Raw genomic sequence first — 144,179 nt, 5'->3', positions numbered from 1 at the left:
ACATCTCCTCCTTGGAGAATCTGTCAAATGTCTATTCAATCTGTGTGATTATCACAAGCCTGAAGAAGATTTAGGTATTAAAAAAATTCTCAAGGCTCTGCCACACAGCTTCCCAGTTCAAAAGTAAGGGGATGACATGAAACCTTCAGTGCATGCTGAGACCAGGAGCACCAAGGACATGGCAAGAGCACTGACATGAAGTGTCAGCAGCTTCAAGTCTGAGGTCCTGTCACTAACAGATTGTGACCCTTGCAAGTCACTTCACTTTAGGACCTTCACATCTCCATTTATCAAGAGCCCAGAAATGCTATAGTCCCTGCCAGTTCAAGCACTCTGTGTTCCAAGGTTTCTCTCACCTCTGACATTCTGTGATTTATGTTCCAAAGCTCTGTCCAGCTTGGACACACCATGTTCTAAAGTTCTAAAGTTCTAGCTCTAACACCCTATGACTTACTGAAAGAAGGCATTTGGTTTCCTCTTATCTCTGGGCAATCTTACCTCATCATAAACACTTTCAATTTCATTCAGCAAGCTTTTTGATCGAAGAGCTTTAGTATCATTTTGCTTAAAATTAACAGCCTGATGGTCAAGAGATTTTAAATAAGCCTTCTCATACTGCTCCCGCCAGATTTTATTGAAGCCCTGCTGGGCTTCTCTCCATTCTTCCTCTTTTGCTTTTAGCCTATAAAATATAAGGAATGTTTATTTATCAAGAAAAAATAGGGCACATCATTCAAACCTATTACATTACTGTAACATTTCCACCAACTATCTGGTGCAAATCTTAACTCAAATGTGTGAATTAATTTATGGCATTGTTAAATTACCTAGGTGAAAGAAATATCTTTCCTTCTGCTCTCTTCAGTCCCAAACTGAGAAGCCATGGTGATAAGTTTCCCAATCTCCACAGCAATGGAAAAACAGACAATACCTTTTCAGCACTACAGGAACAGCAGTCACTGGATTCTTCTTCAGACTTTCAATGATTTCTGGGGCTTTATCACCATAGATTCGGTAGATTGCTCGCCGCTGGATGACTTCAGATGTCCCTCCCAGGCAGTCATCTAATCGGAATTTTTCCTGATCTTCTGGTGACATTCTGGAGAGTTTTTTCTGAACACTCTCCAAAACCCGGATGGTGGCAAGGTTGGTCTCCAAGACAACATCTAACTATTAAAATAAATTCAGTTCAATGGATAGTGATTAAGCACCTACTCTCTGTATAAGGTGATATATGGTGCAGTGGACAAAGCACTGGGCCTGAAGTCAGGAAGACCTGAGTTCAAGTCCAACCTCAGAGACATGTACTAGGTGTGTGACCCTGCACAAGTCACTTCACCCTGTTTGTTTCAGTTTCCTTATCTGCAAATGAGCTGAAGAAGAAAATGGCAAATCACTCCAGCATCTTTGCCAAGAAAACCCCAGATGGGGTCATGAAGAGTTGGACATGACTGAGAAACGATTAAATCACAATTGCGTATATGGTCCTAGGTAGGCAAAGAGAAAACAGTCCCTGCCTTTAAGGAGCCTTTATTTTATTAAGGGGATGCGACAAACACAAAACTAAATTAATACAAGATAACACAAATTAATTTCAAAAAGGAGAAAGTGCTAACAACAGGAAAAACAGGAAAAGCTTCATATAGGAGAGAAAACCTGAGGAATGCTCAAAAGGAACTTGACATTCTACAAGATGGAGGGGAGAAGGAAGAACATTCCAGACACAAATCACCCTATGTACCAAAGCACAGAGGCAAGGGATGGAATTTGGTAGCAGTCAAAATAGCTCATTGATCTTAGGGAGCACTGGGAAAGGCAGAGCTTCCAGGAAGAGGGAAGGGATAGTGCCACAGTACTGGACTCACATCTACTATTACTAGCACTACTACTACTAGTACTACTACTAGTATGTCAGTCTGGGGTAGCATAGTTTGAGGACACTGACAAGGCAAAGACTATACAGAGGAAGGCAACCAACGTAGCGAAAGACCCCCTAGGAAGTCCATTTCATGTGAGGATACGCTGAGGGAATGAAATCCTTTCCAACTCTCAAATTCTGTGATTCAGTTATGGGAATCAGCTAATGGGCCAGTTTGACTAGAATGAAGAGTGTATGAAGGGAAGTAATAAAAGACAAGACTGGATGAGTAGGTGAGAGCCTGGTTGTTCAGGGCTTTAAAAACCAAGTTGAAGATCTCGTATTTTATCCTAGAGGCAACATGGAGCCAGTGAAGATTTCCTTTTTTTTTTTTTTTAGTGAAGATTTCTTAATAAGGAAAATGAAATGGTTAGAACTTTACTTTAGGAATATCAACCTGGCATTGATTTGGAAGATGGACTAAAGAAGGGAGAAACTGGAAAACAGAAGATTAACTAGGTAACTATTCTAAGCATATTATTTTCCACTTTATGTTTTTCATGGTTTTTTTTTGGGGGGGGGGGTCTGTTTTCTTTCACATGACTAATATGAAAATGTCTTGCATGATTGCACATGCATAACCTATATCAAATTGTGAGGGGAGGAAAGGGAGGAAGAAAATCTAAAACTCAAAATGAATATTAAAAATTGTTTTTACATGTAACTGGAAAAAATGGTTAGTTTTTTTTAATGAGGCAGAGGGCCTTAGAAGTCATCCAGTCTTACTGAGCTTGAGGCTGCTGAAACACTTCTGTGACAGGGAACTCAGCTGCCCATTTCCTCATCACCAACGGTTAGGAGGTCCTTATTTACTTTAGCTACCATCTCCCTTTGCAACTTCACCATCACTGACGCCAGCTTGACTCCCAAGAGAAAACGGTCCAATAACCATACCACATGACAAGTCCTTTAATTATATGGCAGCAACCATGTCTACACCAAGTCTTCCCTTCTCCAGGTGAAATGCTCCTCATTCCTTCAGTCAATCCTCATGTATCAAGATAAGTATTCAAAAACAGCATATCACTGAAATCACAGTTTTCAGCTATCACATTCACTCTTGACATATGGTTTATAATAATGAGAAGTAGAACAACTTGTCACTAAAGGTTGCACTATGTTGCCACAACTGCATAAGCAGACCTCTAGAATACACTTAGCTTTCTGGCAGGGACTCCCAATAACAAAACTGCCTCCTTCCTAACATCCATGAAGTTCTGAAAATCACATATGAAAGAGCACAAAGTCTGTTGGTCTTTGGATTCTACAACATTATTCAAAATGGCATTTAGTGGGCTTGCAGGTCTTTCAGAATGATAGAGAGGAAATGCAAGACTGCACAGAAATCTCTGCTTTTCTCAGTCAGTGGTGGAAGGTGGCAGCCACAACAGGCCGATGTGGCCCCAAGCTATAAAGAAGGTTGTGGCTCCGCTCTTCCCTCTGCCCTGTGCACATCTGGAACATAATGTTCTGCTCTGGGTATAATACATTTTTGGAGGGAAACTAATCTGACACAAACTAATTTGACACATGACTCATTCTAAAGGAAGGGAACCAATGTAAAAAGAAAATATAAATTATGTCATTTGGTTGAATATACTGAGGATACCAACCTTGGAAAAAGGAGGGACACATGGTAACTAGGTTTTCAAATAGCTGAACAATTATTGTATGGAAAAGGGATTAGGCTTGTTCTCTTTGGCTCCAGAAGAGAACCAGAACCAATGGGTTAAGGAGAAACTTTGTTTTAATATGAGAAAAATCTCGTTAACAAGTATGCTGCCTAAGAGTACAGTGGATAACCTGATACTGAGTGTGCCATCTCTGGGGATCTCCAGATAGAAGCTGGACGAGGTTAGATGAGATGGCTCTGGGATTCCCTCTAAGTCTGAGGCTTTGCCTATCAGAACTGGCTATTAATAGAAGAGGCTGCCTCATGAGGGAAGAATCTTTACAATACTGGAAGTACTGAAGAAGAGAATGATCACCACTGGAGATGTTCCAAAAGGGATTCATGTTTCTGGTAAAAACTGAATTATCTCTACAGTTCCCAGTCCTCCTTGGGATTTGATGATTTGAAAGGAGAATGGACAGGTGAAACTGACAGAAGAAGGTGAGCAAAAGGATGAACACCCCAAACTAAGAATAAATCTAGATGAAATTATATTAAATTAAAGCATCAGTTGTAAACTGTACTACTATTCATCTAAGGCACTGAAACAATCAATTAATTCAACCTCTAGAACAGATTCTCTAATGTCATCTGACCGCCCCAGGGATGCTGGAGAAGAGTAATCAAAGCACCAAGACATAAAAGGGGTAAAAAATAGCACCACAAACACACCTCAAACCGTTCGTCCTCACAGCGATGCAGCTGTTCCTCATAGGGAGTTTTTTTTGAACTAACAAATGTAGAGTCTTCAGACCAAGATGGAAAGGACACCCAGGTATCATTTAAAACCTGTGACAAAAGAGAAAAATCCAACGCTACATAAAGCTTGTACCCTCACCCATCTAAATCACAACAACCACTCTGTCTCATTGGTTCCCCAGAATTCTGAAAAAGGCCACGGTTAACATCCTTAAAATGAAGTAGCAAAAATCGCCACGTGGGCGGCAAGTACCTCCTTGCATATGGCTGTCCTGCCACTGCATTTTGGCTGTTGGTAAGTTTTGGGGAGTGCCCGGTAACTAGATCCTATGCGCTTGCAAGATGCGTAGTCAATTTCCCGACCAATTCCATCCCCCGATCGATCACTCATGGGTGGTGCAAACGAAAGCTCTTTTACTCCCAAGAAGGACTTGAATTGGGCGAAGAGTTCTGGAAATTTTCTTCAAAAGTTAAAGGCACACTGTAAGTCCACATAGTCACAGCCTTCCCAAAGAGGTTTACGTAGTGTGAATAAAGTAGATGCTCAGTAAGTTTTTAGTAAACGAACATAGGAGGCTTGTTCCTATCTCTACTTCAGGGGTTTTTAACTTTTTTGGGAAGTCTGGGGAAATGTTTTTAAATGCATTTAAAGTGCATGGGATCCAAATGCATAAAATATATAGGATTATAGAACAAACCAGTTATGTTAAAATACAGTTATCAAAACATTAAAAAAAAAAGTTTCAGAGTTAAGAAATCTCTGTTCTAGCTATTACTTACAGAATCAGTATCTAAGTTACACAGCATTAGCCCGTACGTAGATTGGCAATTTTCTTGTCATATCTACCTTGTGTAAAACTTGGGCGTAGCCTACCTGTAATTGTTATTTTTCAGTGTATAATTTTGTTTTGCTAATTCCTTTCAGATATATCTTCTAGTTCTTTACAGCTGGCCTATGTTTGGACAAAGACAGTCTGTATATATTATATACGCACGCAGTATCATACCTCTTCAATAATCTTTATGCTTTAAATAATATTTCAGCTCTAAATACTAATACCTGAAATCAATGCTACATATTTGAATCATATACTAGCAATGTTAATGATATAAAATGCACCACATTTCTGGCTAAGTTTTTAAAATGGTTATCCTTCTTTCAGACTATTACCATCTAAAGTAGATATATTATTCATGCTGAACGATGTTAAACATTTACTATGTGCAAAGCAGCGGGCGAAAGACAAAGTTCCAGGAAGATAAGACCTCCCCTCTTTATCTCCACCACCACCCCCATCTTATGATGGCAGACAATGGGGCTATGAGATATAAAATAAGATCATTAGACAATGAAAGGCAAGGTCTGAAAATAAGATTCCAACTACATGCCACTGATCATATATGGAGTATGTGGTATGGAGGCAGGAAGTCAGGAGGACCTCAGCTCAAGCTTCACTTTGGCTGCTTACTATCTCAGGCGGTAATGTGGCACATCAATATACAATCTGTTAAATTACACCATACTGATGCAATGACAAGCTTGTCTTTCACCCCCTAAAATCTGGCACACAGAAGGTAAAGCACAAGTATGGACTACAATTGGTGTTACTTTTTAGTGTGTACCTTCATTTTTGTTTTCCTTTAAGAATATTTCATTTCATTCATATCCCCCTTTATTTGGGGGTAGACCATTTTAAAATTTTTATTGATGTATTTTGTATTTTTACATCATGACAGTTTTCCCCAGCATCACTGCTCTCTTCCTCCCAGAGAACCATCCTGTATAACAAATAGTATTTTTTAAAGAGGAGAAAAAGAGGGAAAATATCAGTGTAACTGATCAATATATTGAAAAGGTCTGAAAATACATGCAATATACAATTAAGGAATCTGTATCTCTACCAAGCAGATACTTCCACTGAAAGTATCTTTTCATATCTCTTCTTTTAAGATAGGTTTTTCTTTAAAATTTTGCAACACCGTGTTGTGTATGGCTGTTTTGTTTATATTCTTGTAGTCACTATGTATTTCCTCGGCGGTTTCATTCTGTGTCAGTTCATGTAAATTTGTGAATGGTTCTCTGTATTTGTCAAATTCTTCCTTTCTTACAGCACATAATATTCCATTATATTCACATACCATTATTTGTTCAGCCACTTCCAAATCAATGGACATCTACTTTGTTTCCAATTCTTTGCTATCAAAAAAAGTGCTGCTATAAATATTGTGGAGTATATGGGGACTTTATCAATATCCTAAAAATATTAAGCCAGTAAATGGAATCTCTGGGTCAAAAAAATGTTTTAGTCCAGGTGTGGGAAACCTATGGCCTCAAGGCCACATGTGGCCCTCTAGGTCCTCAAGTCCAGCCCTTTGACTGAATCCAAACTTCACAGAACAAATCCCCTAATAAAAGGATTTGTTCTGTAAAACTTGGACTGAGTCAAAAGGCCACACCCCAGGACGTATGAGGCCACATGTGGCCTCAATGTTGTAGGTTCCCTACCCCATCTTAGCTACTTTATTTGCATAATTCCAAACTGCTACCCAAAATGGTTGCACTGACATAGTTCTATCAAAAACGCACTGGTGTGCCAATCTTCCCATAACCTCTCTAACAATGACTATGGTATTCCCATCTTTGCCAATTTTCATGGTGCTAGGTGAAACCTCAAGGTTGTTTTTATTTGATTTCTCTTAAGATTAATGATTTGAAGCATTCTTTTATGTGCTTGTGGTTTTTTGAAATTCTTTTGAGAACTATTCATATCTTCTGACTTCTAATGTACTGGGGAATGGCTTTCTGTGTTTACTTACACACACATACACATTACTTATACCTTGGATAACAAATACATTACAGAAATTTGATAAAAAAGATTTTCCTCCATTCAACGCAGTGCCTTTCTTATCCTAATTGCATTATTTTTGTCTGTGAAAGACAGATCATCTTTATTTTTTAATAGTGTGATCTTTAATATTCAGGTCAAGTATCCACTTAGAATGTATTGTGAAATATGGTAAAAGGTTTTGCTCTAATTTCTGCCAGACTGCTTTCAAGTTTTCCCAGCAGCTTTTATTAAGAGTTCTTTCCCAAAAAATTTATATTTTCCAACACTAGGTTATCAAGTTCCATTGTTTTTTACTATCTTCTGTCTAATCTCTTTCACTGGTTTAGCTGTCTATTTTTAAATTAATACCAAGTAGTTCAGATAACTGTTGCTTTAGTTTGAGGTCTGGAAGTATTATTCCCCTTCTTCAAGTTCTTTTAATTATTTCCTTTGTTAGTTTAGATCTTTTTTCTTTCAAATGGATTTTTTTATTGAGTTCTGTAAAGCATGCTTTTGACAATTTGATATAGCATTAAAAATGTAAATGTAAACTTTGGTGATCTTATCATTTTTCTTATACTGCCATGGTAAAATCATGAGCACTGAATATTCCTCCAGCTATTTAAGTCATTCTAAATATCTCTATGCTTCGGTAGATGGATCTCCAGATACTTTGTGCAATTCGTAATTATTTGGAGTGAGATCTGTTGTTATTATACATTAATGCTGTTGATTTTTAGGGCTTCTAGTATGCAATTTTTCTGTATTGTCTCTACTAGCGTCTTTGCTAATTCCCTGAGATTTTCTAAGCAAACCAAAACGTTATCAACTAATAGGGAAACTTTTATCTCCTCTTTACCTATCTTCATGCCTTTTAATGTCCTTCTCTCATCTTATTGCTACCACTGGCATTTTCAGAACCATATTAAATAACAGCGGGGAGTATGCTTTATTTCTGTCTTCACTGGGAAAGATTCTAGTGTATCTCTATTGCATATGATAATTGCTTTTGGTCTTAGACACTTTTTAATATATCCCTCTATGCCTATACTTTGTATGATTCTTATTTATTCTTTTTTATGTTTTGAATGTTTGCTTTTGCTTTGATAGCATGTTTGCAAATCTTGCTTTTTTTAATCTGATGCATAATAAAAATTTTTTCTAATCCCTCATTTTGATTCTGTCCTTTTTTTTAATGTGTTTATTTTAAGAAACAGATTGTAGGATTTTGTTTTCTTATCCAATCTGCCACTTTTTCATTTCTTTGGACTGTTTAATCCATCCACATTAAAAGTTGAGTTAGTTTTCTATTTTCCTCCATTTGTCTTTAATCTTACCCTCTGCAAACTTGGATTTTTCTCTCTCTAAACACAGTACTACATCTCTTCATTCATCTTAACTTAATCTCCTTTAGCAACCCTGTTCTCATTTTCTTCACATCACTCTTAAGCTTTCCCCACTCCCATTTATTACCCTCTCCTTAGTTTTTTTTCTTGTTTGCTTTTATTTAATTCTTCCTCCGTCCCCCCTCAGTCAAGTAAAATTCTCCTTTTCCTCCGCCCCTTGAATTTGTTAAGTTTTTAAAAGTTCATTTTTCTATGCCTTTTTCTAGAAAGGGTTTCTTTTCCCTCATATTCTTCCTTTTATCTTGTCGATTTATGCTAGACTTTAATTCATAGCCCTCGTACTTATTTATTGCTTCTTAATTCTCTGCATACCTTATGGAATTAAAGTTTCTTTGGTACCTATTTTGGGGTTCTTCTTTTAAGTTCTTTGTTGTTGCCTTGTAGACTGTACCCCCAGGCTCCCTTTTTTTTTTCCCTTTCAGTTGTGCCTCACTTGTAAAAATACCAATTCCTAAAGGTGATAAGGTAGATACTACCCCATGGTATAAATCATCCTACTCCCTGTGCAGTTCATTATGGATTTCTGCCTTTCTCATGGTCATTTTTTTCCCATTTTCCTTGAAAAATTCTTCAGTCTATGGACCATGCCATTCTTTGAAGTGTCAGCTGCCCACAGCAGCTCTGATTCCCCTTGTCCTGATACAAGATGAATGATCTCTCTATGTTTCAGATACCTGCAGATGATAGCCACTGAAAGGTCCTCATCTCCCTTTACAGAATAGCTCTCTCCTAGCATGGAAACATTCATTAGTGTCACCCCCTCCCACGACGGAAACAAGACTTCTCCATTTCTTTTGCCCTTTTTCAAACCCTCACCTATTCTCCTGTCGGCTCTCTTCTTCCAAAGGGAATACAAGAGTAATTTTCCCTTCGTTGTTAACTTCTGACTTGTTTATGGTATATCACATATCCCCCTATATATTTTCCCTCCCTTTCCCCCTTTTATGCACCCTTACATCCTGTAATTTTGACCCACAAAAACACATTTATTCAGCTGTAGGTGAGGGGCTATGAGGTCTAAGTGCATAATGTTTCAGGACTGTTTCTCCAGCACCACTTCTATTTATTTTTTGTTTTCAACCATCTCTCCTCATATGTATTTAGAATGAAATCTCTTAACTCTCTCTGTTGTTAATTTGTTACTGTCATCCCTTGGTTGCTTATATTTGTTTCTTGTTGTCTAGGGTGTCTGAAAAGCAAATAATTTCTTCAAGTCTGGTTTTCTTTCTAGAAATGTTTTGAATACCTCTTTACTGAACATCCACCTCTTTTCATTATTGGTTAGGTTCAGATTTGTAGAGTAGGTCACTTTATTTTGCATCTTAGGCTCCTTTGTGCTTTAGAATATGTTAGTCCATTTCCTCCTGTGGCTTCTGGTGCCAACAAGGCAATTCAAATTTCCTTTCCTTTTACATTTGGGGGTCTCTCTCCTGGTTGCTTGCAGAATTTGCCATTTGTCAAATTGTTGAATTTAACCATGTCTTGAAGTTTCGTAGGATATGATTTATTTATGGAGATATTCCATGAATTCTTTTGATTGGCACTTTGTTTTCTGTGTTCAGAAGTTCTGGGCAGTTTTCATGTACTATCTCTTGCATTATGTTTTCAGGTTTTCTGACTTGTCTTTTGGTAGACCTGTAATCTTTAGGTAGTCTTTGAGATCACATTTTGCTCATATCAGAATCATGTTTCCTTTTCATTGTAACTGCTTTTTCCTTGTGTTCTCTAAATTGTCCTTCATTTCCAGGTACTTTCCTTCACAATCAGTTATTCTCTCCTTCCTTCGGTGAAGTACCACGGTAAATCCATGGTTATCTCTTCTGTTAGTCACTTTTGCTGTGCAGATCATAAATTTCGCTTTCACAAGTCTTATTTTTTCTTTTAAACCACTCAGGAACATCCTCCTGTTGGTCTACGTTCTCTTGGAAATCCACAGGTCCTCCGTCTGATCAGGTGTTGGGTTATTTTCATTCATTGAACTTTCTTTCCCCTGAGAGCTTCAGTCATTTCAGTCTTTTTTATTTTCTCACAGTCTTCTATTCCTTTCTCACTCCTTCCCTTTCCCTCTGAGTGCGGTTTTCCTGCCAGCTACACTTCTCCGTTATCTCAGCTTTCTCCCCAACAAATTCATAGTTCGGCAGCCCACCTCTTCCCCAAGTGACTTCCAAGGGAACAGAGCTGCCCCCAGTCGGATGCTGAGCTCTCTATTTCACGGTAGGTGGAGTGAATTCAGCCACATATGCTTGGATCCAGGTCACTCTGTTCCCTCAGTTACCAAGCTGAGTTCTGATGCACAGTGCTGCCTCAATGCACGCTGCCATCACAACAGAAGCTGTTTTCTGATTCTCTCTCTAAGAGACCTCTATTGGGAAGAATGACAAATTGTACAACTGGTTTCTCTTAAAAGCCAGTGGGTTGGTTTGTGCAGTTCTGCTACTACAACATGGTGGAGAGGTGAAGACATTATGGGTTAGGAATTATTGGGCTCCTCTGTGGTTATTTGATCTAGTTTTTGCTTCTTTGGGGACCTTGGTGTCCTCTATTGTGGAGAGAGCTGAAACTGCTTTATTCTTTGCACATAAATACTGTTTTGGAGAAGTTTAAGATCTCATGCACACTAGAGAAAATGTCTAGTCTTCCATCCTGTTTATCAGGTGACCCAGAAATCCGCAGACTTTTTTCTTTCACGTGACTGAACTAATTAAAAGATGACCCACAGAGTTATAGGTTCACAATGCAATGTCTACAAAGGACATCAGCAGTTTGCAGAGAAAGCAGGCCAGCGGAAGACACCAGCAGCTTTGTAAGGAAATAGCAAGTGGCAATTTTAGGGGTAGAGAGATGTTCTAATTGAGATGCATGAATTAAGAGGCTTTAATCCTTCCCTCTCCAACTAGAGGAAAGGGAATTTGTGAGATTATGTACTTATGTATGTATGAAGAAATGTTCTTCTGTCCTTTGCTTTGTTAATTTTTTTAAATAAATGCCTTTATTTTGAAAAAAATTCAACATGTAACTGACTTTTCAATTAAATGTATTTATTTTGAAAAAGATGCAAAAACTTTCTTATGACTTTGGTCAAAAAAACTCAACCATCCAGGGCCTTAGTTTTCTCATCTGTAAAATAGGGGATTGGACTAGATAGACTCCAAAGTCCTTTCTGGCTCTGGATATATGTCCCTAAGATCTTCTTTGTCAAAAACTTCTTCCTCATTTGGAATTAAAGGACTTTTCAGTTACATATAAATGAAAACTTAGGCAGGATTTATGTTGAAAAGCTATATATTTGCAATAAAAGGCTAGAAACTTCTATCCTCCCACACAGCTACCAAACTGATATTTCAAAATCATGGGTCTGACCATTATGTCACTCCCCTGCTTAAGAAGCTCTAGCGGCTCCCCTCTGTCTCTGGGATCAAATGCCAATTGTTTTTAAGCACCTTCATGATCCAGGCCTAGTTTACAGTTTTCAGGCTTACTGATCTTTCTTCTATTTTGCACACTATGCACAGCAGTTAGACTCACCTACCTCTATTCCCTGTCACTAACACAGAACTCTAGGCCTCTGAATGAGTCCTCCCCTATACTGTGTGCTCCTCTTCCTCCTCACCTTCATTTAGAGAGTTCATAACTTCCTTCAGAGTTGAGTCCAAGTGCCACTTCCTATGATGGGCATTTCCTGACAACCCCCCACAGCACCAGATGAGAGTGCCCTCTTCCCACACTTCATATATATTTTGGGGTGGTATCTTTTTTGTTGTTGTGCTCACACTGATTCCCCAAAATAGAATGTCAGCAACTTGAAAGCAATGAATGCTTTTGTTCTATCTTTTTATCCCAAGATTCTAGCACACACTAGGTATTTAATAAATACTTTTTGAATGAACGCTGAGAAGTGGCTTTTGTGTAGGCCACTTCTGTGTGCTTATAAAACATTATAAGTAAAAGAAGGTATGTGTATCCATGTTTGGGGAATAAGGTCTTTTAAAGTTAGACCTCAACTCTTCTACATAAATGTGTTCCCATAAATAGCACCAGGTGGTGGTCTTTCTTTCACATAAGCCATGAACACATGCAGAGGCTCCTGGCTTATCTGTTTAATCCCATACTGTTTTCTCAAATCTACTCTTTTCCAAATAAGCCTTACCCACTAGGCTGCAAATGATGGTTATGGTCAATAATAAAAGACAGTAATTTAAAAGACACATTCTTACACGATTACTAACTCTCCACAAGTCTAACTGATGCTCAGTTGTGACATGAAGGTCCCTCTCCCTCCCTCCTCAGTGTTTGCAAAATAGGTCAAACAGATGTAAACTCAAATATGCCCTATCAAAACAAAAGGCTATTACCTGAGATCTGCCTAGCTCAAGCTCAATGCAGAGAGGTTCATCCCCAAAAGGCTAACACAGCCACTAACATTCATAAACACTGTATACTAAAGTGTAGATGGGATGGCTATATGTGCTAGGGGAAGAAGTGCTGAGAATTATGAATCTTTTAAGTCTTTCTAAAATACTGAAATATTGTTGACAGATAAAACAGTAATAGTAATATTATAACTGAGTATCACCATCAAAAATAGTGCTTGAAAATGCAAAATATGTATGACTTCAGTCCCCCAGGGAAGACTACAAGATGCCTCTGACTTGGAAAACAAGTCCCGGGAGGTGCCTGAGGTACAGAGATGGAATGACTTGCCCAGGGTCACACGGTGATCAGTTTCAGAGGCAGAAGTGGAACCAGGCCCAACACTTTATGCATCATCAAGAAAACTCCCAATCTGAATATTACTCGTAATGATGAAAAGGAGAAGGAGGAAGAAAGCTTTTTATCCCTCCATGAAAGTCTTACTCTGACGCTTCACTGCTGGAGTTAACTTCTGAAATGCCACTTAAATATGATACTGTCAGTTCAAATGTTAATAATGGCATTCAGGGTCTCTCCCAGCATCACAAATATGTACATGTAATTCTAAGTGCAAAAATCTTCAGGTGAACTGCTTACAGCACTGGAAGAGTCAACCCACACTTTAAAAAGGTTACAACAATAGACCAGTTACAGTCTAAGAAATCTGAGAACTAAGGCTTAAATGTTTCTATTGATAATCTCAGAGCCACTGAAATTCACATGCTGACTTCGAACGTATTGGGCAAGTAATGAAGCTTAAAAGAACAGGGTGCTGGACCAGTTGGAGAGACCAGGGTTCAGATCTTACCTATGACACCAGCAGTGTAACCTTAGGTAAGTCAGTTCACGTATCTGAGTCTCATTGTCCTCCTCTGTAAAATGGGAGTAGATGATACCCACCTCACAGGGTACATAAAGTGAAAGTACATAAAGTGCTTTGCAAACTTTTCTGGGACTATATAAATGTCATTCCTATTCATGACTTGAGATATGTTTGTTTGTTTTTTTAAATCACACAAACCACTGATTAAGGCATTAGCTCACCCTAAGAAAGGGGTGACCAGTTGTAGGAGCTCTGAGCCAGACACCAACTCTTGATTGAAGAGAGCAATGCAGCGAAGGAAATTTTCATAGACTTCTTGGCTTTTTAGTACCCGGCGTACCTAAGGAAGAAAGAATAAAGGATGTTAAGGAACTCTATGCTGAAGATTTCTGTCATTTTCTAAGACTTTCAATCCCAGTCCAGATATTATTCTGCTTGTAAATCATTAAAAGTATATTTTAAAGTAAATAATGAAAACCAAGAAAAATAATAACCATTTCTCCCATTTTATGCCATTTTCCCCACAACCCCATGAGGGAGATAACTAGGAGAGGTATTATTATTCCCATTTTAGAGATAAGGAAATGGAGGGTCAGCAAGGATTTGACTATAATTACAAAGCTAAAAAGCATCAGCACCAGAACTCAAACCCAGAAACCCAAGTCAGTCTCTCGATTCCATACCCAAAACTTTTATCATACCACATTGCTCAAAATCCTAGAAGAGAACCTGAACTAGCTATTACTGGATCCTAACAACCCAAGCTAATGCTATGTATCTGAAGTACCATGGTACTAACAGACCCAGTGACACCCAAAATTTCAGCTCTGTGTCTCTTATGGATCCCGTCTGATGCAGGGAGCAGGAGGGTAATGTGACCAAGAGCTAACCTAAGTGAATAGCACACTAGAAGGTCCAGCAGGAAGGTGTGATTGGTTGTGAAAACCAGAAAGTATGACTAAGAGCTAGGAACCTGAATCACTTACCATAAACTTCAATAATTTTAAGGTGCTGCCATTTGTCAGTATGGGTAGGCCAGAAAAAAAATTACCCTCTGCTGGTTTGTGAGTCTCTACAAGCTAAGTTAAGCTGTTCGTTAGACAAAAGAAGCAATGGCCAGCACTCATGGTCTTCCCAGCCTGAAATGACTGTGGTGTAAAGCATCAATAAAACATTAAAAAAAAAAAAATACCACCCTCTAGAACTAAAGTCTTCCCACCTTGGAGAACCTGCCAGAAGTTTCAGAGCAGGGTTCCAGTGAATTGCTGCAAACCATTAATCACTAAAAAGAACAGGAACTGACCAATCTGGGTCTCTCATGGAAACTAAGCTTAAAGTCAACATAGCAGCAAAATAGTATTCCCAAGGATTTTTCCAAAGTGTTTGCCAGAAACCCTGCTTTTTCATCTCCCCAGTTCCAAATCAATGCTCCAAATCAACAGAACAATAAACTGTTGGAAAGGGAAAGGAAAGGAATGCAGAACCGTGAACCAGAACCCACAGTTCCCCAACAGAAGGGATCAAATTACTGACCTTGTCAAAGAAAGAGAATTCTTGCAAAGTTCCATATTTTCCCACAGCTGCGACAGACAGATCTTTGGTCCCTCGCAATTTCATTTTCTTCTGTTATGAAAAGTTCAGCACTGTTAAAGCAGTCTGCATGCACCAAGCACTCAATAAAAGTTCTCTGAAGGCATGAACACCAACTCTGTGGAGCTGGGGCACCTCTACTGAGCATTCCCACTCCACCCCCAATCACTGCTCCCTTCTCAGGTTCTTTCCTTGAGGCACCCTGCCCAGACACCTCCCCGTTATCTGCCCTCCTCCATGAAGGCCAGCGTCTAAGCTGTTTGTAGGCCAGCGCTTAACACAGGATCTGGCCCAGAGCAGGCATTAAAGATGTGGGGTGAATTGAATTATGTTCTAAACAAAAATGAGGAAGAGATGAGACATAAAATCAGACTTGTGATCTTTTTGGTCCAGTAATTTCCCTGGAAGAGGTTCTGTGGGCCAGGTTATACTTAAAAGGCCTTCCCTTTCTAGGTCCCAAATTCATGTCTTTCCTATCCTGCTGAAGGAGATCTAGTACCCCAAGATCTGGTCCTGGATCATTAGGATCATTCTTGAACATTTTGCCCATGCTCTCTATGTTTTGTTATACCAAATGTTAATAATGGCAGTCAATAACCAACACTGAGCATCTCCTCTCCAAATAGTCAGGTCCTATCTTTATAAATATATATATAGTCTGTTCTACTAAGGACCAAGTAGTAGAAAAGGACTTTTGAAGCCTACTAATTCAACCCCCCATACTTTGCACTGAACAAGAGGGGCCTAGAGAGACTGAGTGATGTACTTAAGGTCACACAGACAGTAAGTGCCGCAGTCAGAATTTGAAACCAGGCCCTCTAGCTCCACTATCACTGTTACCATTTTAGATTCTTTTCTAGAAAGAACCATTGTCAGCTTCTCTGGTTCTTGAAGTTTGGTGACCAGAATATAGTTGTGTCTGAGTAGAACAATGTCTAATGCCATTCTTAATGAAAACCAGTCATCAATTTCAGCCTCAGCTACACACTGTGCTAACATCTTTACCAACAGTCCACAATGACTCTCAGTCACAACAGCTTAGAAATCTCTATCATGTAAACACAACTAGTGCCTCACTTAAAATGTACTGTATGGAAGGACCTGAATTTTTAAACTCACTAAATACTTCTTAAAACATAGAATGAAAACTTCAAAAAAATTTTTATGAAATTAGGGAATTGCTGAACAGATTATGGTATGTGAATGTAACGAAGAATGTAATGTGCCATAAAGAATGACACAATGGGCAGATTCAAAGCAAAATGAGAAGTCTTTATGAACTGATGAACACAACTAGAAGAACAATCTATGAAATTGGAGAAAAGACAACTGTGAAAGACTTAAAAACTCTGATCAATGCAATGCCCATCCAGGCTCAGAGGCCTTATTCAAATGAGACCTTAGACTGCAGTGAGAAGAATATCCAGGAATAAGAAGACGATGGTCCCATTCTCCCTGATCAGAACACAGCTACAATATTCTGGTCCAGTCTGGGCCCCAAAACTTAGGGTGGCTACTGATGAGCTGGAGTGAATTGGGTTCAAGATCATACTATATGAGGAAAAGAGGAAGCAACTAGAAATATTTAGCTTCTCTCTTCTGAAGACCTAGAGGGAATGAAGAACCCCTGGCAGCTGTCTTCAAGTACTAGAAAGGCTATAGCTTAGAAGAAGAATTAGACATGTTTTTGTTCTGTTTGACCTGGAGGGCAGAACCAGGAAGAGATGATGGAAGTTTCAGAGAGGCACATTTAGGCTGGAGAAAAGCAAAGCCTTACAACAAGAGCTGTCTAAAAGAGTAAGCTGGGGGTTACCTCTCTCCCTGGAGGTCATAGTCAAGAGTGTGTTGATCTAGAGTACCTCTGAGAGCCCTTCCAACTCTGAGGTTCCATGACACTTAGCACTGACAAAGCAATCTCTGCAGTTACTGAGATCTATGGACAGCTTGTCCCAATACTTTGGGTGCCTCAGGTTTACTTGATAGTTTCTGCTTTTTTCAACACTGACAACTGACTCATCTAATAAGACTCTAATAAAGAAATTTCTCCCCAGTGAAATCCCTGACTCTGACAAACAGTTCAACATCAGAAAGATAGGTAGTTTTATCAAGGGAAATGATATTAGAAAAGATGTGTTACCATCTGACCAGGAACCTTCTCCATCTGACTTGCAGCTGAAACCCCCTCCCTATATGTGCTGTCTCCCCCTACTAGAGTGGGAGTTCCTTGACAGCAAGGACGGGTTTGCATTTGTTTGTATCCCCAGCACTCAGCACAGTGGTTGGCACAGAGGCACTACTTCATAAATGATTCATCCGCCCATGAGCCATCTAAAGGCCTGCGGGGCTCCTCCTTAAGTAAATCAGGAGCTCTAACACAGGGATTGTAGGGGATCACTTTGGCCTGCTCAGAGGCTATTCTGTTACCTTCAGGACCCTCAGTTGGGTTGTAGAGATTGCAGTAAAATGATCTCCTGATACGTGAGTTCTCAAAATGGTTCCCAGCTTTTTTATGATGAGGAACTACTATGATCTTCACCTGAAGATTTCCTAGTAGGGAGAAAAAAGTCCTGCAAGGACTGATGGGTAATTTTTCAAAGTACTCTTAAGACCATTATTTTATCTGATCTTCACAATTACGGTAAGAATAACAGAGGAGCTATTACCATCACATGAGAAATGAAGATGTTGAGGTAGAGGCTGTTGTTGAGGCTGAATTAAGGACACACAAGTAATCAATGGCAGATCTGGACCTAGTAGAAAATGTCAGCACTGGAAGGGATTTTACAACAGAAACTGTCAGGGCTGGGAAGGATTTAGAACACAGAACTCATCAGCAACTGAAAAGATCCCCCTTAGAATACAGGATGTCAGGGCCAGCAGAGCCTTAGGACCCAAAGTGTCAAAGCTGAAAGACAAAGTTAAGGGATGTGCCCACTCTCACCAAGCAAGTTCATTTATGAATTTCTATATTCTTTCCCTATACCATACTTCTTCCACTTAGCATCTCATTTCCAAGAAGGAAGAACTTAAATCTCAAAACTTACAGGTTAACAATATCACCCAAATAAGTACTTTCTAAAAAAAAAAATGAGGAATAGATGGTGACAGCACGGACTTGGTTTCCTTACCCTAATCCCTAGGCTGGGTCTAATCTGCCTTCCTTTTTGAGGATAGTTACCTTGGCTGGGCCAGTGACAGGACGAAGAAGCAGAGGCCTAGACCGTTTTTTGCTATGTTCCAGACTCTTTTCATGATCACTTTTCTGAACACTATTCATTTCACACGGTCCATTTCCTGTAAACTAAAGGAAACAAATATGATTTTTGATTAGTTGTAAAGGACTCTAACTGGACCATGTTGGTGCTCATATGACACTAGGCAAATCCATTCTTTCAACAACCATTTATTAAGCACTTGGTACATGCAGAACACTGTGCTAGGTACTGAAAGAAATGCAAAAATGAAGGACAGAGCCTGATCTTCTATAGTTTACAATCAATCCAGAGTATCACACTTTTTGAGTATGTTCCAAAACAGAGAAATCAAATAACCATAGTAGAGAATAAATCAGCAGGAACCTAAGAGAATGCTACGTAAGGTCCAATAAAGACTAACATGTGCCTGAGCAGACTCACAGAATTGAATTTTTTTCAACATATTCCTAAATAGTGGCACAAAAATTTTTTTTAAGGCAAATCAGATAACTTTGTAGGTGGTCCCTTTACACACTAAAAACATCTGATTTAGCAGTCCTACTTCCCAGGTTCTAAAGTGAGATTTAGAATAATATCTGGGGATTTTTCAGTGTACATACTTTATTTTCCCAAGTCTACTCATAATGAATGGTAAATAAAGGCAGTTAGATAGAACAGTTAGATAGTACTGGACTTAGGAGTCAGGAGGATCTGAAATTTAAGTCCTGATTCAGGCACTGAACTAGCAGTGTGACCGTAAGGGCCTTATTAACCCTTTTGAGCCTCAATTTACCCATCTATAAAATGAGGAGATTGGACTTGATGGCCCCTAAGGTCCTTTCCAGCTCTAAAACTATGATTTTAAAAACAAACACTCTAATAGAATTTATAAAAGGATCTATTTACAATGCCACATCCATCATGGTTGCTCTTCACCACTATTCATTTAGGTAGTAAAAAGGAAGGAACAGAACAGAAGAGGGAGAGGGGAACAACAAGAAAAGGTAAATCCTGGGAGTTGTTTTTCTGACATATTGGGAGGTTTTCAGATTTGGTGAAGGCTAAACCAATGGTCTTTCAGTCATTTTAATGAGTAAAAAAAAAAAATCATCAATTGCATTTTCTCCTTATTCATTTTCAAATCGTTCAGAGACTATGCCTGAAAGCTGTATTATAACTATTATTCTTCAAATGTAATTCTTTATGAATCTGAGATTTCAGCACTGTAGGTATTCCCTCCACCAAGAGTCACTATAAGGTACTGAGACCGAACAAACTTCTCATGGGGCAGCTAAGCAGCTGGTCAGGAGAGAGAAGCCTGTGCAGGTGGTCCAGGTGGTCCCACGATGCCACTGCCACTGGAGCTGTTCTTAAAAAGGGCTCAATTTCACGAAGCCTACTGGAAGCTTAACTTCAATAACAAAGCCTTCAAGAACCAGGGTCATCTCTGCAGCAGAGAAAAGTGCCAAAGGGAGACTGTCACATAAATATTATGATTAGCTAATAATAATAGGATAGGGTATAAAGACTAGAACTATGATTTTACTGGTATATAGGAGCTCTCTGGTAAAGAAACTTCCTTCCCTCAATACAGTGTGACATCCTTTAATTTTAAAGAAGTCCACAGAACAGTGAAAGAAAGGGCAGGTCACAAAGCCATGATGTGTCAAGAGGGAAACTGAATTCAGGTCTTCCTGACAGCAAGCTCAGCCCTCTATTCCCTATAGGACAATGCCAATAATAATACCACCACCTTATATCAATATAGCATTTTGCTTCCACTACATTATTTGAGCTAAATTACAAGCCCTGCAAAGTTGACAGAGCTTTATTTTACAAATAAAGAAACTAAGGTTCAGAAAGACTTGCCCTACATCCTCAGTAAAGGGAAGACTTGGGGCAGGAGCTCTGGACATCTCTGTCCATTAGACCTTTAGCACAGTCCCTCTCAAACAACAATTTAGACTTACTCAATTAACTTTAGTTTGGTAATAATAAACACATTATTTGTAAAGTGTCTTAAGCTTTACAAACAAATTTTTGATGTAACAGCTCATGTGATTCTCATGTTTACACCTACATAAACACTACATACACTTCAGGGAGATGACTAATACAAGCATTATTAACTTTGTCACTTAAGGTGACAAAGCCCCAGGATCTGAACCCAAGTCTTTGTGACATAAAGGTTGGCATCTCTTCCACATGTGCCACTGTATCCACACTAACACAGCCCTAAAAATTATTCTGGGGAGTCCAGATCTATGACTTCATCAGTACTTACAGGTTGAGAATGGCTTGAGAGGGATTAAGTGAATTGCCCTGGTAGCAAAACCACGCTGCAAGACCCAGGTCTTCCTGACCCTTAATCCACTATGCCAGGCTGCCTCTCAGCAGTCACAAAAAAGGTTCAGAATTTAGCTTTTTTCCCCTCAGAGTTTTAATAAATGACCAGGAATTAACATAACCCATACACACTGCTCCTTATTAAAGCTAACCTGCTCTGCATCTAACAGAGTAGGATGTTTATAAATGGATTTTAACCAGAGGATGCTGCAGTTTAAAAGAACCCAAGGGTAAAACTGTTGAAATGCAAATAATTAGTCTTCACAGATTTTTGTAATGCAAATAAAACCCCCAGATTTAGTGGGTCTAGCTCAGGGGTTCTCCTTCTCAGTGTCAAGGACCCTTCTGGCAGCCAGTCTGGGGATGCCTTAAGGACCCCTCCTCAGAAGCATATTTTTAAATGCATACAACAGGACACAAAGGAAAATGATTCTACTGAATATGGTTATCAAAATCTTAGACAAAAAAGCTCACAGGCCACCATTAAGAGCTCCTACTAAAGGAATCAAGTAACAGAGGAAGGGAAATCAAGGAGTGGGGGCTGGTGGAGACTCAGATCCTTCACCATTGGTTTTTTTGTCAGTCAATAAGCATTTTTCAAAAATTATATTTTTTTGACCCTACTAGATCTGAAGCTCTATGAAGGCTGGGATTATATCTTATATAAACTTTATATACTCCCATGCTCTAGCACAGTGTTATACAAAGAAAGTATATTTGCTGAATTTAATGTAAACATGGATACATGTAGGACTATAGGATATTTAAAGGAGACCCTTTGAAGTCACCTGTTAACCCCCATTTAACAGATGAGGAAACTGAAGTCTAGAGTGGGAACATGAGTTTCCCATGTCTCACAGGCCAGTCACAACTCAAACACAGATTCTCCTGACTCCAAGTCAAGTGTTCCTTCTCATATGCCACCCCAAGAGAACAGAAGTGGGCAATGTCCTCAGCTCACCTAGCCCCTAGCCTCCTAATTCCTAGTGAGATGGTGTTCCAAGGCAAAAAAGGACAGTAATAAATCTCTACCTTCCACACTCTGGCCTACTGAGCCCCATAAAAGCTACTTTCTCATAAGGCTCATCTTATGAGAACCAGATTTCTCCTGGATAAGGATATCGAGAGGAAAGAGAGTACTCAAGAACCTTCAAATATAGGCAGCCCCTAACTCACAGGCATCTGTTACAAAAAAAGGAGCCCACAAGAATTCCCATCTCTTACTGCAGGTAACAGGTTTTAGCCCATTTCCCTTCCCCTACATCACTGCATCCTGTTTCCTGGGGTCCTTCAACTCTTAACCCCAAGATCACTAGCAGGAGGATAGAAGAAGAGGGAGAAGAAAGACAAAAGCCCAATTCATTTCTGTTCATTACCACCCATTCCTCAATCCCACTTTTTCACTGTGCCAAATTCCCTCAGTCCCAGCACTCCCCACCTGCCACTCCCAATCTCAGTCTCATTCCTCACCACAATACCTTTCTCCAACTTCCACATGTTGTCTCCCTTCTCCAAGGCCATGGGAACCAACTCCAGAGGCTTAGGTGCAAATGTTATTTTTTCCCATATTACAGATCAAGAAACTGAGACCCAGAGAGATTATTAAATATTAATTTGTCCAAAGTCCTAAATCCAGTAAATGTCTGGTCTGCTGAATAGCAATCTATCCACATATTTGATGAATATATGCTGGGGTCTTAGCAAGGATAGATGCTTGCCAGATATTCCAAGTTGGAACTCTGAACATGTTTTAAACACGTTTAAATGGTGGCAATTTGCTCATAAGCACTATCAGTAAAATCCATCAGCCATATTATGGGTTAAATAGGTTTTGAGGTCTAATTTGGGAATCCAATCAACATATATAACACTGCTTCCATGGGAAAATATATTTTGAGTTCTGACCAACTAACTTATAAATGGATTTTGGCAAGACAACCTCTATATAGTTGGGGACTGCTCATATAATGAATTAATTTTAGTGTTCTGCAGAACAAAATAAGAGGGAGCTTTAGCTGCATTGGGAGCCTAATATACAAAGAACTCATAAGTAGAATCTCTACAGAAACCCCAAGGGAAAGACAGACAAAACCCCTGTTCTCCAAAAGCTTAAAGGATGAGCTAGATAAATGTTGCAAGATAGCAAAGAGACCATGCACATATACCAGGACCTCTGGCTGTCAATGACAAGTCGTCATACTTCACATGTTTAGTAAAGTTTCCCAATGAGACATGATCAAAATGAATCCACACAGGGCAGCACTGAACATTACACCAGTCAGTGAGCTACCTGTGAGGCTGGTCCAACTCGTCTCAGTACATACCAAAGATCTTTTAGCTTCTGGAAGGAACTGTCCAAACTCAGAAAGTAGATCCTCCTGTCCTCTGAAGAGATTAGCTACCTCAGTAAATACTTCCTCCTCTGACATGCCCCGGAAAGGGCGTCCTTTAGTGTTCAGTTGCTCCTTCTGTCAATTTACAGGGAAGGAAGTATGAATCATTAGTGATAAGAGTCATCCTGTAACACTCAAGCATCAAATTATGGACAGAAAACTAAAAAGGAGGTCATTGACAGCTTGGCATGCAATATACTGCAATGAAGACATGACTGTGTGCCAGACTGGCAACAAACATTCCCTCCAGGGAAAAGGAGGAGAATTAGAAACCTGTTGCCTAGCAAACCTTCAGCGATCTCCAATAATGACACTCTTTTACTTCCTTTCTCTGGGAAGGGAAGGTTTGTATTGGACAAGGCTTAGATGACCAAAGGATCCACCTGCAGGGTGGTGAGGAGAGCAAAGCAGGAAGCAGCAATTTAGCACCTCTCAGAAGCAAGCACTTCTCAAGCTGATACCAGAGAAATTACAAAAGAATACAATTGGGAAAAGCCACCACTCCAACAAGGAGCAGCACCAAAAAGATCCCCAATAGTAAAGATGAGGACAACACTAAATCAGTCTGTACAGGACTCTGAGATTTGTCTGAAACCCTGGAGCCAGGCGGGATGGCAGCATACTGCCCACTTTTACAATGAGGAAGAGGAGGCTGTGAGAGGTAAAGTTACTTGCCTCTAGTTACAGAGATAGGTCTGAGACAGGACTTAATGAGACAGAATTTAAACCCACCCTGTCAACCCACCATTTCCCACTGCCTCTCCAAAATCAAGTTCCCTTTCAGTGACTTTTTATTAACTGGAAGGGGCTTCATATTAGGCTTAACCCTAACAAGCTTAACCCTCCCAATAAGCGGAGACTTCCCAACCTAATAGTTGATTAGGAAATCCTAATTCACTTTCAATTTCCATTACTTTTTTTCTCCTAAAAAATGTAATGAGAAGAGCTATCTGGCCTTCCTCATCACCCTACCCCCAAAGAAAGATTACTCAGTATATTTCAAAGGTATGCAAATAAATTTGGGATTGTCTATCATTTGGACACAATTATTGTCTTCCACAATTAGTTGGTGACATTCCCAAGACCCAGCCCAAATGCAGCTCTATTCCTCAGTTCCACTGTAGATGTTTTCTCATAGTGCCAAATTTCAAGCCGGTAACTGGCACACCAAAAAAAAAAAAAACAAAAAACCCTCAAGATTTATCAGTCTTAGTTGAAATGCCAAATACTGTTGTATATTTTCAGTAGGTTTTATTGTTAAAATCTTATAGTTATTGATTCAGGTATGTCACTTATCCATTAAGAAACAGCAAAACTCTCAGATTTCCCATAATTTTATCTTGAAATCTTAGGTCTTATTCTAGTAAGGACTTTTCCACCCTCTTTGTTTCACCTTCTTTGATAAATGGTATGTATAGAACATCTGAACAAGAAGCAAGGCATGGCCCCACACAAGTAAGGTACCTTAAAAGAAAGCCAAAACCACCTTAAAGATGGTTCTTCAGGAAATGAAGATAAAGGAAGGCAGGGACTGGGAGAAGTCTTAGTTATCTGAAATATAACTAAAGTTGGGACAGGAATATATCTGGTGAGAAACAAGGAACTGGAGGTCACATCTCCACATCCCCAGATGGTGCTGGTAAAAGAAGCACATGCACTATATGAGAACAGTTCAGACCCAACAGGGGAAGTTTCCAGGACACAAAACCATGCTTGTTGAGACATCTAGAAAATTCTTGAAAATTCACTCATTTTGGGGACCTGAGATCTTATCAATCACCTATGAGACAACAAGATGCTAAGGATTTCTGAGAGGGAGGTGACAGAAGATCTAAACCTCACATCAAGGGGCTTTCTTGAGTTATCAAATCTCTTTCATCTTACCTACACATAATGCTAGATAATACCACAAACACATTCCCTAATCCAACTCCCAGCATTTTTACCTGGTAAGTATGCAATATTTCTAAGAATGATCTGTAGATTTCTGGGTGGTCAAGAAAACGGGTTTTGATCTTATTCACATAGCTTATAGCATTGTTGAACTCCACAGAATCAGATTCCAAGGGCCCCTGAGGTTTGTCTTCCTTGTACGACAGCTGCTGCTTATAGTCGTCTGCACAGTCATTGTGATGGTGGGAATTCTCCTGAAAATTCAATCAGAAGACATCATCAGTGCATCAGGCCTAGGACACAGGGAACTGATTCTAAAGAGACCTCAGAGTCAAAGTGATTAAGACACATACACATCTATACACACATATACACACATACAAACATATACATATAGAAAAACATCTACACATCTAAATACATGTATGTATTCCATATATGTATTACAGATATTTTATACAGTTTTTGGCCTGGATCTATGAAATTATCCACGCAGGGAGTTCCATAGAAGAAAACTCCCTCTACCTGCACAAATCAGCATCTACACTGCAACTTAGAATCTTTGCAAGTTCTCAAAGAGGTTAAGTACCTATGTCAAGGTCACACAAGCATTATGTCTCAGAGGTGGAACTTGAACCCAAGTCTCTGGGACTGATTATCTGCTTCTCTGATTCACTTACTAGAAGAGTTAAAATTCATCATGCTCTACAAGAGGTAAAAAGGAATAAAGAAAAATAACCCAGACAATAGTGGTCCAGAGGGAGTGATGAGTCTGTCCAGCGCCACACAGCTATTTAATAGGAACTTCCACTACTGGAAGTCAATTTTCCCTGACACTTAGCCCAGAGAAAAGAGTATAATAGGGAAGAAGGAGATAGGGAAAATTAGTTCAAGAATAAAAATATTAAACAATCCATAAACAAGGTTAACTTATTGAGGTTAAATAAGAGTTGCCTAGAAATGGTTGCCATACTTTTTTTAAAGTAAAAATTAAACCTCCATATCTATCAAATCTATCAATTTAAAGATGGTTGTATTTGTAATACCAAAGAAACTGTTAAGACTACACTGTATTCCCTTTATTTACTACCTGTGTGATCAGAGCAAATCAAGTAATTTCTCTGAGGCTTCTTTCTCATTTATAAAATGGGGATGATGACATTTGCACAATTCTATTTCATGAGACTATTATGAATAAAGTGCCTAAGGTATGATAAATATATAAACTACTTTATAATTGAAACTATACATTAAAAAAATTTAACTCCTAAACAAGCTTTGTAAAAATATTTTCTTTTAAAGCTTCAGAGAGCTGTGATTTTATTGAACATGAGCTCTACAGATAAAGACCAATTCCTTCGTGCCCTAGTAGATGTTCCTCATGAGCTACTGTGGATAAAAAAAAATAATTTTGAGGCCAAAATCCTGGCAATCATCATAGGACCACATATTAGAGCTTAAAGGCCATCTAGTACAACTTTACTTTACAAATGAAGGAATTGAGGCACGCAGATTTAATGGTTTGTCCAAACCCACAGAGCTAACAGATAAGAGAGGCTGTATGACCAAAGTCAGCCAATCCATATAAGAGCTATTATCAAGGTCATGCTTAAAGTTTTTCCAGCAAATGGTCACCAGTTTTTGAGCTCCTGGTATCTCCATTAAGAACTCAACACTTGGCACTCAAGACACAGTAGGCAAGGAATATAGCAACCTCCTGTTTGATAAACCCAAGGACCCCAGCTTCTGGGATAAGAACTCACTGTTTGACAAAAATTGCTGGGAAAACTGGATAACAGTGTGGTGGAAATTAGGCATAGACCCATGCCTGACACCGTACACAAGAATAAAATCCAAATGGGTACATGATTTAGGTATAAAGACTGATACCATGAATAAACTAGAGAAGCAAGGAATAGTGTATTTATCAGATTTATGGAGAAGGGAAGAATTTTTTTACTAAAGAAGAGATAGAAAGCATTATGAAATGCAAAATGGATAATTTTGATTACATTAAACTGAGAAGTTTTTGCACAACCAAACCCAATGCAACCAAAATCCGGAGGGATGTAGTAAATTGGGAAAGAATTTTTACAGCTAAGCTCGGGGATAAAGGCCTCATTTCTAGAATATATAGAGAACTGAGTCAAATGTATAATCATACAAGTCATTCCCCAATTGATAAATGGTCAAAGGATATGAACAGGCAATTTTCAGAGGAAGAAATTAAAGCTATCGATAATCATATGAAAAAATGCTCTAAATCACTATTGATTAGAGAGATGCAAATCAAAACAACTCTGAGGTACCACATCACACCTATAAGATTGGCAAACATGACAGAACAAGAAAATGATAAATGCTGGAGAGGATGTGGGAGAGTTGGAACACTAATTCATTGTTGGTGGAGCTGCGAGCACATCCAACCATTCTGGAGAGCAATTTGGAACTATGTCCAAAGGGCTACAAAAATGTGCATACCCTTTGACCCAGCAATATCGCTACTAGGACTATATCCCCAAGAGATCATAAAAATGGGAAAGGGTCCCACATGTACAAAAATATTTATAGCAGCACTCTATGTAGTTGCCAAAAACTGGAAGTCAAGGGGATGTCCATCAATGGGGGAATGGCTGAATAAATTATGGTATATGAATGTAATGGAGTACTATTGTGCCATAAGAAATGATGAACAAGAAGACTTCAGAGAGGCCTGGAAGGACTTATATGACCTGATGCTGAGTGAAAGGAGCAGAACCAGGAGAACTTTGTGCACAGCAACGACCACAGTGTGTGAGAGTTTTTTCTGGTAGACTTGGATTTTTGTAATAACGCAAAAACTTCTTATAAAAAAAAAAAAATCCCAAAGGTGGTTCTCAAGGCAAAATGCCTTCTACACTCAGAGAAAGAAATATGGAAGTCATTCGCAGAATGTAGCAGATCATGTTTGTGTGTGTGTGCGTTTTTGTGTATCATGTTTTGATTTGTTATATGATTTCTTCCATTTATTTTAGTTCAACTACATAGCATGACTATAGTGAAAATGTACTCAATAGGAAAGTATATGTAGAACCTATACAGAATTGTATGCGGTCGTGGGGAGGGAGGGGGGTAGTGGGGGGTAGGTGTGGGGGGTATAAAATCTTAATTTTATGGCAGTGATTGTTAAACATTAAAAAATAATAATAATAAAATAAAATTTAAAAATAAAAAATAAAAAATAAAATAAAAAAAGAACTCAACACTTTCTTCTTGAGACAACGAGGCACTGGAGTTACTGAAAGTATCAATATATTAAAAATAATAAAATAAGTAATTAAAAATATTAAAAACTAGAAAAAAATGATGAGCCATGTTTGCACGGCGGGGAAGGTCTTCGTTTGTCCTTCGTTTTTGAAGAAGACCATGACATTAGAAAAATGATGACATGACTTGCACTTGACTTTGTTTTGAGTGAGGGACGGCTGTGCAAGGTCACCAGCCTCACTTTCCTCTCCTGAGCCATCTGGATCCAGTGACCACATACTCATCAGGCTGATCGGAGAAGGCTCAGGATGCAATGGGAGACCTTGGCCTATTCAGGTACTCACTTAAGAGTGAGCTAATGCCCATTCAGTGAACAGGCCTCTTTAAGAAGCAATCAGGAAATGTCCCCTTCAATGAGCAAAAGAAAAAAAGCAAAGAGTAATAGTTACTACTGATAATCACTCTGAAGCCAGGAAGGTCCATTAACAGCCATGAAGTAGAATTCGGGCAGGGGTCTATTGTTGTGCAATGTATGGGCTTCAGTGCACTGGGTTTAAGGTTTTGGGAAAAACAAGGAAGGAAGGAAGGGAGCAAGAAATGTGGCCCATAAACCCCAAGTTAACTGGGCAACCTCTGGCCATCCAAATTTACCTTTCTTTGGAGAGGAGAAGGGGGTGGGGACAACAGATGAACTGAGTTACCCAGCTAGCTGGGTCCCCATTTCAGGCAGCCCGGTCTACTCAAAGGTCTGTGTTCATCCTTCATTGCCGAAGAAGACCATGACATCAGAGAAATGATGACATGACTCGTACTTGACTTTGTGTTGAGTGAGGGAGGGCTGTGCAGGTGTCACTGCACAGTGGGGAAGGAAGCACTGAGGGGCATCTCTACAAAGCCTCATACCCTGACCTCCCAAAGACACAAAGAAATAGAAGAAGCTAGCAGTTTTACAGTGCTTTAATGTTTGCCACACATTTTGGAAACATTCTCTCACTTTATCCTTACATCAACCCTGGAAGGTAGATGCTGTTTATTTGTCTCATTTTACAGATGAGGAAACCGAAGCAGACAAAGGCTTAATGACTTGCCCAGGGTCACACAGCTGCTAAGTGTCTGAGTCTGGATTTGAACTTGAATCACTCTGGTATCTTTGCCAAGAAAACCCTAAATGGAGTCATGAAGAGCACAACAGCACGGAGAACATCCTCCAGTGTTCCATGCACGATGGCGCCACCTAGTGCTTCTAGGTAACATTTCATTTCCATTCACCCCAAATCACTACAAATGACAAACCCAGAAAGAGAGAGCTTGTATCTTTGTATACACATGGCACAGGGGAAAGGCTTAGTCCAAGAGGTAGGAAATATGGTTCTAGTTTCAATCAACTAGCTGTATGACCTTTGATAACTCCATCTGGACCAGTTTAGTCTTCTGTAAGTGGGAGTTAGCCCCAATGGGAACATGACAAAATGGAGGATCTTTACTTTCAGCAAATACAGAGAGCAAAGAGACTTCTGCAATGACTTATGGCATGCATCATGCTGCCATTTCTGATGCTGCTAAACAACAGCTACATATGCCAAACCAAGAGGCTGGGGTCCTGAAACATGGTTTGAAAAGACTGAAGGAATGTCTACTTCCAAATTATCGGGGAGAATGATACTATCGTGCAGCAAGAGAAACCTGGGAAGATACCTATGAAGTGATGCCGAATGAAGTGAGCAAAACCTAAAACAATTTATGCAAGAATAACCATACTGTAAAGACAACTCTGACTGATTTAAGAACTCTAATCAGGCCAACTATGATTCCAGACAACGGATGATGAAGTATGCTATGCACCTTCTGACAGAGAGGTGTTAGATTCAAGATGCAAGATGAGATATACACTTTTGTGCACAGTGTGGGAATTTGTTTTGATTAACTCTACATATTTGTTACAAGAGTTTTATTTTTTTCCCTTTTTGGAGGGAGAGAAAATTGCTTATTAAATTGAAAAATAAAATGACTTAAAATCTAAAATTTAAAAAGAATGAAGAATTTCTATATAAAGAATGAAGTATTTTTAATAGCCTGAAGAGGCAAAGAGTTTAAGAAAGAATGTGAAAGAGAAAGAAAGAAAAAGGAGCACCCTTCTTCGAAGCTATACAATATAACAGTTATGAGACTGGATGGAGCTGCACCCTCAAGAGGAAGAAGCATTTTGTGTATACTTTAAAGGAATAATGATGTGGATAAAGAGTTAAGCCTAGAAAAGCAATCTGCTTTCATGATAATGCCAACAGTAGCAATAGGTTACTCCCTACTAAGGAGCTGTATGTGGAGCTGATAAAAAGAAGAATTGCTATCTGCTCAGGGCATTATCTCAGACATGATAACTATTATCTGCTTCTGGAGATTAATGTATGGATAAATATATCCCCAGAAACTTGAAGAAACCAAAACTACTTATACCAAGCTAGGTTTTGCTTTATATTCTGAGCACAAAATAGAAGACCTTCAGGGTAAAGGTACTGTTTTTAATGCTGTTATCCACTAACGATAAGGGCTTCAGAAGTGAAAGGCAGATCTGAAATGTGAACAGCTGGTTAAGAAAATGGTAACAGAGAATGGGATTTGGATTTCTGGTCCAGGACTTAAAATATAAGAATGATAGACCAAGGAGAGAGTGCAACTAACAAGTGATGGTAAAAAAAAAATCTGCCTGCAGACTTCCAAATCTTATCAAGAGGGTTTTCAATTAAAGAGAGTGGTAAGTTGACATAAAACTGTCCATGTAAATCTGCCAGGTCAAAGGATAACAGGCATTACCCATTAAGGAGAATACAGGTATAAAGAACCAGAAGCAAGGCAGCAACCTGTCTTCAGCTGCCTACACACATACAAAGAGCACAGGCACTCAGAATGGTATACCAGAGGAGTCAAAGCAAGGAAGTAACATTCACAGAGACAAACAAGTCTCAAAAGCAGGGTTCTATGTTGCTTTTCCATTTGTATCCCTGCACACAGCAAGTGCTTAATTAACAATTCATTCATTCATTCAAATCCAGCAGGACATCTTACAAAGCCTCTCATGTAATTCTGGTGGACAAGACAGAAATGAGTGTAATATGATCAAGTGGCTTTGTAATTAGGCGTATGACCATCAGACCCCAAAAGGAGCGGCTGTTCTTGTCAAGTTTGGAGCCAGGCCTGTAGTGAAGTAGCCCAAAAATCTGTCTCGGCTCTCAGTTCAGTGACTTGACTGATGGCACAGATGGCATGCTTATCAAATTCTCAAATGACATTACACAAAGCTGAAAGGGAAAGTTAACATACTAGATGACAGACAGGATCCAAAGAGCTCTTGACAGGCTAAGCTGATAGGCCAAATCTAGTGAGATGAAATTTAAGAGGAATAAATGTAAAGTCTTTTATTTAGGATCAAAAAATCAACTGTACAAATACAGGGCCAGTGAGATGTGACTCAACAACAAGAATCAGAGCTTTGAGTGGATCTGCAAACTCAACAGGAATCAAAACTGCTAAAACAATCTTTGGACCTACTAAAGACTGTTCAGAAAAAGGGAAGTAAGAACCCCACTGTATTCTGCCTTGGTCAGGAAATATTCAGATCATCACTCAGGTCTGGGAACTGACAAAACAGTGAGTCCAGGTGAGAAGACTGAAAACAAGTCATATGATAAGTAGCTAAAGAAACTTCAGATGTTTAGCTGGATAAGAGGAAATGTTAATGGGAGACATGCGAAGGGCTACCATGTGGAAAAAGGAAGTGCTTTGCTCTGCTTGTCCCAGAGAGAACTAGGAGCAATGGAGGCATTCCACATAAAGGAATTAGTTCCACATTTAAAAAAAAAAAGCTTCCTAAAGTAAACCTTTCTAAAGGAAATAGGCTGCCTTAGCAAGCAGCAGGTTTCCTATTGCTAGACCTCTTCAAGGAGAGAGTCAATGACTCCTTGCAGGTATGCTGAAGAAAGGATTACAGGCAAAGGCTGGACTAGACAGATACCCTCAGAGGTCCTTTCCAACCCCTGAGATTTTATAATTTTGAACAGGCACAGGTCTCCTCTACAATCTATGATCTGAGATCCTTGATGGCTTTGACATTCTGTTCCTTTCAACTTTAACATACATAATACTTTCTCAAGAGGCAGCAGGTAGCACAGTGGATAGCAGGTTGAGCCTGAAATCAAGAGGATCTGAGTTCAAATTCCACCTCAGACACTTACTATGTGCTCCTAAACATGACTCAACCACAGTAGGCTTGTTTCCCTTTCTGTAAAATGGAGTAACGATAGCACCAACCTCACAGGATAGGATTGTTGTGAGGATTCAAATGAGGTATCTATAAAACATGTAGCATACCTGGTAGAGCAGACACTTAGTGCTAATTCCTTCCCTCCCTCCCTCAAGAGCCCTCATGACTATTACTTGTCTTGAAAGAAAAGCAACACATTAAATGTACAGTTAACAAAGGAAAAAACAAAGGGAGAATCAGTGAAAGATTATATTTTAAGATTAAGCTACAGGAGATAAAAAATGAAGTTTGTCACAAGTCCCTCCTCAGTGTCATGGTACTATCTTCTTCTAAACTATTAAAAAAATGAAAAAATTGTTTACAGTGATTGTGAAAGTAGAAAAGAATAGAGAACAAATAGAAGAGGCCAGCAACTGTAAGTGTTTACAGTTTTTTCTGATTGTAAGACTATATTTTCTATCAAGATCCAACTACTAAAGTCCAGTAGCAGGAACATTCAGGGAGAACTAAAATGCATTTTCACAGCATGGAGCTCAATTTAATTTCATTGATTCCCACCTTTTCCGAGCAAACAATAACAATAATACTGTGCAATCATACAGTTCTTTCTTCTTTGAAAAGTACTTTTCCATATATAAGGTTAGCTTTGAGAGAAAGCATGGTAGGATGGGAAAAAAATGGAACTGCTATAAAGAAATCTGGTTTTAAACCTCAGCTTGGACACATACTGGCTATGTGATAAGTTAACACCTAAGCTTTAGCTCCTTCATCTATTAAATACGGATAATAGTTTCTCCACTTCCTACTTTACAGGACTGCTGTAAGGTAAGTTATCTCTGTAAAACTTACACAGCTACAGAACTAAGAATTATGATCCATTATCATTAGTCATTAAGAGCCCTGAGAAGTAGACTGGGGGTCAAGTCATGGTCATTTGTGACTCACTGTTCCCTCACCTGTAAAATAGAAATCTTATTTGTAATACTGGCCTCACAGGGTTCTTGTGAGGAAAATATTTTGTAAAGCCATAGATCTGTAAGCAATTATAAAAATGTGAATCATACAGTATTTAGGCCATTTATAAATATTAAATTAACTGTTAATGTTCTAAACAAGTTAATATGTTTCTAGGAAAAAAAACCACATTAGCCACTTATTTAGTTGACCACCTGCCATGGTCCCTACATACTCAGCTTTCGAATGCCTACCAGGGGAACTAACTATCCAGATTAATAAATATAAATTCACATGGTCCAATATATCTAGTTGGTCCCTGCCATATTTTATATTCCACTCAAACCAATTTTTTGTTAACCTTCTTCCCACTTCCTCCTTATTAAAGGGTTCCGTGAAGTTTGGACTCAAGGGGTCACACTTGAGGATCTAGAAGATGGCAGGGTGTGCAGTTATGAAAGTCCCAACTTAATCCATTTAAAGAATCTGTTAACACTAAAGATGGAAAATAGATAAAAGTTAAGACATTAGCTCTTATTACCATCTCTTAAAGAAGTTTAACCAATGTAAAAGTATTGTCATTAAGAGGATGTCAAAGAGCCCAGAAACTGACTCAGCCACCAGATATAATCTCCTTGTCAAAAAATTACCAAAAAAAAATATGGCATCCAGGCATAACAAAAATTTAGAATACAAAGAGCATTAGAATAAGAACAATATTATCTCACAAAACAGTAAGAGGCATTATCAAGGACAACAAATCTTCAGAAAACAAGATGCAACTAATCCAAACATCTCAAAAGCATTTACAGATAAAGCCATAAAGAGAACAGACAGGTACAAAACGGAACAGATCTGCTGGAACTCCTACAGTTGTATATACACATCACAAATAATAGTGGAATCATATATCAGGATAAGATATAAATGAGTACCTGATTTAGACATTAAAGTGCGACATCATAAGCAAATTAGAGGAACATGGGAAAAAAATTACCTGTCAAATCTATGGACAGAGAAAGAGTTTATGAACCAAGAAGAGACAGAGAGGTTCACAAGAGAGAAAATGGACAATTTTGATGACATATAATTAAAGGTTTTACACAAACAAAATCAAAGTAGTTAAAATTAGAAAATTAGAAACAGGAAACTGGGAAAGAAAATATCTGCAGCAAGTTTCTCTGACAAAGGTCTCATTTCTAAGATTTATGTAAGAAGCTGAGTCAAAATTATAAGAACAAAAGCCATTCCCTAATTGATAAATGGTCAAAAGACACAAATAGACAGTTGTCAGAGGAAGAAATTCAACCTATCAATAGCCATATGAAAAAAATGCTCTAAATCAGTAGTAACTAGAGAAATGCAAATTAAAACAACTCTTAGGTGCCACCTTCCCATCCATCAGATTGACTAAGCTGACAAAAAAGGAAAATGACAAATGCTGGAAGGGCTGTGGAAAAACAAGTACTTTAATACACTATGGCAGAACTGTGAACTAATCCTACCATTCTAGAAAGCAATTTAAAATTAGGTCCAAGGGTGTCTAAAATTGTGCATAACCTTTAACCCAGTAATATTCCCCGAAGAGATTAGAAGAAAAAATTTCCATATATACAAAAAAAAATTAATAGAAGCTCTTCTTGTGGTGGCAAAGAATTAGAAACTGAGGGGATGCCTATAACTGGATGGAGATGGCTGAACAACTTGTGATATACAAATGTGATAGAGTACTATTGTGCTGTAAGAAATGATAAAAGGGATGGTTTCAGAAAGTCTCTAGGAAGATCTACATTAACTGATGCAAGTGAAATGAGCAGACCAGGAAAACAATCTATACACTAATAACAATATCGTAAAGATAATTAATTCTGAAAGATTTAGTAATTCTGATCCACACAATGACCCAACACAATTTCAAAGGACCCATGACGAAGTATGCTATCCACTTCCCAACAGATCTAAAGAGAAGACTGAAGCATATTTTTTTTCCTTTTTCTATTTTTTCTTCAACACAGTTATTGTGGAAATTTATTTTATATGTCTACATATATTCATCATCAGTTTTGGTTTTCTTGCCTCCTTATTGAGTGAGTGAAAGAGGAGGGAAAAGGAGTGAATTTGGAACTGAAAAAAAGAATTTTAAAATTATGCTTAAAAAATTAAAAATAAAAAAACAATGAAAAGAATTGTTTTAGAAAAACTTGGAAAAATTTGTATGAATTGATGAAAAGTAAAGTGAGCAGAACAGGAAAACAATTTAAACAACAAAAACAATACTGTAAAGATAACCAACTTTAGATAAAGACTTAAGAACTCTGATCAATACAAAGACCAACCACAACTCCAAAGGACTCAAGATTAAACATGACTTCTACCTTCAGACAGAGATGATGGACTCAGATTACAGACTGAAGCATTCTTTACCTTTTGTTTTTTTTGGAAATGGTTGGTGCAGGAATTTGTCTTACATGACTACACATATTTGTAACAGGTTTTGTTTTTCTTGCCTTCTCAATAAGTGGGGATGGAGAAAAAGTGAGAGAAAATTCAGAACTATAAAGTAAAATTAACTTGACTAAAAAAAATATTAATGACACTAGAACCACCACATTTGGACTGTTAACACCTTAAGATCCAATGTGCTCCAGAAGAAAAGAGAAATGACACTTAAGAAGGTGAAGTCTGGGAGAATGGTTAGAACTGATGAAAAACAGAGAAGGAATTCATTAGGAATCCAACTTTTTTTTCAAGCATGCAAGGACTAATAATCAAGATATTTCTTAAGGGAAAGAATCTCACCAAAACAGAAAAAAAACAAACATGGATCTTATGTATTACCTCCAAAATGGCAACTAAGAAAATAGAAGCAAGCAATAACTTGTAATTTGTCAGATAAACATTTATGAAAATGAGCTTTACATTCATCAAAAGTATCCTTGACAAAAATTTGTTAAAGAAATAGGTTTTCACAGAAAATGTTCTATGGTGGACCTCATCTTCAGCCACATGATTAATTGCAATATATATATATATATAGATATAGATATAGATATAGTAAATACAACATTCTACTGTGCTTATTTGCTGATAACAAAAGGGTGGTTGATATAGTAGAGCAAAAACTTAGAAGCTCTGCCCCCACATAAAATTCCGTTGACCAGAGAGACAATTTTGTTTACCAATAATTCTTTGATTATCATCAATATGCAAGGCTTTAGGATACCTACCACTGTAATAGTGGATATGTTAGGAAAAGTGCAAATCAAAAAGAGATTTTCCCATAAATCATGAGGCCTCAAGATGCCATTTGCAGATGACATATGCTGTTTGCTATCAAGCTGCAGCATATCACAGTGTCTGCTCTGAGGCCCACTGCCATTCAAAAGAAAAAGGCCTAGTAATTTACGTAGGAAAAATCAAGTGGATCAAGATGTCTGTTTCCAAAATTATAACACACAGTTGGATAGGCAGAGAGTAAATCCGTTATATATCTATCTTGGGCAGCACTGCAAATGGATAACAAATTGGTCCCAAAGCTGAATGAGAGAGTAGGCTCTTTAATTCCATTAAGGAAACCAGTGTTTCCAATCACTCCAAGATGCTGCTACCTAACATAGAAATCCATCTTTGTAACACCAATATTCTCCCAGGGATACCATCTGGATTCAAAACTGCAGGTAACACAAAGAGACAAACAAAGTCAATTTGCATAGGCTTAATATTACCAACAATTATTCAAGCATGAGCAGCTATAAAAGATATCATTAAGAAAATGTATGAGGAAATAAGGAGATGCGCAGATCATGTATCAAGGGAGAAGTGCTGAAGACAAATAGCCAGAGTCAAATTGGGGCTCGTGAAATGTTAAAGCCCTAGAGGAAGGTCTCTAGCATATCCCATCATCCTCTGTGGAGGATGGAGACACAAGTCACACAATATGAAGGGGTGTGGGTAGGTTATAACCTACACCTGTGGAGGGGGAACCTGATGCTAAGTTTATGAATCCACGAAAATGTGTAAAGCAATGTTATTCTCAAATCCTAATTACTCACAAGATAAATCCAACAATGACTTCTTTTTAAGAAGCACAAACTCTGCACTTTGGGACTGTCATTTGTAAACATGAATCAAAAGTGCTTCATAATTCTACAGTCATGTGCCTCCAAATTTCTTTTTTAAAATGGAGATTTCTAAAGAAATGGTAGCAAATGCCACAATCTATCTCTGACCTAAAGGAAAATGAGTCATTCCTCCCCCATTCCCACATACATCATCACCCCATTTCTTTAACACTAAATCCTTATCACTCTGCAATTATCCCCTTAATTTGGAAAAACAGAACTTATTTTAGAGATCATCTAACTCAAGCCCCTCTTTTTACAGATGGAAAAACTAGGGCCCAGAGAGGGAAGTGACTTGCCCAAGGTCACAGAGTAAGCTCTGGAAACAAGCCTTATTAAAAGCTTGACATAATTATGTCTCACTTGACTTTCACAACAATCCTGTGAGGTACAAGTAGTGTACCATGAGGAAGGTTAAGACCCATGAGGAAGCTGAAGATCAGAGAGACTGACGTATCTAGGCATATCACTGAGCTGGGATCTCATGTGCCACCACCTGGCAAGGGCTTCTCTTTCCACCACACTGAGCTGCTCTAGCCCTAAATGCTGCCTAGGATGCAGGCCGTTGTCAAAACTATTGAAAAGGGCAATTTTGATTCTTGCCCCTTCACCTGTTCTGAATGACAACCTCACCCTTTAACACCAAGAAGCCATTTTCTTTATCACTGAGCACCCCACTCTCATGCAAGCACCAGGAGAGGGTTTTCTACTAGCTCGGAGCTTGCAAAGACTCAGGAGGAGCAGGAGGTGGGTGTAAACGGCAAGTACAGACACAACGCTGCAGGTCCTTTCTAATCAATCCTCAAAAAAACTTGTAGGGCCACATTTCTTGCACCCAAGGATCATTTAACTATATCAAAACTTTATATATATATTTAACTTTACAAATCCAAGGTCAGGTAGTGAGGTAAACACCTGCAATCCCAGGTATCACAGAGCCTGGGGCTGGCAGATTTGGAGCTCAGGAGTCCCGAGCTGAAATGGATTAAGCCGATCAGGTGACTACACTAAGTCTGGCGTTAATATGGTGCACCCCTAGGATGGGGAGGGGCATGGGCCAGGAACAGCTCAGAAACACAGGAAGCTGATCAAAGCTGTCATCCTGGTCAGTAATGGAACTGGGCCCATAAGCAGCCTCTGCACCTCCAGCCTGGGGAAGAAAAGGACATTCAGTCTTTAAAAAGAAAAAGAATCTATGACTTAATGAGTGCACATCTCCTTGAACCAAATCCCTGCATGCCCAGTAGATGGTCTCCATAAAATGCTATGGGCAAAAAAGTTAATCTCCTGGTAGCCAATCTCCTGAGGATGAGCAGACCTCCTCATCAGGTCCTAGTCAGACGGTACTAAGGAGCTGGGTCTAACTGGTATAGTCTTCAAGGCCTCTCATCCATGAAGGGACATTTTATTAGATATTTGCCTGATTACAACTTTACAACCTACAATACGTCTGAAAACATATTTAAGTTTCCTTGAAGCCCTCACAAGGGAAGTTACAAAATGAAATCATTTACCAACAGCTGTTGGCACAGTCCTTTCTATTCAAAATAAAAACACATTTCTGAAGAATCAATCCATGATGTGAAGGCTACAAACTAGAACATACAGCCAGTATTTAGATTCTCAAAACTGACTGTTTTGGGTTTCCTGTGTGGGTGTTTCCATCTATTTTAGTTTGAACCAAAACTGACTGGCAGAGTCCAGGTAGCAAAATGTGTTCTAAATTGCAATCAAAGCAACTCACATGTGCTAGAAATCAGAGTTCTGTTCTCCTTATAAAACTATGCACATAATTTGGACATGCTTCAGTCACTCAAACCATCTCAACATACCTGACTTGCCAATGGGGCCTGAATGCTTAACTTGCCATTCTTTGGGATTTCTATCCTGTATCCCAGAGGAAGAAAAGCGTTGAATCCAACAATGAGGTCAGGGTGTTCATGGAAGAGTTGAGACACTCGCCTGATGACGCCAGGTGTATCAATGCTAAAACAAGAAGAAGTGGAGTGGGCAGGAACATTAAGTAATGAACTCTCCATGACAACCAAGCTGCCAGTTAGTAACCCCCTAAGCTTCTAGTGCTATGCCCCTCATCTACAGTAAGAAGTACCAAGGCCCTACCAACTGCAGAGAGGCAGACAGAGAGTTGGATGTAGGTCCCACCTCTGAGTCTGTGAGCAGGTGAGTCACAGGACCTCTCAGTGCTCTGAGCACCCACTCCCAGGCCTCAGTGGCACACTGGGGGCACCAGCAGAGGGCAGAGGCCAAGAGCCACCTCATGACTGATCCCATAGCATCCCTCTCCAAGAGCCAATTCCATCTCTATGTAGAGCTGCAGAGTCCCAAAGAACTCTGATACCTCAAACCGTGGGGAAGGGTTCAGGACAGAGCGCCTCAATACATGCTGGATTCTAAAAAATTAGCCTGAGGATTTCCTGCTGTGTGACAGCTCACCTGACTATGCAAGTTTGGGACTAAAGATAACAGAGAACAAGACAAAGAACGTCCTCTACAGTGTAAAGAAAGAGTTACTGTGAGAAAAGGTAAACCCAAATTGGACCAAAGTTATCACAGAAACCATGACAGGGATGATATTTGTAAAAGTGCTCAGCACAATGCCTGGCATATAGTTGGTGCTCTACAAATGCTTATTTCCTCTCCTCTTGAGACAAAGCCCTGCCACACAGACAGGATGAAGGCCAAGAGAACTGGGCTCCAGACAACTCTGGACAAGCCGGTTGGCCTGCCTAGGCCCCAGGTCCATCATCAATCAAATGAAAAGGCTCCGGCAGGCAATGTCCTAAGGGCTTTTCCTAGTTCTAGGGCACTCAGTCAGCCAAAAAAGCATTCATCAAGCACTTATTATGTGCCATTCTGCTAAACAGTAGGAATACAAAGAAAGGAAAGAGAGGGTCCCTGCCCTCAGAGAGCTCACAGCCTAATGGGGAGATAATATGTAAAGAAGTACAAACAAGATACAGACAAGATAAACTGGAGGTAACCTCAGAGGGCAGGCACTAGCATTAAGGGAGACCAAGAAGGTCCTCTTGCAGAAGGTGGAGTTTTAGGTGAGACTTGAAGGAAGTCAGGGAGGCAAGGAAGTGGCATGAGGGAGAGAGTTTGAGGCACGAAGGAGGGACAGCCAGGGAAAAGGCATGGAGTCCGGAGAGGAAGTGTATTATGGGAGGAATAGCACAGAGGCCAGAGTCCTTAGATCATAGAAGGCATGGAGGGGAGTAAAATATAAGAAGACTGGAAAAATAGGAAGGTTTTCTAAAGTCCCCTCTAGCTCTGACGTTCTGTGTTCTATATTCTAAGCTATCTCCCAGCTCTGACATTTCTAGGTCCCTTAAAGACCACCTTGCTTTGAATCTCTCTGTCCCTTTACGCAAACAGTAACTCAGAGAGGAACCTGGCAGGGGAGGAGGAAGCCAAAATCATCAGCACCCTCCAGGCTATATTCTCAAGTCACATCTAGAAGCAGAAAAAGCACTGCGTGGACCTGGAGACAAAAAAACCTGGGTTCAAATCCCAGTTCCAACATGTAGTAGCTACATGACTTTGGACAAGTTCATTTCTTTAATGTCTCAAAGCCAATTGGGGCTGATCATGCTTACACTACATACCTTTCATGGAGATATTATGAGAAAAGAAAAACATAAGTCTTGAAGAACTACAGAAACGGTACAATGCTTGTAGATACAGATTGTTTCTGTTTTGTCTTGTGTCACAGGTGCCCAGCACAGTGCTTGAAAAAAATTAAGTGCTTAAAATGTTGGCTAATTTGAACTGTATTCTCTTTAAACCCCCCCCACCCCAAAGTGCTGATATTTTACCAATAAGGAGCCCTGAATAGGGGAATACCTCCAACTCTGGAACGTAACTTTTTCACAAACTGGATGGTTAAGGTGGCAATAAAGAACAGAAAGAGTCACTGACTGCCCCCTCCTCACCTATAACACACCTCTAGACCAGACCCCAGAGCCCTACCCTTTCCTTCCCACTGGTGAGTGCAAACTCATCTAACTCATACCAAACTATGCTTCACAAAACTTCTGCTCTAGAAACAGTCACCAAATCAATGTTACCTTGGCTTCTGGAAAGGGCATGATAAGCAACTGCCCAAAGGCTCTGTTCACAGTCCCAGAGATTTCTGACAACAAAACTCCCCTCCCTTGTAAAGCTCATGGGCAACAACTCACTTTTTGCATGTGGACTCTAAGGGCCTAGTACAGTGCTTGGCTAGCACAGTGCTCCTCAAACTAACTCGGCAGAAGGTTAGAGACCAGGCTAAAAAATACCAAGAGGTTTGTCAACATCCTCTAAAACACAGAAGATGAACTAGAAGCGGCTCTGGAGGCCATCAAAGTCCCGCCTCCTCATTTTTCCACAACTCTTCCCTTTGCAACCCTGCCCCAGGCTAACTGGCCTGCGTTCCTGCTGGCCTCCGGGCTTCTCCAACTCTGACCCACAGCCCACAAAATGTTTTCCTAAATTGCATGTGTGACCAGGTCACCAACCCAAAGTCCAACAACTGCCCATTACTTGAAAGACCAAATATAAACTCCTGTTTGCCATTTAAACCTCCTCGCAATCTGGACCCTTCCTATCTTTTCATCCTTCTAACAGATTATTACCTTCCAGGGACTCTAAGGTCAAATCCAACAGGACTCTTGGCTATTCTTCTCATACAGGCAGCTAAGGGGTGCAGTGGGGAAGAGTGTTCAAAATCAGCCGTTTATTAGCTTTGTGACCCTACCAAGTCAATTAACCTCTTTCTGCCTCACTTTTCTCATCTGTAAAATGAGAATAAGAGCACCTACTCCAAAGCGTTGTGAGGATCAAATGAGATAACATGACTAACACTTTGCAAATGCTGAGGCTAGCTATTACTACTACATAATACTCCATGTCTAGAATGGTTTTCTTTTTCACCTCCTCCCTTTAGAATTCCTGGCTTCCTTCAAGACCAGCTCTGGCTGCCCACCTCCTTCAGGTCTTCCCTTCTAAGGTTACTGAGTGTGTACTTCATATGTATCTTGCAGAAAGGCATATATGTACATGTTGTCTTTCCCATTAGAATGTAAGCTCCCTGAAAGCAAGGACTGATTTTGCTTCTTTTTTTTTAGCTCTAGCTCTTAGCACAGAAGCTGGTTTCAGATCCCAAATGTTACTCACATAGCACCTTTTTATACAGTGAGGTAGGCTGGACAGACTTCAACAGCCTCATTTTACAAAGAAGTAAACTAAAGCTGGGAGATATTTCAATGACCTGGCCAAGAATGCACAGTTGGCATGTATTTCAGGCTTGATTTGAACTCAGGTCTTCTTGACTCCCAAGTTCAGTACTTTATCCACTACCCCAGGATGCCTCTCTACCTGTGTGAACTTGGGCAATAGATTTAACCAGTCTCAATTTCCTGATCTTTAAAACGAAGAACCTGAACTGAGACTCAATGTTCCTGAGTCCCCTCCAGCTCTACATTCTGTACTCCTCCACAGTGAGTGAGGGGCCAGGGTCTTACATAAGGACTCCAGCATTATTACCTTTGGCTCTTGAACTCTTTCATGATCTCCAGGAAGCCATTGTAGGTGGCAGGGTCACTCCCAAATCGGATCTTCACCTGATCCAGATAGGAGAGGGCATCCTCTACCTGCAGATACACAGTAAGGTTATGGAAGGAGCAAGGCATCTTGGCCTCCAAGAGTGAATGGGAAAAATTGAAAACCAAGGGGGAGGGTGGAGACAGGAACCACAGAAAGGTGAGGAAAAGGGGATGGGGAAGTGAGTGGGAAAAAACCTGGGCCTGGTCTTTGAGGTTAAGGGTAGCTAGGTGTTGGAGGAGAGGCTAGACTTTGAGGAAGGGATGGGTCGTGGGGTGAAGAACTGGGCTTGGAACAAGGGGAAAGACAGTTAGGTTAGAACCTTAATACATGAAGCCAGTAGAACTCTGGGAGATAACAGCTGGCGGATGGGATCTGAAGGATGGAATGAGGTTGTGAGAGGAAAACGGACCTCAACTTTGGGAGAGAAGGGCAGCTCAGACTGGGGAGGGAGGTAGCAATGAAACGAAAGGGACAACCGACCCCAGGTGGGAGAAGTGAGGCACTGCCAGGATGGCTGCTGTGCCAAAAGCAGGAGCCCATCGAGAGAGAGAGAGAGAGAGAGAGAGAGAGAGAGAGAGAGAGAGAGAGAGAGACAGAGAGACAGAGACAGAGAGAGACAGAGACAGAGACACAGGGACATACAGACAGACAGACAGAGACAGATAGACAGACAGAGACAGAGACAGGAGGGTGCAATTTTGGAAAAGGAGGCCAAGAGTGGAGAGGAGGTACTGGGGCTCTGCTAATGGGGACCCTGTGGCACTGGGGGAGGAGAGGACAAGGATGCTGGCGACTGAGCAAGGAATGGAGGGAAAGGGAAAATGGGAGCGCAGGGGAGGGGCTGTGCGGATGACAGAACGGGCACTGGGGAGAGGGTGTGCAGGGGGAAAGAGGAGAGTGGGGGCACTGGGGCGGGGCTCTGCAGAGAGGGCGTTGGGGAGGGGCTACGGAGGAAGACGGGAAGGGGGCACTAGGGGGGAGGGAGGAAAGACGAGAAGGGGGGCCTTGAAGGGGTAAGGGAATACTGGCGACAGAAGGGGACCCCCGAATGGGGACGTGCAGGGGGAGGGGGGCGGGGCGGCGCAGGCCCGGAGGGGGGGGCGCGTGCGGCCCGTCCAGGCGCAGGGGCGGTGAGGAGAGGGGGCCACGGGGCACGAGCGCCGGGGGGGAGGGGAGGCGACGGTTGCTATGGGATGCGGGCGGGTCAGGAGGGAAGGATGGCGCGCACTCACGTGCACAGGCAGCTTCTCCTGCGCGGTGGGCCCCGCGCGGCCCCAACGGGCGCCGCTCATCCCTCGGCCCCCGGCTCCGGCCCCGGGCCCGGCACCGCCGCCGCCGCCGCCGCCGCTCGCCATATTGGAACTGGGCACAGGAGCGACCCCGCCCCGGGCACGTCAGTGCGCGTGCGCGACGTCAGCGCGTTGGGCCCGCCCATGGGCGGGGCCCAGCGGGCGGAATGCGGGTGGTGGGTGTGAGGCGGGAGGGCCGCCCTGCCTGCCACGAGGCGAGGTTCGAGCTTCTCCCTCGGCCCAGGCAGGCCCCTCGCGCGCCCTGTCCTTCGTGGGCATTGACTGGACTTCGGCGGAAGCCCTGGGCTGAGCTCGTGGTGCCCCCTCCTCGTGACGGCCCCCGGGAGGGGCAGGCCATCAGGACAGAGCCCCCCCCCCCCCCCAGCCACACCTCGGAGCCGGCCCCCGAGCCCGCCCGGCCCGACCTGCTGGGCCAGACTTGGGCGTTGGGGGCGGCTGTGCCCGCTCGGTGGGGGGCTGTCGCCGCCTTCAGCGGGCTTCCGATCTGCACCTCGGGTTCGGTGACGGCGTGGTTCATCCGGGCAGCCCGTAATTGTTCCTTTCTATTAGCGGTCACTTACACGAGCGACACAGAAGAGGGAGAAGCAGCTCAACCGTGACCCCCTGTTGGGCGAGCCTCCCCACCCCCACGCCTCTGGCAGCTCCGCGTGTAGACGGCCCGGCCCGGCCCGGCCCGGCCTGGCGTGGTCCGTTTGGGCCGCAAACACTTACCAGCTGTGGGACCCCTCCAAGGCGCTTATCTTCAATTTCCTCCCCCGTAAAGTGGGGATAACGTGCCTCCCAGGGTTGTCCCCATGTAAAGCAGGCGCTGTATAGATGCTAGCCGTCTGAATCTTGTGAAGTGCCTACTGTGTGCCATTCAGCTTGGCACAGAGCATGCAGAAATATCTTCCAGTTAGGCGGACCAGGATTCAAGTCATGCCTCTGAACCTTACCGGCTGTGGCGAGTCACTTAGAACCTCTCTCTGCCAGTGCCACCCATTTTTCACTTACCCCTGTCTTTTGGCAATCTGGGGAAGTCTATGGACCCCTTTCCAGAATAATATTTTTAAGTAATTGAAGGAAATGCTACATTTTACTTAGAAGTCTCCATCCAAGTTCATGGGATGAACTTAGGAACTCCCTGAGCTTATCCTGGGTATGTGTGAAACCCCTGCTCTGTGATCATGAGATGTAGAGCAAGTGTCTGCCAGCATGGGTAGGCTAGTTGCTTCTTAGGCAGTCCTATACCACTAAAATTGCAGGACTGGTCCGAAATCTTTTAAATGGGTCATCTACTTAGCCAGAGACTGGAGATACAGAAAGAGAAATAAAATAGGCATGTTCCTCAAGGGGTTTATATTCTGCTTGGAGGAAAAGCAGGTACACAGATAAATGTTCAGTCATGTCCAAATCTTCGTGACCCATTTGGAGTTTTCTTGGCGAAAGTACTGGAGTGGTTTGCCATTTCCTTCTCCAGTTGATTTTACAAATGAGAAAACTGAGGCAAACAAGTGACTTGCCAGGGTTACACAGCTAGTAAGTGTTTGAGGCTAAATTTGAACTCGTCTTCTTGACTTCATGCCCAGCACTTTACATATTATGCCACCTAGCTGCCCCGATTTATACATACACACAAATACATATGTGTGTAACACCTACCTGCTGTATCACTTTGCAAATCATAAGGATTCAGTATTTTCCCCTTTAATTTCTATTAAGTGTCAAAAATAAAAAAGTTGGAGTGGAAAGACGGTTATAAATGGGAGAATTGTGCAAAGCTTCAACGGAAATCCTCAAAAAGGATGATGCTCCGTGTGTGTATGTATGTCTCTGAAACTCTTGGCTTATTTCTGGGGATTCTGACTCTTCTGCATCCACAAGTCAAAAATGGCCCAAAGGCATTCTGATAATGAGGACTTGGCAGTTTGCATAGTAGGGATGCCAAAAACACAATCAAAAATAGATATATGATGGCACCCAACCATCTTCTCCAAGCTCTTTGTGAAGTATTTGTTGCCAGCTTTGCCTAGCTTGCCCGCCTGTGTGGATTGTCCAGAGAAAGAAAGGCTATTTGAGGCCCTGCCATTCTAGAGTTGTGAGTTTCCTTGGTCCTGTGTGTTCCCCAAACATGTGCCTCATTACCATTTTATTATGTTTGTGGTCTCCCTTCCTCATATGGTCTCTGTGTCATTTGTGGGAGAGTGTACCTCAGGTATGCAGGGGAAATACCTTGTAGCTGCTGTTCTTGCTATGTTACTGAAGAAAATGTTTTCACTAAAAAGTATTTTTTTAATACCAGGATGCTTTGCTAGGAAGGTACTCAGGTTTGCCTGGGAAATACCCAACCATACTGAAAATGAAAGTTGAGAGCTGAGCCATTACTAAGATGCCCCTCTATTAGGAATTCTCAAAGTTTATGTTGTTTCTTTTTTCACATAGTAAAGCTCCTGGAAAGTTAAAATTTTAGACCTCACCAGAAGTTACTACCTGTCAAAAATTCAGGATTTCTGTTGCTGTTCCTTCTACTTGATTTCATTCAGTAAAATGTGGTCTGATATTTGAGTGAGTGAGACCTTTTGGGCCCTCGACCCTGGCAAGTCACTTAACTTCTCAGGACCCTAGCCAACTCTCTTTAAGACTTCAAATTAAAGCTGATTGGGTAAGCTGAATTAGTAGAGGGAATTTCCTCACTGAAAGTTCCCTAAACCATTAAAAAGTCCTAAAAAGTAATTTGGGGTTTAGAAGGAACATTAAATTCCTTTGAGAATGGGGACAAAACAAGCCAAATAAATGTTGAATTATTGATGGAAATTTTCATATCTTAATAACAGATTAGACAGAACCTGGAGTGAAGCCCAAAAACAATGTCTTAACTCTTTTTGTCATCACCCCTTTGACAGGCTAGTGAAGCTTGTGACCCCTTCTTAAAATCATGCTTTTAAATTCAGAAAATAAAATAACATAGGATTATATAGAAATGAAATGTTAGTGAAAATAAAGATGTACTTTTTTCCCCATCCAAGTTGACAGAACTCTTGATGATGGACTCAAGTTTAAGTATTAAAATGAAAGGCTTGAAGCAAATGGGCCCTGTCAGTTTCCATCTGTTTTTGTGTAGTGGCACTCAGAAACTAGCCTTTCCAGAAAAGACAAGCTTCATTTATGCATTCACAGAAGTGCTAAAAGAGATTTAGGACACAGAACTACAGTGTCCTCCATGGCAGGACTATCTAAACAGAGGTAAGGAGCACCAACTCATGCCTTACCTGATAGAGCATCCTAAAGTAACTCTTCAGTTCCCACTTCCACTTATAATGTCATTGTTAAAGCAAGTGCTCCTATGGAAAGAAGCAAACCCTCCATATATACAAAATAATTTGGGGGAGCAAGGAAAGCACTAACTGGGGGATTCAGGAAAGTTCTCCTATACCTCTTGATGGAGCCAAGTCCTGAAAATAATTATGGATTCCAAGAAACAGGTGAGGAAAGAAAGCACTTGACCCCAGAACAGTCTGAGCCAAGGTATAGACGCAGGAGACTGAATATTGGACATAGTTCCAGCAAGCAGGTGGAATATGTGAGGGGGGAATGATGCATAATCATTATGGAAATAGAGGTTGGAGCTAGACTGTGAATGAATTTAAATGCTTAGCAAATGAGTATGTATTTAATCCTAGAGACAATAGGGAGATACTAAAGCTTATAGAGAAGAGAGACATGTACAATCATACCCGTGTTTAAGAAGATCTCCTTGTTATCCCTGTGGAACATGAATTAAAAAGGTAAGAGACTGTTGCAGTAGTCTACCTGAGTGGTGATGAAGTCCTGAACTAGTATTGGGAAAGTGTGAGTGGAGAGAAAGGAATTATATGAGACTCCTTGATAGTTGCAACTACAGAGATGTTTGGTGTCTGTAAGAATAAAGCACTAAGTCTTCAGCTGTGTTACAGAAATTGAAAAATAATACAATGATATTGCAATCAGAAACCCCAAGTCTCCCTTGAATTAAAGACCTTAATTACAGTCTTCCTTGTGTAATGGTGGTCTAGCACATGCACAGAATGCCTTAGATGCTGTCTCTTCACCTACAGAAGGTTAAGAAACTTGCTTCCAGAAGACATGAAATGGAATTGCTTTGGAGAAACTGTAGAAGATGCATTTATATTCTGTAACTGTAACTCTAAATGTTTATTGATTAATTAATTGGTTCTGATTAACTAGCCATGTGTTGAGGAGGAGACTCTTTGGTTGGCTATGAAGACATTCAGAGAAGCCTCTGAGCTTCAGCAACTTCCTATGTCTAATTTGAGACTCTGCTCACAGTAAGAGACAATCAGTAAAGAGAAAGGTGAGTAAGGCATTCTCCCCTCTAAGGTTTTTTGGCCCTATGATAGGGTCTCAGTCCTTGGCCTCTGTATTTATTCTTTTTTCCTTTTAAGTGCATTCCTGAGATCATGATTGCTACCCCTGCCATTTTTACTTCAGCTGAAGCATAAAAGCTTCTGCTCTGGCTCCTTATTTTCATTCTGTGTATATCTTTCTCTTTCAAACGTGTTTCTCATAAACAACATATTCTTAGATTCTGGTTTCTAATCCATTCTGCTAACCTCTTCCACTTTATGGGTGAGTTCATCCCATTTACATTCACAATTAAGATTACTAATTTTGTAGTTCCCTGAATCCTATTCTCATATACTTAAGCTTCTCTATTTAGTCCCATCTATTTTGCTTCTGACCACTATCTTCCTTAAACTACCTTCCTTCTGACCCTCCTTCCTTCTCTCTTAACTCTTTTCCCTCCTATTTCTCTGTGAGATAAGAATTTCTGTACATAACTATTTGTATATCCTCTTTGAATCAGTTCATATAAGAATGAGGTTCAAATGTTTCCTGCCCCCTGTCTCCACTGCCTTCTCCATTGTATAAATGCTTCCTTCCATGCCCCATTTATGTGAGATAATTTTCTCCATCCTTCTACTGCTTTCCCCCACCCCACCTTTTCCCAGTGCAAAAATCCTCTACCCTACCCTTCTGTTCTTCTTTTAATATGAGCCAAACATAATAGAATCACACCTAGGTCCTCTATATAGTTAAACTTACTCTAAGAATTCTAGTGATATAAAGTTCTGAGGTTACATGTATTATTTCTCCATATAAGAATTTAAACAGTTTAACCTTGTTTAGTCCTTTATGATTTCTTATTTGTATTTACCTTTTTATGTTTCTTTTAGTCTTGTGTTAAAATGTCACATTTTCTATTCAGCTCTAGTCTTTTCATCAGAAATACTTGAAAGTCCCTCTGTTTTATTAAATGTTAACTTTTTCCCCTGTAGGATTATGCTTGGTTTTATTTGGTAGATTATGCTTGGTTATAATCCTAGATACTTTGTCTTCTGACATATTCTAAGCTCTATGTTTCCATATAGAAAATGGCTGCTAAATCTCATGTGACCCTGACTGTGGCTCCATAGTACTTGAATTCTTTATTTTTAGCTCCTTATAGTATTTTCTTCTTGGCCTGGAAACTCAAAATTTTGTCTATTATATACTTAGTTGTTTTCATTTTGGAATTTTTTTTCAGGAGGTGACTAATGGATTCTTTCAATTTCTACTTTGCCCTCTTATTCTAAGATATCTGAATAGTTTTCTTTCAACATTTCTTGATGATGTCTAGGCCCTTTTTGTTGTTGTTCATGGCTTTTAGGTAGTACAATAATTTTTAAAATGCGTTATTTATTTTTAACATTCTTAAAAATAATTCTGAGTTCTGAATTCTCTCAATCTCTCCCCTATCCATTGAAAAGGCAATCAATATGATAACAATTATTCATGTAAAATTATGCAAAACATAATATTTCCATTTTTGCCATCTTGCAAAAAAAAAGCTAGAAAAATAAAGTGAAGAAATTATATTTCAACCTGTACTCAGAGTTCATTAGTTCTCTCTCTGGAAGGGGATAGCATTTTTCATCATGCATCCTTTGGATTTGCCTTGGATCTTTGTTTTAATCATGTAGCCATGTCCTTCACAGTTGATCATCATTATAACATTATTGTTACAGTGGACAACGTTCTCCTAGTTCTGCTCACTTTACTTTGCATCAATTCGTATAAATCTTCCCAGATTTTTCTGAACCATCCTGCTTGTCATTTCTTATAGCAATACAATTAATATAGACATAGTATTATATATGTATATATATATAATACAATTAGTATTCTGTTACAATCATATACCACAATTTGTTTAGCCCTCCCGTGATTGATAGACATCCCCCAAATTTTCAATTCTTTGCCACTACAAAGAGCTGCTATAAATATTTTTGTACATATAGGTCCTTTTCAGATTTCTTTGACCTCTTTGGATTATAGACCAAGCAGTGGTATTGCTGGGTTAAAAGGTATGGTAGTCCAATAATTCTTAAATTATCTCTTCTGGATCTATTTTCCAGGTCAATTGTTTCTCCAATGAGTTACTTCACACTTTCTTCTCTTTTTTTTCAGTCTTCTTAATTTGCTTTATTATTTCTTGATATTTCCCAAAGTCATTAATTTGCATTTTGTTGACTCTACTTTTCAAGGAATTATTTTCTTCAGTAAGGTTTTATTCCTGTTGTATGAAGCTATTAATTCTTCTTTGGTATCTTTCTTACATACATCTGATTTCTTTTCTTTTTATTCAATCTCTACTTCTCTTATTTGGTTATAAAAATCTTTTGGTTTTCCTCTTTTTTTTTAACTTTTTCTTTAACTCTTCTAAAATTCTTATTGGGCTTATTCCAATCTGCATTTTTCTTTGATGTTTTACTTGTAGACGTTTTCAAATCATTATCTTCTGTGTTTGTATCTTGAGTTTCCCTCTCACCATAGTAGCTCTTTATGGTCAGGTTCTTTTTTGTTGGTATTTGTTTGCTCATTCTTTTTGTTGTTTCTCATTCTTTCGATCTGCTTCTCTTGACTTTGGACTTTGTTAGCATTCTGTTCTAGATATCTGGCCTGACCTTCAGTCCTTCTATATCTTTCTGCTAATTTCTCAGCTCAGACTAGGAGCCTGTAAGCTTTCAGTGCTTCTGAAATGGTGTGATCCAGGTAGATATGTGTTCACTGATCTTCTAGCCCAAACTTTGTAAGTTCTTGACCTAGGTCTGAATTTGCTGACTTGTGTTTCTATAGACTCCTCCTACTCAGTTTGCCCATTGGGAGGTTCTGCAGGTTCAGAGTGACTGAACTGCTGGCTCTCCTTTGGTCGTGGTGTCCTGCCCTGATTATTCCACTACAGTCTTACTTCCTGGGCTAACAGCTAGAACTGAGTTCCTAGGCTCAGAGACATACATCTGCCTTTCTGGAATGTGTTCTGTGCTCAGTACTCAGTGAGGGCCTGCCCAGCTCAACTGTGACTGCTCTTTTTCATCCTCGACCTGTGATCCCGAACAGGGTAATGGGCAACAGAGCTATCAGATGGCAACCTTTTCTGTACCTAGTGATAGTTGAGGGATCACTGTGGTGCTCTGTCTCAGCCCCTTCTCCATCTCTAGGCACTGAAATGCTCCCCACATCTGCCCTGTGTGCTCCTGGCCAGCCCCCACCTCATTGTTGACAAACCTTACCATCTGTCTTCCTAAGCTGTTCTGGGCTAGAAAAATGATTTTTTTCTTGTCTTTCCTGATCAGAATTTGGCTGGTTTCATTTTCTAGGTTGCTGTGCATTATCTTAAATGTTTGTGGTTTCTTCTTGCTATATATTAAAAAAAATTGTAAAAACTAATTGACATTATGTAGTTAAATGGAACTAGGATGCTAGTTACTGGTCCCCAATAGAAGCAGGAAAATACAGCCAGTTAGAGGGTGAAGCCATGGCAGTAGAGAAAAAAATAATACCAACCCTGATAATACCATGGCACCCCAAGGGGGTAATGTCGCTAGCCTGGCTCTAGGAGAAAGAGCCACAACTTACTTGCCACGCTTGAATAGAAGACAATTTCAGGGAGGAATCTTTATTCCCTGAAACTAGTTTTATTAGAGTTTGGCTTTTATGGTAACTAGACTTAGAGGGGGGTAATGTCCTCTTATTTAATCCTTTTTAAAGAAGTATATCTTTGTGAAAATCCTTAGAGGGAGTAGATTAAGAGGAAATAATTGGTTTCAGGAAGATATTTCCTCCCAGTGTGCCCAAGCATTAACGTCACTATTGTTCTGTTGGTAAATGAAAAACCATAAACTTAAATTATGTATTTTTACTTTGCTGTGGAATTTTGTCTTTTGTTTCACAACTTCCAGAAAATGTAATTTAGAAGCTTTTAGGGAGACAATAAGTATTCTGATTAGCAGAAGAAACTCTAAACTTCTCTCTAAGTAGAAATACTTGTATATCAATAAATTGTCTCTGATTAGAAATAGTGATAGGACCGAAATGTTATTAGTTTAGGGACCTCCCAGGTGAAAAAACTACTTGTACCTTCTCTGCTATTTATAGTTTTAGAAAAGTATCTCAAGCAGCAGTTCTCAAAGTGTAGTCTAAGACCCCCCAGAGAATCACTGAGACACTTTTAGGGGGTCCTTGCAGTCAAAACTGTTTCTATCACATTAGATGTCTTTATGTTTAGAGTGTTTTAGTTTTTGATATAGTAAATATAAAAAAAATAACCCATATTAACAGATTTTTTGTGGGAGTCCTCAAGACTTTGAGTGAAAAGGAGTCATGAGATAAAAAAAAATCAAAAATCCCTGTCCTAGAACATTGAAAGGTTGTCAGTCAGTCAGTAAATATCTGTAAAGTGCCTACTGTGTGCAAGGCACTATGCTAAGTACTTAACAAATAGTATTTCATTTAGTTTTCTCAATAACTATGAGACAGGTGCTATTATACCTATTTTACAGATGAGAAAACTGAGGCATATAGAGGTTAAGTGACTTGCCAAGGATCACAAAACTAATAAGTGTCTGAGGCAGGATTTGAATTCAGGTCTTACCGACTCCAAGGCCCACCATTCTATCCACAACACCACCAGCTGCCTCTTGAGAAAGTATCGTATATGTTAAAGTTGAAAGTGACCTCAGAACAGAGAATGTCAAAGCTAAAAGGGATCTCAGATCATAGACTGCAGAGATGTCACTGAACTCAAACTCCGGCAGCTTGGAGCCTTCTACTTTTTCTTGCTACATGGTAGAGCCTGATTTTCTTGTGTATTTGATAATAAAGTAGATGGAAAAATGGCCTACTCTGAGTCAGACAGTCTGTGTTCTAAGCCTTGGCTCTGTCACTAAATCATTGTGTGACCTATAAGTATCTTAACTTCTCTGAATGTTTTCTTCTCTGTAAAATGAGGCTATTGGACTAGTTCATCTCCAAGACCACTTTTTGATTTAATATTGTATATAATTCTATTATAATTACACTGTGGAGCAAAATTCTGCATATACAAGCAACTGTTTTTAACTCATTCCTCCTTCTGGCTGGGGGTCAAGCTAAGCTCAGTCCTTAACTGGGAGCAGAGGAACTGAATGTTTTGTAGCTGTGAGTCTTAAGGAAACACATATCAAATTAATTCCCTGCTTTGTACATTAAATTTATCTCTATGTTATCTACTTCAGTTATCTGCAATTTTTAGTCTTATGTAGCTAAAGAAATTCATTACCCAACGGACAACCTTCTAGTGATGAGCCTCTCTGGATTTTTCCATGCTGGTTTTGAATATCAGACACATAACAGTCGCCAAACTCATACTGAAAGCCCCTCCAGGTAAACAGTTCCTTCTGGATTTTTGAATTCCACCAGCATAGGCTTTGAGAACCTACAGCCAGGAGGGCGAAGTATTGAAAGGAGACTTTAGTGGAGGTTAAACATGATATGACCAAATTTTACTAACTAAAAAGATTTCAGTTTTCTGAAAGATATTTGGAGTTAGAAGAACTGGGATCAAATGCAGTTCTACTGTTGGCAAACCGTGACTTATTCAAGCCACTTTTCCCTATGAGTCTGTTTCCTCAAATACTAATAATAATAGTTTTACCACCTTCTTCACAGGGTTGTTGGATTAAACAAGATAATGTATGTGAAATACTATAGAAAGGCCAGCTCTTATCATTATCTAGCCCTTGTAGATGATGCCTTAAATCCTGAAAGGCAGTGAGATGTTCAGTATATGAAATGCTGAAAGAGCTTCACTCAGAGCCCTCACAGCAGCTCTTGTTGAAAAGCAATGTGGCCTAATTAATAAGGGCTGCAGCTGAAATCAAGAAGACCTGATTGTGAATCTGGCTTCGGAAACTTACTGGACCAATTAACCTCTCTTGGCCTGGATTTCCTCTTCTGTTAAGTGAGATAATAATAGCGCCTTCCTTACAAGGTTGTAAGGATCAAATGGGATAATTTATATAAAGTGCTTTGCCTCACCTCCCTCTCCTAAATCTTCTCTCTCTCCTGGGTTTTCACAACACCATTCTCTCTTGATTTTCCTCCTGCTTGTCATCATCCATGTCATGTCCCCTAATCATTACGCCCTTTATAATCCCCTCTCAGTCAAACTGGCCTGCTAGCTTTTCTCTTCCTTGTATACAGCATTCCACCTTCTGTCCCTGTATCTTTACACAGGCTGTCCTCAGTGCCTCTAGAATACATTCCCTCCTTCTGCCTGCTGGAATCCCTAGCTTCCTTCAAGGCTCAGTTCAGGTGCTACCTCCTACCTGCAACATTTTTTGATCCCTCTGTATGCTAGTACATTTCCTCCAGAAATTACTTTGTCTAGATGTTGTGTTTTCTGCCTACTAGGAGGGTAAGAGTTGGGACAACACAAATACAGCTTTGTGCTTGTACCTCTCCATAGTAAAATGTAAGGTCCTTGAGGGAAGGTACGATTTGGTTTTTGTCTTGTATCCCCAACACCTAGCTTAGTCTTCGGTACACAGTAGAAGCTTAATTATTGCTTGTTAAGTTAGAGAAATGTCAACTATTATCATTGTTCTTACAGTTATACATTCTTTTTGGTCCGCTCCACCTGGCGACAGTAGTGCTTAGCCTGGGTTTTCTTAAATTCTCCAGCGCTACTTCTGAATTCCTCAGCTCAGATCTCTCCTATGGTAAGGTGAAGTCATAACCATTCAGGATGCAGGAAACAAAGAAAGCAATACCACTAAAGACTTTGATTTATTTTGTGTTTTAATGCTTAAGATCAAGGTACACTGCTTTAGTATCTTTTGTATTCTTTTTTGGAAAATAAGCAACATCATCATGCTTGGTAATATTTTCTTTCCCAAGTTCTATTTCCAAGTTCTACAGAAAAGGAAGGTTGGTACAGTGAAAGGAACCCTAACTAGACATCTGGAGACACAGGCCCAGCACTGGCTCAGCCATAGACTTGCTGTGTGCCATCAGACAAGCCCCTTCCCCTGAGTCTTGTGTTTTTCGTAGGTAAAGTGAGGATCTGTGAGGTCCCTCCCTCCCTGTTTTTGGTCCATGCATAATTCTGTGAAAACTCTGGAGAAAAAAATTTCCAGAACATCTCTTTGCATAGATAGTCTACTTATCGTGTGTCAGAATTATCAGAGTTTTAGAAAACTGAGGCAGGGGACAGTTAAACTAGAAAATGAAATGTGAGAAAAATGTTCCCTCAAAAACTATAGTTTCCCAGACTGTGATTTTTGAGGAGCCATAGTTGGAGTGATTCCTTTCTTTCTGACCTGTGTTCCTCCTCATACTTCTGAACCCTTCTTATTAGGCCTAAGTTTTGTGGTGCTAACTTGATACTATTCTGGGTTAAGATCGTTTTACAAAAATGTCATGTCAGTAATACCCTTGGAATTCTGTTAGGCAAATACTGCTGCCAGCATCATCTAAGAGGTGAATTGTTAATACTATGGGAATGTAAAAGCTTTTCACATTCCAAAACATTTATTTTAAACTTTAAAATGACACAGTGTTGTTAACCTATGTGATTCTAAAAACTTGTGGAATGTATTCCTTTGTGATGACCTATTATTTTTACCTCTTGGTGACGCATGTAACCAGCAGGACCCAACTCCCTAATTAACACTAATGAAATTTGCTGGAGTAAGACTAGGCAAATTTATGTTAAAATGTGGTCTCTAGAATCATGAGGGAAGCACCTCTAAGCTCTGGATTCTCTTCCCCTTAGCACTAATCCTTGGAAACAAGTAGGGATTTTTTGGAAGGCCATGCCTAAAAATGGAAGCTGGATTCCTAGTGTTTCACTGTTCAGCCCCACAGCAGCAGATGGTATGAAAGCAGGAAGATACTGTGGCAGCTTGTTCGGTCTGGCTCAGAAATCCTGCTGTCTGAAAAACATGCATCTCCAGAAGTGATAACTAGCAAAGGGTTCGTGGTTGGAGGCAGGGGGAAGGGATGAAGGGATAAAATGACTCCTTGTTTTAAGTCAAGGTTAGATAGATTTCAAGCCAGCTTGGGAAAGTAGTGGCCAAGCTAATCAGTTCTGATTAGTAGACTCCTTACTAGAATGGTGTACTGGATTTAGTCAGGATACCTTGGTTCAAATCCCAGTTCTGCCACTTACTACTGGTGTGACCTTAGGCAAGTCACAGCTACTGTTTGGGCCTCATTTTTCCCATCTGTAAAGTAAAGGAATAGGAACTAGATAGCTTTTAAGGCCTTTTCCAGCTTCAAAATCCTACAATTTGAATCCTATCTACTATGGTGACTAAATGGAAGTTATTTTACTTTTATGTTGCCAATACTAGACACAGTGCCTTGTACATAGTAGGTGCTTAATAAATATTTGTTTAGAAAATAAATTAAGAAAAGGTCCAGTGATGATATCCTAGTGGCAGGTCTGAACTGAAATGGATATGATGAGGAAAGAGAATGATTTGAAAAACAAAGGACAATCTCTTCTGGAGTGATGGGATTGCCCTTTGGTTTCTCTTAGTAATATCTCACCTTCTGTCATATGACCACACAGACTTGAGAGATCTTGTTTGTACTGTTTTGCTTTTCTTCCATTTTTTCTGAGTCACTCTGCTGTTTCGTTACCGCCACTAGGATGTCTTCGTGCTTCTTAGTTTTGATAGTACATGCTGCCTTTATGTTCTTGAGGGGGTCGTAAGAGGCACTTATTGGCTGAGGGCAGTGGAAGCGCTCACGGATGAGATAGCCATGTCTTGTTGTTGCAATAAACCCATCCGCTGTAGAAATCATTTTATTTACTGTTGCACTTACAAACTGAACAGCCAACAAGAAACCTGTGGACAAGTTAGGAAGACACAAATGAGGAAATTACAGCCACAAAGAGGAGCTGGGTAGGCAGCACTGTTCCAGGTCTATCTCTCAAGACGGAAGTAGGAACCCACCCTACTTCAACTTCTTTGATTGCTGTCGTTTACGTTGTACCAGAGGCAGCAGTGGTAGTGGACAGAGTGCTGGGCTTAGAGTCAGGAAGACCTTGGTTCAAACCCTTCCTTTGGTGCTCACCAACTGTTGGACTATGACAATTCCATAGGACTTAACAACTAGGTCAGAGATGACAACAATCTATTTTGATGGAAGGACTTCCCACCTTGGGGTTCAAATCAGATTGTTCACATATGCTACCCTTGAGTTAATGATAATTATTTCTCAGGCTCCAGAATCACAGATGTAAATTTATAGTCTTAGAATATCAAAGCTAAAAGTTTCCATAGGAAGGGATTTACAACATAGAATCACAGAATGTCATTGTTGGAAAGGACCACCAGCATTGTCTGGTCCAGCACATACTAGAATAAGAATGTCTTGTACAACATACATAAGTGGCTGTTTATGCTTTGCTCTGTCACTGTCCCAGCAAACTAATTTGGGGACACTTCCTCAGGCTTTGTCATGAAGTATGCAAAACTCCTTCCATTCCGCTTGAAAAGTGAATACTTTATTAACCGTCCAAAGTCTTAGACTCTTAGAATGTCAGAATTAGAAGGGACCTTATAATATAAAGTGTCAAAGTTGAAAGGGTTCATAGTACATGGAATGTTGCATATGAAATTATAAAGTATAGAAAGTTAGGGGAAAAAGGACTTTAGAACATAGAATGTCAGAGGGAACAGAATCTTATAAAGCATCTGTTATAATCTCCTCAGATTTCAAAGAACTGAAGTCCCGTAAGGAGGAGGGATTTGCACAAGGTTGGGTACATATGTTTTGAAAACTTGTCCAATTTACATCACACGGATATTCAAATATGGTCATAGTAGGCATTCAATAAATGTTTGTTGAATGAATGAGCAGTTATTATAGCTCAATACTCTACTGAAAGAACCATTTGTTCATTGGATTGACTGTGGTAGGATTTGTGAATCCTCTCACCAGATCTCATTCAACACTCTTCCCAATTGCAAAGCACTGTCTGACATAGGCTTGTTATATCTAAGGGGAGGTTATTAAGATGATTAAAATGGAGAATATTACCAACATGCCTCTGCTCTCCCAGAGTTTCCCTCACACTAGTCCCAGGGAGAGAAAAAGAATAGAGGTCCCAAACTTGAAGCCTTTTCCTTTCCTTGCCACAGGAGCACAATAGACAATGAGACTTAAGGCTCAAATCCATGGTGCTGAAGATTTGGCCCATTACTATGTAAATAAAAAATCCCAACCGGCTGCCAAGTAGCCAGAATTTATTTAGCCATTGTGATATTCCAATACATTCTAAAATTTTACATGCTCATAACCACAGGCACTGAGCATTTTGCAATAAAACCTTTACCAAGTACATTTCTCACTAGAACCTAGTGAAAAATGTTATTATTGAAATTCTCTCTACAACCTGTGTGGAACCATTTCTCTGACCTCTAATGTCTCTAAACCAATATCAGTGAGTTTTCAAAGAGCCTTTTCCATGTCTGGAAGAGGTTCTTTGAAGGTACAGTATAAAATGTTAGCACTAAAAGAGGAATAGATTCTTACTTTTAAAGTAAAGGGAAGGAGAGGCCAAAATGAGGATAGTTTCACAGGATCATTTACCCTAACAGCACAGCTACACTGCCTGTCAGAGATGTCATAGGCAAATTTCTGTGTTAAGTGAGGGCTTAAACCAGACTGGAACAAAAATATCAAAATTGTAGGTGACACAAAGGATGACAAAACTGGAATCCAAAATTTGACAGGCTGGAATCATCCAACAAACATGCACTACCATGTAGGGTAGGCACTAGAGATACAAAAATATATATGAAATTATTCCTGCCAAAAAGGAGCTCACAGTCTTCCAGAGCAGGAGTTTTTAACTGTGTCTGTGCGTATATGTGTTTGACGGATCCCTTTGGTAGTCAGTCTGGTAAATCTAATGGATTCTTCAGAATTGTGTTTTAAAATGTATAAAATTAAATACATAGGATTACACAAAGGAAACCAATTATATTGAAACATAGTTATCAAAATATTTTTAAACAATTTTATATACTCCAGATTAACAGCCCCTGTATTAGGAGGATATAACATGGATACAGATAAGTAAATACAAAACAATTTTCGAAAGCACCAACAATGGCGGGGAGAGGAGTTACATCAATCAATCAGTAAACATTTATTAAGCACCTAATATGTGCCAGGTGTTGTGCTAAGCCTTGAGGATACAAAAAGAGGCAAAAGACAGTCCCTGCCCTCAAGGAGTTTACCATCAAATGGAGAAGACAACATGCAAACACTATCTACAAAGCAAGCTATATACAGGATATATTATTAAGAGAGGTTGGGAAAGACTTCCTGTGCAAGGTAGAATTTTAGTTGGGACTTCAAGGCAGCCAGGTTGATCAACAGTCAAAGCAGAGTAGAGAAAGTGTTCCAAGTATGGGGGATAGCCAGAGAGAATGCCCAGAACCAAGAGATGGAGAATCTTGTTCATGGAACAGCTAAGAGGGCAGGGTCACTGGATCAAAGAATGAGTTCTGAGAAGGTATAAAAGGACTTGAAAGGGAGGGGGCTATATTATGAAGGCTTTGGATGCCAAACAGCATTAGGTATTTGTTTCTGGAGGCAATAGAAAGCCACCGGAGTTTTCTGAGTAGGGAAGGGAAGGACAGTGGAAGGGTAGAAGGACATCAGGGTAGATCCTGAAAGGATTTCATGTAGGAGGTGACCCCTGAACTAAACCTTGAAGGAAGCTAGGGATTCCAAGAAGCAATATAAGGATGATTGAATTTTGTTTCCACAGAAATTATGTGAAACCTAAGAAGTCCTACTGATGGCAAACTGATGTAGTGGATGGGCAGTGGGGGATGTTGGCTGCCTGTTAATCAGCATATCTAAAAGGAGATTCCTTTTGTTCTGAAAAGGCCTTTTCCCTGTGTATTAAAAGAATTTCCAGACCGGGTGTGGCTCACCAAGGATGAAGTCCATTTAATCCAGCTGCTGTCTTAGATAATGGGACTTTTTCTTATGGATATCCTGGACAGGATCTTTAACTCACACTTTTGTCAACCCTCTTAGCAATTGAGAAAATTCCTTTCCCACACACTATGGATGATGCAGACAAACTGGGTTGAGACTAAAAGCCATTTTATGGATTGGCATTTCCTTTATTAAATAATCACAGGCGCTGAGCATTTTGCAATAAAACCTTTACCAAGCACATTTCTCACTAGAACCCAGTGAAAAATGTTGTTCTTGAAGTCCACTCTACAACCTGTGTGAAACCATTTCTCTGGCCTCTAATGTCTCTAAACTAAGATCAGTGAGCTTTCAAAGAGCCTTTTCTAAAGAAAAGGAGGATGAAAGAGGGAAGGGGGAATTGAAGTGTGGAAATGAGAGATGTAAGCAAGGGTGTACAGCTACATGGGGATGAAGTTTAGGTGTTTTCACGTAGGCTGTGACCCTGAAATGCCTGATCAATGGGATCCAAGAGGAAAATGCAAATCAGGATAGAAATCATAAAAGGGTTTTGTAATTGTTTTAAAGTGTGCCTGCGCCTACTAGGTTACCCTTTTTCACAAGGGGGTAAAGGCCAGGTCACCCATCTGAAATGACATGAAAATCTTTTCTTCTAAATTCACTAGGCCAAGTGGAATTCTTGGTAAGATGATTATTTCTCAGCAAAACTGAGTAGGATATTATATGAAGAAAAAAGTGAGGGGATAGTATATACAAAGGCACAGAAATAAGAGATAGCATGTTTGAGTATGGAGATGGCTAGTAGGCTAGATCGACTAAAATGATAAAACTTAATACAGACAAACAAAGCCTTACACTTGGATTAAACCAATCAACTATACAAATGCAGAATATGAGAGACGTGTTTAGAAAACAGTTTATATGAAAAATTCTGGGGGTGTCAGTGGAGTAGAAGCTTAATGTGAACCCGCCATATGACATCATAACCAAGAGGGCTCTTGTGATCAGACTAAGATCACATTTACAGAAGTCTGACTAGGGGTTTTCTCCCAAGGATAATTTCAGCTTCTCCTTCTCACAGTGCCTAGGTCAATACTAAACTCACTGAAAAATCTGAATGACCTAGAGATGGCAGCAACAGTAATGGGAAGATAGTACAAATGGATTGCATAAGTCTCAAAAGAGGAAAAGTTGTTGAGGAATAGTACTGGAACAGTTGTCTCCCTTACTTCTCCTGTAGCTAGATAGCATAGTAGATAGCCTGCAGCATTTGAAAGCAAGAAAGCACTGATTGTGAATCCTTTCTCAAGTGCTTACTACCTTTAAGACCATGGGCAAATCACTTAACCTTTGTCAATATCAATTTCCTCATCTGTAAAATGAGTACACCTCATGTCACTGATAGGATTAAGTAAGATTTTATATTGTTCTCATTGTTCAGTGGTTCAAGTCATTTCTGACTGGGGTTCTCTTGTCAAAGATACTGGAGTGGTTTACCATTTCCTCTTCCAGTGTGTCCACATTTTACAAATGAGGAACTGACACAAATACAAGTCAAATGACTTGTCCAGGGTCACACTGCTAGTAGGTGTGTGAGGCCAGTTTTGAACTCAGATCTTCCAGATTCCAGGTCCAGTGCTCGATTTACTGAACAGCCTAAATGCCCAAGATTATATATATGTACATATATATCTTTACAAATTTTAAATCACCATATAAATGTAGGCTATTCTCATTACTAAAATATTTGTATTTTAGATTCTACAGAGTGGTTGAAGCAATGATACCTTTACCTTTGTCAAAATGTTTTTCACTGGGAGACAATTCTAGAGGTTGAGAAAAGAAAGCAATTTATTTGGGAGTCTTAGCCAATTTGCATATGGGTTCTTCAAAAGATCTGTGATTTCATTGATATGAGTGTGCCCTCTAGCAATATAGAATACAACCACTACATGCCTTAGTAGCCCACCTTAATGAGTTGCTGTGGTGAAACGCACTACCTGGGAGCATCCATCCTTCTAAATGTGATCCTTTTCAAAGTAAGGTAATCATTAGACATATGGGCCAATTGCCAGATCTCGTCCCAAAGCCTTTTTAATTTGGTAAGGATCTGCCGGGGCCTTCATTTCCTTGGCCTACCCCCTGAAATATGAGGGATTAGAGCTGGACTATAGTGAAAGATGCATTATATCTCCACTTAATTTCTTCTTCACAGATGCACCAACTCTCTGTGTTGTTATATTTAGCTAAATACGTAGTCTAGCTGTGTTTAACAATATTAATAGCTAGCATTTATATAGCTTTTTAGAGTTTACAAAGAGCTTTACGTATATTATCTTATTTGATTCTCACCACAGCCCTGGGAGACAGGTGCAGTTATTATCCCTAATTTCACAGATGAAGAAACTGAGGCACAAAGAGTTTAAAAGACTTGCCTAGGGTCACACAGCTAGTAATAATAGCTAACATTTATATAGTTCTAACTTTGCGACAGGCACTGTTACAGTTATCATCTAATTAATCTAACTGATCCTCACAACTACCCGGAGAAATAGATGCTCTTATTATTTTCATTTTACAGATGAGGAAACTGAGGCAAAGAGCAGTTAAGCTACTTGCCCAGGGTCTCATAGCTAGTCTCATAGCCTGATCCCAGGCCAGTGCTCTATCCACTCTGCTACCCAGCTGTTTCATGATATTTAGTCATCTGAACCTGTTTGCTTTACAAGTAAAATCATTCGACTTCCAGGAGCCAAGATGGTGGAGGAAGCAGTAAGTCTCTCTCACTCTCCCTTACTGCCCCTGAAAAACCCAGAAAATACCACCCCAGGAAAAATCCTGGAGCAGTGGAGCCAGCAGAAAGATGGGGTGCAGTTTTTTAGCTTGTGTGGTTAGGGGAATTAACGGGAAAGGTCCCTCTTGCTGTGGCAGAAGGGGACCAGTATAGTTCAGGAGACATCCTGGCAAGCCCCACCTCAGCAGACCAGCGAGAGATCCTGAGCCCCAGGGTAGTGGAGCAGTCAAGCACCAACACCAGGACTCCCTGTGTGCGTTTGCACAGACAAGTGAATTAGCAGACACCCCCATACAGAACCACCACTTGTATGGCGAATGGGTGTCCACTAGCGGCTAGGCCTATCCGTGTTCTAGCGTAGTACCCACCAAGGTATACCAGACCACCTCATTCCCTTACCTCACCCCCAGAGCTTCAGTGTAACCCAAGGAATATGCAGTAAAACCCCACTTGGCATCAGCACTCACCAGCTGCTACCTCCAGCTTCAGTTCAGCATCAGGTAAGCTACAGCCTCCAGCTGCCAAAACCTGAGGCCCCAGCACACAAAGCCAGTAACCAAACCTCTAGCCTCCAGAACAAGAAGTGTGGGATAGTGCCCCCTGTGCCCCAGAAGCAGAGATCAACTTTAAAAGCCAGGAAAAAGGCAAACACCATGAGCAAGAAGCAGAGATCAACTTTAAAAGCCAAGAAAAAGGCAAACACCATAAGCAAGAAGCAACATAGAAAAACAAAAAACCATAGATTCTTATTATGGAGACAGGGAAAATCAAAACACAAATTCAGAAGAGGACAGTATTGACACTATGCCCACATCTGAAACCTCAAAGGGGAATAAGAACTGGTCTCAAACCCAAAAAGCCTTCTTGGAAGAGCTCAAGAAGGATTTTTAAAGTCAAATTACAGAGGTACAAGGAAAACTGAGCAATTCCTTTAAAAATATAATTGACAAAATGGAAAAAAGACAGCTCCTTAAAAAGTAGAATGGCCAAATGGAAAAGGAGGTACAAAAGCTAACTGAAGAAACCAATTCGTTAAAAACAAAACCATTCTTCACCCAGAGATTCCAGTGTTAGGCATATCCCCCAAAGAGATCAAAGGCAGAAAGATCCTATTTGTAGCAAAGAAGTGGAAATAAAATTGGCATCCATCAATTGGGGAATAGTGAAACAAATTGTGGTACATAAAAGCAATGGAATATTATTGCACCAGATGAAACAATGAGCATGAGAAATATGGGAAGAAATTCACATAATGACGCAAAGTAAGTAGAACCAGAAAAACAACATATAATGACCACAACAATAGAAACAATAAATAAAATTAAACCAAATGCTTTATAATTATAATGACCAAACTTGGCCTTAGAAAAGGGATGAGAAAATTCATTTCCTTCCTATTGGAGAGCTGAGGGACCATGGGTATGAAATGTTGCACATGCTGTCAGATTTGCTTAATGTGTCAGGTGATTTAGCTGAACTTTTTTCCTTTTTAATCTTTGTTGGGAAGGAAGGCTTTCTGTGGAAGGGGAGGGAGGGGAGAGGGCTATGTTTGGAAACAAGTGTGGTGTAAAAACAAAAGGTATAAATAAAACTTTCTAAAATATTTTTTAAAATACATGATATAACTCACCATCAGAAACATTCCAGACTAGAATGGACTGATCCTTTAACCCACTGTACACATACTTATCATCGTTGGAGAAACAGACACATTGAATTCCTTGGTAGAAGGCACTCTGGTAAAAATTAACAATGAGATTTTGGTTATGCCTTAAAAGAAACCAAAATGAAAATGATACTTAGAAATCCAGCCCTGAAACATTTAAACAGTGACACAGTCTTGGCAAAGTTTGGGATAGAGCACTCAGTCCCACTGAGAAGAAGAATAGTTCCTGTTTATACAGCACTTTAAGGTTAACAAAAACTTTTCTCACAACAATCCTAAGATTGTACCACTATTATTTTCCCATTTTATAAGTAAAGAAATTGAGTCACGGAAGGGATAGGTGACTTTCCAAAGGTCAGATATTTGGTTAACATTAGAATTTTAATCTAGGCCTCCAGTGCTCCTTCCATTGACCATGTTGCCTCTCAAGGGAAGAAACCCTCCTATCTGTCTGTGAGTTATTATAGCACACTGGTAGATACATAGCGTTGTTATTATTCAGTCATTTTCAGTTGTGTCTGATTCTTCATGACCACTTTTGGCAAAGATACTGGCGTGGCTTACCATTTCCTTCTCCAGTTCATTTTAGAGATGAGGAAACTGAGACAGACAGGGATATGAGACTTGTTCAGATAGCTAATGTTTGAGGTCAGATTTGAACTCAGGAAGATGAGCCTTCCTCCAGGGCCAGCACTCTTCCACCTAGTGGCCCAAATACATAGTAGTCCTTACTTAAATACATAATAATTGACTTCCAGGTATGGGGAACCAGTCTCAAGGCTGCAGGTTCCCCACCCCTGATAGACTACAAGGTGTTTAAGATACTTAGGGATGTTTTGAGTTAAGTAAATAGTATATCTTTCAAGCCAGTAAATGTAGGTGAAGGATTAGTAGCATCCCCCTTTGTTCTTCAGTCTTTTTTGTTTGCAGATAGGGATCTATATAACTATAAATTCATTACAATATAATTACTCTAAATCTGCATCACTTTATTAAGTGTTACCACAGTCAGGGAGGCAAGGCAGTTGAGACATGGGAGTCAGAAAGCTGCTTTTGCTGACCATAGTACTGATGAGTACACCACCTCTCTCCCATTCTAAAAACTATCTGCTGGCAGCATAAAATACCAGGTAGAGCCAATACTCTAGGATGGTTCACCTAGGCTGGTCTGACATACTACGGTTGCAGTGCTGAATGAGGTAATGAGGAAGATGATCAGGGCTTTGCACCCAGTGATCAAAATATAGAAATCTCTGACAAATTACGGTCCTTTAACAAAATAAAAATATTACTTTCAGTTCTTATCAACTTCCTTACACTTCCCATTTTAAGTGACTCAGCCCTAAGTGAGTTCCATCCTTGTTTGCTCCCCAACTAAATTTACCTTTAAAATTGATTTGAGGATGTTTTTCCATTTCTCTGGGCACCAAGATTGCTAGTAATGGATCTGATAACTGTTAAAGGAGAGGGGAGTGCATTACCTCAATCTGCTGTCTAGCAGAGCATTTTAAGTCAACTTCAGTGATTTTCTCTGTGTTCTCCTACGTTTTTGTCTTAGGGATAAATAAGCCTTGTGGAGCAGGCCATGCCGTAACCTGCCCACAATCATGAGCACAAAGAACTATAATGATAGTGACTGCATCACAAGATTAGAAATAGCTACTTTCTTGACCTTCACTATTCTTTCAGAGTTGAAAAGCAATATAAGACTCTATAGTAAGAGAGCGCCTAGCTACCTTTATAACTTCAAGTCGCCATGTTCTGATTAACTGAATTTCAAAGTACTGGAAAAAACTAACATATATTACTGCTTGTGATCTTTGAAAGTCACGAAGGATGGGGGATGTGCCACACTGACTGGTAAAGAAGAAATGTTATTTCAGTTTTCATAAATGAGAAAAGAATGACATCTGCAAACTATGGGCCTATAAACTTGATTCCTGGCAAAATATGGCCTTAAAAAGTATGGTTAGATGGAAGGAAAAATCCTAAAGAATTAGTATGACTCATCAAGAACAAGTTATACCAGACTAACCTCATTTCTAATTTTGACTGGATAACTAAAGTTTAGATCAGGCAAGTGCTATAAATATAGTTTATCAAGATTTTGGTAAAGCATTTGACAACATATCTTATGCTGCCCTTCAAAAAAGAGTGGAGAGATATGGGCTATATAATACTGTAGGTATTACTCAGAACTGATTGAAATCAGACCAAAGAGGTCATAAAGGGTTTGATGTTATTTTGGAAGGAAGTCTCTGGTGGATTGCCCAAGGGTCTATGCTTGGTACTGTGGTTTGTTTTTTTCTTTTTTAGTCAATGACCTGGACAAAGGTATAGATGGTATACTTATTAAATTTGCAAATAATACATAAGTGACTAATATAGCTACCACATTGAATGGCAGAATCAGAATCCAAAAGGCTAAAATATTAGGCCAAATATAAGAAGATGAAATTTAGTAGACATACGTGCCATGTAGACAAAGTGTCATGGTAAAATCAATTTCAAAAATCAAAGATTCGTGAGTGTGGCTAGATAGAAGTTCATCTGAAATAGATTTGGCAGTCTTAGTGGACCACAAATTGATTCTGAATCAACAGTATGATATAGCTGCCAAAAAGACCTAATCATGCTTTAAGCAATGTTAAGAGAAACAATTTCCAAAAAGAGGGAATTGATGGTCTTGCTGTCCTGTGTCCTCATCAAACCACATCTGAAGTATTTTACTCAATTCTGGGAGATACAATATAGAAAGAACGTTGATAAGCTGGAGAATATACAAAGGAAGTTAGCCAAGATGATGAAGATCATATTATATAGTGAGACCATGTCATATGAGATCACCTGGAAAAAAACGAGGACTGTTTACCTTGGGGGGAGAAAATGTAATAGGGATATGATAGCTGTCTTTGAGAGCTTTGATATGGAAGAGGCATTGAATTTGCTTTCCTTGGATGCCGATGGCAAAATTAGGAACAATAGGAAGAAATTATGTAGGCAGACAGAGTTAGGAAAAACTTCCTAATAATTACGGCTGGACAAAAGTAGAATACAGCCTCAGGCTGCAGTGCAATAACTCTCAGAAGGGGTCTATGAAAAAAAAGAAAACTAGATGATGATTACCCTTGTTTAGGTTTTAGAGAGGATCCTTGATCAATTAAAGTTAAAAACTATTAAGTATTTACTGTGTGAAAGCATTGTGCTAGTCTGGAGGCACAAAGACAAACACTAAGTAGTGCCTGTCCCCCAGAGAGCTTACTTACTATTTAGAGTATGCAGCATGTATATACAGTTAAGTAGAAGAATCACAGTGAAAGTGAAACCTACAAGGAGCTTTGAAGGAAGATAAAGGTTATAGCCTTTGGACTAGATGACTTCTGAGGCTCCTCTCAGCTCTGAGACTGTGTAATTCTGTCACCGCTTCAGGGAGGCAGCTAAGCGGTGCAGTGGATAGAGTGACAGGCCGGGAGGAAGAAAGATCATCTTCCTGAATTCAAATCTGGCCTTGGACACTTACTAGTCATGTGATAAGTCACTTCACCCTGTTTGCCTCGGTTTCCTCATCTGTAAAATGAACTGGAGAAGAAAATGGCAAACTACTCTGGTATCTCTGCCAAGAAAATGCCAAATGGGGCCACAAAGTGTTGGACACAACTGAAAATGACTGAACAACAACTGACCCTTTTATAGTTTAAGGGACCCTGATAGTGAGCAGTTGCATAGTTTCAATGTCTCAGTAAATCAGTGTTTGTAAATCATTTAACCTCTTATCTTTATAGAAAGGAAAATAGTATTTTATATTACTATTTTGTGAGGGTTTTGAGGAAGGTGCTTTGAAAAACATAAAGTAATACAAAATGTGAGCTGCTACTCTTATTATCACGACCATCATTATTTCTACCATTTTGATAACATGCCTACTCAGAGAATTCTTAGGTTCTCTTAAGGATTAAGGCCTACCTCAAAAGTCAGGGTATGTTTCCACTTGCAGAGCTCTAGGTCCCAAAGGTACAGCAGAGACTCCTGAGAACTGCTTACTGCCCATTGCTCTTTGTGGCTGACTTCTAAACAAGTCACTTTGCCCTGAGGGGCTTCTAATGGGAAAACTTTGGATTTTGCACACTCATAAATAAACACTTCTCCATTGGTCATGCCATAGACCACCCGGTAATTGGTGAGAACAGCTATACTTGATATCATAGCAGGAAGCTGAGTATAAAATGTGTATGTAGGTCCGTCAATTACTGGGCAGGGATCTTCTGGCCTAATGTCCATCACCAGTACTATGTTGTCGTATGCAATGACCAGTCGTTCTTCCCCTCTGCTCAGGGCCATGCATTTGACAGGTTTCTTAGCTTCTGGAGGTGGGATGCACATTACATCCTGCCTGGAGTTCAGGGGAAACACCAGGACTGTCCCTGAGATCAGCCCGGCAAAGAGCAACTTCATCTGCTCGGCAACTTCCAAACACCACACTTCATTTGAAGCATCTAAGATGTCATGGTCTTCCCCTGAAATAGACAGCCTTTGTGTTAAGAACAGCTTTGTTCCCACTCAAATGAGAGGTAAAGTGGTTTGATAGAAAGAGTGCTAGACTGAAAATCAGGAGAGCTGCGTTCTAGTCTTGGTTCTGCTATTAACTTGCTTATATGACCTGGGGCCACCCACTTGGTTGCTTTGAACTCAGCTTCTGGAAAGAAACTTGACATTCTCTGTATTCTAAGGGCCTTCCCAGCTCTGACATTCTTTGTTTTAAGGGCTCTCCCAGCTCCAACTTCCTATGTTCTAAGGACCCTCCCAGTTCTGACATTTTGTGTTCTAAGGGCCCTTCCAGCTCTGACATTCTATGTTCTAAAGGCTCTCTCAGCTCTGACTTCTTGTGTTCTAAGGACCCTCCCAGTTCTGACATTTTGTGTTCTATGTTTTAAGGTTATTTCTAGCTGTGTGGAGCTATGTTCTATATCCTAAGGTTCCTCTCATTTTTGATGTTTTATGATATATACAATGCATTCTACCTGAAATACCAGATTTGGCGTCAGAGGATCTAAATCCAAATTCTGCTTCTATTACTTACTACCTCTGTGACCTTGAACAAATCATTCACCCTCTCTAATGCTCAGTTTTCTTATCTGTAGTATTGAAGAGGTTATAGTAGATGGCATTTTACAAACCTTCCACAGAATCCCAGACGGTGATTTTGCTTTTATCTCCTATTTTGGGGAAGTATACATAGTTTCCATTGTGAGAAACTGCAGCACAGCCAGTGCGGTCCAAAAAAGGGGATGAAAGTTTATGTTTCCGAGTATAAGCAAGATCCCAGACTCTGAATGAGGATGAATTCCTGGATGCAGAAACCAAAGTGTGTCCACAGCAGGCGAACATATTCACTGGGGTTCCCATGCCATCAAAAATATCTAGAAGAGTCCCCTGCTCTGACAGACTCCACACCTGAGAAGGATCAAGGATGGAAGTAGGCAGAACTGAATATTCTATTAAATATTTGTACACCAGAATGCTATTCAGTTGCGTGTATGTGGGGAGGTCAGTGAGGAGATTGGGGCTCACGGCTAGTGGAGCAGCCTGGATCAGGGGATGAGTCAGGCACAAGCTTCATGTTGGGGAGGAAGAGAAGGAGAAAAGCATTAAGAAGGAGGCATATGTATCAGTGTGGTGAATTCCTCCAGGAAAGTTGGCTAGGGGTGTGTGAAAGGCTTTACTTTGGCCTCCTCAGGGAACCATCAACAGCCAGCCGTTCTCTCTCCTTGCCCTGACTTTTGACCAATATCAAACTCAAGTAGAAAAGGGAGCCACTAAACCATACATAAGGATCCCCATGGACACACATTTACTTAGAAAATCACATATTAACATCATTTTTATTGTAAAATTTTGTTAAATATTTCCCAATTACACTTTAACTTGTGGGCTACATGCACCCATGTGTGTACGTGTGTGGCACCTCTGCTCTGGACCCTACACAAACATTACTGGGATAAAGCCCTCACTGTAAGCCACCTTGAGATCCCTGCTCCATTGCCCATCCTTATCATTACCTGCCCCTTTCCTGACCTCAAACAGGACTCTTGAAGGGTAGCAGGTCACTAGGTTCATATCTGGTCCAGAGCAGTGTAGAGGAGGCTAAGGACAGAGAGGCAGCATGGTATTGTGGAAAGAGGGTCAGATTCAGAGTTAGGAGGCCTGGATTCATTAGCTCTGTTGCTAGTTGTGTAACACTGGACAACTGATTTTCCTTCAAAACTTCAGGTTCTTCATCTATAAAATGGGAATAAATTAATACTGATACAACCTATCTCCTACTGTTTTTGTAAGGAGAGCACTTCATAAACTTTAAAGCACTGTAAAATAACTGCAAGATCTCTGGAGGATTATTGAATGATAGTAGTTCCAGTATTTTTTTTAACATAGAAGACTGAGAGCCAGGAAATTTGGGTCCTGGTCTGTATCACTGACTTGCTGTGTCAAGGAATTCTCTTTGGAATTCACTTTTCCATCAGTAAAAAGAGAAAACTAGACAAGACAACCTCTAAAGAATTTTCTATGGTTCTAAGATTCCAGAAAAACACAGATGCACCAGGGCCAGTTATAATATATAAGTCCCACCATGTCCTCATTCTGTGGTCCTTGAGAAGCCAATGTCAACCTGGAGTACCAAGCATTCTTGCTCTCTTACCTGGATGAATGCATCAAGAGATCCAGTAACAATCACATTGTTATCAGAACCAATGACAGCTGCTTCCACCGTGTTCTCATGCTCAAGATCTGTGGCCATGAATCTATGAAATCCCTTTGAATCTGCCAAAAATACTCGAACATATCTTCCAAAACCTAAAACAACAGTTCAACAAGTTGACTCAGTAGATAACAATAATCATTATTATATTTATATTGCATTTTAATGTTTGCAAAGTGCTTTACAAATATGATTTTGTTAAGTGCTTATAAAGAATCTGTTATGAAAGGGCAGAGCCAAGATAATAAAGTAGGAGAAAGTAGAGTGAGCTCCCCACCAAAAATCACCCAGATCTAGAAAAGGTATCAGATATATTAATGAATTCTGGTGAACGAGTGAACTGGTCCAACCATTTGAACCTAGGTAGAACAATTTGGAACTATGCCCAAAAGGCTATAAAACTATACAATACTCTTCAATACCACTACAAGGTCTGTATCCCAAAGAGATCAAAGAAAGAGGAAAAGAACCTATATGTATAAAAATATTTATAGCAGCTTTAGAAATTGAGAGGATTCTCATCAATTGGGGAATAGCTGAACAAGTTGTAGTATGTGATTATGATGAATTACTATTGTGTTATGGGAAATGATGAAGGGGATGGTTTCAGAAAAACATGGCAAGAGCTATATTAACTGATGCAAAGTGAAGTGAGAAGGACAAGAGATCACTGTTCAGTGACAGCAATATTGTAGTGATGATCAACTGTGAAAAATTTGGCTATGCTTCAATACAATGGTCTAAGATAATTTCACAGAATTCATGATTTAAAAAAATACTTTTCACCTCCAGAGAGAGAACTGATGAACTCTGAATGCAAATTGAAGTATAATTTCTCATCTTATTTTTCTTGCTTTTTTTGAAATATGGCTAATATGGAAATATGTTTTACATAAGGTCACATTTATAATTGATATCATATTGCTTGACTTCTCTGTGGGCATGGGAGGAAATGGGAGGGAAAGAATTTGAAACTCAAAATTAAAAAAGAAAAGAATGTTAAAAATAAACAGTCAAAAATTTTAAAGGATAAAAAAAGGAAGAGAAGGAAGAAAGAAAGAAGGAAAGGAAGGAAGGAGGAAGAAAGAAAAGAAAGAGAAAGGAAGGAAGGAAGAAAAATATATCAGAATAAATCCTGCTGGGGAAATCCTAGAAAAAAAAATCATAGTGAGTCATTTTTTCCAGCTCAGGTTAGCATAGGGAAACAGAGAGGTCTGTGAATACTGGAGATGGTTCTGGCCAGTAGCCATCATGGGAAAAGTATGGGAAGAGCCTGTGCACAAGAACAAGAGGGTGTCCCAGACCCATACTGGGGCACTGTAACCTCATGCAGCTGTAGACAAAGATGCCAGCTGACAACTTTGTCACCCACTATCCAATTCTGGGTCACAAATCCAGGACAGAAAGAAGAGACTTTGAGACTTTGTGCTCAAAGATGGCATCCTGGGAAAATAGTGGTTGCAATCCCTGATCAGTGTCATGAGAGAGGAGCAAGTGTAGAAGCAAGTAGCAGCAGTATGTCTCTGACTTCAAGAACTGAGCAGGATCTCGTTTCGAAATTCTAACCCATCCTGAAGCCTGCAGGTAAATAACGATGGAAGGAATCCCAGATCAAAGGGAAGCTTGCAATTCTGTCACTCTGAATCAGCAGAGCTTCCCAGGTGACTGAGTCTACCAGCATTCTACTGTTGCTCAAGTCCAAACCCAGGTTAGGAACTTGCAGAGCTCAGACCAGGAGAATAATTATAAGATTTTGCTCTGGATCAGATCACTTTGGGAACATTGAAAGCTTGCAGGTTCCTATCCTCAGCTTTCTCTGAGATCCTGGAATAACACAATAAACACTACCCTTAAGAAAGCAACAACTAGCCCAGACATTGCCTCCAGAAGTATGTAGAGCCTGGCCCCAATATCAAGTTCAAATTCAGGAAGTAGGCTGGAAGAATGAGAACACAGAAAAAGAATCTCATCCTAAAAACCTAAAAAGTTATTATGGTGACAACAACATTTAAGACAAACTGAGAAAAAAAGAATGACTCTACAAGTAAAACCTCAATATAAAATACAAGTTGGAACCAAATTGAATTAATATTCCAGAAGAAGAAGCAAGAGGTTTTTTTTAAAAGAGTTTTAAATGTTTTTGCTAACGAAATAAGCACACTAGAGGAAAACATTGGAAAAGAAATGGGAGATTTGGAAGAAAGAATTGAAAAGGAAGTTAATAGCTTGGCTTAAGAGGTACAAAACTTTGCTCAAGCAACATGGTCCCTGAAAGTTCGAGCGGATCAAATAGAAGCCAGTGACTCCATGAGACAATAGGATATGTTAAAACCAAGTCAAAAAATTGAAAAAAATAGAAGAAAATGAAAGTTATCTCATAGCAAAAACAACTAACTTAGAAAACAGAACAAGAGAAAAAATTAAGAATCATTGTGTTCTCTGAAAACCATGATCAAAATTAGAGTCCTAGCCATCCTATTTCAAGAAATCTTAAGAGCAAACTGCCCAGATCTCTTAGAGCCAGAAAACAAAGTGAAACTGGAAAGAACCCAATGGTTACTCCTGCCAAAAAAAAAAAAAAAAAAAGAAAGAAAATTCCTTCATACATTATAGCCAAAATCCAGAGCTTCCAAGTTGAAGAAAAAATACTACAAGCAGCCAGAGAAAGAAAGAATTCAAGTATTAAGAAGACATAGTCAAGATCATGCACAACATGTCAGCCACTGTTATGAGGGAGTAGAGAGTTTAGAATATGATATTCCAGAAGACAAAGGATATAGGCTTAAAGCCAGTAATAACAACCCAGCAACGCTGAATATAATCATAGAGTAGGGATATAGACCTCTAATGAAATAGAGAATTTTAAGCTTTCCTGATGAAAAGACCAGAGATTTGTAGAAACTGAAGTTCAGACACAAAAGTAAAGAGAAATATAAAAATGTAAACAAATGAACAAAGATAATGGACTAAACAAGGATAAACTTATTGACCTTCTAATATAGGTGGATGATGCATGTGTATCATCATCATGGGTCATAGAGGAATTCTAATTACATAGTAGAAGGCCTGGGAGTGGTTGTATTATATCTTATTGATCTTAAAAGAAGAATGGAAAGGGAAGGAAAGAGGACATGAGAGACTCAGGAAAATGATGATTAGGGAAAATTATATCATCTAATTGGAGTGTTCAATGGGAAGTTTATACAAACAAAGAGGAAGGGATGGAGAAAGTAGCTGACATTTAAATAATAGTCTCGTCTGAACTGGTAAAAATAACAATGATAATATAATAATAATAGCTAGCACTCATATAGTGTCTATTCTGTGTCCAGTCTTGTGCTTTACAAACATTTCATTTGATCAGAGGAGGGAAGAACACACAAACATAAAAGTTGGTTGCAGAAATACCTTTAATTCATTGGGGAAATAGAAAGAAAAAAAGAGAAGAAAGAATTTAGAGGGAGAAATTAGCCCTAAACAAAACAGATTCTAAGAATGTACAAATGTACAAATGTAGTTATAGTTCTTTTTGAAGTACAAAGTAGAAACTCAGAAGGTTGTTTAACAACTGGGGAATGAGTTCAACAAGTTATCATATATAGAGGCAGAATACTATTATGCTTAAGAAATGATGAAGGGGATGTTTCAGAGATACCTGGAAAAACTTGTATGAACTGATGCAAAGTGAAATGAACAGAACCAGGAGAATGATTTGTACAATGACAATAATGCAAAGACAAAAAAGCCTTGAAAGACTTAGGTTCAGATTAGTGCAATATCTAACCATGATTCCTGAAGACTAATGATAAAACATGCTGCCCACCTCCTAATAGAGAGAGTTTATAGGGAGGCACACACATGTGTGTGTATAAATTCGCACACACACACACACACACACACACACACACACATATATTAGTGCAGTTAGATGGCGCAATGGACAGAGCACTGGGCTTGGAATCAGAAAGACTCATCTTCCTGACTTCAAATCCAGGCCTAGACACTTACTAGCTGTGTGACTCTGGGCAAATCACTTCACCCTGTTAGCCTCAGTTCCCTCATCTGTAAATAAACTGGAGAAGGAAATGGCCAACCATTCCAGTACCTTTACCAAGAATACCCCAAATGGAGTCAAGAGTTGGACACAACTGAAGTAACTGAACCATAACAACAATGTGTGTGTGTGATAATATTTTTTTTCTTTTGGACATGGTCAATGAGAAAATTTGTTTTGCTCATATGAGGATTGGCCTATTGCTAAGCTCTACCATACAGACATATCCATATTTGATCATTGATTGTTCCACCTATGTACTTGGAAGTTCCTATCCACCCAATACTTGTTTTAACCAGCTTCATTTAGGCAAGTAACACCAGGCCGTACCAATCATAATCATTGTAAGCAAACTTTAGTTAGTACAGCTTTGCAAGGTTAGCAAACTTTCCTGATTACACTGCCCTTGTGATCCAGAAAGAGGGATTGGAGTCCTAGTAGTTTGGTAGTCAATTGAATACCTCTTCTCTCCCACACTTTTCTTCGGAGCCTTCCAAATGCTGAGCTAGCTCTGGCAATGCATATGTCAACCTCATTGTCCATGTGTACACACCTCGAAAGTACACTGCCAAGGAAAGTGAACTTATCCACAGCATTCAAAACTTTTCCATTTGCTGTAACCGATAGTTTCACGTTTGGATGGTGTGGTGGTGGCTGATGGAGCACCTGTGTTTTCTTGGTGTTTATTATTAGGCCAAAATGAGCACAAGCAGCAGAGAATGGATCCATACATTTGAAAAGGCTACAAGCCAAGACCAAAGTGGAGGGAGTGTTGGTGCATGATTTCTGTTTGCAGATGATGGTGCACTCAGTGCAGCCTCTGAAGCTGAGCCCATGGGACTGAAGGGCAGGAGAGCTACTCACCTCCATGTCTGCCTGACTTGTAATCCCTCAGTGTTTGTGTTCCTCCTCAGCACTTCACCCATGATTTTTTCATCACTTGATTATAAATATTTGTGACAGAGAATTTGTTTTTCTTTTGTTCTTATTTGGAAAGGGAGGTACAAAAGGGAGAGAAGGCAGATTTTTGTTGATTGAGAAAAATAAAATTTAATTTAAAAGAATCTGCTCTGTACAAGTTTCGTATAGAGGCTGTGATGGACAGAGAGCTATCCACAGAAGATAAAGACAAGTTTAATCCCATTTCCTCAAGGCCACTCACACTTTAGCAGAGAAATATTATATAAACAAAGTCCTATGGGAATCCAGAGAAGACAGACACACTAAGGAAGGCTTTTTGGAGAAGGTGCCATTTGAACACAAATAGGGAGAAGAAATTCCAAGCAAAGAAAACAGTGCAAGCAAAAGTCTAAAGGAAGAAACCCTGGCATATAACTAAAGAGAAACAAGAAGTTCATTGGGGTTAGATGTAAAAGAATTGAGGGGGAGCATTGTAAGATAAAGTTAGAAAGGTAGAATGAAGTCTACTGTGGAAGCCTTGAATATCAGGCTGAAAGGATTGTAATACCATTCTCTAGGATAATGGAGAGAGAACGGAACTAGAAGTTTGCAACTGGTACTTATATAACCTTAAACAAGTGTTTTAATGCTCAATGAGTCTTGGTTTCCTTATCTGTAAAATCAAAAGATTGAACTAGAATAAAGGTTTCTGATTTCCTTTCCAGTGCTAAGTCCCATGAATGCAGATGTTGTACTCCTCCATATGAAGAGAATACAGCAATAGGCTTAGGCCTTTCATCTCCTACTTGATACCTTTTATCTGAGATGCTGGAGGAAAACATGGAAGGCTTCCTGGAGGAGGTGACATTTGAACTGGACCTTGAAGCATGGACGGGGAAGAGAATTCCAAGTGTGCAAACAAGTGTGTTGTTAACTTGAATGGAAAGCTGAGCCAGCACACAGTTGGCAGCAGTGGAGCAGAAAAGGAGGGGGCAGCTTTCAGAGATTTAGGTGTACAGCACAACATTTATTCATCTGGGTCAGAACATTCACAAACATCAGGATTAGTTTGAAGAAAATTTATGAGAAAATTCAGAAGTCACCAAAGGAAAGATAAGAACTCCCCATGGTTTACCACCAGGATAGTTTTTGTCTCTAAGGAGGTAGCATTTAATTCTATGAAAACTCAAATGCATCAATGACCAACTTTGATAGGCTTAGCTCTTCTCAGCAATGCAGTGATCTAAGACAATTCGAAAATACTCATGATGGAAAATTCTATCCACATCCAGAGAAAGAACTATGAAGTCTGAATACAGATCGAAGCACACTATTTTCTCATTTGTTGTTGTTGCTGTTTCTTTCTTGTGATTTTTCCTTTTTGTTCTTCTTTCACAACATGACTAATGTGGAAATATGTTTGATGTGATTATGCATGTATAGCTTATATCAGATTGCATGCCCTCTTGGGGAGCATGGAGTAGGGGAGGAATTTAGAACTCAAAATCCTACAAAATTGAACTTTTCTTTAAAAAAGTCACGTACATATATAGAAACTATATCAAATTGGTTACCATTTTGGGAGAAGGGGGAAGACGGGGAGACAAAAATTTGGAACTCAAAAATTTTTTAAATGAATATTAAAATGATCTTTACATGTAATTGGAAAAAAATAAAATACTATTTTAAAAAGTAAAGTACAACTGAAGCTTAGAGAGATGCAGGATTCTTGGCTCAGTAAGAAGGTAGATAAAAGTCAGTTTTATGTCAATAGTAACCATCCAAAAAGCTTTTATGATGCCCTGAAGACTATTTGTGGGCCAAAGACCCATGATGCATCTTACCTACTTAGCACTGATTAGTATAAGAACATGATCCTGGAGAGATGGACTGAGCACTTCCATAGTGTTCTTAACAGACCATCATCAACCATTGATTGTATACCTCAGATTGAAGTCAATCCCTCTCTAGCCAAACTTCCAACTCATGAAGAGATTTTGAATGCACTAGTCTCCTTTCATGTCACAAAGCATCAGCTACTCATCCTATTCCAGATGAGATTTACAAGACAGGGAGCCCACTGCTCATCCAAAAGCTGACTGAAATTTTCCAGGTTATATGGCAAAAGGAGGTTATCCCCTAGGAGTTCAAGGATGCCTCCATTGACTATCTCTATAAAGGTAAAGGAAATAGACTGTCCTGTGACAATCACAGGAAAGTCTCTCTCTTCGTAATTTGGTGGAAAGATTCTTGCCAGAGTCTTCCTTGATAGGTTGATCCTTCACCTGGAAGATGGTCATCTATCTACGTGAGCCAGTGTGGTTTCAGAAAAGGCTGAGGAATAGTCAATATGGTGTTTGCTGCCCAAAAAGTGCAGAAGTCAGTACAGAGGTCTGTACACAATGCTTGCCACTCTGACCAAGGCCTTTGATACTGTCAGTTTTGATGGTTTGTGGAAGATCATGGCAAAACATAGTTGCCCAGAAAAGTGCATCAGTATTGTATGCCAGTTTTGTGATGGCATTTTTGCACAGGTTCTGGATAATGGATGATGTTCTTGCACTTTCCAGTCACCAGTGGAATGAAGCAGGGTTGCGTGCTTGCTCCCATGCTTTTTAGCATGATGTTTTATCAATGTTTTCAGACACCTTCAATAAGGAAGAAAATGGCGTCAAGGTCAACTATTGCACTGATGGTAAATTATTTAACTTGAAAAGCCTACAAGCCAAGACTAAAGTGGAAGGACAGTTGGTGCGTGCCTTTTTGTCTGCAGATGATTGTGCACTTATTGCAGCCTCTGAGGCTGAGATTCAACAAAATATGGATCAGTTCTCTGTTACTTATGCTAATTTTGGCCTAACAACACCAAGAAAATAGAGGTTCTCCACCAGCCAGCACCACACCATCTATATGTGGAACCATCAGTTACAGCAAATGGAAAATTTTTGAGCGCTATGAATCCAAGTATACCTTGGCAGAATACTTTTCAGGGATGTACACATAGATGATGAGGTTGATGCACATATTGCCAGAGCTAGTTCAATGTAGTGTAGGAGAGAAGAGGCTACCTAATGCCTAAGGTCTACAGAGTCATTGTGTTGACCTCATTATTGTATGCCTGTGAAACCTGGACTGCTTTTGTTTGAAATGTCTTAGAAAGATTCTGAAGATTACCAGGCAAGATAAGGCACTAGACGCTGAGGTCCTTTCTCAAGTTAAATTGTTAAGCATTCAAACTCTGCTGTGGAAAACACCTTTCCAACCAGTTGACCACATTGTTCAAATGTACACTTGTCTAAAAGACTATTTTATGGAGAATTCACATGAGGCAAGTGCTCACATGGAAGCCAGAAGAAGTGATACAAGAACACCCTCAAGGTCTCTCTGAAGAACTTTGGAATCAATTGTATGACATGGGAGATACTGGCAAAGGACTGCCCAGTGTAGAGTACCTGCATCAAAGAAGGAGCTGTTGCTCTATGAGCAAAGCAAAATTTGCAGTAGCTCAAAAGAAATATGAAATGCAAAAATTTAGAGACATCTGCACTCCAAATGTTCATGAGGACTATTTTTGTTGTAGAACCTTCCAAGTTCATATTGATCTGATCAGCCACAGTTGGACATATTGTACATTGATCCTGACATAGTGATGTCATTTTGGTCTTCTTCAAATACAAAGGGCAACAACCAACCATATGACTGTGATGGAATGTTGTTGTGCTATGAAAAATTGATGAGCAGAATGCTTTCAGAAAAGCCTGAAAAGACTTACATGAATTGATGCAAGGAGAAGTGAGTAGAACCAGGAGAACATTGTACACAGTAAGAGCAGTGTTGTACGATAATCAACAGTACATGACTTAGCTTTTCTCAGCAATACAATAATCTAAGACAATTCCAAAGGACCCAAGATGAAAAATGCTGTCCACCTCCAGAGAAAAACTAGGAGTCTGAATGAAGATTGAAGCATTTTTTTCAACTTTACAACATGGCTAATATGGAAATACGTTTTACATGACTGCACATGTATAACCTATATTAAATTGATTGCCTTCTCCATGTGGAGAGAGGGAAAAAGAGAGGAAGGCAGGGAGAGAATTTAGAACTCAAAACTTTAAAATTGAATATTAAAAATTTTTACATGTAATTGGAAAGTATAAAATATTTATTAGACTCTGGGTTGAAAAAAAAAAAGGGGGATCAATCCTAATGAGGCTGTTACTTATGTGTGCAGCTATCCAGGCTGCCATCTTGTCTAGAGATGAATCTGAGAATGTCTGGGACTTGTTGCTTTTGAATGGCACTTTTTCTTCCCTTGATACCAAAACTGTTGGTGGAGTTATGGCAGTTCTCATCAAACACAATATCGCCATCCCTACCAAGCAAGACACAGACCTTTACCACCCATTCAGTCAAGCAGCCTGGTGTGCTTATTCAGGTTTACAAAGGTGAGAGAAAAATAACTAAGGATAAATCTGTTTGGCAAGTTTGAACTCACAGGAATGCCCCCTGATCTCAGGGGTGTTCCTTAGAATGAAGTAATCTTTGATATTGATAAAAATGGCATCCTCAATGTACCTGCTGTGGAAAAGATCACAAACAAGGAGAATAAGATCACTGTCACCAATGAGAAAGACCATCTGAACAAAAAAAACCCCCAAAAACATCAAACATATGGTCCAGGAAACTGAGAAATACAAAGCTGAAGATGAAAAAGAAAGAGACAAGGTGTCTTCTAAGAACTCACTTGAATCTTACGCTTTCTTTCATCATGAAGGCTACAATGGAGAATGAGAAACTCGAAAGTAAAGTAAAATCGGTAATGAAGTCAAACAGAAGGTCCTTGATAAATGGAACAAAATAACCAACTAGCTGGATAAGAAAGAATAATCTGAACATCAGCAGAACGAATTGGAGATCTGCATCATCATTACTAATGTTGTACAGAGAGATGCCAAGAGATGTGCCTGGTGGATTTCCAGGTGATGGACCCAGCGTTGAAGAGGTTGGCTAAATGAACCAAAAGAAAGAGCATTCCATGCAGTTTTTCAAAAATCCAAGGACTCTAATTTGAAGCCAAGGCAATGGCAGTAACATTTAAGCGCACTCTTCCCCACCCCTCATGCAGACAGGGCATTCATTTCCACCAATAAAAAGAGGCTTTCATACCAGTGAGCTTTGGGACTGGGATTCTGAATACTTGAAAGTGTGCAGAGGGAGACAAGTGAACAGCATTGCATTTTATCAGTATTATAAATAAGTAGAAATTCAGTTCTTGTCCTGGAGAATAAAATCTATTTAAAATTGGCACCATTAAAAGATCTTCCCAAATTCACTACCATCTTACATTTCCAACATTATCTTATGCTACTGTCCTCTGTCTTTAAAAAAGAAAAGAAAAAAGTTTGATCCTAATACCTCTGTTGGCTACCCTCATATTTTTCCTCTCTTTTCATTTAAAAACAAAATAAAATGTATTTCTTTAAATGAATATATCTACGCTAGGTGTCTCCCTTTTAATCCTCTCACTAGCTCCTAAATTTTCTGCAAGCTGGCATCTGATCTCCTCATTCAACTAAAACTGCACTCTTGTCTCTTAGGTTATTTCTTAATTGCCAAGCCTAATGGCCTATTCTCAGTCCTCATTCTCCTTCTGGAGACAGCAAGGTAGTGAACTAGATAGAATGCTGGACCTGGAACCAGGAATAACTGAGTTCAAATCTGGCGTCATTTAGTGGTTGTGTGACCCTGAGTTAATCACCTAACCTCACTTGACCTCAATTTATTCATCTGTAAAATGGGGATAATAATAATCCCAGGGTTGTTGTAAGAATCAAATGAGATATTTGTAAAACACTTAAAGTGCTCTATAAATGCTAGCTATCATGAGCTACAATTATTACTCTTGACATCTCTGTAGCCTTTGATACAGCCACTCACCTTCTTCTCATCAATACTCTCCTCTTCAGGATTCTGTGATGCTCATTTTCTCCTAATTCTCCTTCTGCTATCTGATAGCAGCTTTTCAATCTCCTTTCCTGGATCTTTGTCCAGGTCATGCATGACAATCATACGTGTCCACTTACATTCTGTCAGAGTCCCTCTTCTCTTCTCTCTATAGTATTTCACTTGGTGATCTCATCAGTTCCCATGGATTCAATAGTCATCTCTAAGTAATTCATTCTCACATCTATATATCCAGTCCTAGTCTTTCTTGTGAGCTCTAGATTCACACCGCTGAATGCTTTTTGAACATCTCAAATTAAATATTCAAACTCATTGTGTCCAAAAATGAACTCATCTTTCCCACCAAACCTTTCTTTTTTTCCAACTTTCCTATTTTTGTCAAAGACAACACCATTTTCCCAGGCACCTACACCCACAACCCAAGGGTCATCCTCAACTCCACACTCTAACTTATCCCTCATATCCAATCTGTCTTGTTTCTACCTTCACTGTATCACTCCTTAATGTCCCCTTCTCTACACTCACACAGCCACCACCCTGATACAGGTCCTCATCACCTCATGCCTGAACTATTCCAATAATCTGTTGGTTGGTCTCCCTCTCTCAAATTTCTCCCTACTTCAGTCCATTCAACTCCCAAAGTGATTTATCTAAAGCTCAGGTCTGTTCACACACACACACACACACACACACACACACACACACACACACACACACACACACACACACACACACACACACACACCATAAACAGAACTATAGTGGCTCCCTCTTACCACCAGAATCAGATATAAAATCCTTTGTCATTTAAAGCCCTTTACAACTTGAACCCTTTCTGCATATCCAGTATGCTAACATTTACTGCCCTTCACAGACTATGATCCATCCTCACTGGCCTTCTTGTACACAATGCTTCATCCCCTCAATCCATACTTTTTCACTGTCTGTCTACCAAGTCTCATGTCCTCCCTCCTCACCTTCACTTTCTGGCTTCCCTAGCTTCCTTTAAGACTCAACTCAAATTCTGCCCTCTGCAAGAAGCCTTTCCCAATCCTGCCCACTGCTAGTACCTTCCCTCTGAGATTGCCTCTCATTCACACTCTACATACTTCTTGTATGTACACATATGTTTACATGTTCCTTCCTCATATAGAATGTGAGTTTTTTGAATGCAGGGACCATCTTTTTTGCCTTTTTTTGTATCCTCAGAGCTTAGTACTGTGACTAGCTTATAGTAAAGGCTTAATAAATGCTTGTTGAGTGACTTACTCTAGGAAAATTACACTATCCATATTGCCGCATACATACTATTATCTTTTCTGCTACTGATTTGCTGTATGATACTTAACTATGATGGGATATAAGTTTCATCACCTAGAAAAGGAGGGGGCTAGTAAGAGCCATGGGGTACAGTAGGGAAGAGCCCTGGAATTGGACACAGGAGACCAGGGTTTGACTTCCAACTCTGGTACTATATTAGCTATGATTCTGGGCAAGTCCTCTCCCCCTCTGGGCCTCAGTCTCACTTGTAAGATGAAGAGGTTGGACAGATGATTTCTGGGGTCCCTTTTAGCTCTAAATTCTGAGTCAGTAATTGAGCTGGAGAATTACAGCTCTAACTACCACATTTTACAAGAAGCTCCTTTGTGCTTTGTTAGCTACCAAATGAGTAGCTTTCCAGGTCCACTCACCACTTTGCAATTTAGCAACTTCAATTAAACAAATAATTATTAAGCACCTACCATGTGAAGAGCATTCTATTTATGGCTGTGGCAGAGGTCTACCATACTTTCCCCAGAGAAACCACAGACCCTAAGGGCTCTCCTAGAAACCAATAAAATGATTTTCATTAAGTTCTTCCTCTTTTATTTTAAGAGGGCTGATCTCAAGTGAGTGGTGTGTGTGAAGGAAGGACTAGTGTAGAGCTCTAGGGGGTTAAGAACACTATGGAAATAGCAGAACATGGAGTTCTTATAGCCCCCTTCTTTCTCCCTCCTATGAAATGATCACTACCTTAAAGTATTTGCCTGGCTGTCATGTAGAAGGATTCAGCTCATAAAACTTTAGACCAAGGGCTTGAAGGAACTACTTTTTGTTGTTATTCAGTTGTTTCAATGGTGTTTGACTCCATGACCCCATTTGGGGTTTTCTTGGCAAAGAAATGAGTGGTTTGCCACTTCCTTCTCCAGCTCACTTTACAGATGAAGAAATTGAGGCAAACAGCGTTAAATGACTCACACAGGGTCACATAGCTAAGAAATGCCTGAGGCCAGATTTAAACTCACCATGATGAGTTTTCCTGACTCCAGACTTGGTACTCTCTGCATTGTGCCACCTAGCTGCCCCTGAAGAAACTACTTAAAGGTCATCTAGTCCAGCACTTTTTAAACTATGGATTATGACCTCATATGGAGTCTATAACTGAATGTGGGGGTCACGAAAAATTTGGCAACAGTATAAGGTTTCTGAACACACAATGATCAAAAATTAATTCAAAATGGAACACATAATGAATCTGAGATATCTCTGGCAGCACTTGCCCATTGTTGGATCACACAACTTCACTGCTGCCTTGGTTATGAACACACAACATGCCCACTTTGCATGGCATATGCCCTCAGGCTACGCAACACCAACTAATGCTGCAAGAAATACTTCAGCTCAGATTTGAGACTACTGTATGTTATGAATTCCATAGTGTTTTTTACATACAAAATCATTAAATGAATTTTGGCTTGGGATTAGGACAGAATTACCAACAATTTCTGAAATAGCCCTAAACGTGCCATTTTGTCCTACATATTTATTTGCATTCTTAGCATTGATGATTATAAACCAAAATATCGATCAACTGAAAAATGATGAAAATGCTCTTTGTCCTGCAGTATCAAATATTCCACCAAGGTTTAATTCTTTATGTAAAAATATCTGTCTCATTAGTGCGCAAATTGGTTTTCATCTTTAATAAATGGTAAAATTATGCATATACCAAAGAATTGTTTTAAAATAAATTTCTTTTTGTTGTCAGTAAATATTTGATTTGTATACCTATTTTATATACCTATATATACCGAGGATTGTGTAAAAATTTCTCGGGCAAAAAGGAGTCTCAAGTGGAAAAAGTTTAAGAAGCCCTAATTTCCAGTTCAATCCCCTGATTTTATAGATGAGGAAACTGGATCACATAGAGGTTAAATAACTCAACTAAAATCGCACAGATGAATGGCAGAGCCAGAATACCTCTTCTGATTGGTCCCAAAACTGAGAGGTAAAAGCAAAGGTAGAAGACTCAGGGAAATTTAAATAATTGAAGATTTACCAGAGGTTATGAACAAGAGTTGCGGAGGATGCAGACTTGATGCTCTGTTTATCCGAGCCATTGCAGAGAAAAACTACATTAATAAGATCATAAATCGAAAAGTGTTGAAAGTGTATGTAGTACTTTGTACCTTGAATACTCCAATACTCTAATGATTCTTGTATTTCAAAGCTTTATATAAATGTGAGCTATTATCATTATTATTTGTTGGGTTAAATTGAAATAAAAATTGTCAATAGAAACAGATACAAAAATCAGTAGAAAGGGATCGACCATTTTTATTCCAATCCCTTACAATCTTTTCATATTGTTTGAAGTTTTTATTCCCACCAAAGGGTATTTTACAGAATGTTTTAAAAATCTGGTCAGTCCCAGGAATCAGTTTACTGAGGTGCCTAGAAATTTCATTGTGGCACATAGAATTTGCAATGCAATCTTTTATGGAATTACAAAAATCTACTCTACACTTCAACCCTGGTACATTTGAAAAATTCATCATACAAGAAAGCTCCACTCTCCATAGAGAACTGTGGGGAGTCAATCTGGGTGTTCCCAAGACTTCTCAGATGCTACCACCCTTGCTTCACCTACCTAAAGACAAAACAGACTGATGCCTGAAGAACCACTGTCCTGAAAGTAGTCCGGGAAGTACTGCAGCCAAATATGTTTAGCTCCTTATATGATGCATTCCAGAGGCCCTTGGAGGTCCTTTTACATACACTTAGTGACTGAAATTTTAGGTTAGAATCAGTGTTCTCTAGAAATAGGCCATTTCATCTCCTCCCCCTTCCTTCTAAGCTGAAAATTTTGTCAGGTTCCTAGATCCAAGGCAAACTTGTTAAAGCTCTAGTTTGAAGTTACAGTTTCCATTTGATACACTACAAAATAGCTGTGGACTTAACCAGAAGACCTAGATTCTAATCCCAAATATGCCACCTCTAAGCCTGGATAGTTCACTTCCCCTCCTTGAGCTCACTTTCTTCACCTGTAAAATGGTTATACTAATGCCTTTCCTATCTCTCAGACAGGGTTGTTGTGAGGAGCAAAGGAGATACTGGATGAGAAGTTACTTTGTAAATGATAAAATGCCATGTGAATGTGTGTGTGTTTGTATGTGTATACACACACAGAGAAACAAAGAGACAGACAGACAGGGAAGGAGTTGGGGGAGTGGATATAGTATCATTGTCAGATAAGAGAGTGGAATCATTCTATACCTGCAGCAAGAAGAGATTCATCTTCTGAAACTACCAGAAGCTGCACAGCAGAGGGGACTTTTTCTAGCAGACTGCTTCCCTGAGGGGAGATCTGTTTTGAGGGAGGGAAAAGGAGAGATATGTAGGAAAAATTTTAAATTTCCAAAAGATCCACTGAAGGTGATTTCCCAGATTAATACACCCCCCCATCTAGGTATCACAATTAGAGCTTGCACCCCATCTTACTCCCCTCCCCCAGTGATTTCACCAAACTAACTGGACTAGCAAGTTAAGTATTTTTTACTATTTCCTAGGACTTACCTCATGCCTAAAAAGGAAATGGGATGATACAGTGTCCTCTCCTCTGCCATTTTCCTCCTAGCCCTGCCTCTTATTTGACAACCCTGCATAATAACTTCTAGATTAGGTTAAAAATGAAAGAGAGAACTGTCAGTTTCAAGCCTGGACCCTGGAGTTATAAAAGGAAAAATCCTCCTTCTGGAAAGAGAGAAAGGAAACTCAAATCTTTTGTGAATTGGTTACTTACATGCATGCGTCAGACACTGTTTTATTCAGTAAACATTTATTATAAACATAGATCTGGTTCTTTCTGACAAAAAAAAAATCCAGTTCATTTTTTAAAAAATCATCAAAGCAGAAAACTGTTAACATTGGTCCTTGAGTTTCACCCAACTTACTTTGAACCAATATGGCACTGTAACTGAAGGGATTAAAACAACGATCAACTATGATGGACTGAGGTGGATCATTCTTTCCACTATATTATACTGCCTCAAGTAGTGAGTGTCCCATCACTCGAGCTATTCAAGCAGAACTGAATGAACACTTGTTATGGGTGTTGTAGAAGGTATTTATTCTTGTTTCAGACAAGGTTGCATTAGATGACCTGTGAAGTACTTTTCAGCTCTAAGATCCTTTGATTTCATATGCAAGTTATAGGGAAGCAGATTTTAGCTCAGTCTAAGGAAGAATTTTCTTTTCTTTTTAATTTATTTATTTTAAGTTTTCAACATTCATTTCCACAAAATTTTGAGTTCCAAATTTTCTCCCCATCTCTCCCCTCCCCCACCCCAAAACACTGAGCATTCTAATTACCCCTACCACCAATCTGTCCTCCCTTCTAACATCCCTCTCTTCCCTTATCCCCATCTTCTCTTTTCTCCTGTAGGGCAAAATAAAATTGTATACCCCGTTACCTGTATTTCTTGTTTCCCAGTTGTATGCAAGAAAAATACTTAACAGTTGTTTAAGGAAGAACTTTCTAACTATCAAAGTTGTCTAAGAACCAAAACAGCTGTCCTATGAGGTAGTGAATTTCTTGTCATAAAAGTGCTTCAGCAAAGTCTGATAGAACTCCAGGCAAGAATATTATAGAGATGTTTCATTAACTGGTTATATGATTAGCATCAATAACCTTTATTTATCTCCTCTGACATCTTATAGAATAGAAAAAGTGCTGGTTTTGGAGTTTGGATACCTGTTCAAATCTCAGCTCTAACACTATAAATATGCACTTGGGCAAGACCTTTTATCTCTTCAATCCACAGTTTCTTCATCTCTAAAACAGGAATAGTAAATCATCTCCCTCACAGCGTTGTGAAGAAAGTTCTATGGTCATTGTAATTATTATTTTTTTATGATTTGTTGTATTGATATGAGTCAGTAGATTTGTAAATGCCTTTCTCCTCCCCTTTCCTATTTCACAGAAATAGAATGTTTTTATACTTCAGGAGAGTACAATGGCAATTGCATTTCTAATGATTCTTAGGCAATAAATGGTTCGTATTTACAAAGCACTTTCACATCCATTTTCTCATTTGATCCTCACAACAGTCCTGTGCAAGAGCAGAGTGATCATAGGTTGTCAGAGATGGAAGTTACTTTAGAACTTAAAATTTCAGAACTGAGAGAGATCTGAGAACTTAGAATGTCAGAGTAGGGAGGGACCTTAGAATATAAAATGGCAGGGATAGAAGGGACCTCAGAACATGGGGTGTTAGAGGTAGGAGGGACCTTTGAGATGGAAGCATAGAGGCTGAAGGGACCTTAGAGACCATTGAGCCCAACCCCTTCATTTTATATATGAAGAAACTGAGGCATGGAGGGGGAAATGATTCTGTCACAGTTACACAGGCATCTTGGGGAAGCCAGGATTCAAAACCATATCTTTATACTCAGATTAAATAGCCTATCTAAGATATATAGATTATCATTCTGGTAGCTAGTCAAGCTGCTCATTTTTACAGGTGAGCTAATGATTACAGTCATTGGAGATGCCTACCAATAAGAGGGAGCCACTGTTGGAGCCAACAACGATCTGTCCTTGCTTCTGGAGAGAGGTCCCACTAGTCAAGGTTTCTTCCTTCAGACTGGAGAGGTTATGCTTTGACCTGTATTTTCCAGTACGAGCATCCCAGGTACTCACAAGCCCTTCTTTAGACACTGTCACAACCCCTGAGCTGGAAGGAAATACTGTGGCCCAAAGCCAAGGATTCCATGCATCACCCACAATGTGGAAAATAGCTTTTGCAGTTTCCAGGTTCCATGCATTAACCTAAAGGAATGATGAACAGAAAACAATCATCCTGTGGCCTGAACTAGGGCTGTCCTTTCATCAAATGCAAATGTCTAGGGAGCCAAGATGGCTGAGTAGAAGGATGAACCTGTAGAATCTCTCCCCCCACAACCCATAAAATATCTATAAAAAATGACTCTAAACAAATTCTAGAGCAGCAGAAGCCACAAAATGACAGAGTGAAAGAAATTTCCAGCCCAAGACAACCTGGAAGGCTGATAGGAAAAGTCTATCACACCAGCCTCAGAGAGAAGCACAGCCCAGCCTTGGCCATGCAGGGTGGACCAAGCTGGGGTGTGGAACCCCAGGCAGCAGCTGCAGTTTTTAGATTCCTCAACCCACAAACACCAAACACAGCTTCAAAGGTCAGTGAGAAAGCTCTTTCTCCTGGGTGAGAAGGGAGCAGGGTCCTGCCCTAGCTTTGGCCCCAAGCAATGGCAGCAGTGTCCATTTTTGGAGCCCTCTGCCTAAAGAACCTGGGGAAATCAAGCAACTGATCTGGATCTCAGCGCTAAGTGGCAACCCTGGGGTGAGGAGGAGCATTGGCTGGTGGAGCTGGTGGAGGCTCTGGAGAGGGAATTCTATTCGCAGATCCTGGGCGAAAAAGCTTGTAGTTGCTCCCAGACCAGAATGCAGGCCCTTGATTGTGCCATCTTGGAGGAACTGAGAATTTACAGGTCTTTAGAGTATACCCTCCACTTGACAAAGGACTCAAAAGTCAAGGAACTGGCTGGGAAAATGCCCAGAAAAAGGAAAAAAATAAGACTATAGAAGGTTACTTTCTTGATGAACAGGTATTTTCTTCCGTCCTTTCCGATGAGGAAGAACAAAGCATACCATTAGAGGAAGACATAAAAGTCAAGGTTTCTGTATCCAAAACCTCCAAAATAAATATGTAATAGTTTTAGGCCATGGAAGAGCTCAAAAAGGATTTTGAAAAAGCTAATGTCTACCTTTTTCCACTGGTAGGGGGTGCTATATCTTCCATCTTTTTCTAAAGGGCATAGGAGGGATATCAGAATCATATTGTCAGATACAAATCTATCCAGATTAATCTGAGCTAAGGCTAAATAGAGACCAATGCTACCCCTAGTAATCTGACCAATTTGAACTAGCCCCAGTCTGCCTTTTTACATACAGACACCCAGAAACTGAGAACACCTGCCCCCAAACCCACATAGGAGTCCTTTTCTACAGGGAACACACAAGGCAAGACTGATACACATTTGACCAACATGGAGAAAGACATGTTCACTCACACATGAGAACAAAGTGGTACCTGTTACAGTCTTGATAAGGTGAGATCATGCAGTAGAAAGAGGCTTAGATTTAGTATTAGAAAACCTGGGTTCAAATCCCAGCCTTGTCATATATTAGATAACCTTGGGTAAGTCACTTATTGGCACTACGGGCAGCTAGGTGGCACAGTGGATAGAGTGCCAGACTGAAGTCAGGAAGATTCATCTTCCTTCTGAGTTCAGATCTGACCTCAGACACTTACTAACTGTGTGAACTTGGGTGAGTCTCTTAACCCTGTTTCCCTCACTTTCCTTATCTGTAAAATAAGTTGGAGAAGGAAATGGCAAACCACTCCAGTATCTTTGCCAAGAAAACCCCAAATAGGGACACAGAATTGGACACCAGTGGAATGATTGAACACTATCAGGAGGTGATGAGGCATTTCTATCGTCATTGGAGGACTGCAGGAAGAGGCTGGATGAACACCAGTGAGGGATGTTGCACAGAATGTCACTGCTTTGGATAGAGGGGATGGGTGCCTTTAGCACACTTCCAGTTAGTCTATCATTCTGTCATGATTTCTTGGCTTCTGACTATCAGGACTATCTGATGACCCAAGTACTCAAGAGAGAATTGAAAAGGGATCAGAAGGTGTTGTCAAGGATAAAACCATTGCCTTTGCAATACTCACCATCATCTTGACCTTAGGTATATACTCTAAGCCTAAGACCTTGTCACAGTAATGGCTAATATACAAGATTTTCCCAGGGTCACACACAAAATAGGGGAATACAATCAATCAGTCAATCCACAAGAACTTATTATGCTCCTGATGTGTGCCTGGCACTGTGTCAGGTTCTGAGGATACAAAGAAGAAAATGAAGGTCATCCTCAAGAAGTTTCCCTTCCATCAGTGTAGACAACTTGCAGTATACACAAAACATATGCAAAATAAATAGTCATTTCTAAAAGGAGACACTGGGAGCATCAGGAAAAGATTCGTGTACAAGGTGGCATTTGATTGAGAACTCTGTATTTGATCCTAGAAGTGATAGTCACTGGAGTTTATTGAGCAGAAGTCAGACCTATGCCTTAGAAAAATCACTTTGGCAGCTTTATGTAGGATGGACTGGAGAAAGGAAAGCCTGGAGACAGGGAGATCAATTAGGAGGCTATTGTTATAGTCAGTGCAAAAGGTGACATGCGGGCCTGAGGTAGCTCCATGAGGAGGTATGGAGGCAAAATCGAGATTTGCCAATTAATTAAATATGCGGAGTAAGGGAAAGTCAGATGTTAAGGATTACTCTGATGTGAATGTGGATGACTGGCAGGCTGCTTGATGGTGTTTGGAGAAGGAAAGAATAGATTATGTTGAAATCTGATATTCATTCTGAGTATGAAATGACTTTGGGATATTCAGTTTAAAATTTCTAATAGTTGATGATGGAACTAAAATTCAGGAGAAAGATAGAAGCTAGAAATATAGATCTGGGAGTCATGCAGCTGATGGTGCAGCAGATAGAGTGCTGAGCCTAGAGTCAGGAACCTAGCCGCCCTTCCTCAACTGTAAAATTGTGTTAATAATAATACTTACCTCCCAGAGTTGTCTTGAAGATTGAATGAGGTAATATTTGTAAAGCACTTGGCACAACGCCTGGCACAAAGTAAGCATGACATAAATATTAACTATCAATTACAAAGAGAAATCATAATTAAATCCATGGGATCTAACGAGGTCACTGAGAGAGTGGGTAGGTAGAGAAGGGAAGAGGGCCCAGGACAAAACCCTGGGGCATACCTGTATGGATGAAGATCCAGCAAAAGAGGCAGGAGACAAGAAAGGGGAGAATCAAGAGAGAGCCATATTAGGAAAACCTGAAGAGGAGACAGTGACCAGGAGGAGAGAGGGTAGTCAACAGAGTTAAGTGCTTCAGAGAGGCAGGGATGGATGAGAACTGAGAAAAGGTCAACAGTTTGGCAATTAAAAAACTATTGAAAGTAGATGCCCATTGGCTGGGGAATGGAAAAACTAATTGTGGTACATGGATATAATAGAATATTACTAGACTGTAAGAAATTAGAAATAAAGAGAAATAGGGAAAGGTTAGATAAACTGAATCCAAGTAAAGCAGAGACAAGAAAATAACACACCAATGACTACAATAGAAATGGAAAGAACAGTTACTACAAAACAGTTGAGAGTCAATGTTGCAAATTTACAAACTATAAGCTTGGCTGCAAAATAGAAATATGAGAAAACACGTTCCTCTGTGACTGTGAAAGTGGGAGGTCCATGGGTGTGGAACATTGCACATACTGTCTAAATTTTTGTTGAATTGATAAGTTTTGCTGGGGCTTTTTTCCACTTCCTTCCACTTTTTCTTTAAAAATAAGTCTTTGTTGTTGTAAGGGACGGCTCAATAGGAAAGGGAAGGAGAAATTTTAGGCTATGTAAAAACAAAAGGAATTAATTTTTTATTTTAGAGATCATTGTTCTTGAGAGAGTGCTTTCAGTAAGGTGATGAAATTGGAAGTCAGATTGCTAGCTCTTGAGAAGAGAGGGAAAGAAGTAGATTTGACTAGTATTAAGTTGTGAAAGGAAAGAGAAATGCAGGGTGATTGTAGGGATGATAGAGTTAAATAAGGTTTTGTAGAGTAGGGAGATGAACATTTTGTAGGCAGCAACCAACAGGGAACCAACAGATACAGACTGAAGATTAGAGAGAGGAAATGATTTGTGGGGTCATAAGATTGGATCGAATCAAGGATACATGAAGAGGGAGAAGAGAAAAGCTATACCTTTAATAGAGACTGGAAAAAAAGAGGAAATGAATGGGAGATGATGTCAAGGAGTTTGGCTACCTAGGAAAGGAAAGAAGAGGGGAACCTAATAATGCAGGTCCTCTCCTAAGAATGTATAGATTTGAGAAGCTTCAGAACAGCCATGCAAAGTAGAATGGAGACTTAATTTTGAGAGGAGAAATAAGTCCACAAGGATAGCCACTTAGGATTAGCAGACCCTCCAGAGCAGTGCTCTCCTACTGAGGAATTTCACCTGGCTCTCATGTCTTCCCTCCTCCCCACAAAGCCCAACAGCTTTGCCACTGCATTATATTGGGCCAGTGTAAACACCAACTCAGCATCTCTGGGGCTCCTTGCTTTTATCCAGGCAGCTTCAGAGTAGAAGAGTCTGGGGCCCCTCATTAAGACTTTTCTAACTGATGCTATCCCACACATCACCTGCCCTGCCTCCTGAATTGTGGTGACAGTTCCCATGATTTGATGATTCATGTCCTCCATACCTTTGAACCAGATGCCGAATACACAACTTTATTCTTTTCATCCACATGAAGGCAACAGAAATGTGGCTCTCTGAAACTGAAAGAGACTCCATCCTGAATGACATACTTCTCCTTGCCAGAAACTAAATTCCATGCACGCAGTGTGCAGTCCTTGGAAGCAGAGATGGCAAAATTGCCTTGTCCAAATGTTTTCACACACCTCACCTCTCCTATAGCACAGGAGAAAACATTCACAACACTTGAGATATATTAAAATTTCAATACCCAGAAATGCCAATGTCTTTAAAACAAGTGGCCACAATAATAACATTTACGGAGCACTTTAAGGTTGGCAAAGCCCTTTGTTCAGTGGTTTTCAGTCACATCCAACTCTTTGTGACCCTATTTGGGATTTTCTTGGCAGAAATACTAGAGTGTTTGCCATTTCCTTCTCCAGCTCATTTTACAGATGAGGAAACTGAGGCAGAGTTAAGTGACTTGCCCAGAGTCACTCAGTTGGTCACCACCTAATTGTCCCCACTGTAAGTATTGGCTTCATATAAAAGGTTAAGAAAGAGAAACAAATTGGTTAAGTGATTTGCCTAGGGAAACATATCTAAGTATCAGAGGAATATTTTGAAACTAGGCTCTTCCTAGCACTAGCCTGGGCACTCTATTCATTTGTCACCCTCAATCCCTACCAAGCTCATTTTCATCAAAAATCTACACTTTCAAGTTTGACATAGGATATTGTCATTTGTAACGTCAGTTTTTAAAAGATCAATTTGACCATTAACATGATTCTGTCTTTATTTTACATTTTTATAAGACTATTTTCTATAAGAACTTATGAAAATAAATTGCATATATCTAAGTGGCAATAACTGTAGAATCTCAAATTCTCAGAGCTAGAAGGGACCTCAGAGGCTGCCATCAAATCCGATCTATACCTGAACAACAAATGGTCTAATTTTTTGCATCCCCCCCAGATCCCTCCCCAGTCATTGATATTCTGCTTAGACTCATTCCATAATGACTAGCCCCTTCCACCCGCTTCTGCGATCTCAGTCCTAGTGATTCCCATGCCACACACCTCCGGCTGTCATTGTACAAACCAATTCCCATATCCCCTATGTCCTGTCCCTTACTCCCATCTTCCTACCCTTCCAACCCTAACCTGCTACAATGGCCATGATGCTGAAGTTCAAGAGGTTACTAGGTGGCTCAGTGGATAGAGTGCTGAGCCTGCAGTCAGGAAGACCTGAGGTAAAATCTAGCCTTAGACACTTACTAGCTATGTGACCCTGGGTATGTCACTTAACCTTGGTGCCTCAGTTTCCTCATCTCCAAAATGAGATAGAGAAGGAAATGGCAAACCATCCCAGTATCTTTACTGAAAAAAAACAAACCCCAAACAGGGTCACAAAGACTCGGACATGACTAAAACAACTGAACAGCAACAACCCTATTTCTCCTTGAAGATTCTCCCTCTACCATCATCACTCAGTGACTTCCCCTTTGAAGTTCATTCAATCCAAATTCATCACCCAGGCAAGATGGTAGCTATAACCTACCAATCCCCAGGACATTCTCCTCCCTTCCTGTCTTCTCAGTCTTCCATGTAGTCTATGATCCAACCTTCTTGCTGTTTCTCACACATGAGGCTCTCTTGACTTTCACATACTGCCCTTTATTTCCAGAATGCTCTTCCTCCTAACCTCTGCGTCCTAGCTACTTGGCTTCCCTCAAGACAGTTCAAATAATACCTTCTGCAAGAGGCCTTTTCCAGTCTTCCCAACATCACCACCTCCCACCACTAGCATGAGACTACCTTCCATTTACCCTGAAAAGTCCCTTTTTCTGAAAGAACCTTCTTTAATACTGATGCTTTCCCTCTGAAATCATCTTCCAATTTATCTTATATGTATGTATGTGTGTATAAATGCACATAGTTGCTTGCGTATTGTCTCCACCACTAGAATATGAGTTCTTCAAGGGTAGAAAATGTGGTTTTGCTTTATGTCCCAGCACCTAGCACAGTGCCTGGAACACAGTCAGTACTTAACAATGCTTACTGACTGACTAACTGATCATTCTGGCTTTGCTTCAATCATACCTTAAGGGCTTCATCTACCACCACTCCAACAACCCATTTCATTTTTGGATATCTCTCATTATGAAAAAGTTTTTCATTACCTTAAATCTAAATCTACTTCTCTGCAACTTCCCCCCATTATTCCAGGTTCTGCCCTTTGAGACCAAGTAGATCTTGTCTCTTCCATATGACAGTCCTTTAAGTGAACGCATCAGTACAGCTATCACATCTCCCTCCTAGGGATTGTCTTCTCTAGTTCTGAACACCCCAAATTCCTTCAACCAATCCTCCAATGCCATTATTTTCATGCCCTCCCAATTGCGTCTCACTCAATGATTCTGTGTAGGCCCACATCCTCAGAAAATTGGCTATAACTATAAGAAGAAATAAATGAGAAAGATCCCTTTTCAGAGTCTCACCAGTGTGACCCGTTAAAATGTGCACCACCTGACTCTCCCGCTCCTGCATGCTCCACACAACCAGCGTGCCATTCTGTGATCCAATTATCAAGAGTTTGTTGTTGGAGCTCCACTCTATTGCTGTGATGCCTGCAGGAAACACAGAGATCAGACAGAAAGGAAGAGAAATGGAGAGAGAAGACTGAGATCTCACTTGATGCTAGGAAAGAATGGCTGCCAATTAAGTGCTAGGAGCCAATGAATTAGTAGTGAGAGACCATCTTCAAGCTTTTTAAACTGTACACATAAGGGAAATGTGAGGATTATTTACCAATGGACCTTGAATACCTTCAACTATAAAACCCTCTACAACCAAGGTGGATTTGTGCTTCAAAGAAAATTATTGTTGGAAGTAGTACAGATTTCACCTCTTGCAAAAAAGCCTTCTCTGATTTCTCTTATCCTTCAATCTTCTCTTTGATCCCACTTCCCTGTGTACTTTGCCTGTACTTTTGATACGGCTCTTATTTCATTCAGCCTTGTGAGCCTTATTTATGCGCATGTCTTATTTTTCCTGTTAGACTGCAAGCTTCATGATGATGGGGGGAGGGGAGTGGTATGTGGCTCTTCTATGTTTACCTATGGATTTACCATAGAATCAAAGTGGGGAAAATTATACCTGCGACAACAACCACAAACCTTAGAACATAAAATGTCAGATCTGGAAAGAGCCTTAGAACACAGGACAGGACTCCTAGAACGTATAGCATAGAACGTCAGAGTGAAAACAGATCTCATTTGTACAAAAATACTTATAGTAGCTCATTTTGGGGTGGCAAAGAATTGAAAACTGAGGGTATGTCCATCAATTTGGGAATGGCAGAACAAGTCGTGGTATATGATTGTGAGGGTATACTGTTATACTATAAGAAATAATGAGCAGGATAATTTTGGAAAAATCTGGAAAAACACAAACTGATGCAAAGTGAAATAAGCAGAACCAGGGGAACACTGTGCACAGTAACAGCAATATTGTACAATGATCAAGAGTTAATGATTTACTTGGCAATCCAATAATCCAAAACAATTCCACAGGACTCATGATGAAAAATGCTATCCACCTCCAGAGAAAGAACTGATGGAATCTGATGCTTCACTTTATTTTTTTTCATGTTTTTTTTATTTCTATCTTTCACAACATGACTAATATGGAAATATATTTTGCATGATTGCACATGTATAACCTATATCCAATTGCTTCCTGTCTCAAGTAGGTAAGAAGGAGAGAATTTAAAAATTTTTTAAGTGAAAGTTAGATTTTTAAAATGAATGTTAAAAATTATTTTACATGTAATTGGGAAAAATAAAACATTATTAAAGTTAAAAGAGAGAGATATTAGAACATGGAATATCAGATCAGAAAGAGACCTTAAGACATAAAATATCAGAGCTACACAGACTATAGAACTTAGATCGCCACAGCAGAAAAGGAACTTAGAACATAGAATATTAGAGCTGGAAGGGGCCATAGAGTACAGTAACAATAACAGTTAACATTTAAATAGTATTTTAAAGATTTAGAAAATGCTTCACTTCTATTACTTCATTTGATTCTTATGACAACTCTGAGGTAGGAGCTATTGTTGTCTCTAGTTTACAGATGAGGAAACTGAGGGTGTGACACAGCTAATCTGAGGCAGAATTCAAACTCAAGTCTTCCTGAATTCAGACCCAGTGCTCTATCCACTATACAAGTACATAGAATGTCAGAACTAGAAAGAAATTTGGAACATAAAATATAAGAGCTGACAGGGTGCCTATAAATTATCTAGTCAAACATATTATCTTTAGGAGTACTTCAAAAGTCATTTAGTCCAGCCCCTTTATTTAAGAAATAAGGAAACTGAGGTAGAGGAATGGTCATATGATTAATTATAAGTAGTAGTCCTAAATTAAATACATATCTCCCCATTCCCATCACACTGCTCTTTGTGCTGAGTTGCAAAGCTGTCATCAGGATTTAGGGTAAGCAACATTAAATGTGTGTTCAAATCCATTTTAGAAGACACATTAAGCTGAGGTGGGGATAGACCCTAGGACATGGAGAATAAGAGAGAGCACAGACCAAAAGAGAAGCTCATTTAGGTGCTACCAGGGAGGCAGGGAGAGAAGGTACCATTTGGTAACTTCCTTATTCTTGCTAACTGGGTGCCAAACTCAGGTGTCTGTAAACTGCTGAAGGAGTGTTGGGACTCTCAGCACCTCCTGGGCATTACCTAGGTCAAAGCCTAAGCCATCCCACTCTAGTTATGGCTCCATCAAATTGTCTACAAGTGTTTGTTCAATTCAAAAAACATATATTAAATACCTACTATGTACAGGACCAATACTCATTGCTGTGATAGATAAGAATTATGTACCCTGGCTGCCACCGTGAAGCCAGATTCCTTTGGCTAATTGAGGACTGTCATGATTCAACTGTCATTTCTATAAGTTATTATGATTAGTTGTTAGGTCAGTTAATTAGATAGATAGATAAACAGATCAGTAGTTCTTTCCTTTCAAAAATAAGCTAAAAGTACTAGTGCCTCTAACTATCCAACCTTTACATTCCCCTTGACTACAGGCTCATTACTAGTATTTATCCCTTATAAATAGTGGCCTCTAGAGATGCTGGGATGACTGAATCAGCATGAGGCAGCATGAGGCAGCACGGCACAGCCCCTGAGAGTACCCATGAGACCATACTCATGGAAGATGGGAAATCCCAGAGAGCATCACAGAAAACTAGATTCTCCCTATGACAGGAAAGCTAAAGGAAATAACTGCCAGGAAATGAAGAAGTCATTTTTAAAAGCAGAGAAAATTGGTTGCCCAAGGCAGTTTTGGGACCTAATGGAATATGGAGCATCCTGTCATAACCAGGCTATCCCCTTGTGCCTGGAATGCCATCCCGTCTCTCCTCTGACTCAGAATTCCCAGTTTCTTTCAAAGTTCAGCTCAAGATCCCCTCCTACAAGAAGTCTTTCTGACCTCTACAGTAGCCTTTCTCTAAAATGTTGTTCAAATGTGTCTGACCTTGTGATCCCATTTGGGGTTTTCTTGGAGTAGTTTGCCATTTCCTTCTCCAGCTCATTTTACAGATGAGAAAACTGAGACAAATAGAGTGAAACGACTTGCCCAAGGTCAATTATTAATGTCTGAGGTCAGATTTAAACTCAGGTCCTCCGGACTCCAGGCTGGGCATTCTATCCACTTAGCCACCTTATCTTGTATTAATTTTGTATATTCTTGTAAATGTACATGTCTCCCTGGTAGAATATAAACACCTTAAGATCAAGGACTGCATATTTTTTGTCTTTTTATCTCCAGCACCTAGCATAGTGCCTGGTACATAGTAGATAATAGATAAGTAGTTACATAGATAGTAGATACATAGATACATAGATATTAGATACATAGATAAGAGATATTTGTTGATTGACTGATTTATCGATTGGTGCAAATAACAGATAGGCAATTCTCATCCATATTCATGAATGCTAGAGCTGAAAAGGGATGAGAGAAAATAGAATGATCGAGTTGGAAATTATCTTAGAACATAGAATATTAGAGCTAGAAAATCCTTTCGAATATAAAATATCAGAATAAAAAGTGCCTCCAAACATAGAATCTCAAAGCAGGAAGGAATCTTAGAACACTGAAAGTTAAAACTAGAAAAGGTCTTAAAACAAAGAGCGTTAGAAGTCGGGGCTAGCAGGAATCTTAGATATGTTGTCAACTAAGGGTCAGGGCCCCCTCACATCCCCGCTTCCCCTGCCTGCCAGTGAGTAATGCTAGATTTGGGGAACCCACCCTTCCTGTCACCATTGGCAACGATGAATTTTGAAAAGTCTCTGGAGATTCTTTGAATGGGAAAAAGATGAACAAACTGCATACTTAGGGATTTTGTAATTATATAAGTGCAAGACATTAATGGCGTAGGACCAAGAGTCCTGGACAAGGAAACTTGGGTTCTGGGGTTATGTATGCTATTACTTGATGGTGTAACCTTGCATAAGGTACTCCCTCAGCTTTCTAAGCTCCTATATTTTACAAATGAAGAAACAGAGGTCCAGAGGAGAGAACTGACCTGCCCCAAAGCAGCTACACAGTGTCAGAACCAGGACTTGAAAGCAGACCCTCCAGTTCCTCTGTTCTTTCCCTTCCACTCCTCTGTTTGTGAATTTGGGGAACACTGGCAAAACCTACCTTTGTGATAGCCTGTGAGTGTCTCCTGAAGGGGCCCTCCTGGAGGTAGAAGGAAGCCACAGAGGGGAATGAGGACAGGATGTGGATATGTATCAAACCACCTCAGGCACTGATGGCACAGCTGTCCAATGAATGATGGGTAGAGAGAGGAGAAGGAATAAAGCCGAGCCAGGATCTCTGTATATAAAATGATTTTGTCTGAAAGAAAGAATCACACTTGGTTAGGATTTAGGATAAACAGCCAAACTCAGGCCTTATAAAAGGATACCCTAAGAAAGGTTTCCTCCCAAAGAAAGCCTTCTAGTTTTCCTACAGGTTGTTGATTATTTTTCATGCTCATTTGTATCTGACTCTTCATGACCCCATTTGGGGTTTTCTTTGCCAAAGATATTGGACTGATTTGCCATTTCCTTTTCCAGCTCATTTTACAGATGAGGAAACTGAGGCAAATAGGGTGAAGTGACTTGCCCAGTGTCACACTTACATCTGAGGTCAGATTTGAACTCAGGTAAATGAGTTTTTTGGACTTCAAGTCTGGCACTCTACCCATTGCACCACCTAGCTGCCCCTATTCTTTTATAGAAACATAATTGCCTGAAATTGAAATATAAAAGTACAGAGAACTATAATATTAACTCACATTTCTATAGATCTTTAAGGTCTTTAAAGCATTTTACAAGAACACAAATAAGTATTATTATTCCCATTTTAGAGAAGAAAAAATTGAGACTCAGAGATGTTTAATGCCTTGCCCTGGATCACACAGCCAGTAAATATCAGAGCAGACTTGGACTAAGGTACTTGTGACATTGAGGCCAGCGTGCTTTCCATGATACTCTAGCAGAAGAGTTATAGAGGTCCAGGTGACAGTTATCACTAATTCCTCCTAAGCAAGGAGAAGAAAGTTTTCAAGATTGAAGGAGACTGGTGCAGTAGATGGTACACTAGGCCTAGAGTGAGGAAGATTCATCTACCTGAGTCCAAATCCAGCCTCAGATACTTACTAGTTGCATGAAGCTGGGCAAGTCACTTACTGTTTGCCCCAGTTTCCTCATCTATAATGAGCTGGAAAAGGAAATGACAAACCACTCCAATATCTTTGCCAAGCATTCAAACTATGCTTCAGAGAGCCCAACTCCAATGGGCTGGCCATGTTGTTTGAATGCAAAATGTACGCTTGCCAAAAAGACTATTTTATGGAGAACTCACACAGGGCAAGCATTCATATGGTGGTCAGAAGAAGCCATACAAGGACACTCTCAAGGTCTTTCTCAAGAACTTTGGATTTGATTGTGGAAAATGGGAGACACTGGCACAGGACCACTCAGCATGGTGTGCCCGTATCAGAAAGAGTGCTGTGCTCTATGAGCAAAGCAGAATTGAAACAGCACAAAGGAAACATAGGATGCACAAATTTGGAGTAACCACCCCAAATGTTCACATGGACTATCTGTGCCCAATCTGTGGTAGAGCATTTCTAGCTCGTATTAGTCTGATCAGCCACAGTTTAACACACTGAAACTTCACTTTATCATGGTGATGTCATTTTGGTCCTCTTGGAAAACAAAGGACAACAACCAACCAACCAACCAGTAGCAGAGCGCACAAGTTGTAGTAAGCTAGAAAGCTCTGAGTTCAAATCCTGTGATGGATGGACTGTGGATCTGTTGCCTGAGAGACAGCTTAGCTTAGCAAATTTGCTTAACTAGGAGAGGATCAGTATTTGAGGGCTGGTCATCAGGTGACAAATGTACTGGGGCCTCAAATGGAAGGGCTGTGATCTGCATCACTGAAGGGAGGACACACTTGGATGAAACTCAGCCCTTTGATAGCTTTGGAGTGTCTGCCACGAGTTATATGTCACACTGGCAATCCATTTCTTTTGTCTGGGCCTTCGTTTCCCTACTGTAAAATAAGGCTCTCAGCCTAAAGGCTCCAGCCCAGCTCTAACTTTCTCCTTTGCAAAGAATAGATTCACATGGGTGAACATACTTGCACAGCACTGCCCTCTAGTGCTAAATTGTGCTCTTGTTTAGCCAGGGCTATAGAATCCCCTTGCTGCAATTCCTCAGAGATTATAGTCCTGGAAAGAGACTGTGAATGTTGCTCTCCTTAAGGTTGCCAACTTGGCTCTTAGAACCCATTTATCTAGTCAGGGGAGTGGAACCTGAGGCCTCAAGGCCACTAAATCCAAACTTCACAGAACAAATCCTTTTATTAGAATGTAGAATGTAAAAGGATTTGTTCTATTAAACTTGGACTCAGTCAGAAGGCTGCACCCAAAGACCTAGAAAGCCACATGTGGCCTTGAGGTCACAGGTTCCCCATCCCTCTGTAGTTGCCAGAACCTTTGTTATCTGGAGGAATTTGAGTTGTTGAGGACTGTATAGGAGCTTGGAAATAGCCCTTTTCCTGATGAATGCTGATGCCTTTAACTAATATGTTATATAGAATCTTAGACCTAAAACGTCTGTAAGAGATTGTTTAGCTTGATGTCTTCCTTCTGCAGAGGAGAAAAGCATCTTACTTAAGGGACTTGCTCCAGGCACCCAGGAGCAGAGTCAGGATTAAATTCCAGGTCTCCCAGTTCCCATTCTGGGGTTCTTTCTGCTATACCATACTATCTTTGGCTTTCTTACTAATAGTAAAATTGAGAAGTAGCAGTACTCCAGGAGCTGATCCAAGAAGAAAATGCACTGATTTTGTCATGTCAAAAGATGTGGGACATTGAGGAGTTCATGTTTCACCAGTGTTGTCCAAATCACTGATTGAAAACTCATATTAGAAGTTCAACATAGAGCAGATTTCTACATCTAGTAGCTTAATGACACTTACCCATGCCCACTGCACAATCTATGGTGGGTCTTGAGAGCTGGATGGCATCACGGATGAGGTTGAGTTCAGGACAGTCAATGTGTTCAGCACACAGGGCAAAGTCCTCCAGCATGCTTGTGATTCCACTGGAAACAACCCTACATGAAATCCAGTCCATGTTCCCTGCAAAGATGAGTGACAACTTCCAGCTTATGTGAGGGCTAGAAGACTGAGATATCTCTTCTCCCTCCTTTCTGGAACTCTTCACTCCTCTTCCCCCCAACAAAGCCTTAAAGACATTTGACAAGTGGCAAACACAAGCACAGGTGTTCCCAAGAAGTCATGAACTTCCCTCCCTACAAGGGCTCTCAGAAACACATATAGCAAGATGCTAGTACTCTGGTCTGGCTGTTTACTATAGTGTAGACAAGGCAGGTTGTTAGTGAGAGAAATAATGTTGACATCCTCTAGCAAAACACTCATAAGACAATGCTAGCTGGGATATTCCACATCCTCAGTATTGAGCTATTGCCCTTTATTATTAGCTGGTTGTTTTAGTCAACATGTCTCATTAGGAGTTCACCCAATTGAGTCAGGTCAGATATGTTGGTCTATCTGTAGGCACTGGGGAAATCAGAGAAGAGGCCTGCGTAGATCAAAAAAGGCATTGTAGTCACCACTGATAAGACCTGGGTAAGGATATTTCTGAGAATGTAGTTCTGAGTTACACTTCCTCTTTTTTATGACCCCTCAGGAAGTTTGTGATGTAACCTCACATCAAATGCCAAACGGCCAAACCTTCAGGGACCTGCATGGATTCTTGTGTCTTAAAAGATCTGGGCTAAACTTTAGAGCATCATGGGCACTGAAAGAGATGAAACTAATCAGATATTCAGATTCTGGTTCTGGGTCAGCTGTTAATTTTTCCTTTCTGGGCCTTTGTCTCTTCACCTGTAAAATGAGGAGTAGGGTTAGATGATCTCTAAGGTCTCTTCCAGATTTTGTATTTTATGTTTCATGTTCTAAAGGCCCTCCCAGCTCTGACACCCTGTATCCTAAGGGTCTTCCCAGCTCTAACACTGTGTTCTATATTTGAAGGTCTATGCTTTTCCTTATTATCTGATTCCCATTTCTCCATCTATAATGATCAATTCTTCTGAATAGGGAAACCGAAATCCTTACCCAGCACATCCTTCTTTAGTTCTTCAGTACGTCCTGAATTGGCCAGGTGAATGGGCAATTCACTCAGCTTCCTAAGATTTGCAACAGTATCTGAAAACCAGAGTGGTTGAGGTGCAACCTGGAAAGGGAGGAAAAGGTTACAAAGGAAAACACACCCCTGGGAATTTCATTCAAAGTAACATTACTGGGGAATCTCACCTTCCTGTCAACGTTCAGTGGTTTCCCCAGGAGGGGCAGAGTGATGGGTTTCTTTATACCCTGACTCCAGGCTCCAGTGAAGAATTCCGATAAGAGATGATGCCTCTTAGTTTTCTCTTGTCCTGATAAATAGCGTTCCTTGACCACGTCAGTCAGTTGTCTTAGAAGAAGAGGGATCAGTGGTAAGATAATATTAGTAGCTGAACTTCATGGGACTTCAAGATTTACAGTGTTTATGTATATACATCAAAATTGTATCCTCACAACAATATGGGGGAATGTAGAAGAAATACTCTGGGCGTTACAGGCTAAAAGTCTGTCAGAAACAAATTTATTAGGTAACCCTAAATAACTCTAATTAGGTAAAGAGAAATTTAAAGAGACAGAGATCCATCTTGCTTTTGAAAGTCTGATCCAATCTGTTTTCTTCTTTCAACATATAGGGTTCAAGAACAAAGATACAATCTTATAATCAAGATTAAACAAGAGTACAAAGTTCAGGCAATAGTTTTGACTCATTAAGCAGAACTATACTAATAACTTTTAGGTACCCTAGACAATCATTTTCCTAAAACGAGTTAATTCCTCTTTAATCACTCCCTCTGAAGATCCATTCTTCAACCTGGTAAAAGGTGAATTCCAGAGATACTTGTATTAAATGAACTAACCAAAAGACCTTCTTGCTCTTAGTCTGATCAGTTTCTGGAAGGGTTACTTACTTCCTAGTTTTATCAGACCTTTGCTTTTAGAAACAAGTCAGACCAGCAAAAAGACATTTTAGAACTGATAGTTACAGAAAGGCTGTTGAGATTAACCATTCGTGTTGGATCAAGGACTTCAGACTAAAATACTGTACTAACATTATTTTTATAATATGTCTTCTAAAGAGGGGAGCAGAGGGAACCCTTGTATGTGCTCACATCTGTGAAGCAGACACTCCTGGCATTATTATCCCCATTTTACAGTTGAGGAAACTAAGGCAAACAGAGGTTAAGTGACTTGTCCAGTCAGTGTGAGGTCAAATTTGAATTCAAGTCTACCTGATTTCCATTGTTCTATCCAATGGGCTACCTAGCTACCAAATAAGAGCCTGACCTAGGAAAGAAATGAATTCAAGAATTAAAGTAGAAATTTCTTTCAAGATTTAACTCAGGGTGCCACCTCATATATGAGACCTTACTTGATCCCTCTACTTGTTGTCAAAAATCTCTCCCTCTGGGATTACATCATATTATTTTTCATACATTTTGTATTTACTTATCTGTACACAACTTGTTCCTCCCCTCCCCAGTAGAATGTAAGCTCCTTCAGAGCTTGGATTATTTTGGCTTTGGCTTTGTTTACCAGCACCTAGTACATACTGAGTGGGATAGGTTTAGTGAAGACTTCTCAGATTGTAATTCTTCTCCCAGGGGTGAGGTAAGGCCTAAAGGCTCAAGGTTACAATATTTTTAGAATAGAATAGTTCCATATAAGGATATAAAACTGTGTAGTGTATTAGGGTCTCAATGATTGGACAAAACTCACATAATTCCTCAATGTCTTCATTTCAAAAAGGATTGGTTAGATTTCGTGTCTAGAATGTAAGATCATATTCTCAGCTAATGAGGATAATGGTCGGTGGGGGGAGGAGGGACTTGCGTTAGGGTCTATATAAATCACTGTCCTTTTCTTTGTCTTCAGCTTTCCTACTCCTACAGGTTAGCCCTGCTTCTTGAGAATCGAATAAATCTCTTTTCTGTCATCACTTTGAGAGGCCTCTGAGTAATTGATTTATGTAGGGACCTGAGCCATCCCACACAATACCAAGCTTATTAATAAATGTTTCTTAATTGAATTGGACTAATATAAAACTGCCAGGAATTGGCAACTAGATTAGACATGTTAAGAATGAGGAAGAGAGAGAAGTTTAAGATGCTTTTGAAGTTTCAAACTTGGGGAAGTGGGAGAAAAAGAGGTATTCAGAAGAGTCAGTCATTTCTATAATCAATGGCCCTAATATGTTATAATAAAGCCAGCAACAGTAGCTAGACTGTTACAAACAAAACTCCACACCCCTCTTTTTTTTTTTAAGCAAAGCACTTGAGATTCTGGTCAACCCAGCCATTTGGGTGCCATTTTGTTTACCTGTAAGCGAGTCCAAGGAGCATGAAGCCATCTGCAGGTCTCTTCACCAAGCAATTCCCCAGGTCCCGACGGAGCCTCGCCCACAGGAGAGGAGGAAAACGAAGGACATCTTTGCTGGGAGGAGTCCACTCCTGGTAGACTTCCATCAAAACTTCATCATCCAAGGATAAGACATCCTTCAGCTCTGCTTCTGATAACCCATACCTGCCAGAGAGGGTGGGGGTTGGGAAGCGTGGGGTTGGGATATATCTGAACATCTCCTGAAGGTCTCTGGGCAGATCATCATGTTTTTTTTATGATCTGATTTACCATAAAGAGCTCAGCATAACCACAGGGAAGTGTCTTCTGCTCCAAAAACACAATTCTGTGAGGTAGGCAGTGTGTTATCATCACCATTTTACAGATAAGGTCACTGAGGTACAGACAGGGAGGAGTGACTTGTCCAGGGATACATAGCTAGTATTAGAACACTAGAATACCCAGATCTCATGACTCTAATATTTAATGCTCTTTCCATTACACCAAATTTCTCTCAAGAATGGCTCTTTGAAGAGCTAGGATTACAGTCAAGAATCACCTACCCAGCAAAACTGAATATAACCCTTCAGAGGAAAAATTGATATTTAATGAAATAGAGACTTTCAAGCATTCTTGATGAAAAGACCAGAACTGAATAGAATATTCCCTAAGTGCCTACTATGTGCCAGACAAAAATGAAAAAGTTCCCAGCTTCTAGGAGCTTCTTAGTGTTCTATTTACCCATTTTGTTAAGTACCCAGATATACAAATTGAAACAACTTATACACTCAAATGAATACACAAAATAAATATGAAATAAATTTGTAGAGGAGGTACTACCAGCTGCAGGGGAATCAGAGAGTCTTCATGTAGGAGATGACACTTGAGCTACATTTTGAAGAAAACAAAGAATTCTAGGAAGAAGAGATAGCAAAGGCACATATTCCAAACATGGAAAACATCCCGGATCTTCAAGAGTTGGATGTATGGTGAGTAAGTTCTAAGGCAAGTCAGAGATAGATTCTGGACTTGTGCAGTTGGTCAGAGGATGTAAACACTAGATCTGTTGTCAATCCCTACAACCTTTTATAAGCCATGATGATAAAGTCTTTGTGGATCTAGAAATCAGATTAGCACAACACCCTAAGTATTCTCTGCCTAGAAATAAAGAGGGCTTGGGGGAGAAAAATGGTCCCAGAGTCTGGATGTGAATATAATCGACATCCCTGTAGCATTTAACACTGACTTCCTCCTCCTCATGTATAATCTTTCTTCCTTGGATTTTCATGATATTGTTTTTCCTGGTTCTAGGTGATCTTTTTCTTCTCTTATGCTGGATCACCGTCTGTTCTCTGCCCTAATTTGTGCACATATCCCAGGATTCCAACCAAAGTCCTATTATTCTTTTTCTGCACACATTCTGTCTTCCAAAGATCTTATCATCTCCTATGAGTTCAACTGTCATTTCAACACAACCCTCACATCTCCCCTAAACTTCTCCAGTGTTTCCAGCTGCCTTCTGAACCTCTTTACTCAGATTTCCCATATGCATTTCAAATTCAACATGTCCAGAACTGAGTCAATTATCTTTCCTCCTAAACCCACACATAATTATGACTTTCCTGTTTTTGTCATTATTTCAAATACTCATGTTCTTAAACCAGGAGTCATCCTAAACTCTTCTTTTAGCCCATTTAGCCCATATAACCAGTTTACAAGTCTTAAAGTCTATCACCACAACATTTGTCAGATCTCTTCCCTTTATCCATTCACATGGCCACCACTCTAGTTCAGGACCCTGTCACCTCTCACCTGTACTCTTACAAAAGCCTTCTAATTGGTCTCCATGATTCCAGCCTCTCCTTTCTCCATTGCATCCTTCACATAGCTGCCAAGTTTATATTCCTAAAATATAAATCTGAGCATGTCATGTACCTGCTTGAGAAACTTCAGGAACTCCCCATTGCCTCTAGGACAGAATACAGTCCTCCTTTTGACATTTAATACACTTTACAATCTAGCTCTAGACTTCATTTCCAAGTTGATTAATGACACACCACTGTCCCTACACACTCTGTGTTGCAGCCAAATTGGACTATTTGCTGTTTTCATACACCTATGCCTTTTCATAAGCTGCCTTCCATGCCTAGAATGCACTCCCTATTCACCATTAACTCTTGGAATCCCTCAATGCCCACAAGACTCAGCCTGAGTACCACCTCTTTCACAAGAAGTTTCCTGATTCTCTTGTTATTTCCCTTTCCTCCAAAATCATCACTTAATTGTAGACTCTGAATCCTCACCCTTTAACACAGTGCTTGGCACATAGTAAATTCTTAATACATACTTGATTGATTATCGATGACTAATGTAAGTGAGAAATGTTTGTGAGCATGTATTTGGAGAGGTCCTTGCCACTTGGGACCCCAATTTCCTCATCTCCAAGATGAAGGGGTTGAACTCAATGATCTCTTAAGTTTCTTCTAGCTCTAAATCTTATGATCCTTCCAGCTATAAAAATTGAGTAATCTAGTCCTGTGATCCCACTTTCTACAGCAGAGGCTCTTAACCTCTTTTGTCTTGAGTAACTTTGGCAGCCAGTCTAGGGAAGCCTATGGGCCCCTTATACAATAATGTCTTTAATGAATAAAATAAAATACATAGGATTACAAAGGAAACCCATTTTATTTGAAATACAGTTCTCAAATTTTTTTTAAAGTTCTCAGACCACACATTGTTATTGTTCAATCATGTCCAACTCTTCATGATCCCAGGGACATAAGGTACTGTCCATGGGATTTTCTTGGTGAAGATTCTGGAGTGGTTCACCATTTCCTTTTCCAGTGGATTAAGGCAAACAAAGGTTAAGTGATTTGCGCAAGGTTGCACAGCTAGTAGCATCTAAGTTCAGATTTGAACTCAGGTCTTCCTAACTCTAAGCCCAGCATTCTATCCACTGCCTACCTAGCTGTTGTCAAACTTACTGGCTATTTAACCTTAGGTGAGTCAACTCATTGAGTCTTTGTTCTCTCACTTATAAAATCCAAACAATAATCATTGCAATAGTTTTATCTCACAGAGAAGATATGAAGAAAGTACTTTGTAAACATCGAAACACCAGAAACATATGATTGTTCCTATGTTAATGATTCTCTGGGAAGCCTAGTAGATGGTGCCCTAGACTTACAGTCAGGTTCAGATCTTCCCTCCAATACTTCCTAGCTATGTGATTGTGAGTAAGGCCCTGAAGTCTTCCACATCTGGTTTCTTATCTGTGAAATGAAGATTATAAAATGCCACCTTCATAGGGTTGTTATGGAGATCGTATGTAAAGTACTTTGCAAACTCTAAAGTGCCATAACAAGGTCAGATAGCATCATAATTTGTGGCTGAAGTCACGTCTATATTGTGCAAAATGGCAATGGTGCTTTGTAAATCTTAGAGCACTATAGAAATATTGTGGTTTTTATTGTTACCCTCCCCATTCCTCATGCTTTCTCCCAGTAGAAATAACAGTTTAGTAAAACCTGATTCCTCCAAAGTTTCAATTCTTCCTCCAGATGACCCATATCAAGAGCTAAAATTAGAGGCTGCTCAGCCTTCACCTGTTGTTGGAGATAAGTGATAGCCAATTTAACCCTTCCCTCACCTCTCTCTGTTCCATCCATGCTAGGACATAACTCTTTATTGATCATTCTGGCAATATTAGTAGAGAAACAATACTGAATGATTTGTCAAAGTTATTTTACTTTCACATCTCTGCTACCTGCCACCTGTGTGATCTAGGCTTCATTTTCCTCATCTGTGTAATGGGAGAATTGGGTTTGAGGACCTCTAGGTCCTCTCCAGCTGTATATCCATGATATCATGGCTCTGCTCTGAGATGACTGAGGCTGCACCATCTGGCTAGATCATGTAGTGAAAACTTTCCTAGCCTCTGGGCTGCACTTGCTTTAGAGAAAATCCTAAAACTTTAGAGGTAGAAGGGCCCACAGTGGTCATACAGTACAAGCCACACTCAAGGAGAATCTCTACAACAACTCAACAACTGGTCTTGCAGCCTCTGCCTGATGACCTCCAATGAAAGAAAGCCCATTACCTCCAAAGGCAGCTGCATCTGCTTTTGGATAGAATTATACAGTGCTTTTTTCCTGACATCAAGCCAAATTTGCCCCTACAGCTCCTATCTGTTGTTCTTGAACCTGCCTTCTGGGATATTTGGATGGACTAGCTATCAGAAGACTTGGGATCTAGTCCCACCCATAAGCTCTGTGATCATAGGCAAATCACTTTTCTTCCCTGAAACTACCTTTCTGACCACTTCTCAGGCTCCCATTCATGGGTATCCCCAAAGGTTCAGACATGATCTCTCTTCTCCCTTTATACTATATCACTTGGCAATCTCAGCTGCCCTGGATTGAATTATCATCTCTATGCTGATGATTCTCAAATCTGCCTATGCAGCCCTAAATTAACTGTTGACCTCCAGCCTTAAATCTTCAGTTGCCTATTGGACATCTCAGATTGGATGTCCCATAGACATCTTAAACTCAATACATCCAAAATTGAACACGTTAATCCCTCCTTCCCCACCCCCCAGCCAGCCTTTCTTCCTGACTTCCTTATTACTGTTGAAAATAGCATCCTCCCAGTGCCCCAGGCTCACAACCTAGGTCTCATCCTTGACTCCTCACTCGTAATCCAATCTGTTGCCAGATCCTTTTGAGTCTAACTTTGTAATGTCTTTCGTAAGTGTATTTTCATTCATTCACCCATTTGAATCTTCCTTTCTGCATCCTCTAGCCATTGCTCCTTGTTCTTGGCCCTCTGGGCCAAGCAGAAACAAGGTTTGGAGAGAACTCACAACCAACATGAAGGAGATGCCATCCCCATAGTACTCTGCCCTGGTCAGATGATAGCTGGGATATCGGTTGTATTTCTGGTGCCACATTTTAGGAAGGGCATCAGTGAACTGAAGCATGTTCAAAGGACAGCAACTAGCATGGAGAAGGGGTCTGAGGTCATTTTATATGAAGATTATTTGAAGCAATTGAAGATTTTAAGCCTACTGAAGATCTGGGGAGAACATGATAGCTTTTGTCAAGTAATCCCACCTCAGACACCTACTATCTGCATGACCCTGAACGTGTTGACCTCTATCAGCCTCAGCTTCCATTAAAAGACCTACTCCACAAGGCTGTTGTAAGGGTCAAGTAAGGTAATTCATGTGAAGTGTTTTGTAAACATCCAAGGTTTATTATTATAAGTATTTGAAAGGCTATTATATTACTGAAGGGCTATATTATATTGAAGTGGAAATAGAACTGGTTTGCTTGGTGACTGCTACCTACCTGTATGATGTAGAATTTCTAAAGAGGCACGATGTCATAATGGCCTTGGAGGCAGGAAGAATTAGGGTCATGTCCTGCCTGTGGTGCACACTGGGCTGTGGGACCCTGGGCATGTTGCCAAACTTTCAATGCTCTAAGCAATTCTCTAAGATTATAGGTTTCAGTAAAGATGTTGATCTGTATTGCTAGAGGGAGTTTCTTCTCTCTAGTAGTTTCCTTCACCAATGAAATTGTAGCCCTAGTCCCTCTACTTATCCCTGCTTGGTCCCAGTGAGCAGAAGCAGGTGCCATAGGCACAAGTTACAGAAAGACAGATTTAGGTTTGAAGTAAAGGAAAATAACTTAAAAATTGGAGCTCTCCCAAAATGCCCAAGGACTGGGTTGCCTTGGTAGATAGTGGATCCATCCTCACCAGACGTCTTGAGACAAAGGCCAAGTAATTACTCATCAAGTATATTCATAGGACAATACGATTCTAGTTTTAGAGCTGGAGGAGAACTTAGTGGTTATCAAAATTCAATTCCCTTATTTTATAGAGAAAGAAACTGAGGCTCAGAGAGGTTAACTAACTCCACCGAAGTCACACATGCAGGTCCTCAGATGTCAGCACTGGCATTGCTGTCATGTAGGTGCATGATCCAGCATCTGAGACCTCTACTGACTCTGAGACTGTGATTCTGCAACATGATAGCTGACTTCAGATATCTGAAGGGCTAAGATAGATGAGACTTGTAATTCCAGGCTCCAGGAGAGAACTAGGAACAATGGGTAGAAGTTTCAGATTTAGATCCAATGTAAGAAAAAACTTCTTAACAACCTCCAAAAGGAAATGGGATGTCAGTAGGTCAGTAAACTTTTATTAAGTGCCTGTTATGTGCCAGGCATCGTACTAAGCTCCAGGGATACAAAAAAGGTAAAAGACAGTCCCTGCCCTCCAGAGGAGCACAGACTCTAATGAAGAAGTTAACATGCAGACAACTATGTACACACAAGGTAGTCAGGAGAAACTGGAAATAATCAACAGATTATGATAGAATTAATATAAAATTAAGAGGTGTTAGAAAGGCTTCCTGTAGTAGATGGGATATTAGCTGGGACATGAAGGAAGCCAGGGAATCCAAGAGGCAGAAAGGAAGAGGGAGAGCATTGCAGGTATGAGTAACAGTCTGTACAAAGGCAGGGAGTCAGGAAATGGAGGGTCTTGTTCAAGCAACAGCCAGGAGGGCAGAATCACTGGATTATAGAGTACGTGGGAGAAGATAAAATGTAAGATGGGAAAGGGGGTGGAGGGGCAAGGTCTAATGGTCTTTGAATGCCAAATTAAGGATTTTATTTTTGATCCTGGAGTTGTTAGGGAGCCACTGGAGTTTATAGAGTAGGCGGTGACATGGTCAGACCTGCACTTTAGGAAAATCACTCTGCCAGCTGAGTTGATGAATGGACTAGAGTAGGAAGAGACTTATGGCAGGAGATAGGGGGCTCCCTTCATAAGAGGTTCACAAGTGAATGTTTGGATGATCCTTTGTTGGGACATTATCATGGGTATACTTGTTCAGATATGGCTTGGACTTCTGGCAATCTCCTCTCCGTGACAGCCCATAAGAAATTCAGAGAGAAGACAATTCCAAAAGACTAAAGATGGAAAATACTATTCACATCCAGAGAAAGAATTATGGAGCCTGAATGCAGATTGAGATTTTGTTTTGTTTTGTTTTTTCTTTCTTGTATTTTTTTTCCTTTGGTTCTGATTCTTCTGTACGACATGACTAATGTGGAAATATGTTTAATATGATTGTACATGTATAGCCTATATCAGATTCCATGCCATTTTTGGAAGTGAAGGGGAGAGAGGGGAAACTAGAACTCAAAATTTTATAAAAGTGAATGCTGAAAACTAAAAATAAATAATTTCTTTTAAAAAAGAAATTCAGAAAGGAATTATGTTCTCCCTCAGTTGCCTCTTTTCCAGGCAAAATAGACATAGTTCCTTCAACTTCTGTTCATGTGACATGGTCATCAGAACTTTCACTACCTTCGTTATACTCTGCTAGATATAACCAGCTAATAAGATCATAGGACTATAGAACACTAGACTAGAAAGAGACCAGCTTATTAATATACTGATAAAATGTGGTGCTCAGATAAATAAGACCATGTATGTGAAGTGCTTTCAAATGCAAAACACTATGCCATGCAAACTGTTAAAATTATTATTTCATTAAAAGGTAAACTAATAGGGTAAGAAAACAAAATTGACTTACCGGGAAGTCACAATATACCCAAGTACATGGGATACCAAGACTTGGCCATGTAACTCCTCCAAACGGGCACAAAGCTGGTGCATTGCTTGTTGGGCAGTGGTGGCCAGAGAGACAGGTAATGTATAGGATGCCCATCTCTGGGCTTCATCAAAGGCCAGTTTCAGCCTCAAAGGATGCCCACATTCCGGAAGGCTGGCCCAGAGTAGGTCCCGCTGGACAGGGCTCAGCTTCCGCCTCACAGATGCCAAAAGGAGCTCAATCATCTTTTGACCTTGTTCCCCAGACAGTGGCTTCACTTCAAAATAAGCCTCGGAGCTAGTGACCATCTCCTGCATGGTTTTTAAGATTCCAGACTCTACTGAGCAAGCAGAGAGAATGAGGTGGACTTTTGGGGGACATTTTTTGGGCAGCCATGTTAGGCCTCTTGCCCCATAAGTCAAGTTCAGCTCTCCAACTGCATCCAATATGAGTACAAGTGACTCGACATTTTTGCTAGAAATCAGGAAGAGGAGATCTTGAAAGAACTGGACAGCACCACTATAAACAGCCATGACCCCTGCAGGTGGGGGTGGCAAACCATATGCTAAGCATACCTGGAGACAAATGCTGTTCAATAACAGGCATATATTGGAACTTGCCTGGGACGTTCCAAGGAGCCGTAGCACCAGCACTGTCTTTTGTCCCAAGAAGTCTTGGATATGCTCTGATATTTTGCACAGAACAGTTGTCTTTCCAACTCCAGGAAGCCCCAAAACAACCAGGGGAGTGTGGTTGGTGCCATCATTTGCTGCAATGGCCTTTCCAATTCTGCTCAGGAGTTCCTCCCTCCCACAAAATACTTGGCACCTGTCCTTGCATTGGGCCATGTGGTGATGCAGCTCCTGGAAGAAAGGGCCCAGCATCTGGTGACCCTTGTTCTGGCAGCGAAGGCGCTCAAGAATCTGATGGTTGACTGTGGCAATGAACTGCTCTCCTAGCTCCTTCAGGTACTTAGCATGTGTTCGGTTCTTTGGGTTCACTAGGTCTTGGCTCCATTGGACAAAGTGTACTTTCAGCAGTTTGGGGTGGTTGTCTGTAATTCTCACTTTGAGGCTGGTAAGGAAGTTCTGAGCTTCCATGTCCAGACAGCCGTCTTCTTGCAGGTCCACCATTGGTAAATTACACTCATCCAGAATGTGTTTATTCAGATCTCGGATTTCTCTAAGGAAAATTGTTGCTCCTAGATCACCATCACCGCTACCTATATTTAGAAGGCCATGTTCTATTTCCCATTCGATTACTGCGAAAGCAGAAACAGATTGGGATTGAGAATTCAATTGCAGACTGACAATCTTCAAATAAATTAATCTCAGGATCAACCCATTTTGTAATGAGAGGAAGAAAACCGAGATAGGGGAGGAGGGAGACTAGGTCTTTGCCTCAGCATGCCAAATTTGGGCTGCCCTGACAGCACATATAGTCCCTGAGTAACATAGAAACAATAGAGTTTATTATCTAGTAAGCAGGAAAAATGAGTTAAAATAGGAAGCTACCAATAATGCTGACCAGGTGCAGTGGCCTTGAACTGGTGTTTCAGGATTCCTGTGCCCCACAGAGCAGACTCTGCCAAATAACAGAGTGCTTAATATGACTTATCTGGGTCATAGTTTTTTGGTACTTGGCCCAGGTGCTGGCTTCAGCTCTAGTGACAGGCAGCTGGTGTCATGGGCAAGAGGACAAGATGGGAAGGCCAAACCTTGGGGTCCAGTCGCAGCTCTGGCATTTGCTAGCCATGAGATGTTAGGCCCATCACTTACCACTCTGAGTTTCAATGTCTTCATCTGTAAAAGGTAAAGATAGTACTTCTATTGCCTACCTCACAGGGCTGTTGTGAGGAAAATACTGTATCATTGTGAGCTATTGTGATTCCAAGATAAACAGTGGACATAAATAGCTAAGTGGTGTATGGATAAAGTGCCAGTTCTGGACTCAGGAAGACTCATCTTCATGAGTTTAAATCTGGTCTCAAACACTTATTAACTGTGTGATTCTGGGCAAGGCACTTAACCCTATTTGCCTCAATTTCCTCATCTACAAAATGAGCGGGAGAAGGAAAAAGCAAATCACTCTAGTATATTTGCCAAGAAAACCCCAAATGGTGTCATGAAGAATTAGATATGACTTCAAAACTACTGACTAATAACAAAAGTATACCTGAAGGAGCAGTATATCTCTCTATCTCTTTGTAATTATAATAATGACAGAGTCTAGGATTTGTAGAACCTCTCCCTGCCAGGAGACCCAAGCATGTTGGTGCACATTTTATGTAATAATCTAAAGATTACAATTTTTTAATTAAGAAGAGAAAACAGTGTGGCATGGTAAATGTGGAGATGGCTTTGGAGACAGGAAGACCAGTGCCTCTGATACATGCTGACTCAATGACCCTGGGCAACTTTCATAGAATCGTACATCTGAAGCTGAAAGGAATCACGAGGCAATCTAGTCCAACCTCTTCATTTTACAGATGAGGATACTGAGGCAAATGATTTATCCAAATTTAACCAAATTGTCATCCATATTAAGGACCAGAAGAAGGATTTGAACTCAGATCCTCAGGCTCCAGAGACAGTGATTAATCTTTCCGATAAACCATCCTTTCCAACACTGTAAACTATGTCAATCTGTAATGACAAAGGGAGTTTTCACACAGTGTATTTCCAATGTGGATGAAGTTACAAGTCCAAACAATAACAACCAAAAAAATCCCCACCAAAACCAAAAAGGCAGTCCATAAGCATAATATTTGTAAAGCACTTAGCACAGTGTCTATTACAGAGTAGACACCATATAAATGCAGCTGTTGTATAACTACGGAAATATGAGTTATTGTTACCAAGGCACTTAGGAATGAATCCTCTACTCTTCTCTAATGCCTTCTTGTGGAGCTCTCAAAGAGTTCACCAATGAAGTCTAAGCTCTGTTGGGTCCCACCAACCTGGAAAGGCCAAAAGTACAGCCCCAGCTGACTCTGAGTGCCTGGTATCCAAGAGTCAGCCAAGCAAGTACAGAGAAGTTAAGAAATCAAACATCTCTCAGACCTAGACGGTGAGGTCACAGTGCATTCTATCTCTGACATCCCTAAAAGTGACCAGATTCCCTTCGAAGACTTCTACCCAGAGGGAAGCTACTGCCTTAAAATGCGGCTTAGCAAGGTTTTAGAGTCAGAGGATCTGGGTTCAGATTCTAATTCTGCCATTTATCAATTGTGTAACCTTTAGCAAATCAAGTAATCCCTTTGGACCTCAGTTACCTCTTGTCGTTGAGTCATTTCAGTCATGTCTGACTCTTTGTGACCCCGTTTGGAGTTTTCTTGGCAAAGATAGTGGAGCGGTTTGCCATTTCCTTTTCTGGCTCATTTTACAGATGAGAAAACTGAGGCAAATGGGAATAAGTGACTCACACAGCTAGTAAATATTGGAGACCAGATTTTATCCCAGGTCCAGCACTCTCCACTGAGCTGTGTAGCTGTCTCCTCCATCCATAAGATAACAGGGTTGGAATAGATGACATCTAAAATCCCTTTCAACTCTAAATCCATGCTACGCAGATTGTCAGGATGTTTTTCCTTGTAACAAACTAAAGCCTGCTATTGTGTGCCTTTCCTCCACCATTGCTCCTAATTTGTTAACTTCCTTCTCCATTCAAGGCAGTGTGCTAAATATTAGGGATAAAAAGATGGAAAATAACAGTCCCTGCAGTAAAGGAGCTTACGCTGTAATCATTGGGAAAATAAGATATGTATAAATAGATATATTTGTGCAATATGTGTAATATTTAACTGGAGCAAGGGAGTGGTGGGAATCCACTGACTTTTGTTCTATTTGTTCTACCTTCTATAGAGCAGAGCATGTGTTATCCAAAAGCAAGAGAGATGAAGCCTTTGTTGTGCTCTTATATCTTAATGAGGGGATGATTCTTCCTGGTTGAGTCATCAATCATCTTTGACATAATCCCCTAGTCATGGGACCTGCCAAGAGTTGCTGTGTGGTGTATGTCCTTTAGAAAAGAGCCAGAATACATGACCCCAATGAAAGTGCCTGAAACATGTGTCCAATTCCAGGAGTCCCCCCAATCATTTATGTGAAACAAAGAGATTGAGAGAAGGGTCACTTTCAGCTGGAATATCAGTGAAGGATCATCAAAAGAGTTACTTTGATAGCCAGCTATCATTCATTCATAACACATTAATTTGAGGTGGGGCTGGGCTCAGGGCTGCAGGAACTCCTGAAGGTTATCCACTAAGGAATGGAAGGGTTGTTTGTGATCTGTGCCAAGGGAAGGAGCCAGGAATCTTCTGTGGCTTTAAAGACTGTATCAAATTGTGCAATTTTCCTAGGTCCCCACTCATTATTCTTTTGATCCAAATTTAGGTCAGACCTTTCCCCTAAATCTGGCTTGTATAAAATTCAAGTACAGTCTATGATATGTGTTGTCTTTCAATTTATATCTGAACAATATTTTCTCTTTCAAAGAGATTTCATTAGGGTTCCAGCCAACACTGGATGTAGCTTCTACCCACAAATATTGAATTCCACAATAAATATATAGAGGAGTTCTCATGGAAAATCAATGTGGGGTCCTGAGATGATAAAAGTCACTTTAAGAATACACTACACCTTTTAAAACTAAGTTTAAAAGGAAAAGGATAATAAATTTATCTAGTGCCATAATTAGGGAGACCTAGCTGAGGCCTTACCTTGGGTTACTGAATTAGACAATTTTAACACCATTTAAAATCCTTTACCAACTTGCAAACAACAGAGTTCAACACCTAGTTTGTAAGAAGAATTAGTTTAAAAAGGAAGTTACCAGGTCAACCTTATTTCCTCCTTGCTAGGGAGTCATATTTCAGATTAAAGCTTCCCTGGTCCTCTCCTACCAAAGCTCACTAAAGCATGTTTCCTATCACTTCTCCCTGGCACAAAAATTGCATATTATAGTTCTGGTTTATGATTTTAAAATAATAGTAATTTACCACTGTTTCATCGTGTAATCTTGATCAAGACCTTTTCGGTTTCTGGACCTCAGTTTTCCTGCATGTAAAATGAGAAGGTTCAATAAGATAGTCTCTATTTCCCCTTCCAGCCTTCAAATTCTATGATTTTGTGGTGCTCTAAACAATACTCAGTGGTCTCAAAGAACAAACACTTTATAGAAACTTCATATGTACTCAAAACTTCATTCTTCTAGCCAACCACAAATGTCCCAAAACTTAAAAATCCCAAACTTATCTGTTTTTTCCTAAAGGGTTTATCCTTGTGCTATCCCTTCATATGTTTCCTTAGTATCCTCTACCACTTTTTCATGATAAGGAATAGCAAATCCCTATGCACAGCAGGAGACTAGGTGCCTCCAAAAGAAATGTTCATAATTTGTTATTTCCTTAAGCCACATTTCGACACCTCTGTTTTGATTCAGCAGGATATCCTGTTAGGGCAGTAATTCTCCTTTCTTTAAATTTATAGGTTTTCTAGACTGCCAAAACTGGGAGAGAACTTATTGGTGCTGGGGAACTTAGAACATAAAGTATCAGAACTGCGAGGGCTTAAAACATCAAATGTTTGAGTTGAAAAGGAAGGTACAGCTGTAGAATGTCAGTTTTCAGGGATAATAGAACATGGAATGTCAGAAGTGGATGGAATCCTATGAACAAAGAATGGCAGAACTGGGAAGGACATTAGACATAATTTCAGAGCTGGAAGGGCCCTTGGATTATAGATGCCAAAACAGAAAAGGAACTTAGAACATAAAACCCAGAACATAAAATGCCCCAGTCTGAATGTAGAACATACAGTGTCAGAGCTGGGAGGGAAGTTCCACCCCCTCAAATTACAAATGAGGAAACTGAAGCCACATAAGGGAAAGGCTAAGGGCTGACAGTGAGGCACTAAGGTTACTTCTTTATGGCCCTGACTTTTTATAGCTAAGGTGAATATGGAATATGGAAGATGCTCAGATAATAATGGTACATTATATGAAACAAATTGGACTTGGGGTAGAAGAAGGTTCAAGAGGCTTTCAAGTACCAATTCCATTGTCGCTTTTGTTTGTTTTGCCAGATGGAATCAGGTTACCACACAGAGAGAGGAAATAAATGGCTCTACATCACACAAAATTAGTGAGAAAAAATCAGTCTAGGATTCATGACTCCTATTCAATCAGCCAGACTCTCACTTTGAATCACTTGCTTATTGCAACTGAGGACATTCCCAAAGCTTGTGTCTCTTTCCTTTCCCAAATCAGTGCAATTTAGTGAAATAAGCACTAATAGACTTGAAGGCAAAGGACCTGGGCTCAAGCACCACCTCAGACACTTCCTAGTTGTGTGACCTTGGGCAAGTCACTTTAAGTCTATGTCATCTGTAAAATGACAATAATAACACTTACACTACCTGCCTAACAGGGTTGTGAAGATCAGATGAGAAACTATTCGAAGTGTTTTGTAACCTGTAGAGCCCTGTACAAGTGACATGTAACTATATAACATTAGCACTAAAGGGGACCTTAGAGCACCCCCTCCCATTTTATATAAAAATGAGGAAACTGGGGTCCAGAGAGAGGAAAGGAATTGCCCAAGGTCATAATGCAATTAGAAGTTAATATCCAGAAAAGGTAAACAGGAAAGAGAAATCATAAGGGACTAACTAAAGTTGAACTGTTTACATTCATACATGGAAAGATAATATTTGTAACTCTTGAGACTTTTCTCAGTATTTGTATAGTTGAAGGGATTATATATATTTAGACAGAGGGCACAGAGTGAATTGAATAGGAAGGGATGATATCTAAAAAAATAATTAAGGGGTGAGAGAGGAATATATTAGGAGGAGAAAGGGAGAAATGGAATGGGCAAATTATCCTTCATAAAAGAGGTAAGAAAAAGCTTTTTGAATGGAGGGGAAAAGGGGAGAGGTGAGAGGGAAAAAATGAAACTTCCTCTCATCACATTTGACTTAAAGAGAGAAAAACATGCACACTCAATTTGATATGAAAATCTATCTTACACTACAGGAAAGTAGGGGAGAAGAGGATAAGTGGGGTGGGGGTAATAGAAAGGAGGGCAAATGGGAGGATAGGGTAATTAGAAGTAAACACTTTTGGGGAGGGACAAGATCAAAAGAGAGAATAGACTATCACAACATGACTATTATGAAAGTTTTTGCATAACTACACATGTATAGCCTATATGGAATGGCTTACCTTTTCAGTGGGGATGGGTGGGGAGGAAAGAAGGGGGAGAAGTTGGAACTCAAAGTTTTAGGAACGAACGTTGAGAATTTTTTTTGCATACAACTGGGAAATAAGAAATACAGGTAATGGGGTATAGAAATCTATCTTGCCCTACAAGAAAAGAGAGAAGATGGGGATAAGGGAAGGGAGGGGTGTGATAGAAGGGAGGGCAGATTGGAGGAAGGGGTAATCAGAATGCAGGGTGTCTTGGGGTGGGGGGAAGAGAGAGATGGGAGAGAAAATTTGGAACTCAAAAATCTTATGGAGATGAATGTTGAAAACTAAAAATAAATAAATGAATAAATAAAAATTTTTTAAACATACAAAAAAGAAGTTAATATTCATAACTACAAATATCTGGCAATTTCCCCCCAAAATATTTGCTTACTGTCATGTAAACTCAGTTTTAATTGCCAGATACACTTTAAAGCTTTCTCCAATGAGGTTAATTTGTTTTGAAATTAACTTCTGATGAGAGAAGTTATTTTTGAAGATGCTTTAACCTCAGTGGGAAACTCCCAGCCTCAGGAGCATGGTGACAGTTCCTCAGAGACAAGCTGAGATCCCAACTCACTCAGTTACCTAACCAGCATGGGCCTTCTGACCCAAGAACCAATGACCTTTAATAATGTTTATTATGTTTAGGAGGGAGGGAGGGAAAGAATGAAAGAAGGAAGGAAGGAAGGAAGAAGGGTGGGTCCAGGATTCTTCCCTTAGTCAGTGAGGTTCACCAGACCTCTAGGATGTCAGCAAAGCCATTCCTTCATTCCTTACCTATTTGAAATAATGCTTTCCTTACAACAATCCTAGAAAGTAGGGAGCATTTATCTAATTACTTTCTTTCATATTCTACAAATGATAAAGGTGAGACTCAGACCACAGCTGGAAGTAATTGGTAGACCTCTACTTAAACTCAGGTCTCTTAACTCTAGGAGCAACATTCTTTCTAGTGTGTCACACTTCCTATGACTCAACAGCATTGATTTTTACCCTAATCTCCACTGTAAGTCACCATCCCCTCCCCAACCCCCAACTTTTACCAAAAGACATACTTCTACCAAAGCTATCATATTATCTTAGAATTTCAGAGTTAGAAGACCTCTCCAAGGTCATCAAATCCAAGGCCCTGCCCAATGCAGGAATCCCTTCTTTTTCTAGTATCCCAAATAAGTTCTGCGTTCATCCTTCATTGCCAAAGAAGACAATGCCATCAGAGAAATAATGACATGACTTGCACTTGACTTTGCTTTGAGTGAGGAAGGGCTGTGCAGGTCACCAGCTTCACTTCTCCTCCAGAGCTATCTGAATCCAGTGACCACATATTCATCAGGTTGACTGGAGATGACCCAGGATGAGACAATTGGGGTTAAGTGACTTGCCCAAGGTCACACAGCTAGTGAGTGTCAAGTGTCTGAGGTGAGATTTGAACTCAGGTCCTCCTGACTCCTGCACTGGTGCTCTATCCACTGCACCACCTAGCTGCTGAACATCTGGTCACTGGAGTCAGATGGCTCTGGAGGAGAAGTGAGGCTGGTGACCTGCACAGCCCTCCCTCACTCAAAACAAAGTCAAGTACAAATCATGTCATTATTTCTCTGATGGCATGGTCTTCTTTGGCAACGAAGGACGAACACACACAGATAGGTCCTCATCTTATCTCAAAATAGGCTATGTGGTTTAATGGAATTAATTCTGGATCTGGAGATATAAGATCTGGATAAAGTCCAGGTTCTCTCATTTACTGACCTTTATTGACCTCTTACTGACTTTGGGCAAGTCATCTCACTACTCTAAGCTTCAGTTTCCTCATCTGCATAGTGAGAGAATAATAATATGTACCTCTCAGGGACAGCACTTTGTAAAGTGGTATATAAGTGTGACCTATTATTATCCATTCTCTGCTTGAATGCCTACCTCTCAGGGGAGTGCATTCCATTTTTGGATATCTCTAATGATCAGAAAGTTCCTGCTTATATTGAAATGACCAAAATCTATCTCCCTATAACTTCTACTCATTTGTCCTAATTCTCCTTTCCCCTTACATAGAGAAAAACAAAACAAAAAAACCTGTTTTCCACATGACAGCCCTTCAGATATTGGAAAGCAATGATCACATTCCACTTAAGTTTTCTTGTCTTCAGTACATAGGGCAAGATCTAGAACTTAAAAGGATCCTAGAGTGCTTGTAGATCTCTGAGGTTCCTTCTTGCTTAATATCTATGATCTGGGTCCGTTTTGCAGATTAGGAAACAAAGTCCCAGAAAGGGTAAGTGATTTCCTCAAGGTTATTTAGCTAAAAGCCAGGATTCTAAACCCAGTCATCTGGTTCTAAATTCCATTGCTTTTTTCACTAGACTACTTAGTAATATGCTCTAGATAGTCCCCAACTGTGTACCTGTTATCCAAGGACCAGCTTAGCCAAGTGTGGAAAGCATTGTCATCAAAGGTTTGGCCACTACAGGAAGAATGGGTCTTGGCCACAGAAATCCCTGAAAGACTGTTTACCAAGGTGGTGATCTATATAGGCAGAAAAAATACTAGCACTTTACTTACTTTAAGTAGCAAAAACTTTAATGGTGCTTTAGGGTTTATAAATCACTTTCTCCACAACAACCAGATAAGGTATAATTATCCTCATTTTGTAGATGAAGAAACCGAGACTGGTTCACAGCCACACAGCTAGAAAGTATCATTACTAGAACTCGAACCCAGATCTTCATACTCCCAGACCCAATCTCTTCTCATTCCATTACAGTGAATATTTTACTTTTCTTGATTAAAATAGCAAATAACTAGTCAGTGGCCAAGAGGATGTATCAAAACTATTTCCTTATCCTTTCCTTAATGATTAGAATCTAGGCAGTACTTTGAAAAAGGTGCAGGACTTGGAGTCATTTCCCAACTCGACAATTTTCTAGCTGTATGACCTTAGACTAGTCACTTGACTAAAAATCAGTTTCCTCATCTGTAAAATGAGGGTGATAATCTTCACACTACTTTCCTCACAGGATGGTTGTGAGGAAAGTACTCTGTAAATTATAAAATACTATAGAAATGGGAGGTATTAGCCTCAGAGAAAACTCTTTAGTTTATCTCTGCTCTGTAAGGGGCTGCACCTGATTTGTGGTATCGAAGCTTCTGCTCCCTGCTGATCAAGCCTTGCCTCTCCGCCTCCTGGGCTGCTGATCGCAGGGCTGTGGCTAAGCTGCTTTCTGCCTTCTTCCAGGCTGCACAGTCCCCATGGTGCTGCTTCTGGTACTGGGGCAAGTGTGTGGTGATGGGCTGCAGGATGTAGACAGGAGGGACTGCGTTGTCATCCTTCCAGAACCACTGGGCCAGGAGGGTCAGGTTGTTCGGACTTTTTGTGAGCTGGGCACACAAGGCCTGGAACTCCTTCTCTTCAATCAGTCGGGGAATAGGGCAGTGTCCATACTGATCACCCATGAGCGCCTGCCACAGAGGTGTAGAGAGACGATGTCGCATACACAGTAATTGGGATAGGACTTCTACCAAGGGCTGAGATCCGAGATGTCTCTACCCAGAAGCATTACCCCCACCCTAGGCCAATGGCCTTAAAGGTAAGAGGAAATTATCTAAACCCCTCATTTTACAGATAAGGAAACTGGGCCCCAGAGAAGGGAAAGTCTTTTTCCCAGCATCCTACAGGGGTATTCTGATTCCCAAACCAAAGCTACTAACTTTTTGTGTGACCTTGAGAGAGATGTTTGACTGGGTCTGAAGGTCTTCATTTCTAAAGTGAAAGAATTCAAATTTAAGATCTCTTCCTACTCTCCAACATCTCATCTTCTCTGTTTCCCTCATTTCAGTTGTATGTTCTTTAGGTTGTGATGCATGCCTTGAGTTCTTCTCAGCTCAGACATACTATATTCTGAGGCTTCTCCCAGATCTAATATTCTGTGTTCTAGATGCCCTCACTGCCCTAATATTTTCCTTTCTAAGGTCCCTCCCTGCTCTGACATTTTGGGTCACTGGCCAACTATTTCACTGCAGTAGCACAAAGCTTTAAACAGCCATTGAGAAGAACTAAAAAACAAAACAAAACCACCACCAAGTCTGCTTGGCCCACAACACGTGTTTTGAAAGACGTTATTGCTTGTTTCCCCTAAAGGCCCCAAACCCCCAACGGAGAAGTCTTTGGGGAAAATGTGGGTTTATACAACAGCCTAATGACTTATTTACTAGAGAGATGGTTCCCCAAGGACTTAGAGGTCAATTTGGATTTTCATGGAAAGTCAATCAAGATTCCTCAGCCTTTCAAAGGATATTGAGATTTGTTTCCACTTAGGTTCATTTATTATGGGATCATAATTCCAGAACTGGAAAGGACTTCAGAGTCCACCGAATTCAACCCTCTTATTTTACAAATGAAGAATCTGAGGCCTGGAGATGTGAAATGATTTGCCTAAGGTCACGTAGGTAGCATTAGAAGTGGGATTTGAACCTGGATCTTCTCACCCAAAGGCAGTGTTCTTTTCACTGTATTTCCTTCCTTATAAAGGAAGGATAAAATCACTTCAAATAAAGGGGATGAGGTAAGGTTTAGCCTGAAGGTCAGTCAGTGGAGAATGGAGTGAAGTAGGAGAGCAGGAAAGGGGGAGTATTCCCATATAAGTCACTTCTAATCTTCTTGTAAGGTCTCCTAAGTCGCTCGTGTTAAGTTTTCTTTATAGACTAGGCATCAGCATGATCTATATTAGCTCTTCCCTGCAAATTCTCAGTGATTTACTTAAATTGCAGTTCTTTCTAAAGATCTGCTGTCCCAAAATATTAGACACTACCTACCCTACCCTCACTCCAAAATGCAATCTCTTTGAAAGAAAATAATATGTAAGGATAAACAGAAAAATAATATGGATTAAAAGCAGCAGTAAGATTTTCAACAAGCCAGATTTAGGGGGAAAAGAGTAGCCTTCATATGGACCAATATAGTATTGATATGGGATTAGGCATGTTGCATCCAGTTAATACTAAATGCCTTAATAATAATACCCTACATTTGTATAATGATTTTTTTTTTTGAAAATCCCTTTCATGGCTGTTCCCAAGTAATACATTGGTATCCACTGGTATTAAAAGACTTAGAGGGAAGACTTTCAGTCCATTGGGTAAATCCTCTCTTCAGGACTAATGGAAAGACATAAAATCATGCAAGAGAAAAAGATATTGATGGGTTTGCCATCTGAACTTTTCTACATCGATGAGATCCAAGATCATCTAAATACAGTGAAGTATTTCTTAACGAGTGCACATGTACACTATAACTCGTACTTCCATAGTACATTATAGTTTATAAGGTGCCTTCTCATGATAAGGTCATGAAAACATTAGGTACCCATTTTATAAATGGGAAGACCGAACACCATAGAGGGCAAGTGGCTTGCCCAAAGTTATATAGTTAATACATGGCAGGGTCAAAACTTAAATCTTGGTCTAGGGTCTTCCAGCAACTCAAGATTGCCCTGCCTTGAGGCCTGGGATCTCATTCCTTTTTATCCCCCTCCATAGTTTCTATCAAAAAGGCTTTGCATAATAAACATTTCTGAAGGAATAGATTGGTCAGTTAGGGCTACTTACGAGCCAGCAAGATAGTTCAGCCAGTTGTCCAGAGTGTGTCAAATTCTATTGCACAGGGATGCCCATTAAAGTATGGGGAAGTGATAACCACCAGAGGGAAAGTAGGGAAGCCTAGATACTCCAATGCCCCTGCCATTCTGGCTCTACTATGTGAGCTTTTGGCCTTATCCTTCCCAGGCCTAGAACTCCACACTGTTTTAGGACCTTCTTTGTACTGTGTCTCTGTTTCCCTCCTTTTCTTTCCAGTTCCCCTTTATGTATTAGAACATAAGCTTCTCTAAGGAAGGAATTGTCTTCTTGCTTATACTTGTATCCACAGTGCCTGGCACATAGTAAGTATTTAATAATTGTTTTATCCATCTATCTATCTGCCTACCTATCCTTTATTCTTCATTTTGAATGGCTTTATTCTATCTCAGTTTAGTTTTGTCCCCATCTCTCAGCTGGGCTTCCTGCCCACAACTTTGCCCAGCCAGTTCCCTGAGCTCCGAAATGGCAGAATGGCCCCTAGACAAGGGTGGGACTCAGACCGTGAGATCATTGGCCATTATTGTGATAGGGGTCCCCCAGACCTGAAGAAGTCTGCAGCAGAAGGTAGTATGACTAAAATGTTCTGTTGTGGTGCCTTTTCATATAGCCAGATTGTATAAGGCTACATTCCTGGTGTCTTTCTCCTGCTCCATTATAAGCTCATTGAGGACAAAGACTGTTTCCCTTCTGCCTTTGTGTCCCCAGCACCCAGCACAGTGCCTGGCATTAATGAATTCCTCTTGATGATTCATTGCTTACTATAAAAGTGGGTCCTGCGGAGAGTTTCTGACACATTGCAATCTCCTCCAAGCACAGGTCGGTGGTTGTGTGGTCCACAGCCTCCAAGGTAGGGAGACCCCACCTCAGATCTACCACCTGGGTAAGACAATAATCACACAATGAGTAGGGAAAAGGCCAGTTGTAGAGAAGTCTATGGGTCCAGATGAGAGAAGGGAGTTACTGCCCTTGTAAGCCTATTCTGAATAAGGGACACACAGTATGTCAAAATGTAACTTAATGGAAGCTATAAATTATGGAACGGATGCCATGTTTTATGTTCTCAGGTTTCTAGAGGCTGTACGATATAGTGGTAAGAAAGCTGAACTCAGAATCAGGAGAGACCTGGGAAGGGAAAACACTTATGGTTAACACTTAAAGGCATCTCACTTCAATTGCAAAGACCAATCTTAGCTCCATAGGATGGATGATGAAACATACATCCTTCACAACAGAAACATGAGCGACTACATGTATACAATGTTGCTCATGCTGTCAGATGCAATCTGAATTCAGGAATGGTTAGCTTTGCTGAATTATTTTTCTTAAATATAAGGGAGGTTTTAAAAGGTATCAATAAAACTTAAAATAATGATTATAATATCTGTACTTCCCTCACAGAATCATTGAGAGGATCATACAACATAGCATTTAGACAACGTGGGGTAGCTAGGTGCCACAGTGGATAGAGCAGTGGCCCTGGAGTCAGGAGGACCTGAGTTCAACTCAGGCTTCAGATACTTAAGGCTTACTAGCTACGTGATCTTGGGCAAGTCACTTAACTCTGATTACCTCGAACTAAAAAAAAAAAAAGAAAAGAAAATGCTTTGCCAAAACTAATGCTTTGCTGTGTGTCAGTAATTATTATTAATGTCCCTCCCAATTCTGATATTTCTGTGCTGTATATTCCAATTTTCCTTCCTGCTCTAACATTTTTTAAATCTATGGGATGATTTACCTAAAGGGAATACTTTTTTAAAAGTTTTATTGATACCTTTTATTTTTGTAGTCATTTCCCCACATCATGCCACACCCTAATTTCCAGACTGAATTAAAAAAACAATAACCCAAACCATCCAGTCCATGCAGCGCTTAGCACAGTGTATGGTACATAGTAAGCCCTTATAAATGTCTGTTAGCTTAATCATAGTTTTTTCAACCATTCTCCAAATGATAGGAACTGACTGTATTTTGTTTCCCATTCTTTACTGCCATAAAAACTACTGCTATACGTATTTTAGTCTGTTTTGGACCTTGGGGTAGTATATATTCAGGTTGTTATTCAATCAGATCCCTCCCTCAGTGACCGCATGTGGGGTTTGCTTGGCATGGTTTGCCATTTTCTTCTCCAGCTCATTTTTACAGAAGAGGAACTGAGGCAAGCAGGGTTATGAGACTTGCCCACTGCACCACCTACCTGCAAGACATTTAGGAGGCAATTGCTAAGTCAAATTGTAGAGATCATATAGCTTAGTCATTTTTCTTTCATAATTCCACATTAAACTATAAATCCGTTGAACTACTTCACAACTATACCAACAGTAAATTAGAGTCTATTTTATCACAGTCTCTCAAAAACTAATTATTCTCATCTTTTTGTCACCTTCACAAATTTGCATGGAATGAGGGGAGCCCTCAGAGTTGTTTTAATATTCATTTCTCCATTGTATTTTAGAGCATTTTCATGTGGTTATTTGTTGTTTACAAATTTTCTTTTTAAAACTCCATATCCTTGAACCACTTACCTATTAGAAAATAGCTCTTAGTGTCATACATTAGACTTTTATAATTTATGTTTAATGCAAGTTTTTTTCACTCTATTATTTCTCTTTTAATTCTGTCTTGATTGATTTTATTCATTCTTTTTCACTTTAGGTAGTCAAAAAATGTATTTCCTTTCATAACCTGTTAACTTCTTTTTGGTTAAGAATTCCACACACACACACACACCTCTGTCGTAGTTACAAAAGGTACCTGATCTTACTCTTCTGATTTTTTTTTAATGATATCAACTTTAATATTAAGGTAATATACCCATTTTGTGATTATTGTGCTATATAGTATAAAATGTTGACCTAATCCTAATTTCTACTAACCTGCTTTCCAGTTTTTCCAAAAGCTCTTTTTAAAAACTAGTCTCCCCAGTAATTTTTGATCTAGGGTTTGTCAAATATGGTAATATAGATTTTGACATATTTTCCTGAGTTTTCTTAATATCAAATAATTTGATGAATACTGCTCTATAATATACTATAGTATATAGCATCTGGTAATTCTATGTCCCCTTGATTTGGGCTTTTCCTCGTTATATTCCTTCGGATTCTAGACCTTTTGTTTTTCCAAATGAATTTTGTTATTATTTTGTTGAGTTCTAAGAAGTATTCTCTCCGTGGTTTGATGTGCATAGCATTAAATGTATAAATAAATTTAGGTAGCATTGTAATTTTTATTATATTAGCAGAAACTAACCATGATCTGTTGCTATCTCTGCAATTATTTAAGTCTCCTTTTATTTGTAGTAGAGTTTAAATAAATCCATGTGTGCATTAGTCCCAGATAGTTTATCCATTTAATGGTTATTTTGAATGGCATTTCCATATTTATCTTGAGTTTTTTGCTATTGTTATTGTTAGTGGGGATAGGGATAGGGACTGTGAATTTGTTGTTACAGGGAACAGTCAGATGAAGAAATTCCTTCTATCAATGCAAGTCAGCACCTTCTTTTTCTGGCTCTGGGGTTAGTTCTGGATGCACTATGCAATTCTACTTCTCTCTCTCTTTTCTGTGTTTTTTTTGTTTGTTTATTTGTTTTTATGGTTGGTAGATCTTTGACATTTTACATTAAAAACTTTACAGCTCAATAATTTTATTCATTGTAAAATCTACAAGAGACCAACAGGAATAGAGAATAGGCTGCAGAGGTCAGAAGTCTGGTTTTCTTTATTAATTTGTTTCTTTGATTCCTTCTTTTCTTCTTTCTTTTCTTTCTTTCCTTCTTTTCTCCTTCCCATCCTCCCTCCCCCCTTTTTCTTTTCTTCCTCCCTCCCTCCCCTCCCTTCCTTCTGTCTCTCTATTTTGTTAGTACTTATAAAAATGCTCCTGACTTTGTGGAGTTATTTTGTATCCTATAATTATGCTATGGCTCTTAATTATCTCAGTTCATTTTTTCAATGATCCTTTAGAGATTTCTAAGTACAATACTATGTCATCTATAAATAGATTTTGTCTCCTGGTTGCCAATATTTGTCCCTAAGATTTTGTTCCCTTTTTTTCTACTGCTACCAGAACCATGTCAAATAATCATAAGGAAGAGGGCATCCTTGCTTTTATCTCTCTTTATACTGGGAATATTTCTAGTATTTCTCTGTTGTAAACAATGCTGACTCTTGGCTCTAAGTATAGATTTTCATCATATTAAAGAAAGTCCTTCCATATCTATGCTTTTTTAGGGTTTTTAATATAAAGGAGTAATGATTTTTGTCAAAAGTTTTTTCTGAATCTATTGAAGTAATCATGATTTTTGTTATCTTTGTTGTTTTTATGGTAATTATTTTCCCAGTGTTGAATCTTAACCCCTTAATCCGTTCTGTGAATCTAATTTGATCACAGTGAGTTCTTTTCTGGATATGTTTCTGTAGAATCTTCCCAAGGATTTTATGTAAAGGTTTTGTATTAATATTCATTTGTGAGTTTGGTCTAATTCTTATTCTCTGTTTTGTCTTTCATTTGTTTGGTTGTCAAGACCATGTTTACCTCATAAAAGGGGTCTGGTAGAATGATTTTTTTCTCTATTTTTAAATTTTTTTTAGCATGAGTATTAATTAAACATTTGATAAGATTCACTTGTAAATCATTTAGTCTAGGGTTTTTTTCTTCCTTTGGCAATTCATTTATGCCAAATTTGATACCTTTTTCTGCAGTCTGCCTATTTGAAATTTTTTTTTTAGCATCATAGATCTCAAAGGCACTTCAAAAATTATCTAGTTTAAGACTCTTTTTACAGATAAAGAACCAAGGCACTGAGAAGTCAAGGGATTTGTTCAAGAACACACAGATAATCAACATTAGGGAAGCCACTGATCTTTGTCCTGTACCACACTGCTACTTTGGGTGTTACATATTTTTGTAGAATCTCATCATATCTTTTGAATTCTGTTTTTTTAGAATATAATTGTGCATAGTAAGCTTTAATTCCTCTCTCTTGTGAATTCACCTTGTACATTTCTTATTTTATTAATTTAATGTTCTATTTTTCTTGATCAGTTTGATCAGTATGTTATTGATTTTTTAGTTTTTTAAAAAAAACAACTCTTAGCTTTATCAGTTCCACTGTCAGTATTTTTTATCTTTATTCTCTAATTTTTAAGATTTCTCATTCCGTGTTTAAGATTGCTAATTTGTTTATTTTCTAGTCTTTATAATTGAATGCTCAGTTCATTAGTGTTCTCCTTTTCCATTTTGTTAATATAAGTTTCCAAATATAAAAATTTTCCACAGAGGGCTTGTTTAGATGCATACCAAAAGTTTTGGTATGTTGTTTCACTGTTACTGGCTTTAATATAAGCATTGTTTTATGTTCCATAAATTATATTATAAATACTAGCCTTTTTACATTTTTCTATGATATCTTTATGCCCTAGCACACAATCAATTTTTGTAAGTATATTTTGTAAATATTAACAGTCTCGTTCAGAAATTTCTATTGGTTAGTCAAATTCAATTTATCTAACAATTTGCTCAACTCTATATTTTCCTTATCTTTTATTGCCTTCAGCCTGTTCTAAAAAAGGAATATTAAAGCCTGTTATTATGGTTTCACTGTCAATGTCTTCTTTAAAACCACTTAGTTTTTCTTTTAAGAATGACTATGACACTCGGTGCATATAAATTTAGGAGTTACTTTTCCATAGTCTATGGTACTTTTGAGCATAATGTAATTTTCTTGTTTCTTTTTCTTGACTTTGTCAAATTTTATCATTGCTTTATCTGAGATCATGATCCTTTTCTTTTGAGCCCCTTAAAGAGTAAGAGATTTTGTTTCAGCCCTCACTTCTTATTCTACAGGTGGCTGTATGTTTTAAATGTATTTCTTGTATGTAGCAAACAGCTGAGTTCTGTTTTCTTATTTATTCCTTTATTTTTTCTTTTTATTGGGAAATTTAATCCATTCACATTTAAGATTATAATTGTTAAGTGTGTGTTTTCTTCCACTGTCTACTTATGTGAGTATGTATATATGTGCATAAAATAAATTTACCACCTCTTTTAAATGAGCACTTAGTCACTGCCATTTGTTTTGCTTATCCAAATCTAAACTTCATCCTCTTACTCTCACTCCTACTGCAAATCCCAGATTCCTTTTATTTACTTCTTTGATTAACCATTTCCTTTCCCAACTTACGAAAGAGTATGTATCTACTTCTCCTTCCTCTTACCTCATCCATTTTTAAATTTCCATGATATTAACTTGTGATGCCCTTTTCTAAGAAATGTTGTTTTCCTTCTAATCTTTTTCCTTATTTCTTACCCCTTCTAATATTTTCTAGAATCTGTTTCTAGGAATGATAATTCTTAATGGAGGAATGGAGCATAATTCCATAAAGTGAGTAACTGTTATCATGTTTTACTTTTCCCCTAAGCCTTAGCAGCACAAAATCATTATATTGTCTTAAAGTAAGTGGTAGACATGATGATTTTCAAAGACCCTATGACCCCCATGATTGTTCAATTTGCCCACAAAGAACTAGTCCCAATGACAGAACCAGAAAAGCTGATATTACCTCCAACATTAATCCATGCTTCTGACAAAAGGTCTGTACTTCAGGGTATGCAGCTCCCAGCAGAGTCTCTCTCTCAGCATTCATGTCTGAAAGATATCAGCAGGGAAGAGTCCATTTAGTCTGAAGTAAATCAGAGAAAATCTATATGGAAATTAATCTATTCCATCCTTTGGAATAGAAACAGCTGCCCTTCCTGTCCTTATCTGGGGCATTTTGAAACAGGGACTTTCCTCTCTGTTTGGAACGTGATCCTATTCATTTTCTGTCAATAAGAAGAGTATTTGGGGCTTGGGATTTAAACTCCTATGTGTGTACTAAACCACCCACATTCTCCTACTAGGCTTCCCCTGTGGCCATTGGCAAACAAGAGTCCCTGACCTGCCCAGCTAGCAGGGGCACTCAGTATCTGTGGAAGAGGTGCTTTTACACAGCTGAAGGGGAGCCGGTGGCAGAGAGTCCTTGGTGCGGTGGGGAAAGCACTGAATTTAGAGTCAAATTGGATTCCTGATTATGCTACTCACTCACTATATGACCATGGGAAAGTAGCTTACCCTATCAGAGCTTCCTTTCTGTCATCTATGATGATGTAATCCCTGACAAGATCATAATCATAATCATATTTCCTGGCAAGAAGGGATATGCTGGAGCCAGTTCATACTGGCTTATGAGAACCAATTGTTAAATTTCCAAGATGAGCCTTTATACCTCAGAAATCAGCAAATGCTACAAATCAGGGTTTGAGTTATTGTTTTGTTGATTTCTAGACTTAAGAAAGCAATAGAGAAAGTGTTAATAATTCAGATCAAATTTAAAAGCATATCCAGGGGTGGAGTCAAAATGGCAGAGAAGAAGGACAGACCTGTAGAAGTTCTCCCACCACAGTCCATAAAATACCGGTAAAAAATGACTCTAAACAAATTCTAGAGCAGCAGAAGCCACAAAACAACAGAGTAAAAAAGATTTCCAGCCTAAGGCAGCCTGGAAGGCCAACAGGAAAGGCTTATCACACTGATAGAGCACAGCACAACCCATGGAGTGCTTCCCAGCCTTGACCACTTGGTATGGCATAGACAGAATCAGACCAGGCTTCAGCAGCTGCAGTTCCTAGATTTTTTAACCTACAAACGCTGACAATAGCTTCAAAGGCCAATGAGAAAACTCTTTCACCTGGGTGAAAAGGGAACCGAATCCTGCCCTAACCCCAGCCCCAAGTGGCTTCAGGTGGTGGCAGCAGCAGCAGCAGTGTCCATTTTCAGAGCCTTCAGCCTAAAGACCCTGGGGAAATCAAGCAGCTAATCTGGATCTCAACCCTGAGTGGTGGTCCTGGGGCAAGGAAGAGCATTGGCTGGTGGAGCCGGTGGAGGCTCTGGAAAGGGAATTCTACTTGCAGATCCTGGGCAGGAAAATTTGTGGTTGCTCCCAGACCAAAACACGCACCAGGAGAGGAGTAAACTCCTTTCCCTTGATTGTGCCACCTTGGAGGAACTGAGAACTTACAAGTCCCTAGAATATATCCTCCTCTTGACAAAAGACTGACTGGGAAAATGCCCAAAAAAGGGAAAAAAATAAGACTATACAAAGTTAATTTCCTTTCAGATAAGGAAGAATAATGCGTATCATCAGAGGAAGACATAAAAGTCAAGGCTTCTGCATCCAAAACCTCCAAGATAAATATGCAATGGTCTCACATGATGCAAGAGCTCAAAAAGGATTTTGAAAATCAAGTAAGAGAGGTGAAGGAAAAATCAGGAAGAGAAATGAGAGAGATGAAAGAAAATCATGAAAAGCAAGTCAACAACTTGATAAAGAAGACCCAAAAAAATACTGAAGAAAATAACACCTTTAAAAATAAACTCAAATGGCAAAAGGGGCCCAAAAAGCCAATGAGGAGAAGAATGCTTTAAAAAGCAGAATTAGCCAAATGGAAAAGGAGGTTCAAAAGCTCATTGAAGAAAATAGTTCTTTAAAAATTAGAATGGAGCAGATGGAAGCTAATGACTTTATGAGAAATTACAAAACAAAACCAAAAGAATAAAAAAATAGAAGACAATGTGAAATATTTCATTGGAAAAACAACTGACCTGGAAAATAGATCCAGGAGAGACAATTTAAAATTATGGGATTACCTGAAAGCCATGATTAAAAAAAAGAACCTACACATCATCTTTCATGAAATTATCAAGGAAAACTGCCCTGATATTCTAGAACAAGAGGGTAAAATAGATGTTGAAAGAATCCACTGATCACCTCCTGAAAGAGATCCCAAAAGAAAAGCTCCTAGGAATATTGTAGCCAAATTCCAGAGTTCCTAGGTCAAGAAGAAAATATTGCAAGCAGCTAGAAAGAAACAATTTGAGTATTGTGGAAATAAAATCAAGATAACACAAGATCTAGCAGCTTCTACATTAAGAGACCAAAGGGCTTGGAATATGATATTCCAGAAGTCAAAGGAACTAGGATTAAAACCAAGAATCACCTGTCCAACAAAACTGAGTATAATATTTGAGGGGGGGAAATGGTCATTCAATGAAATAGCGGACTTTCAAGCATTCTTAATGAAAAGACCAGAGCTGAATAGAAAATTTGACTTTCAAACATAAGAATCAAGAGAAGCATGAAAAGGTAAACAGGAAAAAAAAAATCATAAAGCACTTACTAAAGTTGAGCTGTTTACTTTCCTACATGGAAAGATAATATTTGTAACACTTGAAACTTTTCTCAGTATTTGAGTAGTTGGAGGGATTTTATATATATAGAGAGAGAGAGAGACAGACAGACAGACAGAGACAGAGAGAGACAGAGAGACAGAGGGCACAGGGTGAGTTGAATAGGAAGGGATGATATCTAAAAAAATAAAATTAAGGGGTGAGAGAGGAATATATTGGGAGGAGAAAGGGAGAAATGGAATGGGGCAAATGATCTCTCATAAAAGAGGCAAGAAAAAGCTTTTTCAATGGAGGGGAAAAAGGGGGAAGTGAGAGGGGAAAAGTGAAGCTTACTCACATCACATTTGACTTAAGGAGAGAATAACATGCACACTCAATTTGGTATGAAAATTTATCTTACACTACAGGAAAGTAGGGGAGAAGGAGATAAGTGGGGTGGGGGATGATAGAAAGGAGGGCAAATGGGAGGAGGGAGTAATTAGAAGTAAACACTTTAGGGGAGGGACAAGGTCTAAAGAGAGAATAGAATAAGTAGGGGGCAGGATAGGATGGAGGGAAATATAGTTAGTCTTTCACAACATGACTATTATGGAAGTCTTTAGCAAAACTACACATATATAGTCTATATTGAATTGCTTGCCTTCTCAGTAGGGATCGGTGGGGAGGGAGGAAGGGAGAGAAGTTGGAACTCAAGGTTTTAGGAATGAATGTTGAGAATTGTTTTGCATGCAATTGGGAAATAAGAAATGCAGGTAATGTGGTATAGAAACATATCTTGCCCTGTAAGAGTCGAGGGAAGATGGAGATAAGGGAAGGGAGGGGTATGATAGAAGGGAGGGCAGATTGGGGGAAGGGGTGATCAAAATGCATGGTGTTTTGGGGTGGGAGTGGGGAGAGATGGGGAGAAAATTTGAAACTCAAAATCTTGTGGAAATGAATGTTGAAAACTAAAAATAAATAAAATAATTAAAAAAATAAAATAAGATACTACCATCTTCCTAGGGGGAAAAAAAGCATATCCAGTATACATTTTTCTCAGAGAGTTGCTTGTTAAACGTTTAACAACACATCCCTGCTTGCAAGTTTATCTCACAGATTAATGGAGAAGACCTAATGAAAAAAATGAAGATAGGAATAAATGCTTTGAAAACTCCAAGTGAAGACTGATCCCCAAAGGACTCTGAGCTCACCCAGAAGCATTCTGACCCTGAGGGCTGACCCTAAAGAGTAATTTCTCTTTTTGGCTCTTTGTTGTCACATGGAGTTAATCCAGGAAAATCTCCAAAATAAAGGTTGGACATAACTTTCATTCACACTTTCCTAAAAATGGATAACAAGGTCCCCTGGCACATAGTAAGTGCTTAATAAATGCTTGTTGACTGACTGATTGAACCAAATCCTAAACAGGTGCTCACTGGACATTAGTATTGAGTATGAGGCCACCTTATTTCACCCCATAGAAAATACTTAAGACATTAAAGCTTCACAGAGTTCATAAACAAAAAGAGAAACCTAAAGCAACTGACATGGCCCACCAGCTCCCCTTGGAAGGGCACAAAACCTGGTGGTGGTGATGACATTATCATCTTACCCTGATTGGGGACTCACCAGCACCACACTTTAGCTGAGCTAGCCATCAAAACTCATGTAGGCAAAATAAGAACGTGACACTGGCCAGGGGATGTAGAAGAAAAGAAGGAAAGGTTAGGATCAGGGTCAGGGTACTGAATGGAGTGTGACAGCATTGAATAATGGTATGTCCCATTACACAAAAAGTCAGTAAACTTGGGTTCTAGGCCTGGTTGTCCCACTTATTTTCTATGTATCCTTGTTCACTTGTGAGCCCCAGATTTCCCCTCTATAAAATGAAGTTGGACTCTATCGTCTCATCACTAACACTCTATGTTAGATATTGTAAAAAGGCCTTCTGGATATGATCCACTATGTTCTAAAGCCCCTCCCAAATCTGATATCCTATGCTTATGTTCTAAGAACTCTGCCACCTCTGACATGAGGTAGAAAGAATGCTGTCTCTTGGGTTAGTGGACCTGGGTTCAAATCTCACTTCTCATATTTACTACCTGTATGACTTTGGACAAGTCCCTTAACTCCTCTGGGCCTTGGTTTCTTAATCTGTAAAATTATAGGGCTGGATTAAGGTCTCTTATGACCTTGTATGTCCTAAAATTCTTCCCAGCCCTGAAGTTCTTTGTTCACAGGCCCCTGTCGGCCCTGATAATCTGTGATTTGATGAGTTTAGGAGGGGATGAGACCTCTTGTTTAATTTTCTGACCCAAATGTAGCTATGATTCTATGTGGTCAGCAATACAAAGTTATTTTCTCCAAACAAGAAAGGCAGATTCTTGGAGCCTGGAAGAAATTCAGAGTTGATAAGCACCAAAGAAGTCATATAGTCATTCAGCTTATGCCTGATCAAGAATTCCATCTACAGAATACCCAACAAGAGGCCATTGAGCCTGGATGAAGATCTCTGGTGATGGGTGATGGGGCTCTCACTCCTTACTGAGGCAACTCATTCCATTGTGGGCAGCTTTAATTGTTCATGATTCATCCATTACACAGGACCTAAATCTGCTTCTGTGCAACTTCCAACCACAGCTTCTAATTCTGTCCTCTGGGGCCAAGCAGGCAAACAGGACTTTGCCCAAGAATACCAAAATTTCCAAGGCACTGACAGCACTTTCAGGGCATAGAATCAGAATTTCAGACAAGGAAGGATCCCTTCCACTGCTAAAATTTCATAACTATGAATATCCTCATTTTACAGAAGTTCAGAAAGAACTTCAGAAAGAACTACCAAACCAACAACATGGTTGTGTTTGTGAAACCTATTTCCTTTTCAGATTGACTCTTTCTAGACAAATTCCAGTTTTCAAATGGACTTCCTGGGGATGTATAGGTCATTCCTCTTTGAGGGCAAGGACTGTCATGCTTTTATACATGTATCCCCAGAACCTTGCACAGTGCTTGGCACATAGTAAGTGTTTAATAAAAGTATTTCATCCATTTATTCATTCATTCATCTTCATCATTAACCAAATTTTGTATGTATGTCTCAGAGTAAACTAGTTGTTCCTAGAACTGACAAAAACTAAGCAATAGTTTGCATTCAAGGGCTTTAAAGGTCCAGAAAAATGTATCCCATTCACAGCAATCAAAGGTTCTTGGAACACAAAATGCCTAAACTGAGAAGGCCCTTAGAAAGGAAAATGTCAGAGCTGAGAGGGCTTAAAATACAGAAGGTCAAAGCCGAGAGGGACTTTAGAATACTATATCAGAGTTTGTAAGGCCCTTAGAACATGGATTCTAGAAGGGATCTCAGAGCTGGTAAGATCATTAGAACATAGAACAGGAAATGTCTGGGAACATGGGATGTTGGATCTGGAAGGGACCTTACAATCTAGAACACAGACTGTTTGATCTTAAAAGCACCTAAGAACATAGAGTATTAGAGCCAGAATGTTTCTTAGAGCATAAAAACCAGTGTGTCAGCTTGAAGAGACATTAGAACATAGAATGCCTAAACATTAAAAAAAAAAAAAAAGAACGTAGAATGCCAAAGTCTAGGGGGACTTCTAACACAGAACATGAGAGTCCAGGCTCCTCATTTTACAATTGAGAAAACTGATACCAGAGACAGGAAGTGATTTGCTACAGCTGGTAAAGAAAGAACTGAGCCCTAAGTCCCAGCTCTGGAGTCCTGGGGCAATGCTTTCTCCACTCTGTCATTCTGGAGTTGTCCTTTATAAATTCTGTCCCCAAGAATTGTTGCTTCAGATCTTAGGTCACTCACCTGAAAAAGTAGAGCTGATAAAAATTCTAACCACTCTGGATGGCTGGGCAGGGAGAAATACCATCCTTCCCTGGAGAAACTTCTGACGGGTCCTGGGGCTAAGACTCATGCTGTTGCCCACACTGACTGTTTTCTTTGAGATGTCTCTTAGAAAACCAGTTTCCTAATGCCCATGAGTGAACTGAGGGAAACTCTGTGGCTCCTTCCCACAATTTGGCTATAATTAAAAGCAGCCCAGGCACATCTATGAAGGCACTGTCCCTCCTGCCCTGAAGCCTGGCACACCACTAGCAGCCCCCAAAGTGCTTGGCATCCTCCCTCAATCCACCAGTGGGTACCCGAGAACACAACATTCTCCCAACATTTTCAAATAAAAGTTGTCCTCTCTTGTGCCAAGAAAGCAGCAGTAAATAGGAAAGCTAAAAAGTATGTCTAAAAAGTATGTCTACCTTTGATGACTGGAATGGTACCTTCCCACAACTCCCATCTTTCTCAGGAGAGCAGGGATCACTACAGCAACCAGTGTTTATCATTTAAGCTGAACTCCCAGGGGCCTCTTCTTGTGGCACTGAAGACACCTCAGTCACTTTTCTGTTTTCTAATCAAACTGTGAATGCCTCTGCTTTTGAAATTCAATGGCAGGGTAATGCAGCAGAAACAGCCGTGGATGCAGAGTTTAGGAGACCTCATACAAGCAGGACATTGTCTAAGGCAATTTTTTTCTCTGTCTTTCCCATCTGTAAAGCAGGTATAATAAAGCTTGCACTACCTACCTCACTGGGCTGTTGTAAACTCAAATACTCAGATGGATCTCTGGTTTGGGTGCATGGATGTACCCTCAAGTGATGCTGTTGGCAACCCAAGCATGCCTGGTCATCCTGGTCAATTCGGGTTCATAAGTTTACCCACCGGCTCCCCCTAATAGGGTGGGGAACTTCCTCACTGATTTCTAACACCTAGAAGATACCAGTGAAGCATACAAGCTATCCGCAATTAAATGACAGGGATAAAGATAGATAGAGATAGGTGATAGAAAGAGACAGGTATGATAAAGATAGATAGATGACATAGAGACAGATGTGACAAAGAGATGATAAAGATAGGTGGTAGAAAAAAGGAGAGAGGAAGAGAGAATGAGAGAAAAAGAGAGATCAACTAGGTGGTGCCATGGATAGAACACCAGGCCTGGAGTCAAGAAGACTCCTCTCCGAGAAGATAGGTCACAGGGGCAATTAGAAAGCTTGGATCTGGGGGGGGGGGGGAGGGGAAAAAAGGGGAGAAAATTTGTAACCCAAAAATGTGTGAAAATAAATGTTAAAAGTTTAATAAAAAAAAAAAAAAGAAGAAGACTCCTCTCCATGAGTTCAAATCCAGCCTCAGATACTTATTAGCTGTGTGTCCCTGGGAAGGTCATTTAACCCTATTTGCCTCAGTTTCCTCATATGAAAAATGAGTTGGAGAAGGAAGTGACAAACTACTCCAGTATCTTTGCCAAGAAAACCCCAAATGGGGTCTCAGACAGTTGGACACAACTGAAATGACTGAACAAGAACAACAAGATAGACAAAGAACTTATTAAGCACCTACTATGTGCCAGGCACTGTGCTAAGCCCTAGGGATATAAATAGAAAGAACACAAGAAAGTCCCTCCCCTCAAGGAGCTTACATTCCAATAGGGGAAGAGAAAACCTACAGGGGAGCTGGTAAGGGGGAGGGAAGAATGGGAGAGCCCCACACGTGCTGGTGAAGGGGTAGAGCAGTCAGGAGAGTGAGTAGATCTGAGGCAAGAAATTGCAGTCCCAGCCAAGGACTCACCAATCAAGGGAGACCTGGGGGGGGGCCTTTGTTCTCATCACTTGATCAGCTCCATCTACTCTTTTCAATCCTACATTTCTTTAATGATATTCTTTGTTCTGGTTCTTTTTCATGCTTACACCCACCATGTGCCTTTCCATCTTTAGCTCCTCAAAAACTGTTGTGTTCTAGAACCTGCAGTCATACATGCTGGTAGAATATTGATACTAAAAAGGTGAACCCTTATTTTGGGATTTCACCAAGGCAGTAGACAGAGTAAAACTTAAATGGGATTTAATTCATATAAGGATATTTTATTTCTTTTTTATCATTAGCTATGGTATAATGGAAAGATCAGTCTTTGCCCTGGCTTTGCCACTAAGTGCAGACCTTGGAGAAGTCCCTTCCCCTCTCTGTGCCTCAGTTTCCTCATCTGAAAAATGAGGGAATTAGACAACATGATTTCTATCCCGTTCTGTTACAACAGTTTGGAAACTTAAAAAATAAGTTTCCCCAAATAATCAGGCCAATAAATTGCTTAAAGTAATAAGTCTTTGATATAGCCTAACTTAATTTACACAAGGGAAGGCTTAAGATCTAACACAAGAAATCCAAAGTCAAGAGAAATGGAGTTCAAGGTCAATGATACCACTGGGTCACAGTTCCTAGATGGGAAAGAACAACATTGGGCTTCAGTTGCAAAAGAGCATCATGAGGTCTCAGATTTGATGGTCTTCAGATCACAGCAGGAGGAAGAAAGTTGTCAGCAATGGTCCTTTAAGAGGCTGCCCTTAGACTCAGCACACCCAGATCACACCAAGCTCTCATCATTCTCCCTAGTCAGTGTACAGGGAACCTGGGTCCTTCACTACTACACACCATTGTAGCTCAATGATGCAGGTCAGGGACTATGGACTTTATAGGGAAGGACTGGATCTCAGAGCCTTACTGACAGTCTTTTTTTCTCTCACATGTTATAGGCAGAAAGATCTAGGGACACACTGATATATT

At 39.8% G+C, this 144,179-nt stretch overlaps 2 protein-coding genes across 5 annotated transcripts in view; both read right to left on the bottom strand.

The window, feature by feature from the left end:
• The window catches only part of SIN3B (SIN3 transcription regulator family member B), a 56,773-nt gene extending 12,055 nt beyond the window's left edge, over window positions 1–44,718 (bottom strand). For 2 of the 4 annotated variants that reach the window (XR_011965498.1, XM_072601269.1), the window contains exons 1-12: window positions 43,681–44,402; window positions 43,302–43,408; window positions 39,587–39,740; window positions 25,229–25,429; window positions 23,214–23,357; window positions 18,528–18,650; window positions 15,293–15,382; window positions 13,981–14,099; window positions 4,543–4,750; window positions 4,263–4,379; window positions 932–1,170; window positions 499–682 (exon numbers count right to left, since the gene is read on the bottom strand). Coding sequence is in view for 3 of the 4 variants with exons in the window: in XM_072601269.1 (XP_072457370.1) it covers window positions 499–682; window positions 932–1,170; window positions 4,263–4,379; window positions 4,543–4,750; window positions 13,981–14,099; window positions 15,293–15,382; window positions 18,528–18,650; window positions 23,214–23,357; window positions 25,229–25,429; window positions 39,587–39,740; window positions 43,302–43,408; window positions 43,681–44,001 (2,007 nt within the window). In the remaining variant the exon portion in view is untranslated. Of the gene's footprint in view, window positions 1–498; window positions 683–931; window positions 1,171–4,262; window positions 4,380–4,542; window positions 4,751–13,980; window positions 14,100–15,292; window positions 15,383–17,773; window positions 17,897–18,527; window positions 18,651–23,213; window positions 23,358–25,228; window positions 25,430–39,586; window positions 39,741–43,301; window positions 43,409–43,680; window positions 44,403–44,593 lie in introns of those variants that run through there. The other 2 variants (XM_072601270.1, XM_072601271.1) reach the window with 2 other exon arrangements.
• Window positions 44,719–55,789: 11,071 nt separating this feature from the next.
• NWD1 (NACHT and WD repeat domain containing 1) lies at window positions 55,790–135,055 on the bottom strand. The gene is made up of 18 exons (XM_072601268.1): window positions 134,895–135,055; window positions 129,097–129,213; window positions 125,829–126,162; window positions 115,441–116,719; window positions 107,811–108,014; window positions 105,684–105,843; window positions 105,486–105,603; window positions 104,325–104,486; window positions 101,490–101,687; window positions 97,260–97,388; window positions 94,767–94,975; window positions 89,932–90,204; window positions 87,651–87,741; window positions 72,134–72,288; window positions 70,614–70,890; window positions 69,403–69,953; window positions 65,404–65,509; window positions 55,790–57,864 (listed from the first exon to the last, which is right to left on the bottom strand). The coding sequence occupies exons 1-18, from the start codon at window positions 134,976–134,978 to the stop codon at window positions 57,569–57,571; spliced, it is 4,743 nt and encodes a 1,580-aa protein (XP_072457369.1). The 5' UTR covers window positions 134,979–135,055; the 3' UTR covers window positions 55,790–57,568.
• Between the last annotated feature and the right edge of the window lie 9,124 nt (window positions 135,056–144,179).

Source organism: Notamacropus eugenii, chromosome 4, assembly GCF_028372415.1.
Source record: "Notamacropus eugenii isolate mMacEug1 chromosome 4, mMacEug1.pri_v2, whole genome shotgun sequence".
Taxonomy (NCBI): Eukaryota; Metazoa; Chordata; class Mammalia; order Diprotodontia; family Macropodidae; genus Notamacropus; species Notamacropus eugenii.
The sequence above is the reverse complement of the archived record's forward strand: the minus strand, read 5'-3'. Positions and strand labels throughout refer to the sequence as shown.

Coding starts and splice junctions, on each gene's coding strand:
- NWD1 (XM_072601268.1), bottom strand. CDS start 134,978: ATGAATGCTGAGAGAGAGACTCTGCTGGGAGCTGCATACCCTGAAGTA. Junction 105,604..105,683: donor CACTGAACGTTGACAGGAAG/GTGAGATTCCCC, acceptor CTCCCTTTCCAG/GTTGCACCTCAACCACTCTG. Junction 65,510..69,402: donor AACATACCCTGACTTTTGAG/GTAGGCCTTAAT, acceptor AATTTTTACCAG/AGTGCCTTCTACCAAGGAAT.